This window comes from Mus musculus, chromosome 6, assembly GCF_000001635.26.
Source record: "Mus musculus strain C57BL/6J chromosome 6, GRCm38.p6 C57BL/6J".
NCBI classification, from domain to species: Eukaryota; Metazoa; Chordata; class Mammalia; order Rodentia; family Muridae; genus Mus; species Mus musculus.
The window spans coordinates 8,486,814-8,598,546 of NC_000072.6; the positions used below are offsets into that span (position 1 = coordinate 8,486,814).

Below are 111,733 nucleotides of genomic sequence, written 5' to 3' on the forward strand. Positions count from 1 at the left end.
CCCTCGGACCACACTAAATAACTTCCCTCCATCCACGCTGTTTATGCCCTTCAAGTACTCTTGGCCGTGGCCTACGAGCCAGTCCTGGATGGTTAGCCCCTGGTGGACATGCTGAGAGACTCTCTTCTTTCATCTGCCTCTGGAAGGCAGTCCCTTCGGCCTTATAAATCGTGCTCGTTGCTTTTCAGTGAATGCCCACCAGTTTCTCAATATTTGGTCTCATTTCTTTTTCACTCCAACCGCTCGTGAAAATCCCTTTGCTGTTTCTGTTGACAGAAGTAGTAGAATCCCAGCTTTCTGAAAGCAGGCCAGAGCTTTTGAGCCCCGGAGAGTATCATAGCTCAGGGCCTTTGAGTCCCTTACTTGCTGAGCTAATGGGAGTTTGGTGTGTGCTTAGAGACAGGAGCGCTTGATGCGTGTCTCGTCAGGCCAGCCCTTGTTTTGGTGGCACATTGATAACTCTCGTTAGTTGTTTAAATCATAGTTCGCTGCCCACATAAATGTCTGGTTGAAAAAAAAAAAAAGCCTCCCTGGACGCCCTCAGAAAACTGCCAACATCTTTTCTCTTATTAATCCTGTTTACGGAGGCTCGATTGGCAGGCATCAGCTTTATCTGGTACCTCCTCCGCTAACGGGGAGCAGTTCCTTCCCAGTGAGGCAGAACAAGCCCTTTACCTTGAAAGAGCAGGAGTGGTACAAGCACACGCAGGAGGCAAGCAGAGTTGTTTGGGAACACCAGTGTGTTAATGGTATGCAGCCTGTTTCCTCTGCAGCCCTCTCTTCCACATCTAAAGCGCTGGACTTAATGCGGCCTGCTTTAATATGCTCAGTGTTGATGTTTGAACAATAACGATAACACCAGCGTGGGCTTACAAACTGTTTCCTAACTGCGTCATCCTATTTAACAGTTGATACCAGGATGGAAGCGGGGATTATCTTTACTTACCAGGGAGGCTTAGAGAGGTTTTGTTATCAGTTTCACAAATAGCCAATAAATTCCCCTTGAGTCCTTTTGGTTCCCCTACTGAGATGTTTTCTGAGCAATTTGTGAAGAGCAACAACTAACTGCATATTGGTTGCTAATGTCCCTGAAATGCAGAGGTTGGTGTGTTTTTCTGGGCTCTTCACTGGGAAAAAAAAAAATGGAGCAATCTAGATATAAGCCAAGTTTAATATGGGCTCTGGTATTTATCAATAGAATTATTTTAGCTGTTATTTGATGACAGGAAGAGTATACTAAATTTATAAGGCATAACCCTTTATCTCTTTCTAAACAATAATGTCATATTATTGGCCAGGACTGAAAGTGAGCATATCTCTTTAAATACCAGTTGAGACCCTAAGGCTGTCTGCCTTCTCTGCAAACCTAGTGAGATTATATACACCTAAGATAAGAAAGCACGGAGGTGTATTTCAACAATTCCTGAAAACATGATTTAAGGAAACAAACTATCTACTTTTATGTTTGAATAATATACCAAGCAGAAATGTAATTTAACACCCATATGTGGTAAGAGAAGCACAATATTCTAGAGTCATGCTGCTAGCCAGACAAAGAAGGACATTTCAGTTATATTCACCCAGTGCTTATCAGTATTTTAAACTTGGAACAAACGCACTTACACCAGAGAACAGGGCCTTACCAAATCGGGCTTCTGTTTTAAGGTGGAAGCCTAAGCAACACTCAAGTAACAGACTCTTCGACTCCAGCATTTAGAACAAAAGTGTGGCCTGGCTGGAGCAGGCAGCTTGCATAGGTCCCCATCTCTCGTCAACACAGACACAAGGGAAGGTCGTCCTGCATCAGCTTGTGGACTCCTGTGGTCTCACACTTTGTGGTTGGGCTCTGGTCTCACTGGATGGTACCTGTAACTTCTTAGGAAGAGACAGTGAAGCAACCGCATCCTTAAAGACCGCAGCTGTGGTTTATAATACTCATTATTTAATTGTTTAAAAAGGAAAACCCTATTGCTCTTTTCTTGTAATTATATAATAATATATGATAAAGTACATGTTTATTGTGACTAAATTTAGAAAGATAATAGCAAACTCCAGTAATTTTCTTGCAGAAGTAATAGATATGATAAACTTTCTAAGCTTCACCAATGCATCGAAATATTTTATACATATGTAACATATACAAATATATGCACATATATGTTCACCATTTGAAAAACAATATATTATTGAGTCTGGGGATATAACACGGTGGTAGAGTACTTGCCTAGTGTGTAAGAGGTTCTGAGTGCATTTCCCACTCCTTCAAATAAATAAAGAAAAATTAAAAATATAAACCAGTGTACTTCTGCTATTTCACACTACTAAGAGTCTGCTTTGTTCCCTTAAGATTGTTAACTCATTCAATGAAGAACTTATGTTGTAGGGGTGCTAACTAAACATTTTGCAAAATTCATCTCCCTTATATGAGTCTTAAAGTTTCTAGTTCTTTGAAAGGTGTAAGATACCTCTTTACAACCAAAACTCGGATACATTTGGAATATTCTGAACATTTTTGGGAAAAAAAAAAAGGATCTCATTCCGGTTTCCAGCATAGGGACAATCTCTAGTCCAGTATGAAGGGACCGAGACTCTCTAGAGCTTGGTGAGTGAATCAATGAGGCAGACTGAAAGGCGAAGCAAGATACTTCAGCTCATTGTGTCTCCCAACATCCCCTGACAGAGCTTGCCACCCGTGTCCCCAGCAGGAGATCTTCTTGGAAGAATTCCTTAGTGTCTTTTTAGTTAGCCCTCCAGTGTTAAGACATCTAGAAGGCCCCAGGGACTCTAAACAGAGGTTTGGGGTTTAGACTGCATTGGGAAAGCTCACGGAGCACTTTCTTTATTTGAACGGATGCTTCATCAAATCGAAGGCACTGTTACAGATTGTCCCATCATTTAAAGTGGAGTGAAGAAAACCATGCTGTAAATTGAACATATTGTTCATTTTAGACTTTATCCATTTTTTTCAGAGATACTAAAATATGAACCAGGATCTTATAGTAAATGAACTTTGGCAATTTGCTTAACACCATTGCATAGAAAATATTCAGTCATATTCTGTGAACAGATTTTTCAGTACTCAGTACATTGTCATATCTGTACAGAGAAGTTCAACTGAAAACAGGACTCTTTGACATTTTATTTATTTATTTTTAGACTGAAATAAAGGCAAAAATGCTCACATTTTGACATTTATGTTTCTGTAGAGATTGTTTCATCATGCCTTCCATTGCTTTCTTAGAGTAGAATAAGAAAGGCATCATATGGTTCCTGTTTCTTTATTTTCATGTCTTCAGAGACAACAGATTCTGTCAGACACTCTTTTACCTCAAGAAGCATGACTCATCCTTTTCTTTGATCTTCATGTTTTCAGTTAGCCACTTAATGTAGTTCTAAAAAATTCATCAGGCCTAGGAAATGCAGACTCATTCTAATTATGAATATTATGTCTTTTGCTAAACCAGTTTAATTATCAGATTTTACAGATGAACAAAGACTGTCAGGCCAGGCATCTGACATGTCTCTCATCACTGAGGTGGGCACTTGTGCGGCCTGGGAAAGTCTATCTACAGAAGTATGGTTCTCCTGAAGTGTCCTTTAATCTTGCAGGGTCAAATGTGTTCTTTCTGTTTCCTGAGAAGCCTGTCTCTGGCAGGTCTTCTGAAATGGAAATCCATGCTCTTTTAAGTATTCTCCCTCCTGTTAGCTGCTACTGCCTGCTTTCCAAATGTAGAGTAGCACAGTTGGAGAGATAGAGAAGTAGCTTCCCCTGGGGAAGAGGAGAGGGATGGAGGGAAAAAGGGATGGAGGGAGAAAGGGATGGAGGGAGGAAGGAGAAAGGGAAGGAGGGAGGGAGAAAGGGAAGGAGGGGGGAGGAAGAACCCATTATCCACAAGAGTTCTCCAGTACTAGGAATATAAACACAGATCCACCACACATTCATATAAATTAGCTCTAGTACGTAGGAATAATCCTTTCATAAGTTCTCATCCTTTCCCTTTGAATTTTATCTAGAATTTCCTGCTTTACATGGTATCATGTATCATGCAAAATTTCACGATACCATGCTTAGAATATCATGCTAAATTTCATGATAAGAATAGAAACAAACATAGAGGTGCATATTTAAAATCTGAATTTTTGATTTTTTTTAAATCGTACTGAGAACATACAAGAAATACAGGGATCTGTTGGCAACTGTTTCTCCAACTTCATCCTGAGTGGTGCCAGGATGCTGAGGTATCTCTATCTCCAGTCTTCTCCTTCCTCCCTCAATAGCTTGCCTGCTGGGGCACAAAGTGAACCTGTTAGCTAGCAAGGGAGCTGGGTGAGGGTTTGGTATCCATCACCCAGGACGTCTTCCTGGAGAAAGGAGAGGGCTCAGGAACTGCAGGAAGGTGGATCTCACCTCCAAAAGCATTCATTAACATCAGTCCTGGAGGTGGATGCATCCTTTCTGAGGGTGAGAAGAAGAGATAGGAAAGGGTAGTGATGCTAGGCAAGGTCCAGCCTCTAAAACCTCACTGTTTTAAAAGCCCAGGCTGACCTTAATCTCATGATCCCCCTGCCTCAGTCTTCTGTGTGCTGGGATTGCAATGCCATGCCTGACTCCTAATTGCATATTTGAAACAGTTCCATTGGGCAGGAGAAATTCTTATTTTTCAAATAACCAAAGTACTCCCCATCAAGTCATTGATTGTTTTGATTTTTTTTCCCTCTCCCTGAGTAAATCTTCAGCTCACGATCACAGGAAACCCATAAATAAAAATACACTTAAATGTCTAAAACCATCCCACATTTCTGAGGAACTATAAACTATAATTTATAATAATATAAACTATAATTATCAACTATATATATTTATAACTTGTTTGTTTCTTTAAATTTTTCATTTTTTGAGAATTTCATAGAGGAATATATTAATAGCAATTCTATCTTTTCTTCTCTTATTCCAACCCTCCCTCAAATTCATGACCTCTTCTTTATTGTTGTTACATGTACTTACACACACACACACACTCACACATACACACATCTGTGTTACATTTATACATATATAGAACTTACTAAATCTATTTAGCATTGATTACATTTACATGTGTGTATGGCTGATCACTTGGGATTGGATAACCCATCAGATAACTGGGCCCTGAAGAAAACTGGTTCTCCCTCTCTCAGAAGCCACTGTAATTACCTGTATCTCTTCATCTAGGAGTGGGGCCTTGTGACATTTCCCCTGTCCACATTGGCATGTCAATTGGCAATGTCATTATGCTGGTCTTATTTAGGCAACCATGCTGTTGGGAATTCATGGGTGCAGCTTCACTACCAAATCTAGAAGATAGTATCTCCTGGCAGGCATCTTTGGTCCTCTGGATCTTTCTTCTCTCTCTCCCCAGTCTTCCCTGAGCCTTAGGAATAGAGATTATGTTGTCCATGTACCAATTGGGGTGCATACCCTTTATCATTTATTCTTTGCCTTCTGGTCAGTTGTGGACCACTGTAATGGCTTCTTCCATCAGCTGCCACAAGCTCCTATGATGAGGGGTGGGAGCTATACTTATCTCTGCGTAGAAAGTGTTTAGAGTACAGTTAGAAATTATACTAGTTTAAGGAAGTGGCAGTGAGGCTTTTATTCCTAATCTTGAAATGCGATAATAATCATAGGAACTGTTTTTATTTTTGCTGTGACAAAACACATGACCAAACCCACTACAGGGACAGATACGGTGGCACACAAATTCAACCTCAGCACTCAGGAGCCAGGGGCAGGTGAATCTCTGTAAGTTCTAGCACAACCTGTTCTACATAGTGACTTACAGTCCAGCCAGGGCTATGCAGCGAGATAGTGTCAAAAGAAAAGAAAGGAAAAGGAAGGCAGCTAAAGACAGGAAGCATTCGTTTCTTTTGGCTCACAATTTAAGGATGCAGTCCACTATGGCCCAGAAGGAACGGAGGCAGGAGCATGGTGAGCTGGTCACATGACACCCTCTGTCAGGAAATAAAAAGGGGTAACACTAGCACTTAGTTTATTTTTGCATTTGTAGTCAAGCAATAGAGCAGAGACACCTTTATGACAGATTTTCTTACCTCGATTCACCCAGTCTAGAAATTATGTCACGTGTTTGCCCGGAGGTTTGTCTCTTAAGCAATCCTGTAAAGTGACGTCGGTATTAACCATACTTACCTTAATCCATAATCTTGAGTTAAAATGTGAGACTAAACATTTCTTTTTCTTTTAAAGTAAACCTGTATGATTAAAACATACTTAACAAGTGTGTGTCCTCAGATGAATGATGATATTTTTATGAAAAAAATTTTAGATAATGTTTTAAAAAATAATTGTAAGGGATATATCTAAACCAAAATTGTTTATAAAGCCTTAACCTTAACATTGTTCTTTTATCCCAACTTTGTTGTTGTTGTTGTTGTTACAAACCTAAGTCAGAGGAAGAAAAACTGAATTATACCATGGCTTAATTTCTTGCTTTTGTTATTCATTAAGTATGGAGAATGAAATGAGCTATATAATTATGATGTGTCAAAGATTCCTTTGGACTCCGCCTTTAGTAATTGACGGCTATTTTAAAAGAAGTCTGTATAGTAGGTGGCTGATAGTTCCTTGGATCAGCAACCATTCCCTACTGCTGCATTCTTCAACAGGGACGCATACTGTCCCAAACAACCAACACCTGCTGAACATTTACGACAGTCTAGGCACTGTGCTAAGGGCTGTAGAAGTCTTGCTTTACTTTTGAGTTTTTAAAAAACTTTGACCAGCTAGTTATGATTATTTCAATTCTTGCACAAGGTACTGTGTATTGTGATGTTTTCTGTGTGCATTCTGAATAGAGGGATTTAGGCAAAAGTTAAAGGAAGTCTGGCAGTTACATATGATCATTTTAGCATAATAAGTACATAGGAGCCAATTTCATTTGCAATGTGGGCAAAGTTCAAGTTTGCTGCCAACTGTGGGCTCCATGCCATTTAATAAACTTTCCTTATAATTGTATTCATAATACATTATTATCCTATTTATACATTTCAAGACATTTTCAGGAAACACTATGTGTGTCTGTGCAGTGTGTAAAGCGTTCTAACAATATATGTAAGGACACGTTCATTTTATAAAAATGTAGAACAAAAGTCCCCAGATATTCTAGTACCCACAAGAAACCACTGGTAATGTTCTGGTCTACATCTTGCCCAATGGTTTTCATACATGCATATGCAAATAGATACTTAAATGACACTTAATAGTTGGTTTTGTTTTCTGGGTTTTGATTCATTTGGTAAAATATTATAAACATTTGCATAAGTCATTAAAATTTCTACCGCACAAATCTAGCCACAATGAAGAAGTCCATTGTTTTGTTAATTTCTAATTGATTGGACTGAATTCTTATTTTGGGTATTTAACTGGGTGGAGAAAATGTTGGCTAGAAATGTCTAAATCTTACTCATGCTATAGGCCTCAAATCTCTGTTGATTAAAGTGTGTGCTCAATAAAAACTTTGGACTATGTCTGTGTTGGTTTGAATTTTAATCTGAAATTACAATGCTTAAGGCAGTTAGTCTCATAGGAATTCAGCTCATTTTTCTGTTTTGAGTCTGGCCTAGATCATTACTTAAGGTACTTGTATCTAGAAACTGTTTTTGTATTTAATGATGAGGAAAGAAGATTCCACAGGCTTGCCCAATGCAGTATTATAGGGACCAGGTGTGGTAGCACAGGCTTAGAAGATAAATGGTCCTTATTACCCATACCAGACAAAGGACTTTGACCTTTGACCTTGGCCTTGACTTTACTTCCCTCTTCTCTATTCTCAGTTTCTGTATTGCAGGGGGTGTTTGCTTGTTTTATTTGTTTGAATTTTTATATTGGTGTGTGTGTGTGTGTGTGTGTGTGTGTGTGAGAGAGAGAGAGAGAGAGAGAGAGAGAGAGAGAGAGAATACACACCTGGTACATGCAGGTGCTAAACATTTGCTATTTCTTTCCATTATCCTGTCTCTCTTAAATCTATAACATTTTTGTAAAATCATTCTGTAATGAACTACCTTCAGACACCAATATCTATGGTGCTAAATACATGTGAAGGTTATGAACTAAGTCCATTTTTAACTGCTTCTTCAAGGTGAGACCTAATCCATGTGACTAGAGTCTGCTTTTATAATTTTTCAAACATTTAGACCCTCCAAAATTATGGGATACCAAGTTAGATAAATATATTACAAATGATGTGGCTGGTGGTAGACATGGTAAGAGATTCCACTGGATCTCAGAGGTTGCAGTGTGTGGCCACTGGACCCTAGTAAGAACTTGGTTTTTAACAGGTTTTTAATCATCATTGGTCCTGTTAACTCCAATAGCCCACCATGACAGAGATGACTGCTGTTCTGTGCTGTGCTTCTTTCTTTCTGTGTGCATGTCCTCTTATCCATGTGTTATTAACACATCAGAGTCCAAGGGGGAAAGGCACATGCCCCTGTACCCTGAAAGGATCACTTCCTTGCAGCTTGCTACATAGTTTAAGAGGAAGAAAACCATTGGTTTAGGTCAGGGAGAACTCTTTGCTATGCTGAAGTCATTTTCCCCTGTTCTAACGGTTACCTCAGCCAAAGTTGTAGGTCTGTTTCCCCATCTGAATATGGAGGATAGTATTCATGGTGTAACTTGCGATAAAAACATCATAGATTTGAAAGTGCTTAAAGAGTCCCATGAGGTTCCTAGAAGATCCAGGAGACTGAAGAGGGAAGTTATGGAGAGCTGACACTTCTCTGTACGTTTGAATAGTTTCAGTTTCCATCTGTGGCTAAGTACTGCGCATATATCTGTGTGGTATTTATGGAAACATTAAATGCATGGCCATACTATGAATAGCTATGATTGAGAAGTGTTGAAAGACGTCATATCTTCCTTTGAAAATTAACAAAGGGACTAATCCTTTCAAGGGGTTAGGCAACTTATACCTGGCTCAGTGTCCCTGTGCACTCTGACTTTCTTCCAAGTTCCCCCGTAAAAGTTTTCTAAGAACAAGTGTAGTAAGGTCGGTCTAAGAGGAAGAAAAGTAGGCAGCTCAAACCTCTTTATTCAGTAATGACTTCAAGGGCCTTGTGTATTCTTGTGGTATTAATGAGTCTTCTGTGAATACTTGCTTGAGTAATGGTGCAGTGGCAAAACTAAAGTTTATTTAGGACACTGCTCCACCCAAGGTGAGTAATTAGAGATGGTATGTGTGTAAACTCAGTCACCCTGACTCCCCCACTCAACCCTGGCTCTACGGAAGCAGTACCAGAAAGCAAAATGGGGGGTGGAGCACACGGGACAGCTGAGGCTAGGAAGACATGGGAAAGGCCAGTGCTGAGGATGCTGGGAGGACATCTGTATGTGGAAATGCATTCTGACCACTGAGTCCAGCACAGTTAATAGACATTGGAATGGCATGAGATTTATTAAGAAAAGAATTATTTCCCCCTCCATAGTTTATTAACAACTGTCTTATTTTAAATGCAGCCAGGAAGGCTGAGTTTGCTATGAGATCAGGTTTCCTCACTCCTCACACCTGGGGAATAACAGCTACTATTGACTTAACACTCATTCAGACCTGTTGGTCGAGACAAGCTACAATAGAAGAAAACCGGGAAAGATCAGTGGCTCTATCATCCCAGAAAGTGACAGAGCTACAGTGGTCCTACATCGAGGCAAATCACTCTTTCTGAGGGAAGAAAAAAAATGGTTTTCACAGACTTGATCTATTCTAAGCATCACTATTGCTGGGGTGCTAAAGATTTTGTTTCAGGCTCTCAGGAATGGTTGAGGCCAGTGATAGCCCTGGATTTCATTTATATTACGTTTACTAATCTGGCGTGTAAGCAATGTGGAAGCAGAACACCCTTTAAAAATAGTGGTGTCATTATCATATTACAAATAATAACTGTGAGTGCGTCCATTCCACTTGCTGTTCCTCAGTGAAATTGTACGTAATTAAAATACATCGGTCCTTCTGGGGCTGAAGAGATTGATCATCACTGAAGAGCACTGGCTGCTCATGTAGAGCACCCCTGTTCGATTCCCCTTACCTCTATGGTGCCTTACAACTGTTTGTAACTCCAGTCCCAGGAGAACAGATACCCACTTCTGACTTCAGAGAGCACAAGGCATACATGTGATACAGGCATACATGCAAGCAAAATACCCATACCCATAAAATAAAATAAAATAAAATAAAATATAATGAGGTATTTTTACCACTGATTCCTATTTTGAATACCACTGTACTTTATTTGAAACCAAATGATTAGATGCCAATTATGGGAAATGCCAGACCCCTTAGATTATTTTGTAGTAAGCCAAGTAGAACTTTGGAGGCTTTCTTTTGGCAGTTTTCATGACTCAATGGCATATATCAGTGCTGATCTGCAACTGGCTGAAAAAGAAATGCTATTCAGGTCGGGTCCTTGAAAAACATTTATTTCCAAACTAGTGTTTCCCGGATTTGCCTGATCATACCGATCTCTGAGGGAGCTTGCTAAAACTTGTGGCATTGCCTCTTTAAAATCAGATCAGCTGTGACCACCCACGTGAGACCCTTACCTGATTGAGCCTGTTGACATTCCCTTGTGCAGCAGAAGGAAAGCTCACAAGGCAGGAACCACCAACAGCTCCTCTGTGGTAGTATAGTTTCCTTTGGTGGCTGTCTTTTTATAAGATTCCCGTCCTTCTGGAGATAATCTTTCAGCCATGCTCCTATAAGTAACCTCAATTAGATTTATTGGTTCACTGATTAGAGTTGTGTGGAATCATTTCTTTTGGTTTGTGCTTGGTACCTTATGGGAGAGGGGGAGAACAGAGGCTCACATTTCCCCCAGTAAAAGTCAACACAGAGTCTGTTCCACATCATATGACACTGCCAACCACCTCACCCTTTTACAAATCTTCATTAAACAGTGGCCTTTGATGTAAAAGCAGAAACCTACTGTTATGATTTGAATCTGACCTGTCACCAAGGGCTCACGTGCTAAGAGCTTGGCTAACCAATAGCTTTTAGGGAAATGATGACTCTAAGCTAAGGAATGGAGTAATTCCTTGAGGAATCACAATATGATGGCACTTTAAGAGGCAGTAAAGGAGATCATGTGGTGCTTAACAAAGAAAGTCTCTGGGGTATACGGGCATGTAGAGAAGGTATCTTGTCCCCTGGCCATCCTTGTTTCTCTTTGCTTCCTGGTTGCCGTGAGCCAAGCAGCTCTGCTCTCTCATGCCTCGCTTACTATGATGTGCTGCTGGCATCTGGCCAAAGCAATAGACCCTGTTGCCTTTAGACTGAAATGTCTGCAATATGAGCCTGTAGAAGTAACTTTTATTCGTCTGACATAATTGTACCCTCAGACGCTGACTGCTGAGGAAGCTCTCCGTTTCTTGTTCATTCTGAACTCTGGCTGGCTGCTTCAACTCAAGCTGTTCTGGCTCCAACTCCTCTCCAAGCTCACTGATTATTAAAACTGGCTTCTCTTAGCTTCTCACTGGATTGTTCTGTGTGGCCTCAAATTAACTCTAGCAATCTGTTCTAATCCTCTGGCTCCTTCTCTTTCTTTGGCTCATTCGGTCTTTACCTGTGTCTAGCTTGTTCTCTCTTCAAGCTGTCTCTATAAAACTAACCCTGTATAAACTGCCCCTAAACTCCAAAAACTGAACTGCGATGAACTCCACTGCACTGCACTGCCTCTCAAACTCACGGACTCAACCAAACTACAAACTCAGAGATTTGCTGCCTCTGCCTCCCGAGTGCTGGGATTAAAGGTGGTGTATATTTCTCTTTACTTGAAACTTGCTCTATACCAGGATGCCCTTGAAGTCAGAGATCTGCTTACCTCTGTCTCCTGGGGTTAAAAGTGTGTCTGTATTCCAGCTGGGCCACACAGACCTAGAAGGTCCACAGACATGATCTCTTGACAGAGCAGCTCGCTCACACAGAAAGTGCAGGAAAGTTGTAGAAATAACTATACGGAACTGAGAAACTATCAACAACAAGGAAAACTACCTTCAGTTATTACTGGGCACCTGCTGTATTTTTGTCACCGTGTAAACGTTAAGTGATCGGTTAATGAATAGGAAGAACAAGGTCTCTGCACCTGGGGACATACAAATACAAGTTTATAACTTGTAATGAGAACTGTGCTTGAAACAAAGTGAGTTAGTGATAAACTATTAGTGACAAATAAGGTCTCAGAAAGGACATTTTAGATATCTGCCTTTTGACACTTGAAAAATGTGAGGGAAGCCCTCAGGATTTGAGTGCGCCGAGGATACACCTGTGTAAGGGCTCTGCAGAGTCCTTTCAGAGGAAGTGAAAGGAACCCATGATGGCTGGAACCCACAGGGGAGGGATAAGTGCAGCATGATCAGGCAGAGAGGGAGGTACAATGAGAAACAGGTCAGGCTTTTTTGAGCTACTGTGGAGGAATTTTAATCCAGCAACATGGGTTGCTCGGATCACATCCAAAGACCTTCCAGGCCTGTATGATCTGGTTAGAATGCAAACAAGATCTTAGTACACACCTTTAATCCATCTGGCTGGAATCCTGTAGAACACACTTTTAATCCCAATCTAACTGAGAGGCAGACAAAGTGACATATCAGAGAAACATTTGACAGAATGAGTCAAAGATAGGCTACACCCAACTCTCAGGATAAAAGCTATTTAAGAACAGCGCAGAGAGAGTGAAGGCAGTCCAGTGTGTTCAGCCATCTGGGAGTCAGTGCAGTGAGGGCAGTGCACAGAGGTGACTTTGTTCTTGAGGTCATGCAGGTCAGTGAAGGTCAGCAGAGTAGTTGAAGCCAGAGAATAAGAAGGAGCCAGAAGATTAGAACAAATTACCAGAATTAAATTGAGGCCAAGCAGAACAATTCAGTAAGAAGCTGACAGAAGCCAGATTGAATCAGTCAGTTTGAAAAGGAGTTTGGGGCAGAACAGTTGAGTTGAACCAGCCAGTCAGAGTTCAGAAAGAACTAGAAATAGTGAGCTTAATCAGCAATATGCCTCCAAGATGACAATTACATCTAGTGAATAAAAATTAACTATCAATTATCACTCTAGGTGACCTTGAAAGTATGTTGGACAATGCCTTCCAATAGCTGCAATGAAATCCAAATTCTCTAGCATAGTTCAATTTCCAGGGCTATATAGAAGAGAAGGAATCTCTGAAGGCATCAAGCATGATGGTTAGAGAAGAGGACAGACTAGGCAGCTGCAGTGTCCTGGATTTCAATAATAGAGAATGCTCCCAGCAAGCTGAACTTGACCAATGGTGTGGAAAATGGCTGATGGTTGGAGTAAGATCAGGACTGGTGGGTGTCCACTGTGCCCTGAAATATGGAATCTCATGATACTCTCTAGCGATTGTCAGTGACATGGAGTGGGTAGAAGCCAGACTGGGTAAGAAATCAGAAGCAAAGAATAGACATCTCTCTGGAGATGTGTTTCTGCTAGAGGATCATCAAATTCTGAATAATGATGGAAAGAAATAGCACGGAAACCCTTTTTCTGTTGTAACGTTAGCATATATTATTGGGAACAGTCAAGCTGTTGATGGTAGAGAAAGGGAGGGTACCTGAAGAAATGAACTTTGCAAGAAGGTAAGAAAATATGAGAGAAGGAAGGTACACAGAGAGGCTAAAGTACAAGTAGAAGAGATGGCTTTGGAAAGGAGGGAGAAACGGATGCAAATGCAGATTTGAAGGCAGAAAGATACTGGAGCTGTATCCACAGGAAGGAGGCAGGATGCCGATGGTTTGGCAGAACTGAAGGGAGCGGGGAAGACACAGTCATCACGAGCTCCTTTTCCTAGCATCCGGCCTCATTTCTCCTTTTATACAAGTCACTTCATTCTTTTAGAATTCTGCTTTTGTTTCCCTGGGCCTGTAACAGAAAGGGATCGCGCTATGCACAACTTTCTGTGTTTACCTAACCCATGTCTTCAATAGAATAATAACCTTTTGCTTCTTTTTATTAGCATGTATTAATAGTACAGAAGGATTTCACTGTGATGCCCCCATATAGGCATTTCATGGACTTTATCATATTTCCCTCTTGCTTTCTTTAAACTCTTCTTTAGACTTAATCACTTTTCTTTTATGTGTATTAGTGTTTCATCTACCTGTATGTATGTATGTATGTATGTATGTGCACCATGTGTGTGTGTGGTGTCTGTAGAGGAGAGGGGTTAAGATCCCCTGAAAATGGAGTTATGTACGGTTGAAACTTACCATGTGGGTGCTAGAAACTGAGCCTAGATCTTCTGCAAGAACAGCAGGTTCTTTCTTCTTTTCACCTCCTTCCTTCCTTCTCTCCCTCCCTCCCCCTCCTCTGTGATTAGTACAATCTTGAGACAATATCACTGTATTTTCTTTTACTTGTCTCTAGGGTGTTCCCATGCTTTCAACATTCATATGTAGGACAGCCCCATTCCCTGAAAGCTGGGGCTCACTGTCAGTTCACTACTATATTGTACCAGCCAACCATACTGGTCAGGTCAGTGGTGGGTGGTTCTCTTAACAGCCAAGCCATCTCTCCTGCCCCTTTATCTTCTCTTCCCTGCTATCTGCCCCCCTCTGTCTCCCTCTTCCACAGCCCATCTAGCCTTCCTTTTATTTCATGTGCTCCTCCCCCTTACAGAGATTCCACATGAGAGAAAACCATGCTGTCCCTGTCTCTGCCTGCGAGTCTGGCTTATTTCACTTAACATGATTATCTCCAGTTCCATTGATTTTTTTTCTCCCAGATGACATAATTTCTTTCTTCTGTGTGGCTGAATAAAACCCATTGTATGTATTCATCATATTTTCTTTATCCATTCTTCTACTGATAGGCACTTAGGCTGATTCAATAACCTGGATGTCATGAATAATGCAGCAAAGGAAAAAAAATGCCCATGCAGGTATCTGTGAAGCAAAGTGACTGGTTGTTTGGGCATATGCTTTAAAGTGGTATAGCTTTATCTTTCAATTCATAGTTCTAAATTCCCAGGAGAGAAATTATGATTGCTACAGCTTTAATCACTCATTGAACATCAGTCAAATTAACTGTAGTCAGAGGGGCAAGAATATTGGGTACAAATATAGCAGCCAGGCCAAGACTTTCTGTGCTGGGAGAGAATTCTTGAAGGACATTAACTTGCTAGCTACCTTACAAAACATCTGCTAAGCTTACTTTTTGTAACACAAACTCTCAGCTTTGTGAATAATACTTCTCTCTGCCTTTTCCCTCCCCCTTGTTTCCTCTCCTTTTAGTGTTCTCTTCCCATCCATGTATAATTTTTCAATTTTTCCTTGACTCTCTTTTCCTTGTTATAATCTTTTGCTTTATCAACTATAGTTGTACTGATAGCTTTAAATACAATACCATGTACATGGGTAATCCCCAAATCCATATATCTGCCATTTTCAAATTCAATACTAATGAGAAAGAGGAAACCATAGTGATGGTGGCTGAAGACGGGGAGGAGGAAGAGGAGGAGGAGGAGGAAGAAGAGGAGGAGGAGGAGGAGGAGTTGGATAAGGAGGCAGGGGAGGGGAAGATACAGAGGGAAACCTCTGCTTAAATATTTTCTGGGTTTTAAATTTATAGCTAGACTCATTCTCTCTTCCCAAACTCCTTCCCAGTCTTGGCTGCACAGTCCTGTTAAAGCCATTTCTATCTGCTCAGGCATACAAACTTGGAGCCTCAGAATTGTCTGATCTTCTCTGAAGGCTAACAGGAACAGCAGCTAAGAAGTACCATTTGCATCTTTGCACCTTTCTCCATGCCCTCTGTGATTCTCCTTACTTAGCCCACTGAACTCACAACAGACCTCCCTCAGCACCTTCTACATTGCCTTCTAGCTGATGCTCTCTAATGCATGTAAATTATTCTTACATGCATCGTTCTAAAGTGTAGCTCCACTCATGTTTTTGCACATATTCAAAAATCTCCAACAGTTTCTCGATGCATACTCAATAAAGTGCACATCTTCCTCGGCAGCTAGAACCTGCCCTTATAAAGTGTTATCTTCCATTGTCAATCCAAGGCACACTGAAGTCTTTAGGCAGATCCCACGCATCCCTTTTTATGCATGTCTTAAAAGGTTTCCCGTAAGAGGGCGTTTTCCTCTTCCATGGTTCACGTGATACTTGGTTTCTATCTTCTTTATCATAGAGGGCATATCCTTTTGATCCTAAATAGATCACAATTTACCAAAGTGTGAGAATGAGTATCCTCTTCAATTTGTAGAATAGAGGTCAGACACTTCAAAGATATTTAATAAGTAACCTCATGGAGAGTTACTATGACTTGCTGTAGTGTTATGGCTACTAAGCCTTCCTATATGTTTATTAGATACATCAATGTGGTTCTTTTTAATATAATGCTGAGTAGACATGCCTCAAAGGTCTAAAATAATAAAGAAACTTCATTACTGCTGATGAGTGATTACTTTTGTTTTTACTGTTTATGATATATGATGATTTATCTGCATGTATGTCTGGTACCCTTGGAGTGGACAGCATGGCATGGGATCCCTTGGGCCTGGAGTTGCAGACAGTTTTGAGCCTGTCATGTGGGTTCTGGAATCCAACCTAAATCCTCTGAAAGAACAGTAGGTACTTAACTAAGGAGCCACTTCTCCAGATGTTGAGTGCTTTTTAACAACCCTTCAACACACTTGCTTTGGTGATTAAAAAAATTCATTGATAGATGAAGAAATTAATTTAGAGGCACACAGTAATCTTTATATACTCTCATCTAAAATATAATAAGACGGGTTTCTTTCAAAGGACTGCCATTGCTTTAATATATTACAGACCCGGTGTGCTTGAGAATTAAACGAAAGCAATGTTACAGGGCAGAAGGGAATATTGACTTTCCCCCCTCACCTTGGGTTATCTTAATGTGTAGTTTTCTAACATATAGACTCTAGCTTAATGGTAAAAGTCTAGTTATCTGCATGTCGTTGGGGTGTGGGATTAACTTTCTACTTCATAATCACAGTTGCTATTGAAATTAAAAGCTAAAAAAACCTGTGGTTCCTTGCAGGAATCTTTGGATATTTGTGAATTTTATCATTTTACCGGTTACAAATATATTTGGTTTCTACTAAAATATATTTGGTTTCTATTATTTCTTCTGAGTTTCTTTTAGAAACAAAACAAAGTTTTTCTAATTTACAGGTGATGGCCTGTACTACAGGGTTAAATATTTTTCAGTTCCCTTATACTGACTCTTGGGAATAGCTATTATAAAAACGAGATAGGGCCACCTAGCAGTCAGCAGATGTCACATACTAACGAATCGTCCTCAGCTGCCTCTCTCTGCCAAGTCTGTTCTCTGTTCTTTTTCCTGTAGGCTTCAAATCCCATTCACAAGGTACAATTTTTAGTTCATGAGACAAAGAGTGACCAAATGTTGCCACTTTCCCCTCACCACTGAACAAATATTCATTGTCATCTGTTATGACCTGAGCACTGGGGAGACTTAGCAGCTGTAAATCTGATAAATCTTCAAGATTCTTTTACTGTAAACACAACAAAACTATTGTATAATAGGTTGGATGGTGATAGGTACATTAGGAAATTATGACAGCGTAGAAGAAGCCTAAAGGGTGCTTCCAGTGTTTAAGAGGGGAACCAGGAAGGTGGAGATATTTGAGCAGAAAACTGATAGCCAGGGGGAGTGTGGAGCAAGAACATTTTAAAGGAAGGCAATGCCCAACATAATGATAGGCTATTGCAAGCAATGGAGAATTTTACTTTAAGCATCTGCCAGGGATAAAAACCAGGCAAGGCTTTGTAGCTGTTATTAGGGATCCACGACAAGAGAATGTAATCAGATTAAGGTGAACATCAGTGCAGATCTGTGCAGTGTTCTCTCCCAGCCATGACCTCATTGTTAATCTGGACAGCCTGGATGCTACTCAGATTGGAGCTAGTCTGCAGTGCTGCTTTAGTCTGCTTCCCATTACCGAAACACAGTACCCGAGGCAGAGTATTTGGTACATTGGCTCAGCTGGCTCATTGTTTGGGACCTGTAGAATCAATGTTGGCAGTGGTGGTGGTGGTGGTGGTGGTGGTGTCTCTTGCTGATAGTCTTTTTGTTAGCAGTATCCCTGGCAACTCTGGCAGTGATGTAGAGCATCACAGAGCAAGAGACAGGAAGCCTTTGTGTATGTATGTCTAGTCTCTCTTCCTCTTCTTATAAGGCTTATAAGATCACCAGATTGAATCACGGGGGCTCCACCCTAAAATGTGCTTACCTCTGAAGCAAACAGTCAGTTTCAATTTCTACACTTCTACATTCTTATTTGTGTGCATGTGTGTACACCTACTGTGTGTGTCACGGTGCGCACAAGGAGGCCAGTAGACAGCCTCTGGGAGTTGGCTCTCTTTTCTCCGTGTGGGTTCCTAGGATGGAACTTTAGCTTTCAGGCTTGATGGCCAAGCTCCCTCATTGTGGAGTTATCTCACTAGTTCACGTTTCCATGTGCTTTCAAAACAGAAACCAAAACCAACCAGCCAAACAACAACAACAAAGAAAACACCACTAAACTGTTTATTTTATTAATATAGATGTTTTATCTGCATGTAAATCTCTGCAGCGCGTGTGTGCTGGTGCCCGTAGAGGCCAGAATAGGGTGACTGTTGCAGGATGTTTGATCACACTGTGGACCCTGAGATTGTGTTATGGTGGCTCAGTTATTAACACACCTTTAATCCCTCTGGCCAGAATAATGACATGTCCCTCCTACACACCTTTAATCCCAAACAATGAAGGTAAAGTTGGTTTGTAGAAGAAAGCACCCATGCTTGCAGGGGGACAGAGACAGAGAGATACAGACAGACAGACAGACAGACAGACAAACATGGATGGGGCAGCTTGAATCTGTTAGTGTGGAGAGGAGATTTGAGCCAAAACAGCAGAAGTTCAGAAAGAACTAGAAAGGGGCTAGCTTATTCAGCAGCAGGTCCCAGAAGCTGAAAACATTGTAGGCCTAGATTAGATTATATGGAAACGAGAAGTTTCCAGGGGCAGGCCTAGGTTAGCAGACTAGGGTAATAAGCTTGGAGATGACATGCCAGGACCTAATTACAGGTGATGGTTACAGGTAGTTGTGAAACATCACGTGGATACTGAGATTTGACTCTAGGTCCTCTAGAAAAGGAGCAAGTGCTTTTAACAGCTAGGCCACCTCCGCAGCTCTGAGTTTCCCCATTCTTAATATCTCACATTGGGGATAAACCTCAGCATGACTTTTAGGGGACAAATCATATTCAAACTGGAAGGCATTAAGTCTTAAAAGCATGGGTAGAAGAACCAAGCAGATGGAACTGGTAGTTCTACAAGGCCTCACAATTTTTTCATTCTGTTCTCTCTCTATGAGGGGCAGCTTATTGTTAATTGCATGTAGTTGGAAACGTCTCCTTTCTCCTGTTCTAGGTTAGTCTATGGATGGTTCTGGGATTTGCAAATTGTTGTTCCATAAATATCCAAAATATGAGGCCTGAGAAAAGAGGTGTTCATTATTATAATTTTAATTACATGCATTTAGTTTGGATGGAGTGTTGTGCATGTTTGTGTGTCTGTCTGTCTGTCTGTGTGTGTGTGTGTGTGTGTGTGCTTGCACACTTGAGTAGATCAGAAGAAATTTCTGGTAACTCCTGATGAGTTACCAGAAAGTGAAAATAATATTGTAAGATTAGATAGTATCTGGGGGTAACTTAATGGCACAGCACTTTGAGCAGCCTATGGAAGGCTCTGGGTTCAATTTCTTGGGCAAACTGCCCCTATCTTTCTATACTGAGTTCTGGGGAATCACACTCATGTGGTCAGATTTGACCAAGTGCTTTCTTTTTTACCCACTGAGCCAACAAAGGTGTTTCTAAAGTTATCAACTTGTGCTTTCACTCCCTCAGGACAGAGCAGTGTAGTAATGGGTTTATAACTAACATTAGGCCTTATGTAACAAGTTCAGAGGTCATTACACTCACACTCAATGAACAGGGAAATTGCACAGGGCCTGTCTATGCTACAGTAGTATAACAGTGGACTTCAAACCCAGCAACCCATACTGTGGCTACAGGGTTTATTGTATCTGATGTATAGTGTTTAGCTAGAAATAAGTCTGTAATAATATTTACTTTTTCCAATGCTTCTATATTCTCTTGGCTTTTGTTACCATCTGCAGTAAGAACAAATTATCACACATTTAACTAACAGGCATTTGAAGGCAGATGCTGCATTTATTGTAGCTCATTTAAATTCTTAGGTATGACCATCATGAGAATAAAGTTTTTAGAGGGAACCATATTTTCTTGAATAAAGAGAAAATGATTGGAATTTCAAAAAACTCATGATGAGTTACCAGAAAGTAAAAGTAATATTGTAAGATCAGATAGTATCTGTGGGTAATTCAATGGCACAGCATTTTGAGCAACCTATTCAAGACTTTGGGTTCAATTTCTAGCATGAGATGCATTAAAAAATTGGCACTTAAAAACTCATGCAAATTCTCTCATTTAGATTTTAGATACAACTTAAACTTATTACATCAGATCTGAATGAACAAGAAACCTAAAATTATGGCCAGCTCTATTGTTTTTGATCCAAACGAACTGCTACTGACCATTGCCAACGGTGGCTCACTATGACTTTAGAATCATGATCATCTAATGTGTTGAGGTTGGTCCAGAGGTGACCCAAGATGACATTTCTATAATGAAGCTGTGCTGTGATCAAATTACCAACGTTAGACATTTATCAGTAGTTTAAAACCTTTATACATTTTAGTATAACATTGTTGTAATCTTATTCTTGCTATTCCAAAAAAAAAAAACCCACCAAAAGAAGCCATTTATTGTTTCTATTCACAAAAGGTTATACTTAGTGAAACCATTAATCTTTAGATGAAAAAATTAATACAATAGACAAATTATGTCAAATTTTAAAGTTATTTTGTTCTATAGATAATTAAAGTATAATTTGTTCTAGAAAGTAAGAAAAGGGAGCTGCTAGTCATGTCTAAAAGCTCGTTTGGACATCTGTGAGCTACCATAAAGTCTCTTAATCAGAACACGCATCTTCTGCTTGGAGGTACTAAGGGCACAGGGCTTCTTCAGACGCCTGCCTGGGTCCCTCTGGCCTCAGCTTCCACTTAGCTGAGTGATCTCAGACAAGACAATTAGTGTCTTTGTGCCCCAGATAAAGCAGGGAGGATAATAACAGCACATACCTTGTGGATTATGTGAAGAACGAATGAGTTAACACATAATAATGTCCTTAGAACAGTGGCTAGCACGTGGTGAATGTTTAGTAAACATTAGCTATTATTTTTATATGTGATAAAGCATAGAACTATGACTAATATAGTAGGATATAGTACTAGATGCTATTTTTTGTATTTTGATTAGGCATCATCAATATTTTTTCTAAACAACAATTTACTGTGCTTCTTATTTTTTCTTATTTTTTTAAAAATTTTCATTTAATTTCATTTAATTTCTGTCTGACCACACAGGGAAGCAGAGAAAGGTGGCTCCTCTGAGTGAAACTGATCATTTAGTGCCTGGAATCAGGAAGCTTGCCAGTGTGGGCAGACACCAGGCAGACGCCAATCTGACACGCCACTTCTTTATTTTGTAAAATCTTATGTTTTTGTTTATCTCATGTGAATTAATAGGAGGTATCTGATGTAGAGCTTTAACTATTCCTGATTAGGGTTTTATATACTTTCTTATGCCCATCTAAAATCTTCGTACTTCTCATTTTCCTTGCAGAAGAATAACCCCCAGTGCCATCACACAGAGGAAATGACCACAATGAATTGTTACATTATGCCTGGTCTTTCTCCCAAGAGACCATCAGCTCCGGGGTAGTAAACTAGGTGCTCTCCATTAATAAATCTGATGATGCGATGCTGTAAATTTTCTTGTTGACGTGTACAATTCAGAATGTGATGTTCTCCACCCTACCCTGTAACGACAAACAGGTTGTAATGGCAGGTGCATTTTGTTCAATGTAGCATCCATACACTAATCCTGAAGTTGTTTTGATTCACAAGGCGACTAGGACACTTAAAGACATTTCTAAGATTAAAAGGGTTAAGGATCCTTCACTCAGCTTTAACTAAAACATCTCACCGGATGCAGGTGTATTTGCAAAATTAGTTTGGCTTCAGCGTCCTCAGCCCCAGGTTGTAGAGAGCACTGGAGGGTGGAATCCTTGTAACTTGCTTATCGCAGCGCGCGCGTGTCTTTGGGCGTCGGAGTCCGCGCAGGGCACGTATGGACCCACTTTTCTAACCTGACCCTCACCTCAAAGCCTGTCAACTCTTAAGTCCCTCCCTCCGCGCGAGGCCCGCCTCTCTCATCCACTTCCATGCTCCGCCCCCAGAGCGGAAACGTGGTACTGTAATTGGCCGAGTCTCCTCTCACTCCGACAATACAACCATTCCTTGGCATCCCGGAGTAGGGTGGCGCTGCCAATCACAGCGCTCGCAGCCGCAGGAGCCGGGTCCGGAACGCCCAGAGGCGGGGCCGGAGGCGGGGCGCCGACACAGGATTAGTTGCCATTCCGAGTGAGAAGCGGGTCGAGGTGGCGGCGGCAGCGGCGGCGGCGTTTGCGGTGGCGCGGGTTACGCGCAGCGCGAGGCGCCTCGAGGCCCCTTTCTCTCCTCCGAGGCTAAAGTCCCGGCGCTGCCCGTGGTCGCCGAGTCGTGTCGCGCGGGCGACCCCCCGCGAGGGCTGAGCAGCCGCGGGAAGCGGGCGAGTGCCCTGTCAGCGCGATGCCCGGGGCGGCGGCGGCGGCGGCCATGGGCTCGACGCGGGCTCTGCCGTGAGCGCCCCGCAGAGCGCCGCGGGGCGGTTGAGCCGTTGGACGTTGGCCGTCGCGGCGTCCCCTCCCCCTCGGCGGCGGGGTGCGCGTCGGAAGGGGAGCCCCGCGGCTCCGCCCCTCCCCGCCCCTCCCCCGTACACATCGCACGCACCGCGGCGCCGGCTCCCACACGCTCGCTCGCGCGCCCGCCCGCCCGCCCGCCCGCGGAGCCACCATGTCCACTGCGTCCTCCAGTTCCTCTCAGACCCCTCACTCCGCGCCGCAGAGGATGCGGCGCAGCACCGCGGGCTCCCCGCCCGCCGCTGCCGGGAGCGGGACGGGGCCGGCCGGGAGCTGCGCACCGGCTGCGGGAGCCGGTCGGCTGCTGCAGCCCATCCGCGCCACGGTGCCCTACCAGCTCCTGCGGGGCAGCCAGCACAGCCCCACGCGCCCGGCCGCCGCCGCCGCCACCGCCGCCGCCGCGCTCGGCAGTCTCTCCGGGCCCGGAGGGGCCCGCGGCCCCAGCCCGTCCAGCCCGACTCCACCGCCGGCCGCTGCCCCAGCCGAGCAGGCGCCTCGCGCCAAGGGCCGCCCGAGACGGTCCCCCGAGAGCCGGCGGAGGAGCAGCTCACCTGAGAGACGGAGTCCCGGCTCGCCCGTGTGCAGAGGTAGCGAGCCCAACCCTCCCGTCCTCCCGGGCTGCGTCTCCCCGACGGTGCCCTGCGTGGAAAACTTCAGCCTCTCCGGGCTTCTGTTTGCTAGTGCATTACCGAAGGTGTGAAAGTGGCTTTGGGAATCTCACCCCCCACCCTGAGGTCGCTGCAGGGCTTGGAGGAGCGACCTGGAAATCAACTTTTATCCGACCCTCACACCGCCACTCAGATTTTATCTTGCATCCCTCGCCTGCAAAAGAAAAGTGTTTCGGTTTAATAGCTTATTAGCTTTCTGTGTTTGGAGCCGGGCAAGGAGGAGCCGTGTGAAACCCTTAAACACGCACACAAACTCTCTAGCGGGGCATAAGGTGGTAGTGGTAATCTCTGCAGCCTTTGTGCTTTCCCACAAAGTTCTTGTCTGGAGTATGTTTGTGTTTTGGAGACTTGATGGCGGTAGTTAGGTTGTTAGAATATCCTTTGCATGTGTAGGGGAGGCAGTTTAAAGTGTATGCTGTTTATCCATCCTCTCCTCTACTTTATATAGTCATGTATTAGATCACTACTGCACTACAAATGGCTTATGCCGGAATGGTGGTTTTCGTGGTGAATTTCTTAAAGCCTGTTTGTGGAGTGTGTTCACTTTTTCCTTGCATCTTTAAGTATACTTAGCAGTTCAGCTGAGCTGTGTAGAGAGATCTCCTTTCTTTTTTGTTAGGTATCAAAGGTAATGGTGAGTGGGAGGATGTTGTGGACTCCCCTTAATGTTTTCTGTTTGGGTTTGGTTTTGTTTATGCCTAGGGACATACTGCATGAACTAGTTGACTCCTGGGGGAGAAAAAGAAAATTAGGCAAAACAGGGACGTAACCGGCCATAAGGGAGAGTCGAGTACCTAATATTCTTAGATACCAGCCTAGAGCTACAGTTGCTGCTGCTGCTGCTACTACTGCAGCATTGTGGAAGGAATCATTCGGAGTAGGGAAAGAAAACAACAAAAAAGCCTGCTCAGAAGGGAAATACTACCAAGCTTCATACAATGTTTGTGTGGTATGTGGGGTTTTTTTGTTTAAGGTGGACGTTCTTAAGGTGTTTAGAGTTAGGGAAAGGGATTGCAATATGATAGATCAAAGTTTAGGTATTTTTAGCTTTAATTTAGATGTGTAATTAGCATGTTGCTAAAGCACTTGCTTTCAGATCCCTTGATGGTAAGCCTCTGGGTAGGATGTTAGTGCGGTGGAATAAGTGCAGGAGCACCAAGAAATACATCCTGTAATCTGTATGCACCAGGAGGGAATTGCTCCCCACTCCTCCCCCAGGTCAAGCCAGCTGCTGCAGAAACTGACATCCTCCAGCAAATCCTGAATGAATGAATGAAAACAACGTGATCGCCCTAATAATGACCACAACTGAACACACATCCTTGGGTGTATTTTATGGAAAACTCCACCATTTTCTAACAGATTAATGCCATATGCAACTCCCTTGCACATTTTTTGGAGCTGTGTTAAATGAGAGGTAACAGAAAGAAAAGCAGCAGCAGTCACAGCCGTTTTTGAATGATTTAGCTTTAACAGTTTGTTAATGGGAGTTTGGGGGGGTTTCTTTTAGGAACAATGTGAAAATAAAATAAAAATAGGAATTGTAGATTGTGTGCAGAGGATTTTGTGGGCTGTGTTTGAGAAGTTTTGGCAATTGCTGCAAAAATACAATGGGCACCTAGCACCTCCTTTCCTTTTGTTGATAAACAGTAACATCTTAGCACAGATAATAGTACAACTTGTTTTTCTACATCCTTCAAAAGCCCTAATTGCTTAGGAATTACATGCCCCATCATGAAGCAGTTTTAATGAAATTTGTGATCAGGATTAAATTCTACTCTTTGTTGTAGAATGGCACACCAGAGTTTAATGCAATCACGATGAAAACACTTGGTTTTGAGTCTGTTTGTGCAGTAGACAGATTTGCAGGGTCACAGCTTGTGCTAGGAATTGAGGAGCTTTCTGTGCTGTAGTTGTGCTATGTGTAGCATTAGGTGTTTTGTCAGTTTCTTGCATTGAAGTGATTTTTGAAAGCATGCTCTTGTGCTCCTAGTTTCTTGATTGTATTATCACTATGTTATTGGTCCACATTCTGCCTTGTTCTCCTCTGCCCATATTGAAAGTACAACATGTAAGTAATACGTTCTGTCTGCTTAGCCACTTCAAATCTCTCCTGAGACTTAACAGTTGCAATGAGTTTCCATTGAATTCACTCAGGTTCCGGCGTCAGGGGGTTTTAGTCTCCATTGACCAAAGCGCTGCTGCTGCTGCTGCTGCTGCTGCTGCTGCTGCAGACACTGACACTGACATCACTCTACTGCATGAATGAAAAACAACAACGTGCACCGTTTCTTCCTCTGCTCGCCTCCTTCCTTTTTTGCACCTCTCAAAGTGGGAGGCTAGACATTATATTATGTCTTGAGAAATGACACACAACACTTTTTAGGTAGACATTGACTCGGGATATGTATTTCATGGAGATGTACGTTGTTTACAAAAAGCTTTCAGAGCTCTGGGAATTTGGATTATGGGTGACAAGGAAGCATTCAGAATTTTATTCCCCTTTTGTCTAACTATGGAAGAAAGTATAGAAACTAAGTTTTCTTATTCTTGTATCACAAAGAATTGTAAGCAGGATTTTGAATCCAGTGTCTGTTTTTCTCATAAACACTCCTAGCATGCATATTTATGGGGTTAAGCTAAGTAAGAGTTGGTGCTTGGGTCAGAAAACGGGGAGAAAACAATGCTGTAAAGAGGAGCAACCAGTTTTAAGATTTATCGTATTGTACTTTAACATCCAACAGAAAGATAGTAATTCTCTTTGTTTTTGTACCGTAGCTTAAATGCTACCTTAATGGAATATGCATAAGCCTGCTAACATCATGCTTTACTTAGAAGCTTGGTAATTACAAATTGAAAGTTGTGTTGTGTTGCTGTTCCTGGATCATTCTCTTTTTGTAATTTTTCTTTCTTGTGTATTTCAAAACTTCAAGGTTATTATTTATATTCATTTCTGAACTTCTGTTATTAACAAAATGTCATCCTTCCCCTGTTTGATTCTGAAGGGTCTTGAAGTGGTGAATGACAAGCTAATGAATGCATCTTATGGCTCCCTGTGATGTGCTTGTAATAGATGAAAATCATAAAGTATTATGCAAATAGTAATTTTTTTGTGATGGTAATATACAAACTCTACCTTTGAGATAAGTAGAACAATTCAAATAAGACCAAAGCAAAGTATTAGAGTTAAAATTAATGATCTTGAGATAAAGTCATTAATAATGATCTAAATAAAATATAAAGTAGTTGCTTTCTGAAATCCAAGAATAAACCCATGTATTTAAACACTAAACAAATAAAATAGTAGGTAACAAATAGAAATTCTTATGTCTGTAAATATCCAAATTAAAGAATTATAGGTTATGAAAGAGGCAAAACTAATTGTATTAAAGTACTCTGTTTGGAGAGTCCTGCTTATGTTTATTTTGCCAAATCTAGTAACAAAATTTCTGAAGATCCGGTAACTTAATATTTTCTTCTATGAAAAATAGGTTTTGATTCAAACTACCAGATTTTCTTAGGCCTCCTACTCCTCTAAGAAATTGGCAATTCTAGAGTGAAATTTGATGAGATTTTTTCCCCTCAGGAATCTTGAAAGGCTTTTGCCATATATAAAGAAATGGTGTGTGTTTTAAAAAGTAACATAAAGCCAGCTGGCATAGGGTGTGTAAGTGCATGCACTGTATTAGAGCACACACGTGTGCTGAGCTCGTTCATTTGCTTTACGTTGTAAGCTCTTCATTGATTGCCTCTTTCTGAGTTAATTTAATGTTGTCCTCAGTTGTGAAATATGAACATTTTGCTATTTTTCTCTCTGTTTAGAGATACTCTTCAATTACCCTTTTGAAAGTTTATTATCTGGCTAATATTTCTAGAGGTTGAAGTTCTCTGTACTACTCTACCCCATTTGAAATTTATTTTTTCTAAGAGTCTTTATGGGAACTTACTCCTAAACTTAACTGCATAGAGTGAAAATGCATTAAGATTTAGGCTTCCACAGCAATCTTTGAATGTTGATTTTGGGGAAAGTTCTCAATCCCTGTTTAGCTGAACTAAACAGTGTTAATTTATGGCTCTGATTGTTTTCCGTTCTGTCAGTTACCTTATGGTGCATAAGGTATCAGAATCAGAGAATGAGTAGCAAAGTTACTTAATCAGTAATTTAGTTTAGAAATTTATAAATTTATGTTCAAAGGTTATATTTTCTCAGATATTATTGCCATGAACATAAAGAACATTAAATAAGTAAGATGTATAAAGTAGGTTAGTGAATTTCTAACTATATATAAAGTTTGATGTGTGCTTATTGAATTGAAAATTAACTGATTTATTCTGGTTTACATTTTGAAAAGAATAATTATGATGTATACATTGGATAAATATTGAAAGATAATGGCATTCTTTTTAATTATTTTACTTGTGATGTGGGTTATATGTGAACTAAGGAAACAAAACTTAGCTCCATGAAACAAATTAATTGTAAATAAAAGAAAACATCCAAATTAAGTCTGAAATTTAAAAAGAAGTTTAAAAGTTAGTTTTACCAAACTTTTATTTGTTGCTAATACTGTGTCAAGGTGCATATTACCAATGGCTCTGGGTCTTAATTTTAGTTCAGTCTTTTTCCCAGTGCTTAGAATTCCCAGACACCACCCAAGTTGGTTTCTTTGTAGCACCTGTCCTGGACCTATCTGTTCCTGGTATTGTTGTTATTTGTGTTCGGTATATATTGTTTGTTCTCCTATTAAATGTCTAAGAAACCAAGTCTTTGACAGTCTTTTTTTTTTTTTATCCTACATATTATTTATTTAAAAAGAAGTTGAGCTGATCTAACACATGGTCTCTTAACTGGTCTGCTAAAATTAAGCTGAAGAGAGAGAATACTACCCAAGAGCTGATGGAATGGTGGAGCACCAAAGTCCCTTACCTTTGTCTGGACCTCTAGAAATGACCAGAACATAATTAGTTTTTCTGACAATTTAGGGAAATATTTGTGCTTCTTCTGCAAAGTGAAATTTAGTAGATTAGCAACAAGTCTGAAGTATCAAAGAATATTACCTATGAACAAATTGTTGAAAAATACCTATCCAGAATTGTTGTTTTTATAGAAATACCTATGTTTGATATTTTTACCACTGTGGTTTAGTTCTTGTCGGTATTGTTGAGGCAAATAACAGGAGGAGTCAAGTTCATTATTACTTGGTGACTTCCTTTGTATTGTCCTGTCTCTAGTTGCTGTAGATAGAAAGGAAGAAAACATTCATGGGTGACTATTTGCCAAGCTATGTATACTTTGAAATTCAGCAAGCAAATGGATGTAGATTTCTGTTCTTTTAGTTCTAGATTCTGTGTTGATTCCACAGTTGATGAATTGCTGAGATTTTTAGGTAAAAGAATGACAAATGGTTTTTCTTTTGTGTTTCCATGGCACTATTCTATTCTGCTGGGACATGCTCTGATACTTTCAGGGTGTCTAAAAATGTTAGGACAGTTGGCTGAATGTAACTAAAATGGAATATGAAAGGATGGCCATTTTTTCTCTTTGTGTTTTACAGGGGAGAGGTTATGAACATGTCCATGGTGGAAATAGAGATGGATATTGCACTTGTTCCTGGGCTGAGGGAGCTTGGGGTTATGAACACCATTGTGTCTAGCCTCATTTACCTCTAACTCGATGTTTCTTACATTACACTACACTGTGCAAAGTGCTTTTCTCTTTTCATAAATCTTAAGAATTAGTTATATATGGTGGTAAACTGACTTGACTAATGGCTAAAGAATTACTAAGCAGGTACTAGTCTCAAGTAATTGTCTCAGAAGCTGGCAGTGGCTTTAGTCAGCTTTTCTGAAGCCAACAACCATGCTTGTAGTGAGTTTGAACTGCACATATATAATTTAACGGAGTGCCACTATGTAGTACCTTAATTATTACTTGCCAAAGTTAAGAATGAGTTGAAGGAGCTAGTGAAACCCATAGTAGTGTGGCAAGGTGAGTGTTTAAGATTGTCTGCCAAGTTATTACAGTGCAGTCACTCTCCTGTCACCTAGCAGTATTTCTAAACAAAGCACTAGAAAACACTGCTACTTGCTGCCTAGTACTTCTGGAGGTCAAAAGCACTCATAAACTGCTAATAGTAATAAATATTGTCTTATTTATCTAGTATGGTCAGGGAAAACTTTTTGAAGAGTTCATTAACTTTTTTCTCTCTTCTGGTATTAGAAATTTGTAAGTTAATATAGTTCTTAAGAGAATACTTAATTGACAGGGTCACCTGGTATAGTTTAGGGTAGCACAAGCTGTCTGTTTTTCTGCCTCAAGTTCCTGAGTTCTTGGATTACAGGCATGCTGTGAAATACCCAGTTTTTGATCTTCCTTAACAGGCTTTAGTATCTATCTATAACTGCACATTTAAAACGCTTTCTTTCAAATGTCAGAATAGTGGAGTGGTCCAAGGAGTTATTTTTAAAGTTATCACTGTTATATATTTTCATTTTTTGAAATTTTAAAGTTATCACTCTTATATATTCTCAATTTTGAAACTGAGACTAGTTTCATTCCATGGCTTCTGTATTATGTCTGCATTTATTGCATATATATAATGTTTTCCCGTAGTTTAACTTATTGTCACTGGCCTTTGTGCAGTCTGAACACACACACACACACACTTTGTGGTGGAAGTCTGGATTGTTGTTGCACGTGGTTCCTTGTGGAATATTGTAGAAGGTGTAGCAGTACTTAATGATGCCTTTTGAGACCACTGAAGTGACTTTGTCTTGGCTTTCACTAAAATACTTGCTCCTACTGATGAGAATGGAAAGTGGTAATCGTCCTGTTGTAGCATCTATGTGCTGTTTTTGTGTAGTGCTCAATGACTTGTTTTTCTTATGCTCAGAATTTACCTATTTTTATTTTTATTAACTTAATAGTTTTTATTTTAAAGTAATATTAGTATTATAGCCCTTACAGTTATTCTTATGCTTGTCTTTAGGATGGTTGCTGTGTTTTTTCACTTTGCATAAGCCATTCAGTAAAAAAGTTAATGTATTTATACAAATAACTACTATTTAAGGATTAAATTTTACACCTAACATATGGAAGAACAAACAGATGCTTGATACATCATATTTTTGTGTCAGTCTTTTCTAATGTTGTGAATAGAATACTGAAGAAAGGTGTACAGGCCCTGAATATAAGCATGTGGCAAGTCATCTGAAACTTTAAGTAGGAATTTGGGAAATAGGAAGATATAGAAAGTGATAAAGTAAACTACTGTTGTTTTATATTCATTAAAAATACGTTATTCTTGAAGTTTCTCAACATGGGGAAAAAAAAAAAACCCCGAAAACAGTCAACAGTGGAGTTGATGAATCTTTGTATGTTCGATTCCCATTATTCTACATCATTGCGTGTAGCTTTTTACTACCTGGCCTATGCTCCAGGAATGGGCCACACTACCAACCCCCTCCCAGTTTCCCTTGAATCCACAGACTAAAGACACACACAGTTGTTCATTTTCAACTTGCCTTCTTGGCACAATTGCTAGGTGCTATCTCCTGCCTGGAAAACGTGCCTTTATCATTTCTCTTAGCTCTTAGCTTTGGTCCTCCTACCTGCCCTAACTTTAGTTGGTCAGTTGAAGGTAGTCCTGGCTAAACATCTCTGATCACCCACCTATTGGAGTGGCCACCACCCACTGCTCCTCCTGAAACCTCACACTGGCCACCTGGGTCTCTCTCTGAAGCATGGCGAAGAACTCTGCCTCTCCTTCCTTGTGTCTCCCTGCTTGCCTCCAGGGACCTGGAGATCCCACCTGTACTTTCTACCCAGCAATTGGCCCATGGTTTTCTTTACTGACAGGACAGATCAAGAACTAATTTGGACTGCCATAGCCAGGGATCCACCCCATAATCAGCATCCAAACGCTGACACCATTGCATACACTAGCAAGATTTTATTGAAAGGACGCAGATGTAGCTGTCTCTTGTGAGACTATGCCGGGGCCCAGCAAACACAGAAGTGGATGCTCACAGTCAGCTAATGGATGGATCATAGGGCTCCCAATGGAGGAGCTAGAGAAAGTACCCAAGGAGCTAAAGGGATCTGCAACCCTATAGGTGGAACAACATTATGAGCTAACCAGTACCCCGGAGCTCTTGACTCTAGCTGCATATATATCAAAAGATGGCCTAGTCGGCCATCACTGGAAAGAGAGGCCCATTGGACTTGCAAACTTTATATGCCCCAGTACAGGGGAATACCAGGGCCAAAAAGGGGGAGTGGGTGGGCAGGGGAGTGGGGGTGGGTGGATATGGGGGACTTTTGGTATAGCATTGGAAATGTAAATGAGTTAAATACCTAATAAAAAATGGAAAAAAAAATAAAATAAAATAAAATAAAATAAAATTGAAAAAAAAAAAAAAAAAGAACTAATTTGGGAACAGGACCTTAGCATCATAACTACCCCTAGAGTCCATAATTAATGTAGCTGTTTGCAAGTCCTTGACAGATTAGCTGAAGTTTGGTTCATTTATCTTAAAATTGTCTCACTGTTTCTGTAACTGTATGCAAGGTAATTTTGGTGGATATATCTGCTTTACCTAATACACCTGTTTCTTTTTAGCTTTACAGTATATAATCTGATATTTGGTATTTAAAAGACCCTGCAGTAAATATTTATTAAATACATATATAGGATTTACAGATATTTCTGTTTGAGCTATATAAATATACATGTGTACACACTGAGAGACAAGTATGCATACTCTGGAATGAAATCATTGAAGAATGATCATAAGACATGAAATCTTAAATATACATGATAGGTTAAATTGAATAGGTTATATTTATGCTGCTCCTTTTATAGATATTCACCAATTTGTTCTTGTTTTGGACTTAACATTCAAATATAACGTTAAGCTCGGTAAAGCACTGATTTAGATCTTTGTATAGTTTAGAATGAACCAGTGTTTGGTATAGAAATAGTTTGGACAAAAATGAATTTTACACAAATGTTCATATTTTGAAAGACATAACAGGCTTTTATAGTGTGCATTTTTTTGTATAACGTACAAGGTTTGGACACAACTAAACATGTTTTTAGTCATACAGTATGAAATGTACTAAATGACTTATAAACTTATTGCTAACAAAGTTATTCAGAAGACTAACACAAACCAATATATAAACCAACCTTGACCTTAAGGCAATTTCCTAAGAAGCCAAAAGTCTGAAATGTAAACAAACATTTTTCTCATAATATTTGACCCATGTACAAATTATCCTTTTTCTTTGTTGTTGTTGTCATTTTTTGGTTCCTTCCCTTCAACACTTTCCACATCTCCCCACCTCCACACTTTCTCAAATTCATGGCTTGTTTTCCTTTTTATTAGTGTTACACTCATACCACTTGTTTATATATAAATGCATAACTACATAAATACAGCCTGCCAAGTCCATTTAGTGTTGCTTGTATGTGTATTACTGCTTGTTACTGGATAGCCAGTCAGGGCGCTCGTCGCAGGGGAAGACCCAAGTCTCCCTACTTGAGCAGCCATTTGGAATTCTGTCAAGTAGATTGTGACCTAATGAGATTCCATGGAATAAGGATCTAAATTTATTATAATTCCAGTAATTTAACACCATCATGCCCACAATTCAGTGGTTAAGTTAGAAATGTAATTGTACTATCTCTAAAACCCAGGTAAGGAGAATGAGTTAGATATTAATTTGTGTTTTATTTCTTAAACTGTCAGGTAGCTTTTCCGGTGGTTATTTGCTTTACTGATTCTTTATCTTAATGTATAAGTAAAATGATTTAATTTACCAAAACGCTATTTGAACAAACTGTTTAGGAAGTCAGTTACACAGGTTGAGGCTCATCTGAGGTTGTTAAAACATATTACTGAATAATTTCTCTTTGCTATATAAATATTCTGGCATTTAGCAAAATTAACTAATACCCTAAGAAGCTGATCTAAATGAATATGAATATATCATTTCCATTACTTCCCCAGTCTGAGTTTGAAAGTTCTTAGAAATTTGGAATTCAAATAACTCCTAAAAAGGAAAGAATTCTTCCTGTAATTATTCTTCCTCTCCCCCCTCTCCTGTGAAAAGATGTGTTTATTTTAGATAAATATTCCAAGGTCTCTTCTGTAATTGTGTCCTTACTAGAAAAACAAAAGTAAAGAGGCAGTCCTCCACATAATACTCCGTAATGACAGTGTTGCTCCTAAGCAGCCTTAGGAAGTAGTTCTCCTTCCCTGGGAAGAGCTTTTAGAAACCCCTATATTCTTTTCACGGTCAGAAGACAAAACAATTGAGTAAGCATCATTAGACTAGTCATCTCTCTGTAGGAATGGAATCTTTTGTTTATAATTAGTCCCAGAGGGTGGTTTTTGTTTGGTTGGTTTTTGTTTTTATTTTTGTTTTTATCCCATTTAACATAAAGCTTTCCGGGTTGTGAGGAGGGAAGGGGAGGAAGGGAAGAGAAGAGAATGAGAGCACACATATGCGCCAGGGTGCTTTGAAGAGCACACTCCTTTCTCAGTCGCCAGATGAGAAGTTCCTGATGCTCTCTCCACATAGTATAGAGGTTCATGGTTGTACTTTTTGTAGTACTTCCACTTTAGTATAGTGAATGGTGGTGACTCAAATTTTGCCCACTCACATAAGATAAAATTAGTGGAGGCCCAACCAGGTTCAGTTCTGAAGTCCTGTGATTATGATGTAATGTACTACTTATGTTATTATAATTAATATGTTTCTTTCCTGGAGGAATGGTTTAAGTGTTGAACTTGTGTACTAAACTGCTTCCTATAAGGTTATTGATAAGAATAGATTTGTTGTGTTGGGGTTTGGAGAAGAATTATTTTGTGTCAACATGTTACCTTTTGTGAATCATTAAACATAACTTAAAGTCATGGTTGTATCCAGTATATTATTTTTAAAACTTTGTTACTTGTTTAATGTGGATGGATGTGTTCCCTACATGTGTATCTCTGCACCACACATGCGCCTGGTACCCATGGAGGCCAGAAGAGGGTGTCAGATCCCCTGTGACTGGAGTTAACAGATAGTGATAAGCTGGGAATCGAACTTAGCTCTTCTTAACCGCTGAGCCGTCTTGCCAACCTGCTTATTTTTAATAAATGCATCTTTTATAGACTTCATAATTTGTAAGTACAAAATTATGTTGGTTTTTACATTCAAAATTGAAACAAGCTTTGAAAAGTCTAAGCTGGGCATGGCCATGCATACCTGTAATACTAGAATTCTAGAGACAGAGTCAGGAGAATAGTGATCTTAAAGCCATTCTGAAAAAAAGACCCTGTCTGAATTTAAAAGAAAAAGTATAGGGGTTTGAGAAATAACTCAGAAGTTGAGTGCCTGCTGCTCTTGCAGTAAATTGAAGTTCCATGCCTAGCACCCAGGTTAGGGGCCTCACAACGGTCTGTAACTCCAGTTTCAGGTATCCTGACACCCTCTTCTGGTCTCTGCAGACACCTATAAACAGATGGCACGCCCCCGTGCACACACACACAGACACACACACACACACACACACACACACACACACACACACACAAGTGTGGCATTTCTGTGGAGCAGAGTAATTATTCTCATAGGTAATACTGACCTCCCTATATTCTGTAAACTTAAAAATCTAAATATTTTTAAATAGAACTGTCTTTGGGAAGTTTGTTAGTACCTTTTTTCTTGGACCTATGTTTTCACAAAGTAGAGTACACTACACTCTTTTAGGGTGGAAATTAATTGTTCAGGATACATGCTTTGAAAAAGTGGACTAGAATTGTTTTGTGGTACTAAGAGAATAAAATAATTTTATAAGTATTTAACTGTAGTTTCAAGTTTGAATCATCTTTTAATGATTCATTTGTACAGAGATATAATTTAGAAGAACAGTTATCAAGATCAGAATGTTGAGTGATTCAAGTTTTAAAGTCAAGGACTTGATGTAGAAATGGTTTCTTTGTTGGCACTGTGGAACACAGTCATGGTAAACCTAGAGTACTGGGTGGTAGTGGTGGTGGTGGTGACGATGATCATAATGATGATTTGTTTTGTACCAGCATAAAGCTTGCCTTTCCTTCTAACTCATTTCTCCCTTCTGTCCGTATGTTGTTCTGTCTCAGAATTCTTTTCAATATATCAGCTTCTTTACATTGCCTCTAGGTCCTAACCGCCTCCTGATAGACAGTTGATTGCTTAGTACTCTTAGGAATTGATACCACTTAGGTCTTTCCCTGTCATTAGGCTTTAATTCTGCTATTTTTCTACTCTTAACTATAGTCCATCTTTAGAAGAAGAAACAAAAGTTATTTTTGTAAAAGATTTCTTTTGGTTTCTAAGTTAAGGTTAATAAGAAATAAACTCTACTATGTTTAGTTTGACATAAAAGATTCACTCTTGACACATTCATTTTGTACCTGTGTTCTTGCTTGGTTGAACTTGCAGTTTTTAAGAAAATGTTCTGTTTGTTTTAGTTTATTAAGTAAATGTTCGTTTGTCACTCTTTGCTTTGAATTCATGGTCCCTGTTAGGAATGTCTCTTTCTCTAACATACATGCATTTTTGCCGAAAACTCCTGAAATCTTTTCAAGTAGCCTTCAAATATCCCCACCTTTTTCAGGTGGAGGTAATTGTTATTATCTTTATCTTTTGAAGCACTAACCACATATCTTTTTGTTTTGTTGCAGCTATTTAAGCACTTGTGGTCTTACAAAAAAGTGTCAGTTTCGTGAGAGTAGTCACTTTTGGATGTCCCTACCCACCAACTATCTTCCTCTATTCAAATGTTTTAATGTTTATCAACTTGTTTGAAATTTTATATTATTTCCCGTGTGCTCCACAGATTAGAACAAACACTGCTAAGAGAATCAGTGTTCTTTTAAAAGTCGAAGAGAATGATGAGTATAGTTCGTTTTGGATAGAAGGTGCTGATCTTTGAGTGAGATTGATGATACTCGGCATTTGAAAATACACTAGTCTTCAAAAGGTTCCCAATTCTATAACCTAGAGCAGACACTAGCGCTGGGGTCCTTGCTTACCAAGAGGTTTTAGTTTATCAAAGACCTTCTATGGAGCCTGTGATGTGGCTCAGCAGGCGAAGATGTCTGCTCTGAGCCTGATCTGAGTTCTGTCCTCTGGACGCACATGGTGGAAGGGGTTAATGGACTCTGGAACGTTGTCTTCTAACCTGCATATGTGATGCAAATATGCACATATGCACAATAAATTAAAGTGTAGTTTAAAACCATGTCTTATAAATTGCTATTAAACTTAGAATATTTAGCTTAAAAAATTTGTTTTATGCAGCTCAGCAAAGTATTTTTCCTATTAGTTGTGAAACAAATACATGTGTAGTTAAAACTGGTTGAAATGACATACCTCATATCTCTGGTAAACCTGTACTATTCTCTAAACCTGTGTAAGGAGATCACATTGAGAAATTACACATGTATCCTAACATTTTTTTTAAAGTCTTTTTGTGAGAACATTTTATTTATGGTATTCTCGGTGAAAGTCAGTCTTTTGTAGGGGTGAATAAGACTTTTGAAAATAACCTCCTCAAAAAGCTACTAAGAACATATTGTTGACTAATTTAGATTATCCTGTTTGCAGTGGCAGATTATGATGATAGCCCAGTGAGACTGACTTTGAAACTTGATTCAAACTGTCCCTAGGGATAATTCAGACCTTTCTGTAGTAAACATTTCTGGTTTTTTTTTTTTTTTTTTTTTTTTTGCTAAATCCTCTTTTTTTTCCTCCTATAAGTCCACTTGTAGAGTATAGTTTGTAGCCTTACTCCTTACAGCTAAACAAGCTAAATGGCATATGATGCTTTTATCCTGTTCAATGTTAGTTTGATCTTCCTTATACTTGATCTTCCCTTCTCTGCCAGCTGAAATAGATTCTTGCAGAAGACTGAGAAGGTCTAGAATAGTGACTAAAACATGAAGGTAGTCTGAGCCCCTGAGTGATGATACTGAGTCCACCTGTCAGCCAGGAAGACACACATTAGGCTGTTACTGTGATAACCCACTCAGCTTTCAAATAGTAGCAGTTAGCATTAGCCAACATTACTTTAGAGCTTAAACAAAGGTGGTTAACCAGCAATTGTCTTTGCAGTTACTCTGATAGTTTTCCTTGGGAGACTCACTCTTTCTTGTCTGCTTTGTTAAATAGGCAAACATATTGTCAGTGCTTCAAGACAGCCCATCAAGTTGATCATGTGACTGTGATGGAATATATTTATTTGGAAGTCATTAGGTATCACCAACCAAAGCATATATAGTTACTCTCTGATTAAAAATGAAAACATAATCTTTAAAAACATTTAGAGATATCTTAAGTAATGACTGCCTCGTAGAAATAAGAGCAATCTGCGGAAGTACCTGGGAAGCTCAAGGATCCCCCTGTTTGCAGAGTGGTTTTACATTTTGTTCAGTTGTCCCATCTCATCGCTACACTGAAAAATTAAGAAAAGCAGGCGGAGAGAGAAAAACAGTTGAGTCATCTTTTTTGTGTAATTAGGTTGGTGTGGTTTCATCTTCCTCCCACATTGATATGAGTCTCTAGTACATCTGGAGGTGGTGCTCACGTTTATATTCCAATTGTCCCCACTCTAATGTTTATTTTTAATGACAAGTTGTTTCCCAAACTAAAATCTGGATTATTTCACTCAGGTTGCAGGGCACTGGAATTATATAAGGTTATCCCATTATTTAAGCTAAAAATTTAAAGTTAGATGTCAATAAACACTGGAACCCCCACTCTATCTACTGGGAATTGCCAATCTTGATTCAAGAACTGTTCAATCAGTAATTTTCGTAGACTATTATTAAGATGAAATGGCCAGTTTTATAATTAGAGGAATAAAGGATGATGCTATTCTAAAATATTTCTAGTAGTGGATTTACTTTATTTTCAAGTTGTTTTCAATTCTTGACATTACTTCCTGAAATCTTTTATGTATAATACTGGTAGAATTGTTGGCGTGTAATGAATTCTGTGTATGCAAACACGAACCAGTGTTTTACCTGTCCTTTAAAAACCAAAACAAGCCGGACGTTGTGGCACATGCCTTTAATCCCAGTACTCGGGAGGCAGAGGCAGGCGGATTTCTGAGTTCCAGGCCAGCCTGGTCTACAGAGTGAGTTCCAGGATAGCCAGGGCTACACAGAGAAACCCTGTCTCGAACCCCTCCCCCCCCCAAAAAAATCAAACAAAAAACAAACAAACAAAAAAACAAAACCCAAAACCTCCCTGGCCTTGATGGTGTCATTTTGTTTTCCTTCAGGATGTCTTCTTCTTCACCAGTCCAGCTTTAATGAAGCACTCGATTTTGGATAAACTGCTTCATAGTTGCATATTTGGTTCTTTACTGTCAATATTTATGAAAGTAAATGCTACTGCATATGTATCAAAAGATGGCCTAGTCGGCCATCACTGGAAAGAGAGGCCCATTGGACACGCAGACTTTGTGTGCCCCGGTACAGGGGAACACCAGGGCCAAAGGGGGGGAGTGGGTGGGTAGGGGAGTGGGGGTGGGTGGGTAAGGGGGACTTTTGGTATAGCATTGGAAATGTAAATGAGCTAAATACCTAATAAAAAATGGAAAAAAAAAAAAAAAAAAAAAAAAAGAAAGTAAATGCTAGAATAAATATTTGTACCTCCCTATTTCTGGAGACTTCATTCAGTTTAACCAATTTACTCTGGAGAAGTGTGGTTATCTATTTCCAGTCAATGTTATGTTCCCTTTGCTGTGCCTAAGGATATTATTGTGGGAACTACACCTTGTAGGGTAGATTTAATTTACTAGGCTGTTTTATGTTGAGAAAATGGATAGATTTGCACATATTTTAGTGCAGATTTCTGTTTATAATCTTGGCATCAGTAGGTTAACCTGAAGGGCAATCATACATCCATAAGGTTTTAAGCAGTCATTCTTTTCCTAACCCTATTCTGCTTCATCTCATCTATAGTTTACTGTGGATTTAACTGCTCATGCAGTTATTAGGCTGTTTTTGGCATACCAACCTGTAGTTGCTATTATAGGAGCAAAGTATTTTAAGTAATTGAACCTTTTCATTTATTTTTTATTTAAACAAGAAATTTTTTACTTGTTTAGACAGACTGATGTTTTCAGCAATATATTAAATCATTTTGTTGCTGCTCAAATAGCAAAGCTTATGGTTTTTTTTTCCAGAGTGGTGTTTTTATATTGTTTTACAAGTCAAATAAATTATAGGAATGCAGATACGTACATATCTCATTTTTACATGTCTCATGTTATATCTGTTCATACTATACTTTAAAGTTGATACAATTCAATTGTTCTTTTGTCGAGTTTCTATAATATTAATAGAGGTAGTTAATTTTTTCCTTGCCTTAAGAATGTTCAAGCATGGGCTGGAGAGATGGCTTATTGGTTAAGAGCACTGACTGCTCTTCCAGGGGTCCTGAGTTCAATTCCCAGCAACAATATCGTGGCTCACAACCATCTGTAATAGGATCTGACGCTAAATGGTCCATACATTCCCACTATCCTTAATTGCTTTGCATACTTTAGGTTCAATTCCATCTGTGATAGATTCTTTCAAAATAGGCTCAAGAAGAGTATTATTTTAATAATATGCTGATTTGCATAGTAAAAACTCAGATGTAGTTTTCATTTTAATTTTTTCTTTATTCTTGAGAGTATCATACATTTTTATAATGAGATATTTTAACTGCTACTCCTATTTCTCCTACCTCTCTCTAATCCTTTCAGTTTGTCTCCCTCCCAACTCTTCCATTTTTTTTTTTTTGTTTTTTGTTTTTTTGTTTTTTGTTTTTTGTTTACGCTTTTGGTATAACCTGTTAAGTCCTATTAGGTCTGCACATGTGTCCATATGGAGCTGGAGACACTTACTAGTGACCACACTTCCAGAGGAAAATAATGACTTTCCTTCTCCTGGCAACCATCAGTTGCCAATAGCTCCTCAGTAAGTGATGGGGCCCGGAGAGTATCTCTGTTGCCTCTACTGGAATTTTGGCTGGCTTGATCTTGAGCAGGTCTTATGAAAATAACCACACCAGCTATGATTTAATGGGTGCAATAGCTTAGTCATGTCCCGAGGAAAGCATTTCACAGGACTCCACTCCATTATTCTGCTCTTATCTTCATTCTGCATCTTCTTTTGTGATGCTTTCTCAATTGTAATTTTTAATTATGGCTTTATACTTTAAAGGTCATTTTGATTTTATTGAAATATATTTCAGAAAAATAAATTTCATTTGAGTTGTTGGATCATTTAGCTATTTTCTTCTTTCAGTATATAGTTTCAAGTTTCATTTTAGGAGCACTTGTTCAATTATTTTTCCCCTATTTTGTTCTTTTGAACAGAAGAGTTCTTTAGGAATGTGTTCCTTTGAATTTGTGGTTTTATTTTGTATAACTGTTGTGGTTGTGTGTAGACTTTAAATAATGGCTGAGTAGATACATCTACTTGACTGTGGGGAGATGGAGCCTAGTAAGAAGTGCTTAGAGCATTAGAGCTCTGATGACTAGATTATTGCTGTATCACAGAATGAAGGAGCCAGTTCTTCTCTTGGATCTACTTAGCGAGCTAGTGTGATAACCAGTTACTTAAAGTAAGGTTAGCCCTTATGTTCCGCATTTCGCACACACTCAACTGCCCTTTTGAGCATTCAGGCTAGTCCTGGCTATAAGATTCTCACCAGAAGCCAAGTAGCTGCTAATACCACACCTTTGAATTTCCTAGCTTTATGAACTACAAACCTCTTTTCTTTACAAATTATTCCATTTCTAATCTTCTGTTATTTCAGCAGACTATGACAGTACTTGTGTATTAATATACTTTTTCATTATTTTTGTGCCAATGTAGACCAATAAAGGGTGTTGGTGAAATTCCTGGGACACGTGGACTTTGCAAAATCCAAACTAGTTGTAGTTGTATTAAATAATATTACTATGCATTAGATAGGGTAGAGATGAATATCCCATTCCTTCATTTTTCTTCTTCTATATTTTGAGTTAGGGTCTCATGGAACTCATGCAGCCTAGGATGGCTTCAAACTCGTAGAAATTCTTCTACCTCTGCTTCTTAAGTGCTAGGTTTAAAGGTGTGCACCACTATGCCCTGCATTTTTTTTCTTATTCTCAGTTGTCCAGTTTTATTTCATTCTTTGTACTTATGAGGCAAGGGAAAATATAATTTGGTAGTGATAATATTTAAATATTTGTATTTATATAATATATAGTAAATTATATTTAAAACTTTCTAAGTTAATTGTTCTCATTACAAATATACTACAGCTAAATGTATAAATGGAACTTTGTCAATTTTTTTCTTTATAATAAATCAATAGAGGAATTCCCTACTGTATATATTTATGGCTATTTTTCAAATCTCAGATTAAAACATATCATTTTTTAATATTTTGAAATTGATGAAAAGCCACTTAAATAATATCTTGCAGTCTTATTGTACTTGCTATTTTGATTTCTATGAAGATTAAAATAAGTTAAAGACATTATTAAATATTGTCTTTAAAAGGTAAAGGTTGTTTTATAAGATCAATACATAGTATTATAATTTCCAGGATTAAATCCTTCAATAAAATAAATTTGTTACGGTTGAAGTTTCACCCTACTTAAATATCAGTTTCACTCTGCTTATGAATTAAAGCCCTGACATTTTGGTTGTCTAGGAAAGTCTATTTAATACAGGTTTTGAGGCTGCTTATAGTAAATATAGTCAAACTTCATTTACATTCCAAGTGCTTAAATGCTTAAATCTTTTTCTTTTTTTTTTTGTTGTTGTTGTTTTGTTTTTTTGAGACAGAGTTTCTCTGTATAGCCCTGGCTGTCCTGGAACTCACTTTGTAGACCAGGCTGGCCTTGAACTCAGAAATCTGCCTGCCTCTGCCTCCCAAGGGCTGGGATTAAAGGCATGCGCCACCACCACCCGGTTTAAATGCTTAAATCTTTATTTATTTATTTATTTTATTACATATTTTCCTCAATTACATTTCCAATGCTATCCCAAAAGTCCCCCATACCCTCCCCCCCACTTCCCTACCCACTCTTTCCCATTTTTTTTGGCCCTGGCGTTCCCCTGTACTGGGGCATATACAGTTTGTCTGTCCAATGGGCCTCTCTTTCCAGTGATGGCCGACTAGGCCATCTTTTGATACATATGCAGCTAGAGTCAAGAGCTCCGGGGTACTGGTTAGTTCATAATGTTGTTCCACCTATAGGGTTGCAGATCCCTTTAGCTCCTTGGGTACTTTCTCTAGCTCCTCCATTGGGAGCCCTGTGATCCATCCAATAGCTGACTGTGGGCATCCACTTCTGTGTTTGCTAGGCCCCGGCATAGTCTCACAAGAGACAGCTACATCTGGGTCCTTTCGATAAAATCCTGCTAGTGTATGCAATGGTGTCAGCGTTTGGAAGCTGACTATGGGGTGGAGACTGGATATGGCAGTCTCTACATGGTCCATCCTTTCATCTCAGCTCCAAACTTTGTCTCTGTAACTCCTTCCATGGGTGTTTTGTTCCCAATTCTAAGGAGGGGCATAGTGTCCACACCAGTCTTCATTCTTCTTAAGTTTCATGTATTTAGCAAGTTGTATCTTATATCTTGGGTATCCTAGGTTTTGGGCTAATATCCACTTATCAGTGAGTACATATTGTGTGAGTTCCTTTGTGAATGTGTTACCTCACTCAGGATGATGCCCTCCAGGTCCATCCATTTGCCTAGGAATTTCATAAATTCATTGTTTTTAATAGCTGAGTAGTACTCCATTGTGTAAATGTACCACATTTTCTGTATCCATTCCTCTGTTGAGGGGCATCTGGGTTCTTTCCAGCTTCTGGCTATTATAAATAAGGCTGCTATGAACATAGTGGAGCATGTGTCCTTCTTACTGGTTGGAACATCTTCTGGATTTATGCCCAGGAGAGGTATTGCTGGATCCTCTGGTAGTACTATGTCCAATTTTCTGAGGAACTGCCAGACTGATTTCTAGAGTGGTTGTATAAGCCTGCAATCCCACCAACAATGGAGGAGTGTTCCTCTTTCTCCACATCCTCGCCAGCATCTGCTGTCACCTGAGTTTTTGATCTTAGCCATTCTGACTGGTGTGAGGTGGAATCTCAGGGTTGTTTTGATTTGCATTTCCCTGATGATTAAGGATGTTGAACATTTTTTCAGGTGCTTCTCTGCCATTCGGTATTCCTCAGGTGAGAATTCTTTGTTCAGTTCTGAGCCCCATTTTTTAATGGGGTTATTTGATTTTCTGGAGTCCACCTTCTTGAGTTCTTTATATATGTTGGATATTAGTCCCCTATCTGATTTAGGATAGGTAAAGATCCTTTCCCAATCTGTTGGTGGTCTTTTTGTCTTATTGACGGTGTCTTTTGCCTTAAATGCTTAAATCTTTACCCACCTTTTTCTCTTCCTCCCACTCCATTCCCATAACTCCTCCCAGATCCACCCTCACTTCCCTTTTTTTTTTGTTTTAAATAACCTACTGAGTCCAATTTGTGCTGTTACTATTCTCAATGGCTATAGGATCAGCCACTAGAGTATGGTTGACCCAGTAGGGATCATTTCTTTAAAGAAGCTGTATTTTTCCTTGCCAAAGAAGCCATCACCTGTCAGTAGGTCCTCAGGAATAGGGGGAACCTCCGTCTTCTACACTGACTTGTTTACTCTTGTGCAGGCAGCCACAGTTAATGTGAGTTCCCGAGTGCAATTATCTTGTTCTGTCTAGTAGACACTGTTTCACTCTGCTTCTCCCTAACCTCTGGCTCTTAAAATCTGCCTTGGCCATGAAGCCTGGGGGGGTGGGGTGGGTGATAAAGATGTTCTATTTATGATAGAGCACATGCACACTTGTTCTACGCACATTTATCAGTTCCTGCATTAGCCACCACCCACTGTGCAAAGAAACTTAAAATGAGGATTGATAGCTGCATTAATCTGTACATAGATAGTTATGAACTTACAGGACAGTGTGAGATTGTATTCTTTTAACAAAAATAGTAATAATAGACTCACTCCCTGGGGCCCAAGAGCATATTCACCATGGGTTTTCAGCTGGGTTAGCAGTGCAAGAAATGCTTTTCCTTTGTGGAGTGGGTGTTAAATCCAATGAGAAAGCAGTTGTTTACCATTGTAACATTTCATGCTACTGTTGCACCCATGGGGATATCTTGTCACACTGGTCATTGTGGTTCACAAAGTTGTCAGTTGGGTAAAGCTGTTGCTAACTTCCTCTCAGCAACCTCTATTAGCTCCCTCTGGTGCTGTGAAAGCTGGCAGCAAAGAAGCCTCTTGGTCAGTACCTACTTGATTTCTCCGTGTGCTGTGAACAAAATATGTGGGGTCTTCAACAGTAGTTCTTAGCATCAAATTCTGCTGCTCAGCCAAGAGAAGGAGCAACAGCCTGTGTCTGTGTGTCTGTCTATCATCTGTCTGTAACATACATACATCACACATACATACATACACACACACATACATACATACATACATACATACATACATGTTATTTATTTTGTTGGGCTGTCTCTAGTTTAACTGTGACCAACAACATGATGTTCCGCTGCCTGGCACTAGGGTTTGAATTTGGTACAATAAAGCTTCTGGGAGGACCATTATCCCTTGTGTAGTATAAACTAATTAAACTTGATATGAATAAATAATGTGTTTCTATATGCTTTTAAAACGTTCTAATGTTAACCAAATCTTCATTCAGCTTTTATTTTTTTAGTCTTCATAAGCATTCGTGTGAGCCTTTATTTAAAATTGAAATTTTGCTGTATAGCCAGTGCTTAATTTGGAAAGTGACTTTTTGAAGATCTGACTGGTTATTGCAATTAGTTAGCTCTAGAAGCTTAGCTTGTCTTTGCAAATTTCAGAGAACTGATTGCTCTTTCTGTAGAAGGATACTTTTTTTTTTTTAGGTATTTATTTCATTTACATTTCCAATGCTACCCCAAAAGTTCCCCACACGCTCCCCCACCCACTCCCACTTCTTGGCCCTGGTGTTCCCCTGTACTGAGGCAGATAAAGTTTGCACAACCAGTGGGCCTCTCTTTCCACTGATGGCCGACTAGGCCATCTTCTGATTCATATGCAGCTAGAGACACCAGCTCTGGGGAGTACTGGGTAGTTCATATTGTTGTTCCACCTGTAGGGTTGCAAATCCCTTTAGCTCCTTGGTTACTTTCTCTAGCTCCTCCATTGGGGGCCCTGTGATCCATCCAATAGCTGACTGAGCATCCACTTCTGTGTTTGCTAGGCCCCGGCATAGTCTCACAAGAGACAGCTATATCTGGGTCCTTTCAGCCAAATCTTGCTAGTGTATGCAATGGAGTCAGCGTTTGGAAGCTGATTATGGGATGGATCCCTGGATATGGCAGTCTCTAGATGGTCCATCCTTTCGTCACAGCTCCAAACTTTGTCTCTCTAACTCCTTCCATGGGTGTTTTTTTCCCAATTCTAAGAAGGGGCAAAGTGTCCACACTTTGGTCTTCGTCCTTCTTGAGTTTCATGCGTTTAGCAGATTGTATCTTATATCTTGGGTATTCTAAGTTTCTGGGCTAATATCCACTTATCAGTGAGTACATATTGTGTGAGTTCTTTTGTGATTGGGTTACCTCACTCAGGATGATGCCCTCCAGGTCCATCCATTTGCCTAGGAATTTCATAAATTCATTCTTTTTAATAGCTGACTAGTACTCCATTGTGTAAATGTACCACAGTCAAACTTTTGGTGCCCTTAAGTGGAGTAAGTGTGTGTGTATGTGTGTTTGAGCACCTAGATCATAAAGATTCAGTCCCAGTTTTCTAGCCATTGGCTTTTGAACTTATGCAGAATTTGAGTGATCTGGTACCACAAAAAATTTATTTGAAAAATTTAGATTTCTTCTACCAAACTTTTCTAGACTGGGTTTTGCTATGCATCCCAGGATAGTGTTGACTTTAGGATCCTGCTGCCTCAACATCTGAATGTTAAGATTAACAGGCAAATTGTGCTTGTTGATAAATAAAGACATATTTTGTGTTTGGGTATGTCTGTATACCAAGGCATGCTGTGAAGGTCTGAGGACAACTCAGTCATGACTTTGCTTTTCCATTTTGTTTGAGAAAGGTCACTCCTTTGTTGCATATGATTTGCTAGCTGACCTGAGAGTTTCTGAAGATATTCCTTCCTCTGCTTCCATTTCCCTGTAAGATTATGTTGCTGGGATGACAGATGGTGACTATTGGCTGGCATTATTAGTTCATTATCTGTAATAAAATGCTGATATGATTTCTGCACACAAAATAATTAGAAGAAATAATGTTAGTGCTAAATTGCATTAAACATGTTACTGAATACTTTTCCAGTTAGGATACTTTACAGTTGCAATAATGAGCTTCTTGAAATAAGGATAAATTAGTTGATTCCTGTTAGTGCTGTTGTGACATCTGTTATATGGAGATGTTTATACTATACTTCAGGGAATGGTAGCTCTATTTAAAGATTTAAATATAAATGATTTAAGTGTATGCTTGCTTGTGTCATTGTAAATGAGATGCTTTGCCTCATCTTGACTTGATGCAGTCTAAACATAGAGAATTGACAATTGTTATTTGCACATACAGAGTGAGCTGAATATAGGGTAACCAGACTGAAGTGTGTTAAAGTCCAATAAAGAATGGGGGTGCTTTTATTGTATGCTTTACATTGTGCATAATGGTCAGAAATATCTTGGTATAGTTTGCAGGGTCTGGTGACTTGCATTACCCTATAGCTAAACTTCTCGAAGTTTCTAACATTTTTAATTTTTTGTTTGTTTGTTTGGTTAGTCGGTTGGTTGGTTGGTTTTGGTAGCAATTTCACTTTGTTAACTTTCCACTGGAGATTAGTATCTTAAGATATCAGATTTTCAAAATGACTAGTCTTCAGTAATTGCCCCTGGAAAAAGACCACATACACAAATGCTGGGAACTAGTTAGACACCCTGTGAATTACGTTAGCAGTTGGGTTTATTGTGCTAAAATGCAAAACTGGAATTGGTGATAAAGATATACAAATCAATAAAATTTAAGGGCAAAGATTTTAGGCTTAGTTTTTGGGTGAGTCAAAACCCAAACTCATTGACAATTTTAGATAATATGCACAGCTTTGTTTGTTGAAATAGTTTTACTGTTTATGATAAATCCTCTGATAAATCTAAGGTTAACTGTGTTTGGTAAATGGAGTTATTTTGGCTAATCATTTCATGGAAGAATACTGTCATTGTCAGTTGAGAGAGACACTTTAAATGAACCTGTGACCTTTACATGCATAACACACACATGTATATACATATCTGAACACATTCATACATAAACATATATACAATATTTCTTAAGTCTGTATTTATTTACCTTAAGATTAAGAGGTTTTTGTTTGTTTTGTGTGTGTGTGTGATGAGAGGTACTGAAACCAGGGTCATGTACTGATCAAATGATCTCCACCCTCAGCTTAAAGAGAGTTTTAAAAGCATACAGACTACATATAACTTTCAAATAGTTTAGAATAGATTAAGTAGAGGTATGTAGTTTTTACTAATTATAGCTTTTGATTTTCTGTGTCCTTTTTTTATTAGCAGGCAACTGCTATAAGTATTAGCTTTGTCATAAAAGGAATAATTGTTTTCATTCTTTTTGATGGAAGAAGTATAAAGTAACTTTTTAAAACCTTGAGAAACTCATAACAAATCAAAGGGAAAAAATTAATTTTGTTTTTCACAGTTCATAAAATTAGTAAATATTGCTTTTATAAAGTGGGAAAACTATTGGAAAGAGGCAGTAAAAAGGGAAACAGGAAAAAATAGTAAAACAAAAGCAAGTAGGAAGAATTATAAGGTAGGAAGACATATGCTGCATGCTGTTGTAACTAGTGAAATTAGTGGGATAAGCTCACTTTTTACAATAAAGTCAATTAGATAATACGTACAAAGTATGCATATTAAATTTGGTTGGTAAATCCTGAAAAATTAAAGAATAAACATACAAGATAAATTATATAGAAAGCCGAGGGGATCATAATGTTCAGCTTGACATTATTTAAAAGTAAAAAGCAGTAAATGAAACAGTGCATATAAGGCATAATGATAATGCTAGGAATTGTACATGTATTAAATTGTAAAGAACTAAAATATAAAAATATAAATGAATTTTTTCACAAAGAAAGTTTTTAGAACTTAATAGTTTAGACATATTAGAGTACATTTCTAGGTAAAAGATAAAGTGGCTGTACTGGCTGGTTTTGTGTGTCAACTTGACACAGCTGGAGTTATCACAGAGAAAGGAGCCTCAGTTGGGGAAATGCCTCCATGAGATCCAGCTGTAAGGCATTTTCTCAATTAGTGATCAAGGGGGAAAGGCCCCTTGTAGGTGGGACCATCTCGGGGCTGGTAGTCTTGGGTTCTATAAGAGAGCAGGCTGAGCAAGCCAGGGGAAGCAAGCCAGTAAAGAACATCCCTCCATGGCCTCTGCATCAGTTCCTGCTTCCTGACTTGTTTGAGTTCCAGTCCTGACTTCCTTGGTGATGAACAGCAGTATGGAAATGTAAGCCGAATAAACCCTTTCCTCCCCAACCTGCTTCTTGGTCATGATGTTTGTGCAGGAATAGAAACCCTAAGACAAGCCGGGTGTGGTGGCCCACGCCTTTAATCTCAGCACTCCGGAGGCAGAGGCAGGTGGATTTCTGAGTTCGAGGCCAGCCTGGTCTACAAAGTGAGTTCCAGGACAGCCAGGGCTATAGAGAAACCCTGTCTCGAAAAACAAAAACAAACAAACAAACAAAAAGAAACCCTAAGACAGTGGCTAACTCTGCATTATGGATTTTTATTTAAATTGACAAGTTGCCTTGTCTTCTAAAACCAAAATGTAACTTCTTCACCACTCTGGACAATTAATCATGGTTTTCTTTTCTTTTTTTTTTCACAAAGAAAATTGCAAATGATTCTAGATGGAAATAGACAACATTAGATTTTCTGCCTTTAGTGCATGATAAACTTTCATTTAAGTTATAAAAATAAAGAAGGAATTGGTAATTTTCAGATTTTTCTCCAATAATTCTTAGGTAAAACAAAAGTTACATTTTTAAGATAGTGGCTAGATAATATAACATCAAAGTATATAATATTATTTCTCTCTGTTTTAATAAACCAGTAGTGCTTTCTGGTTCAAGAAGATAGCTAAGTGACAGTGGCAAATCAAAATATTTTTCATCGTATTTAGTATTATGGGCAGTATACATTGCCTGACTAAATGGGACTGAAAAAGCTCTGAGTCTTGGGAGCTGTATTGGTTCCCAATCCTCTAGACTTTATTATAGTTATATACACTGGTAGTTAGACATGTGATGATGTGGATTTTCAACAGCTACTTATGGAACCTGACTGGGGAATACATTTTGTTCTACTTCATTACACAATGAATTCTCTCTACTGCTTTGAGGTCTTCATCTGCAAATACAGACGTTGAATTAAAATGTTAAGTTCTTTGTGAATGTTATTTGTATGGTCATGAGTAAATTCATTAACTACTAACTTCAGCTTCCTTTCAGTCTGTAGTATCTGAAATTGTGTTTTTTGTGGGAGAGAAAGACAAGCTTAGTATACCATGAAAGCAGAAGTGATTGAGAATTTCTTAACAAGAAAAAGAGAAAAGGATGTTGAGCAAGGTTTCACAGCATTGGTATGATGGTCTCAACTGGCCTTGGAGATCAGCAATAGTTTTTCAGATAAACTTGGAAGGACAGAATTTTAGGCTGATGATACAGAAGGCTCAGAGACGAGACAGCACCTTCTACTATTGAAAAAATACAAATTATTCATGGACTCTAGAATAGGCATGTGGAAGAGTAGCAGGATAACAAATACTGAGATAAATGAGAGTCCAAGTTGTGGAAATTATTTACTTTATAAAATAGATGATAACCATGGAATTAATTTTAGCAGTGGTAATGAGGAGGCACTGTAAGATTTAATTGAAATAAATGCAGAGATGGCATTTACAAACAAAACTGGCAGTTTGTGAGGCATGATGAAATGAATCTTAATTAAAGCTGTAATAGAGATGATATGTGGATTGCATTACAGATGCCTAAAATAGTTGGGCTTTCAAGGGTATGTGAAAATCCTCAAGATGTGTTTGTTATATGTATGAATGCATTTCCTTGGAAAAGGGTTCATAACTTTCATCAGCTTATATAAGAAGTACTTGGGGTGTCTATGTTACAGGAAAAAGTGGTAAAGTGACATTTACAAGCTCTGAAGTTTCTGAATTTAAAAATATGCTCTAACATTTAATTTAATTTTTTTTCACTTTTTTTTTAGTGGACAGGCCAAAATCTCAACATATTCGAACCTCTAGTACAATAAGGCGAACCTCTTCTCTGGATACGATAACAGGACCTTACCTCACAGGACAGTGGCCACGGGACCCTCATGTTCACTACCCTTCATGCATGAGAGATAAAGCCACTCAGGTAAGATGAGAAAATCAAATCCAGTTCTTTGATTTTGAAATTAGAATGTAATTAAATTATCCTGAATATGAAATAAACCCAACCAAAGCAGCATCCCTTGTTTTACATGCGGAGCATAATAATAATTTGTTACTTGGCTATTGAGGTTTTTAGTTATTTAATATTTAATAAGTGTAAGTTCAGGCTGCATTATGATTTTGGAGACATGCTGTCATTTTAAGAATTGTTTTTTAATAAAACGGAGCTGATAATTAGGAAGCATTTTTGAAAATTCTTTTTTTTTTAATTTTTTTATTAGGTATTTAGCTCATTTACATTTCCAATGCTATACCAAAAGTCCCCCATACCCACCCACCCCAACCCCCTTCCCACCCACTCCCCCTTTTTGGCCCTGGCGTTCCCCTGTACTGGGGCATATAAATTTTGCGTGTCCAATGGGCCTCTCTTTCCAGTGATGGCCGACTAGGCCATCTTTTGTTACATATGCAGGTAGAGTCAAGAGCTCCGGGGTACTGGTTAGTTCATAATGTTGTTTCACCTATAGGGTTGCAGATCCCTTTAGCTCCTTGGCTACTTTCTCTAGCTCCTCCATTGGGAGCCCTGTGATCCATCCATTAGCTGACTGTGAGCATCCACTTCTGTGTTTGCTAGGCCCCGGCATAGTCTCACAAGAGACAGCTACATCTGGGTCCTTTCGATAAAATCTTGCTAGTGTATGCAATGGTGTCATCGTTTGGAAGCTGATTATGGGGTGGATCCCTGGATATGGCAGTCTCTACATGGTCCATCCTTTCATCTCAGCTCCAAACTTTGTCTCTGTAACTCCTTCCAAGGGTGTTTTGTTCCCACTTCTAAGGAGGGGCATAGTGTCCACACTTCAGTCTTCCTTTTTCTTGAGTTTCATGTGTTTAGGAAATTGTATCTTATATCTTGGATATCCTAGGTTTTATATCTTGGATATCCTAGGTTTGGGGCTAATATCCACTTATCAGTGAGTACATATTGTGTGAGTTCCTTTGTGAATGTGTTACCTCACTCAGGTCCATCCATTTGGCTAGGAATTTCATAAATTCATTCTTTTTAATAGCTGAGTAGTACTCCACTGTGTAGATGTACCACCTTTTCTGTATCCATTCCTCTGTTGAGGGGCATCTGGGTTCTTTCCAGCTTCTGGCTATTATAAATAAGGCTGCTATGAACATAGTGGAGCATGTGTCCTTCTTACCGGTTGGAACATCTTCTGGATATATGCCCAGGAGAGGTATTACTGGATCCTCCGGTAGTACTATGTCCAATTTTCTGAGGAACCGCCAGACTGATTTCCAGAGTGGTTGTACAAGCCTGCAATCCCACCAACAATGGAGGAGTGTTCCTCTTTCTCCACATCCACGCCAGCATCTGCTGTCACCTGAATTTTTGATCTTAGCCATTCTGACTGGTGTGAGGTGGAATCTCAGGGTTGTTTTGATTTGCATTTCTCTGATGATTAAGGATGTTGAACATTTTTTTCAGGTGCTTCTCTGCCATTCGGTATTCCTCAGGTGAGAATTCTTTGTTCAGTTCTGAGCCCCATTTTTTAATGGGGTTATTTGATTTTCTGAAGTCCACCTTCTTGAGTTCTTTATATATGTTGGATATTAGTACCCTATCTGATTTAGGATAGGTAAAGATCCTTTCCCAATCTGTTGGTGGTCTTTTTGTCTTATTGACGCTGTCTTTTGCCTTGCAGAAACTTTGGAGTTTCATTAGGTCCCATTTGTCAATTCTCGATCTTACAGCACAAGCCATTGCTGTTCTGTTCAGGAATTTTTCCCCTGTGCCCATATCTTCAAGGCTTTTCCCCACTTTCTCCTCTATAAGTTTCAGTGTCTCTGGTTTTAAGTGAAGTTCCTTGATCCACTTAGATTTGACCTTAGTACAAGGAGATAAGTATGGATCGATTTGCATTCTTCTACATGATAACAACCAGTTGTGCCAGCACCAATTGTTGAAAATGCTGTCTTTCTTCCACTGGATGCTTTTAGCTCCCTTGTCGAAGATCAAGTGACCATAGGTGTGTGGGTTCATTTCTGGGTCTTCAATTCTATTCCATTGGTCTACTTGTCTGTCTCTATACCAGTACCATGCAGTTTTGATCACAATTGCTCTGTATTAAAGCTTTAGGTCAGGCATGGTGATTCTACCAGAGGTTCTTTTATCCTTGAGAAGAGTTTTTGCTATCCTAGGTTTTTTGTTATTCCAGATGAATTTGCAAATTGCTCCTTCTAATTCGTTGAAGAATTGAGTTGGAATTTTGATGGGGATTGCATTGAATCTGTAGATTGCTTTTGGCAAGATAGCCATTTTTACAATGTTGATCCTGCCAATCCATGAGCATGGGAGATCCTTCCATCTTCTGAGATCTTCTTTAATTTCTTTCTTCAGAGACTTGAAGTTTTTATCATACAGATCTTTCACTTCCTTAGTTAGAGTCACGCCGAGATATTTTATATTATTTGTGACTATTGAGAAGGGTGTTGTTTCCCTAATTTCTTTCTCAGCCTGTTTATTCTTTGTATAGAGAAAGGCCATTGACGTGTTTGAGTTTATTTTATATCCAGCTACTTCACCGAAGCTGTTTATCAGGTTTAGGAGTTCTCTGGTGGAATTTTTGGGGTCACTTATATATACTATCATATCATCTGCAAAAAGTGATATTTTGACTTCCTCTTTTCCAATTTGTATCCCCTTGATCTCCTTTTGTTGTCGAATTGCTCTGGCTAATACTTCAAGTACTATGTTGAAAAGGTAGGGAGAAAGTGGGCAGCCTTGTCTAGTCCCTGATTTTAGTGGGATTGCTTCCAGCTTCTCTCCATTTACTTTGATGTTGGCTACTGGTTTGCTGTAGATTGTTTTTATCATGTTTAGGTATGGGCCTTGAATTCCCGATCTTTCCAGAACTTTTATCATGAATGGGTGTTGGATCTTGTCAAATGCTTTTTCTGCATCTAACGAGATGATCATGTGGTTTTTGTCTTTGAGTTTGTTTATATAATGGATTACATTGATGGATTTTCGTATATTAAACCATCCCTGCATCCCTGGAATAAAACCTACTTGGTCAGGATGGATGATTGCTTTAATGTGTTCTTGGATTCAGTTAGCGAGAATTTTATTGAGGAATTTTGCATCGATATTCATAAGAGAAATTGGTCTGAAGTTCTCTATCTTTGTTGGATCTTTCTGTGGTTTAGGTATCAGAGTAATAGTGGCTTCATAAAATGAGTTGGGTAGAGTACCTTCTACTTCTATCTTGTGAAAAAGTTTGTGCAGAACTGGAATTAGATCTTCTTTGAAGGTCTGATAGAACTCTGCACTAAACCCGTCTGGTCCTGGGCTTTTTTTGGCTGGGAGACTATTTATAACTGCTTCTATTTCTTTAGGGGATATGGGACTGTTTAGAAGGTCAACTTGATCCTGATTCAACTTTGGTACCTGGTATCTGTCCAGAAATTTGTCCATTTCGTCCAGGTTTTCCAGTTTTGTTGAGTATAGCCTTTTGTAGAAGGATCTGATGGTGTTTTGGATTTCTTCAGGATCTGTCGTTATGTCTCCCTTTTCTGTTCTGATTTTGTTAATTAGGATTTTGTCCCTGTGCCCTCTAGTGAGTCTAGCTAATGGTTTATCTATCTTGTTGATTTTCTCAAAGAACCAACTCCTCGTTTGGTTAGTTCTTTGAATAGTTCTTCTTGTTTCCACTTGGTTGATTTCACCCCTGAGTTTCCTCTTGGGTGAATTTGCTTCCTTTTTTTCTAGAGCTTTTAGATGTGTTGTCAAGCTGCTAGTATGTGCTCTCTCCCGTTTCTTCTTGGAGGCACTCAGAGCTATGAGTTTCCCTCTTAGAAATGCTTTCATTGTGTCCCAAAGGTTTGGGTACGTTGTGGCTTCATTTTCATTAAACTCTAAAAAGTCTTTAATTTCTTTTTTTATTCCTTCCTTGACCAAGGTATTATTGAGAAGAGTGTTGTTCAGTTTCCACGTGAGTGTTGGCTTTCTATTATTTTTTTTGTTATTGAAGATCAGCCTTAGTGCATGGTGCTCTGATAGGATACATGGGACAATTTCAATATTTTTGAATCTGTTGAGGCCTGTTTTGTGACCTATTATGTGGTCAATTTTGGAGAAGGTACCATGAGGTGCCGAGAAGAAGGTATATCCTTTTGTTTTAGGATAAAATGTTCTGTAGATATCTGTCAGATCCATTTGTTTCATCACTTCTGTTAGTTTCAGTGTGTCCCTGTTTAGTTTCTGTTTCCATGATCTGTCCATTGGTGAAAGTGGTGCGTTGAAGTCTCCCACTATTATTGTGTGAGGTGCAATGTGTGCTTTGAGCTTTACTAAAGTTTCTTTAATGAATGTGGCTGCCCTTGTATTTGGAGCATAGATATTCAGAATTGAGAGTTCCTCTTGGAGGATTTTATCTTTGATGAGAACGAAGTGCCCCTCCTTGTCTTTTTTGATGACTTTGGGTTCGAAGTCAATCTTATCAGATATTAGGATGGCTACTCCAGCTTGTTTCTTCATACCATTTGCTTGGAAAATTGTTTTCCAGCCTTTCATTCTGAGGTAGTGTCTATCTTTTTCTCTGAGATGTGTTTCCTGTAAGCAGCAAAATGTTGGGTCTTGTTTGTGTAGCCAGTTTGTTAGTCTATGTCTTTTTATTGGGGAGTTGAGACCATTGATGTTAAGAGATATTAAGGAAAAGTAATTGTTGCTTCCTGTTATTTTTGTTGTTAAAGTTGGCATTCTGTTCTTGTGGCTGTCTTCTTTTAGGTTTGTTGAGGGATTACCTTCCTGTTTTTTCTAGGGCGTTGTTCCCGTTCTTGTATTGTTTTTTTTCTGTTATTATCCTTTGAAGGGCTGGATTCGTAGAGAGATAATGTGTGAATTTGGTTTTGTCATGGAATACTTTGGTTTCTCCATCTATGGTAATTGAGAGTTTGGCTGGGTATAGTAGCCTGGGCTGGAATTTGTGTTCTCTTAGTGTCTGTATAACATCTGTCCAGGTTCTTCTGGCTTTCATAGTCTCTGGTGAAAAATCTGGTGTAATTCTGATAGGCTTGCCTTTATATGTTACTTGACCTTTTTCCCTTACTGCTTTTAGTATTCTATCTTTATTTAGTGCATTTGTTGTTCTGATTATTATGTGTCGGGAGGAATTTCTTTTCTGGTCCAGTCTATTTGGAGTTCTGTAGGCTTCTTGTATGTTCATAGGCATCTCTTTCTTTAGATTTGGGAAGTTTTCTTCAATAATTTTGTTGAAGATGTTTGCTGGTCCTTTGAGTTGAAAATCTTCATTCTCATCCACTCCTATTATCCGTAGGTTTGGTCTTCTCATTGTGTCCTGGATTTCCTGGATATTTTGAGTTAGGATCTTTTTGCATTTTCCATTTTCTTTGATTGTTGTGCCGATGTTCTCTATGGAATCTTCTGCACCTGAGATTCTCTCTTCCATCTCTTGTATTCTGTTGCTGATGCTCAAATCTATGGTTCCAGATTTCTTTCCTAGGGTTTCTATCTCCAGTGTTGCCTCACTTTGAGTTTTCTTTATTGTGTCTACTTCCCTTTTTAGGTCTAGTATGGTTTTGTTCATTTACATCACCTGTTTGTATGTTTTTTCCTCTTTTTCTGTAAGGACTTCTACCTGTTTGATTGTGTTTTCCTGTTTTTCTCTAAGGACTTGTAACTCTTTAGCAGTGTTCTCCTGTATTTCTTTAAGTGATTTATTAAAGTCCTTCTTGATGTCCTCTACCATCATCATGAGATATGCTTTTAAATCTAGGTTTAGGTTTTCAGGTGTGTTGGGGTGTCCTGGACTGGACGAAGTGGGAGTGCTGGGTTCTGATGATGGTGAGTGGTCTTGGTTCCTGTTAATAAGATTCCTACGTTTACCTTTCGTCATCTGGTAATCTCTGGAGTTAGTAGTTATAGTTGACTCTGTTTAGAGATTGTTCTTCTGGTGATTCTGTTACCGTCTATCAGCAGACCTGGGAGACAGATTCTCTCCTCTGAGTTTCAGTGTTCAGAGCACTCTCTGCTGGCAAGCTTTCTTACAGGGAAGGTGTGCAGATATCTTGTTTTTGGACCTCCTCCTGGCCGAAGAAGAAGGCCCAAAACAGGGCCTTTCTCAGAAGCTGTGTTGCTTTGGCAGTTCCCAGAAGCTGTCAGCTTCTGTGGTGCAGACTCTCACCTGTGCAGACTAAATTCCTAAGTTCCAGGGAGTCCCGGAATCAAGATGGCGACCGCTGCTGCTGAGGCTGAGGCCGCCTCCCAAGCCAGGCGGTCACCTGTCCTCTGGTCCGGACGGTGGCCGGCTGTCTGCGGCCCGCCAAGGGTGCTGCCTCAGCGGCTCTGTGCTTCTGCCTGTCCCAGAAGCTGTCCGGTTCTCTGGCGCACCCTCTCACCAGTTCAGACTAATTTCCTAAGTTCTGCTGAGTCCTGGAACCAAGATGGCGACCGCTGCTGCTGAGGCTGAGCTGAAAATTCTTTAAAGAAAAGTTTGCATAGGTCTTGAAAAAGAGCTAATAGAGTATTAGCAACAAGAATTCTGTTGAAGGTTTTTTTTTCCTGTTACAAAGGCAAAGCTAACACCAGTGAAATAGGAAATTTACTATTTTCCTACTTATTTATTTGTTTGTTTATTTATTTATATTTTATTGGATGTTTTATTTGTTTACATTTCAAATGTTATCCTCTCTCCTGATTTACCCCCCAGAAACTCCCTATCCCATCCCCCCTCCTCCTGCTTCTGTGAGGGTGTGCCCCCACTGAACCCCACACTCCAGTTTCCTCACCTTCACATTCCTCTACACTGGGGCATCGAGCCTTCACAGAGCCTCTTCTCCCATTGCTGCCCGAAAAAGCCATCCTCTGCTACATATGTGGTTGGAGCCATGGGTCTCTCCATGTTTACTCCTTGGTTGGTGGTTTAGTCCCTGGGAGCTCTGGGGGTCTGGTTGGCTGATGTTGTTCTTCCTATGGGGTTGTAAACTCTTTCAGCTCCTTCAGTCCTTTCTCCAACTCCTCCATTGGGGGCCCTGTGCTCAGTCCAATGGTTGGCTGCGATCATCGCCTCTGTACTTGTCAGGCTGTGGCAGAGCCTCTCAGGAGACAGCTCTATAAGGCTCCTGTTGGCACGCACTTCTTGGCATCCACAATAGTGTCTGCATTTGGTGACTGTAGATTGTTTTTTAAAAATGGAGATAATGGTTAGGAAGCATTTTTGAAAATTTTTTAAGAAAAGTTTGCACAGGTCTTGTAAAGTAGCCTACAGAGTATTAGCAACATGAATTATGTTGAAGTTTTTTTTTTTTTTTTTCTGTTCCAAAGCAAGGCTAACACTAGTAAAATAGGAAATTTACCATTTTCTTTTCCTATTTTAGAAGATTCCTTAGCCTTTTGATTTTAAGAATATTTCTTCTCATATCAGAAAAAGTAAACATCTTCATTTATTATGATCTGAGGTTTGATTTTATTTTCACCAAATATTTCTTGAGAAGTCGTGAACTTTATTAAAAATATGTGATTTTTTATTGGACATAAAGAACATGTTAGACAGGTAGGGGTAGAAGATACTAAGTAGAAATTTGATTTGGGAATATGTAAAGGTAAGGACATTCAGAATAAGAACATTTTGGGCTTTATAGTTTAAAAAAAGAATTAGAGTTTCTTGTTTGAAAAGTGAGGGAAGTGAAGGATAGAGAATTTTGGATGTGGTCTATGAAAACCCTCCTTATCAGTTTGTTGTCATGATGTTAGGCAAGCTTGGAAACTGAAGCGGGTTGCTTTTACCATCGTCCATGCTATCAGCTCTATAATTTCTTCATGATGCACCTTTGCTTTTCCTCAAGGAAAAGCATACATTCGATATGGCAAGCAGTGGGATTCTCAGCAGAAGTGATTTGCACACAGCGCAGATGGGGGCTCAGGCACTTAGAGGAAGGCGCAGCTGGAGATGACTGAGAGCCGTTTTCTGGCAGGGTTGGATTCTGGTTGTGAGAGAGTATAGGTATAAAGGATAAAAGAGGACAGACCAGATGAATCAGAGCATAGTGTGAGGACGAAAGAACCAGATTCAGTCACTTGGAAGCAACTAGAGGAGCAAACATTTATTAACTATATACCATAAATTGTTTTATTACCTGTATTTTGTTTAATTTTCACAAGAACATTGCACTGTAACTCACATGGGAAGTGGAAACTCAGAATCAAAATGACTTGCCCATGGTTTGGCAAACGAGATTTCTTACTCAGAGTCTGTTGGGCTTCCCTGGTATAGTAGCTGCCATGGTGCTGAGCGTAGTTGCTGCTCTTACATCTCCACCAAGACAAGAAAACCTGATGTTCATTAAACATGTTTTGTGCTGACAATATAAAAAAACAGTACCTTATTTTTCAAAACAACTGTGAGAAATAGGAGCCTAGGAACAAAAAGCAGAAGAACTGGATTAGTATAGTCAGAGAAGCCAAAAGAGGAAACATTTCTAAGAAAGATTTTTGACAGATGCTAAAGAGAAGTCACAGAGAGTAAGTATCTAGGGACTAAGGGCACCCTGTCTTAGCGAGGATGGAGTCAGTGCTGTGGTGGGCTAGGATGCCTGCATACTTGGGACCGGAGAGTAGTATAGAGGTAAAGCAGACACTTCTGGCTAAGTTACCTACGTGCCTTTATCTGCGCAGTGGCTATATTGAAACCTAATGCTTTGTTACACGATTAAGTATGATGCATGAGTGTGGCAAATGCTATACATACACTGAGTTTTAGTACTAGATGTAGAAAAAGCCACTTTTACTATTTTGCAGGGTCCATGAAGCACATGTGTATAAATGACATAGTTACATAAAATATGGCTTATCTTCCCACTTTGACAAATTTTCTTAGGGACCAGAGAGTTGAGTTTTAATTGCAGATTCTTGGATTCCTAGACTAGTATGGCAGAAAATTCCTAAATGGGCCATCCCAAGTCTAAACTATTCTCTTTTCATCCCATACTATATTCTGTAATTTGAAGTACTTTTATACATTTATAGATATTTAGTATATATTTTTCCACCCCTATTCTTACAATTAGATTCTATCCATACTCTCTCAGGAAGTGAGAACCAGGAATTAGGTCCTTTCAGACTATGGAGGTCGGGATTCCTATTGTTTAGTTCTAAATAGACACCTATACATAGACTTATACATATACTCACAGGTAGGCATATGGATTAAGCTTGTAGTAGTCATGTGCTTTGTCTCTGAGGGTCCTTTTACTCTGCATATGTCTAGAATAGGGTCATAGTAATTTCCTCTGAATTATGAAGTATAGAAGGAGAGCTTAACCATGCCTGGGTCTGGATAGAGGTCATTTATTGACATTTTAATATTTAAAATATAAGACTTAGCCGGGCATGGTGGCACACACCTTTAATCCTAGCACTTGGGAGGCAGAGGCAGACAGATTTCTGAGTTTGAGGCCAGCCTGGTCTACAGAGTGAGTTCCAGGACAGTCAGGGCTACACAGAGAAACCCTGTCTCTAAAAAGAAAAAAGAAAAAAAAAAAAAAGACTTAATTCTGAGTTGAAGAATTAAAGGCTTAAAAGAATTAACTGATGTATACAGGTTACATAGCTTGTTAGGTATGAAGAGACTAGAGCCCAGATTGTGCTGATTCTTAGGCTTCTGGTTTTTCTCCAATTCTTCACTTCTCAAATAGCCACTAAGCATTTAATCTAGTGTCTGCCTCACATGCCCACTAAATGGTCTGGCCTCCAAAGCATCTGTAAGTTTAATTGAAGATACAGGAGATGAACATACAAAATTACTTTTATGACTATATCCATGTTTATGGATTGACTCTTGAACTCTTATGGAGAGCAGTTTTTCTTAATTTGGTGAACGTCAGTTGGATAGATAGTATATTCTTATCTTGCTACAGATATTAAATATTTGTCTTTCCTTTATAAAGAGCATTAGTATTACCTTCTTTCCTTGGTATTTCTGTTTCATTTACCTGACAGCTTATGGCTAGAGAGAAATTCTTAATTTAAAAGAATACATGCATGTTGGCCTTTAAAAGGAAGTAGCAGGCATATTTCTGAGTTTGAGGCCAACCTGGTCTATAAAGTGAGTTCCAGGATACCCAGGGCTACACAAAGAAACCCTGTCTTGAAAAACAAACAAACAAACAAAAAAACCTTCAAAAAAGGAAGTAGCCTAAGGCTGTCAAAAGATAATGAACCTTGGAAATAGACCTTATTTTCCTATCAATGCCTGCTTTGTAGAAACCCAGGGAGATGGTGGACATATGTGTCTTTGACATTATATTCAGATTAAGGACCAGTAGACAAGAACATCTAAATTAAATGAAATGTTAGGGTTTTTTTTTTAAAGTGTGTTTTATAACTAAAATTGTAGACATTTATTGTGTACAACATGTGTTGGTATATGTATATACTATGAAGTAACTGTCCATTCTCAAAACTTTTTTGGATAACAACACTTACAATTTTGTATCTGCGTTTTTCAAATGTATCCATATATCATTTAACAAACAACAGAGACACATTTTAAGACATATCTTTATGCAGTTTCATCATTGTGTACGTGTTTAGAGTGACTGCAAACCTAGATGTTATCAGCCACTTGCTGGCCCATAATATCTTGGTGAAGAGATAGTTGAGGCTCAGGCTGACAGAACAACATGCTGTTTTACAGTAGACGTTTTTCTCTTTCTTTTTTAATGTGGAAGTGTAAGCTCTGATGATAGAGCATAGTATCTTAAGTATATAAGAAAGTAATTGTCTATTATCAGTTATTACATATGTAACATAATTTTATATACTGTATCTTTTTTACAGCTGTGGACAAGGTCGTATTTGTTTCAACAACCTCACCATAAATATAAAATGTATTATAAATACATAAATATAAATTTATTAACATGTGACCATGTTAAAATTACTGTGATAAGGCAAGAAGTGTGTTTTCAATCCCATTAATAATTTTATGGGATCCCTGTTGTATGGATCCTTATAAATTTTTTGAAATGTCATTATGTAACACATGACTATATGCATTATGTTATTAACCATGGTCATTTTGAAACTGTTTATTTCGTGAAGTTCTTTTTATTGAGATTGATGCCCTTTGGACCAGCATTGTCCTAGTATTCTATTCATATGAATTGAATATTAGGCATCTGAATTTAGGTAGTAGAAGTAATACATTTTTCAAAGTTTGCTCTAATGTGTATTTTGCCATCTGATTATTAACCTTAAAAATAGAGGCTATAGAAACATACTGAACTCTGAGTTATTTCTAAAATATAATACTATCTACCTTGAAATTAATTACAAAAAAGATTTGTTGGATACATATTTGATAAAGGAAATACAGAAAAATATTGCATATGAATCTGTGAACTTTATGAGTAGCCATTGAGCTCCTCTGACACTCCTTCCTCTCCCTCTCTTTCCTTCCCCCTCCACTCCCCTGTGTGTGCGTGCGAGCGTGTGTGTGTGTGTGTGTGTGTGTGTGTGTGTGTGTGTGTGTGTGTGTGTGTTTTGCTATGGTTGAGAGTGAACCCATGAGAAACAAATACCACCCCTGAACCTACAACCACACCACCAATTTTTAACTTTTCTATTTGAAACATTTCTTAAATTTTCAGAAGAAAGTTGTCATCCCCTGTGCATAGTGTGGGTAGGACATATATATAACCTTAGTACTCGGAAAGCTGGGACAAGAAAACCTGCAGATTTGAGACCAAACCTAGGTTACATAGTGGTAACTTTTCTAAAACAAAAGAGCAAAACAAAAACCAGCTCATTGAATTAACTACTACAGGATTCATACGTTTATATCCTTTTCTGTAAACTTAATATGTAATTGACCTAGTCACATATTTACTGTGTGTATCAAAATATAAGTCCACTGGAGAAAAGGGTTGTTGCTAGTTTATTAGCTTAATCTGTTTCTCTTAGAAAGAACTAAAAAACATCTGTAAAATTTTGTTATTTTTATATTAGTCTTGGATGGATAGTATTTTTTAATGAAAAACTATAATCTTTTAAATATAACTTGAGGCTGGGAAGATGGCTCAACAGTTAAGTACACTTGTTCTTGCAGAGGGTACAGGTTGAGTTCCTAGCTTTTATGGTGTGACTCACAACCGTCTGTAACTCCAGTTCCAGGGGATCTAACATCACAACATTTTCTGACATCTGTCTGCACCAGGCACAAACAAAGAGAACAGACATATATGTAGACAAATACTCATACACATAAAATAAAAACAAATACATCTATCTTAACTTGGGCATTAAGGTTACTATATTCAAGCTTTAGGAACAGTTTTACACTTGATCTTAGCCAAAAGGCCGAGAAGCGATTAGGAACAGTTTTACAGCTTTTCCCCAAAACTGTAAAGTATATTCATTCTCAGATCATATTTCAGATCTCTCTCTGTGTGTGTGTGTGTGTGTGTGTGTGTATGAGTAAAGTGGACAAACAATGAAAACAGTCTATAGCAATCGTCAAAGGTGTTTTCTGTACTTTCCCAGGCATACTAATGACTATAGCTGTTGGCAGATGCTGACTTTGGAGAGCAGCTTTAAAAAGCTGGTACATACTTGTTATGACAAGGGAAAGAGCCAGGGTCTGTTGCTACTCCATCCCTCTAGGTACTGAGTGATGTTGAGAAGTAGATGCTTCTCACTGACCTTACCCTTTCGTCTGAGCAGGGAAGTACTTCAGAGCTCTAAGCTATTCGTGTATACTGTTGAATAGTTCCGATCTCATAGTCCGGTATTCCAATAGGCAGTGTACAACCATTTCAAACAATTTTTATGAGCCTCTCAGAGCATCGTGTTGTTTATTTTAATTAAAATCTTGCAAAATTTTCAATGTGGACATAAAATCAATATCAAAAAGGAATAGATGAAAGATATGTAGAAGTCCCCCTGCACAGTTTTGTTAGTAACTTATATTAACTTTTTTCTTAATCTTATTCAAAGTTTTAAGTCTTAATAGTTTACTACCCTGTCCATCTCTGAGCTTGCCTTTGACCTTCTCCTCATTCAGTGGAGACGAATTTCCTTCTGTGAGTAGGCCATCCAAGTATGGGCTAGGGCCTTGATATGTTACTGTTTGGTAGCTCATTCCAGGGGATAGGCTATGATCAAGTCTTAAGAGACTCTACCAATACCTTTCTTTTAAACAAAAATGTAAAGTGTCTCAGATACATATTCTAACAAAATAATGGATTCAACATTTTTTACATATATCTTGGAAAAGAAGAGTCACCTAGCCTAAAAGAGACTTTTTACGTTGGACACCATCCTTACCACTTTGTCATAGGAAAAGAATACCGTGCTGTTAAAAATATCTCATGAAACCCACAGACTTTCATTTCTCACAGGAATACATTAACAGAGCTTTCATGCTTGTCCCAGAGTGTTTAATTCTTCTGTATTAAAAAAAGTAGTACTATTTTAGAATAAATGTTTCTGGGCTTTATTGATTTTGTTTATTAAGACCTCTTAGGGTCAGAATGGTCCTTGTAATTTAGATGAGCATGAGTAATGGCTGCCAACTCCTGAGTCCTCTTTAAATAATCATTATTAACAGAGGTTTTGTGCATGGTAGGGGGAGTATACACATGCTTTGAGAATGTCTATGTCTGTAGAAAGATATACTAAACAGGTACATGCTGGTATAGTTGTATGTTATACTATAACTAATTTCATTTTTTTGCTTAATGGATCCTAGGCATCAGTCTTGACTTTATGGTTTATTAAATACTACTCTCTGCTGTAATGTTGCTATGAAACTATCAACTTTACAGTATTGAATCTTACATAAAAGGTTATTTGTTTACTTAGTTATTTCTGTGTTTTAGAAAAAATGTAAAACCTTTTTATAAGATCATCTAAATATTGCTTAATTTGTTTTATGATCTGCTATTGTAATTAAGGTCTTTGACTACCTTCTAATTTATTTGTACTATATCTCAATTGAATGCTTTTGTTTCTAATACATTTTCAGATAATTTTCTTTGGCTTTTCAGACTTGATCATGCAAACAATAATTCTGTCTTATTTTTACCTATTTTTTTTTGTTGTAAGTCTTCTCTTATAATTGCACGTGTTAATACTCTGAACCACTCAGACAACTGATTATGTTAGCAAATACTGTTCTTCTCTCTAAGGTTCTAAATGTATTCAGTAGGCATTATTGTGCTATGATTTAAGTATGCTTGCTGTGTATGCTTCCAGTACTTCTATTCTTATTTAACTAATTTTGTTTCTTATTTTAGTCAAGAAGAATTGCTTATGTGATAGATTACTTGTACAAAAAATGACTTTTATTGTTGTTTAAGATAGCATTCTATACTATGCCTCTCCCTGAGAGACAAATTTCCACCTATGTCACTTCTTAGCTGTAGTGAATCTCAGTAGTAGATTATTGTTTGGTTGTACTAATGAACATTTTCAGAAAAATACTTTGTTTACAGAAACCTAAAATAAATATACAATAGCATATGAATTATTTATTAGTATTTATGATATTAAATATTCAGAAGTTTATTTTGAAGACCTGATTTTTTTTTAGATGATGTAATACATAGGTTAGTGTTAGTTATACTCGCTGTGTGAAAAGGTCTCGCAAGCTTTCCTTCCTTTGTGTTCTAGCATGGTGTAAATACCATTTGAATTGTCATTTGAGTATGAAAGGATTTTAGTCTATGAAATTTATTAGCATAGTATGTTTTCAGATTGTAGTTCTGTAGGGGAAAAACTCATTTGTCATGGCTCATGTTGTTTGTTTATATGTGAAAGAAATTTCAATACATGTGTTCTATGAGCCAGATACTTGCAGGAAGGTCCCTTCAGCTTAGGAGTTTGAGAGTAGCCTTGGTGATATGGTAAAAATTCTATCTCGAACAAACAACACCATTAAAATTTGTATCCTTTAAGGATGAAAAGTGGGTTGTTAAATCTTGAAAGATGCCCGAGGTGGTGTGGTGCATGCCTTCAATCCCAGCTCTTAGAAGGCAGAGGCAGGCGGATATCTATGAGTTTGTCAGCCTGGTCTCCAGAGTGGTTCCAGAACAGCCAGGGATAGACAGAGAAACCCTGTCTCAAATAAAACAAGAACAGAAACAAAACCCAAACAAAAACAAAACAAAAACCTCAAAAAGAAAACAAAATCATGAATGGAATTTTTGTATATGTGTGTTCTTTCTCTAGGTGATGTTTTTATTTCCTAATTTAAACTATTCTAATTGTTATTTTAAATGATTTACAGTTAAAGTTATGGAAATCAGCATATTAAGAGATACATTATGTAAGGTTTTTTAATCTCATTAAGCTTTTGTATTGGAAGGTTTATGATCTACCAATAGCCTTCATTAGAAGTCTGTCTTTGAGAATACGTATCTATGAGTTGGCTGTAGACATCCCAGCTCTGAATTAAAATACATCCATTCTTTGAAATAGTACTAAAATGTCCAATCTCTTCTCCTCTTATCTGAAAATAGCTTGTTTAGGTAATGAAAGGAATAGGTGATTATATAAACCTTAATAAAAATTTAAAATAGAGAACTTTCATTTTACCACTTATATCAAAATTTATTTTTTACCCTAAATCACAATTGATAGAACAGTTTGCATTTCCTGCACCCTTGCTTCAAGGGTGTTCTGTTGAAATTTTCTTAAGAAAATGCAGCAATTGCTTGGTTCTTTTTTTTTTTGATATTTAACTTTTTGAATGCTTTATATGTTGTACATATTAATCAGATTAATAGTTAGCAGACATAGTGCTCCCATTTTGTGGGCCATTTTTTTCACACTGATATTCCCTTTGCTATCTGGAAGCTTCTTCAGTTTATGTAATCCCATTTGTTAAATCTGTTTGTGCATGTATGTGTATGGGTATGCATGTGGGTGTGGGAATATGGAAGTGTGTGTGCAGGTGTATGTGTAGAGGTTAGAGGTCACCATCAAGTGTTGCCTTGCCCCTCAGGCACTGTCTGCCTTGGTTGTGGAGACAGCATTTCTCATTGGACTGGAATTTACCAGTTAGACTAGGCTGCTTTACTGAGGAACTCCATGGAGTGGTCTCTTCCTCTCCAGCACGGGTTACAAAAGTGTCACCATTCCCAGTTTTCCCAAGGGTTCTAGAGGTTGAACTCAGGTCATCATGCTTGTGTGACAAGCTCTTGACTAAACCATCTCTTTACTACCTCCCCCTAAATTTATCAATCCTTGGGTTATTTCCTGTGCTATTAAAAGTTTTCTTTGCCTATTCCTATGTTTAAACTATTTCCCATATGTTTTCTAGTGGATGCAGAGTTTCAGGTCTTAGATTAAGGTCTTCAATCCATTTTTAATTGGTTTTTGACAGGGTGAGAGTTAGGGTGTTAACTTTCTTCTGTGTGTGGCTGTCCAGATTTCTGAGTACCATTTGTTGAAGTGGATTACAAAACAATCCATCAGTCAGTGGGAAAATGGACAGTTTTCAAAAGATGGAGTACAAATAACTGATAAACATTTAAAAAGTGTTCATTCTTAGCCGTCATGAAAATCAAATCAAATCAAAACATTGGATTTTTTAAAAACCCCAGTTAGAATCATGACCACTAGGAAAACGACATGCCAATGAAGATGGGGATGGTTGCAGTTTGAACGAGCATGGCCACTATGGAAATCAAAATGTAGATTCCTTAAAATACGAAAAGTAAAACTACCATATAATAATTATGCCACTACTAGGAATGTACTCAAGAATCATCTAAGAGAACATTGAGAGAGACACCTGCATGTCCTCGTTTATTGCAGCATTGTTTGCGATAGCCAGGTTAGAATCAGCCTAGATGTCCTTCAACAGATGAATAGATAAAATGTGATATGCTTATGTGGACTCACAGACATGGAATAGTATTTAGCCATAAAGAAGAACAAAATTTGTGTGAAGGAAAGTGGATGGAACTTAAATTTATTAAATGAAATGTCAAACTCAGAATGAGGATTGTTGTATGTTTTCTCACATAGAAGGATATGAGTCTTGACAGATGTATATATAATCATTTATATGTATGTGGCATAAAAGTGAAAGTAGATCTTGGAAATTTTGAGAAGTGAATATGATCAAAATGCATAATATATTTGAATGTAAATATACATAGGAAACTCATGTGTTTTTTTTTTCTTAGTACGGTTAAGTATATCTCTTAAACAATCAACAAGAATTTCTACCCACACCAGCACCATAACTACTTTGGTGTGGACTTGACTGTTCAACTCCAGATGTGCTTTATATTATAGTTTAGAGTTGGATGGAGATGAAGGAATAATATGAGAAAAGACCATGCATCTCTAGATGCTAATGCTTATTCTGCGTCAAGGATTGTTTTTTACATGATAGGGACAATGAAAACCATTTGAAAAGATTTTTGTGCTTCTGGAATTTACAGGATAACTTTTTTACCTGCTACATTGAAGATTATACAGAATAATCTATGTTTAGCTTTAATGTGGTTATCTAGAAGATAAGATGCTAATAAGTACTAGTTACTTTTAAAAAAAGATTTTATGTGTACAGGTGTTTTTGCTTATATACAGACACACACACACACACACACACACACACACACACACACACACACACACAGAGGCACTGTAAGTGTGCAGTACCTGCAGAGGCCAGAAGTGAGGGTAGGATACTCTGGAACCAAAGTTAAAAAAAGTTGTTAGCCTCCATGGTTGTCAGCCACGATCTTGGTGCTGAGAACTGAACCAAGGTCCTCTATAAAAGCAACACTCAGCTATCTATTCCACAGCCCTATTACAACTGCCTTTGTAATACAAAATAGTATTTCACTGTCATTGAGGTTAAATACAATAACATTAATGCCATTATTAGTAGTACCAATAGTTTATTACACACATTTACATTTACGAACAGTAAGTCTTGTCTGGCAGGAAAGACTTACAGATGATAGATTATCTCGGAGCTTGAAAGGGCTCTGAAGTTCTGTAACTACTGTAAGGTCAGAACTGTAATGTAGTCTAGTATTGTTTGTGTTCTTTGTAATTTTACAAATAAATGGTACTTTAGATTTGCAGACTAAAGTGTGGACATCTGAGTTTCTGTTTTGAAAACTTCTCCCTTGGCTGTTACTTAAGTTTGCCATTATCTGAGCATGGTTAGTTTTTATGACTTAAGTGGAGTTCATTGGAATGGTGTGAAAAATATTTGGCAGTATCTAATAGTTACTCATTGTCAGGGATAAGAGATTTTTAAAGTATTACATACTAAAATGTAGTGAGATACATGAGTGATCAATGTGGCCAACATGGCAGATTTTAGTTGAGTCATTTCTTTTTATTAGTAGTCATAGTTTTAGACTTGCATTGTTTAGATGCAACAAGGTTCCTTTTCTCTTTCTTGATAGTGAAGGCAGTTTGGATAGAAAGAGGAAATTCCTAAAGTATAGTGGCCAAAGGCCATTCTATTATATACAGTAATAAAATCGTTGAGGACTGTGTTTCCAAACTCTGTGGAATAACGTTCTTCATGCTGTTAGGGAGTAAGTATGTTTGCTGTCAGTCCCAGTAGTGGTGAAAGCAGGGAAAGGAAAGCAGATTTCAAAGGTGTGCATGGATTTGAGCTTTTAGACTCTACAGTATATCGTATGTGGAATAGAAAAATGGAAGAAATGATTTCCCCCAAATTTATTTGCCATGGGACTCTTTTATTAAACATTCTTACTAATATCTAGAAGCAAAGCTATAAGTAGCATCTTTTCTAAAATTCAGTCCAGATTGTAGACAAAGTAATGGCAGTTTGACTTTGGGTCTCACTAAAAAGGAGAGAACCTCTACTATTTGTATTTTCTTCACTTAGTTTTCTGCTTACAATTTTTAAACATTTATGACATATTCAACATTGAAGAAATTGGTTTAACATTTATTTAGCTTCTCTAGCATACTCATTTCTATGACTGAATTTTCTCTGCGACTGTACTTTCGGTTTATAAATGTTGTGATCTTTTGTTTTGGGGTTTTGTGGCAAAAGAGTGCTACTTAGAAGAAATCTAAGTCACGTTATGCAAAACCTCAACATTCTGACACATTCACAAAGGAAAATTCTGTGATAGATTATTAAAGATGATATCATTTCAGGGCTGAATTATTTTCAGGTTGTCCTATCTAGCACTGAACTTAGGAAATTTTGATAATTTCTGACAAACATTATTAAATGTATAATTTCTTATTCTTCTTGTCAGTTGAATAAGATACCGTTCAGTTGATGAAATGCCTCTCTTTCATAGCAAACCCTCAAGCAGCCTTGCTCTTCTCTACCTAATTGCTATTCAATTGTCACTAGTTGGTTTTAGACAATTGACACTTTTAAGAGGGAGTAATTTTAAAGATGCTCATAAGCATTTGAACTGTATAAATAAACTGGAATGATGGCTTCTTTATCTCATTATGCAGATTCTCAAGTGCATGCAATACAAAAAACATTTTAATGCCACATGTATTTATTGTGGTAATCATTACTCATTGTCTCCGGGCTTTCATTTTTTCTAATTTACATTATACTAGATTTTTCTCAAATGTTAAAGTGTGGTATTTTAGCTTTTTTTTTTTTTAACAGAACTCCTAAATTTCTTACTTTATGGCAATACTTAAGGTTAAATTAGTGTTATACTTTAGTTAATATGTATTAGTGCTTAAATAATTGAGAGTTATATTTTAGTTTAAATGACTTTCATAGTAGCTTCATTTTTTTAAAAAAAAGCTGCATTACTTTCATTTTAAATCAATACATTTGATTTATATTTGTTTTTAATTTTTTTCTGTTAGGTTTTATATTAACTGTATTTTTAAAATGAAGTTGACTAATCCTTTTCACCAAAGAGAATCCTCTCAATATTTTCTTCTCTTAGTGAAATGACCGTCTACACAGATGTTTGTTACATAAGCCATCCGCACTACACATGGCTCTGAAAGTTCTTTTTATCTTCTGTCTGTTGTAGTTTGTCTCTATAAAATTTCAGTATGTAATCTGGGAAGTGCTTATGCACGCCTTTAATTCCAGTACTTGGGAGGCAGAGAGGCAGGCACATTTCTTGCGTTCTAGACCAGTCTGGCCTACAAAGTCAGTTCCAGATAGCCAGTGCTACACAGAGAAAGCCTGACTCAAAAACTAAAACAGTATCAAAACAAACAAACAAACATCAGTATGTAAGTCTTCATGATTTTATTAGGATTTGCTGTTATTAATGCTGATGTGAAAGTATCAAATGATTTTTAATGTAGATGACTCAGATGTCTCAGATTTATCAGGTCTGATTAATTAACATTTAAAAGGCTTTATAAATGCTAAGAAAGTATTATAGTTACTTGAAATTAAGTAGTAACGTTATAGTTACTTGAAAGTAAGTAGTGACATTTCCATTTCTTAACATTTTGATTTGTCTGGTTGGTTTGTTTTAAAGACACCTAGTTGCTGGGCAGAAGAGGGAGCAGAAAAACGATCACATCAGCGCTCTGCATCATGGGGAAGTGCTGATCAACTGAAAGAGGTAAGTTATTTTTTTATTTCATTCTAAGGCTTGTTTAGATCTCCATGGGTTGTTGTTTTTGTTTTGTTTTGTTTTTTTAAACTATTTTCCAATAGTTGTTAGACTTCCCTTTATTGTAACCTACTTTCTCATACAGAATTGAATCTTACATTTTGTTCAAAAGTGAATTTTTCTTGCTTGTAATTTTTATATTCTCAATAAATGTCTGGGTACCCCCATCAACTGTAGCTTTTCTAGAATGAACTCTGGTCTTGTATAATGATCTTTATATCACTGTTTTTAGTTATCTTTATTTCTCCCTTAGCTTGCTTTTTTTAAAGTCACAGCAAGTAGAACCATATATAATAGCTTTATACAATGATAAGATAGTACTTTTTGTTTTCTGGTAGCTTTTTTATGATATGTAACTTATTATGACCTTTTGGGACCCAGTAGTACAGTAGAAGCCAAATCTTGTAGAAATGATCTACTCTGTGATTTATTATGAATAACATCTATATTTATACTATATTATTTTTTCCTGTTAGTTTTATCTTTATAAATCATTTTAATTCTTACCTATTTGTCCTTTCAAAGCTATAGAAACCTAAAGTTAAAATATCTGGTTCAGAGATCTCTTAGGTAAGCCCTTCTTCTGAAGATGACTATCTCATCCTTGTCACATCTTCTCAGTGGTGAGAACTCATCTTTTAAGGTCACTACTGTAGTCATGATTACTTAGCAGAGCTCACTAAGTATGTTTTTATTTCCTTTCTAGTGCTATGATAAAACACCATGACCAGAAGCAACCTAGGGAAGAAAGGGTTTATTTCAGTTTACAGGTTGTAGGTTACAGGATATAGATTCAGGAAAACCAAAGTAGGAACTAAAGCAGAGACCATGAAGAAGTGCTGCTAACAACTTTTTGTTACACATGGCTTGCCTACATACCTTTCTTATACAACCCAGGACCACCTCTCCAGGTGTGTCACTGCTCATAGTGAGTGAACCTTCCCGTATCAATCATTAAGCTAGAAAATGCCCTATAAAGTTGCCTACAGGCCAATCTGATGGAGACATCTTTCTCAGTTGAGGTTCCTCTTCCCAGGTAATTGTAGCTGTGTTAAGTTGACAAAATGCACAGTTTTTATATTTTGAACTCAGAATGAAATCACTTAGTTTTACTGCTAACTTGTATCAGTGTTGTCTGCTTGAAATTTCTGCAAGTTTGGCAGTAAGCCAGTTTTGCTGTGTTAAGCATAGACATTCTCTCAGATTTTATTTATATGTGTATGTGCCCACTTGTCTGTATGTGAACCACATGCTTCTAGTGCTAATGATGGCCAGCCAGGGCCATGATTCTCCTGGTTCTCATAGTAACTGGAGTTACTATGAATCAAACCTGGGTCTTCCACAACAGCAAGTCCTGATGACTGCTGAGCCAGCTCTTCAATCTCAGCATTTCTCTTGAATGCTTTTCCTATGCAGAGTTTCAGACCTACCAGTATTAATTTTTTATACACTTTAAGTTGTCAGGTTTCTCACATACTATGATGTCTAAACCAACTGGTCTAATAGCATGATACTGTCTATGATTTCATTTTTAGCCACTTTTTAATGTTGTGAATGTAGAAAATCTATAATTCTGGCCTATCTCTTACCCAAATACATAGTGAAAGTAGATTTCTTTATCAGGATCAGAGTAAAAAGAAGCTTGGTTTAATACATCTAGGCTGAAATAGACATCACTTGTAGAATATATATAAATAATGGAAAAGCCAAATTTGTCATTTTGTCTCAGTTCAGTATAGTTTCAGACATACTGCAAGTATCTCACATGGCTGTGGTATAAATGAATGTCTATAGTAACACATGATATTTGCTACTAAGAGGGAACACTGAAATTAGAAGAATTGATTGTTCTCCCTGTAAAACAACCATAAAGCCAAACAAAATTGTCAAAATAAATATTTCAGTGAAAATAATTGAGCAATTTTATTTATGAAGGAGATTCAAGATGCCTTTGGAAAACCCAGTTTAGATTGTAAAAGACTATAACTTAAAGGGCAGTTCTGTGTACACACACACACAAACATGCACACACGCACACACACACACACGCACAGGAGGGGGGAGAGAGAGAGAGAGAGAGAGAGAGAGAGAGAGAGACAATGAATTAATGTTTTCTTCAAAACCTTGCTTTGTCAAGGTTTTGTTGTTCTTTCAGTTTTATAGCTTATTATATCTTTGCCATTAAGGAAGTTGCTTAGTGAAGTGGTTGAGATTCTGACTGGCACATATTTGTAGTTAAACATTAATAACGGATCACTTGCACAGCATTGTGAAGTACTAAAAAGGGGTTAGAAATGGAAGGTCAAAGACAAGATTTACCATGGATTTATTAGGTTTCTCACATGGCAAAGGTACTTTATTTTTAAGTGTTTTACCACCTGAAAAATGGATATAATTTTGGGAATGTTTTTGAAAAGTTAGTCTGTGATCTTGTTACTTTTCTTTATTGTAGTAAGCCAAAGAAGAAACATTTTTAATCTTTCGGAGTACAGTTCATTGTGAGAGGGGAGTCAGGGCAGGGATGTTGGATGAGCCATAACAGAGCACTACCTCTGCTTCTTGCTTTGTCTTCTTGCTTGCTCCCTGACTCACGATAAAGTGGCTTTTTATACAACCTTAGTTCACTTGCCTAGGAATGTTGCTGCCCACAGTAGGCTGGGCCTTCCCATGTCAGTCCCATGTCAGTCCTGAGAGTTCCTCATAGCCATGGCCACAGAACAGTCTGATTTGGGTTATTCTTGAACTGAGCTTCCTTCATTCCAAGAGACTCTTCAGTTTTGCCAAGCTGGCAGTAAGATCTAATCAGCACAGCCTGCTACCTTTGTTAATACTGGATTGATAGTTATAAATACACTTCTGTGTTAAAACGTTGTTTATGAAAGTTCTCCTAAAGCAAGCTGCGTTTGCGATTTTTGTATGTGAGCTGTCTCTGTCTATCCCTGGGTCGTTTATGTAAGATTGTATTTGAACAGATAGATGAATGTATAGGAATCAGTTTGCTTTTAGCTAGACTGTAGACTGTTTCTAGGGATACGTAATATTTAAAAGCATTAAAGCTTGGTATTTTTTGCATTAAAGCTTGTTATATACTCCCTGTTTAATATCAAAAGTAATAACAGCCCAAGATTTAAAGCCAATTTCATTTTTAGAAAAATTAGATAGTCGTTTATGATTATTTATAAAAAGCAAGTGATATAATGCATCTGCTAAATGCCTTATTCTGGTTCATTTATTTTCATAAAATTTAGCTTCTTCTAACTTTTTTTAAAATTTTTTTCCCCAAAGCATTTATTTGAAATTTTATTTCTTTTTTTTTTAATATTTTTTATTTTTTATTTTCCTCATTTACATTTCCAATGCTATCTCAAAAGTCTCCCATACGCTCACCCCCACTCTCCTACCCACCCATTCCCACTTTTTGGCTCTGGCATTCCCCTTTACTTGGGCATATAAAGTTTGCAAGTCCAATGGGCCTTTCTTTCCAGTGATGGCCAACTAGGCCATCTTTTGATACATATGCAGCTAGAGTCAAGACCTCTGGGGTACTGGTTAGTTCATAATGTTGTTCCACCTATAGGGTTGCAGATCCCTTTAGCTCCTTGGGTACTTTCTCTAGCTTCTCCATTGAGGGCGCTGTGATATATCCAATAGCTGACTGTGAGCATCCACTTCTGTGTTTGCTAGGCCCCGGCATAGTCTCACAAGAGACAGCTACATCTGGGTCCTTTCAGCAAAATCTTGCTAGAGTATGAAATGGTGTCAGCGTTTGGAGGCTGATTATAGTATTGATCCTCGGATATGGCAGTCTCTAGATGGTCCATCCTTTCGTCACAGCTCCAAACATTGTCTCTGTAACTCCTTCCATGGGTGTTTTGTTCCCATTTCTAAGAAGGGGCAAAGTGTCTACACTTTGGTCTTCGTTCTTCTTGAGTTTCATGCTTTTAGCAAATTGTATCTTATATCTTGGGTATCCTAAGTTTCTAGGCTAATATCCACTTATCAGTGAGTACATATTGTGTGAGTTCCTTTGTGATTGGGTTACCTCACTCAGGAGGATGCCCTCTAGGTCCATCCATTTGCCTAGGAATTTCATAAATTCATTCTTTTTAATAGCTGAGTAGTACTCCATTGTGTAAATGTACCACATTTTCTGTATCCATTCCTCTGTTGAGGGGCATCTGGGTTCTTTCCAGCTTCTGGCTATTATAAATAGGGCTGCTATGAACATAGTGGAGCATGTGTCCTTCTTACTGGTTGGGGCATCTTCTGGATATATGCCCAGGAGAGGTATTGTGGGATCCTCCAGTAGTACTATGTCCAATTTTCTGAGGAACCGCCAGACTGATTTCCAGAGTGGTTGTACAAGCTTGCAATCCCACCAACAATGGAAGAGTTTTCCTCTTTCTCCACATCCTCGCCAGCATCTGCTGTCACCTGAATTTTTGATCTTAGTCATTCTGACTGGTGTGAGGTGGATTCTAAGGGTTGTTTTGATTTACATTTCCCTGATGATTAAGGATGTTAAACATTTTTTCAGGTGCTTCTCTGCCATTCAGTATTCCTCAGGTGAGAATTCTTTGTTCGGCTTTGAACCCCATTTTTTAATGGGGTTATTTGATTTTCTGGAGTCCACCTTCTTGAGTTCTTTATATGTATTGGATATTATCCCCTATATAATTTAGGATAGGTAAAGATCCTTTCACAATCTATTGGTGGTCTTTTTGTCTTATTGATGGTGTCTTTTGCCTTGCAAAAGCTTTGCAATTTTATGAGGTCCCATTTGTCGATTCTTGATCTTACAGCACAAGCCATTGTTGTTTTATTCAGGAATTTTTCCCCTGTACCCATATCTTCGAGCTTTTCCCTACTTTCTCCTCTATAAGTTTCAGCCGAATCCAAGAACACATCAAAACAATCATCCATCCTGACCAAGTAGGTTTCATCCCAGGGATGCAGGGATGGTTCAATATACGGAAATCCATCAACTTAACCCAGTATATAAACAAACTCAAAGACAAAAACCACATAACCATCTCCTTAGACTCTGCAAGGTACTGGTATAGTGACAGACAAGTAGATCAATGGAATAGAATTGAAGACTGAGAAATGAACCCACACACCTATGGTCACCTGATTTTTGACAAGGGAGCTAAAACCATCCAGTGGAAAAAAGGCAGCATTTTCAACAAATGGTGCTGGCACAACTGGTGGTAATCATGTAGAAGAATGCGAATTGATCCATTCCTATCTCCTTGTACTAAGGTCAAATCTAAGTGGATCAAGGAACTCCACATAAAACCAGAGACACTGAAACTTATAGAGGAGAAAGTGGGGAAAAACTTCTTTTAACTTTTTATCTTGTTTCTTCAGACAATATAGTTTGGTGGTTGACTTTGCTTTCTAATACTATACCAAAATATGTAAGATAAGCAGTTGAAAAGGAACAAAGGGTTATTTTGGCTCATGGTCTCAGACGTTTCAGTCCGTAGTCCCCGGGTTCTGTTTCTTTGGCCTGTGGTGATGCAGCTCATCATACTGAAGTGTATGATAGAGGAGGCCCTGTTAATTCATGGTGTCTGGGAAGTCAAGAAAGACAGGAAGGATGTGGGTACCTGCATAATCCCAGCGCACACCCAGTGACCTGACCTTTCCATGAGACTTACGTCTTAACGTTTGTTTCCACAACCTTCAAGTAGCACCACAGGCTGAGAACCAGCCCTAGTAACACATAGGCCCTTGGGAGGACATTCTAGAATGTAACTATAGTATATGAAGAGAGCAGACTCCAGAATTCCATTTAATTCACATTTGACTTTGAACATTTAATGCAAATGTATTAATCTTTAAAAATCTTTCTATTCTAGTTGGGTGTGGTGGTGCACGCCTTTAATCCCAGCACTTGGGAGGCAGAGGCAGGTGGATTTCTGAGTTCGAGGCCAGCCTGGTCTACAAAGTGAGTTCCAGGACAGCTAGGGCTATACAGAGAAACACTGTCTCAAAAAAAACCAAAAATCAAAAAAAAAAAAAATCTTTCTATTCTATGTTCATTCCTCTTAATTGGGGGTGGTAATAATAGTACTTAGCTCATATTCTTTTGTTGGAAACCAAACACAACAGTTAATGACTTAAGTGGTACAATAACTTCTATGGTGCTTTACTACTCAATAAACAGTTATTTATTAAACTTAAATCATATTTTTTTATTAGTGATTGACATAGTCATAAACAAACTAGCCTTCAAGTCACTCTGAACAGTGGTTAGAACGCATATGCTACCAGTCAGAGTATGCATCGTTAGAACATCTTAGCGTAGCAAATTATAATATGTTTAAAATTTTGTCACCTGCATTTGACAAGTGATAAATTCACAATACAAGGATGTCAATTTGTACAAAGAAAGTTCTAGTGCACCACTTGTAAAAAATATCAACCGAAATAGGAGATTGTAGTTACATACTTCTGAGGTCTTTTTTCTGCTAGCTCATTTCCGGAAATTATAGCTCCCAACACTCCTAATGCAGTATCAAGATTGCTCTTCATCAGCTTTTCGTTTAGGTTTGTTAGAACATAACTTTAACTTAAACTGCCACTTTCCCTTCTAAAAACAGTACTAACACTGCTTACTAGATTGGACATTGCTTCCTACTATTGAGCTTTCCCCTTAGGTTAAAGATGTAAGTAGTTCTTGCAGAAGAAAATTTACAATGAAGTCTATCATATTAAAATAAAAGATACTCCCACCTCCAATCTCAGTACATGGAGAGTTACAGTTGTTTTATAACTTTGCCAGAATTTGGTGCTTACTGTCTGTCTGTTACATTTTTCTGATAAGGATAATGTTGAACATCTTTTCTTTGTACATTGGCCATTTAGATATTGTCTTTACCCATGTATGTCATTGAATCTTTGACTGATTGTTTTCAGTTTCTTTATACTTGCTGAATATCTTATATGCCTTCCTAGGGTAGTATTCCTGCCTTTACATTTTAATATATTATTCATTTAATTTGTGTTTGTATGGATGCATATCTGCACATATATATGTGCATATCTCCACAGGCTAGTGAAGGTCAGAGTACAACTTGCAAGAATTAGATTTTTTCCTTCACTTTGTAGGTCCCATGGGTAGAATTCAAGTCATCAGGCTTTGTGCCATTTTGTTCAAATCCCAGTTTTACTATGGAGTGTCAACTTTGAACCATGCTAAAAGGATGGATTAGACTCTAGCCACTGTGGGCAATAGTCATTTGTCGCAAATACTATTGAGAACTTTTAGAATAGCAGTGACAAACGTGCTTACCAAGTTGTTTTAACTTCAGAACTAAGAACCCTGAAGTTCTCAGAACCTTTAGTGTTGTAGTGCTTTCATCTTGGTGCAGTGATAACTGTGGGCAAGGACTCACTAGCAACAATAATTTTTTGCTGATGACATTTTGCTATGATTTTCCTGGTTTGGATTAGCTTTCTTTTTGATGCCTTCTCTTACAAAAGTCCCAAGACTGAACCCTATCGCACTGCTACCACTTAATCGGTTTTGAATTATGACTTTTTTCGTTTCCCAGAGCTCCTATGGATTCGAATTAATTCTGAGAACTGAGACCATTCCTAGTCCCTGATACAAATGTGCTCAACTAGTCTTTTGAGAATGATTTAGTTCTTTCTCCCACTATCTAATTAGTGACCCAAGAGTACTTATCCCTAGTGTTTCTGAACACTGGCACTGGTATACATAGGAATCCTTTAAGATTGGAAAGAAAGATTAAAATCTTAAAGAACCCAAAATGTATCTATGGTTTTCTTAAGCCAACAAAGTAGAAAATAAACTTTTAGACAAAAAAAAATAACCATCTATAGTTCTTTTAAAACAAACAAACCATACCTTATGTAACTACATGTTCTGTTTTGAATGGAAGGTTGTGTTGGGCATTTCATCACGGAACCCGCAGTAGATGACTTACTGAAGAGAAGACTGTTACTTTGATATAATGCAGTGGGATATAGGGTTACAAAGGTTATTTTAGGCAGAATTTGGCACTAAGAATAAGCAGAAATATAACTTCCTTTGCCTTTCCTCCAGGGGACACTTTTGTGTGCTCTCCATGGGTAGTGTGGTTGGTGAGAAGAGATGGCTTCATATACCAGGGAGGCTCTTTTCCCATCAAATGGGAAAGAAAGGACTTTTAAATAAAAGACTGTACAAAGCTATAGTGTTTTCAGTTGCCATGTTGTGTAAGTATGCCCCTCTTGTCTTAGTGGGCTTAATAAATGCAAGAGCCTCCTGCATTTTGAAGCAAAGAGGACTTTATGGAATGGCAGTCTCACTTATCATTTTATCTATGTCTAAAATGGAATTTGCAGTGATATATATATATATATATATATATATATATATATATATATATGAATGAATGAAGATAGGCTTTTTATTTTGATGCCTGCTGATTGTAAACAAGAGCATAACTATTATAATATAATAGATAACAGTTTTAGAAACTACAGGTCTATACTGTTGATTTGGCATTCCAATAACTATGGGATAGGAAATTTTTTTAAGCTTTTCTTTCTATGGTTTTTAAAATCCACATAGAAGAAAAGGTTTCTGGTTCATTTTAATGTGTAAGAGGCCATAAGAGATTAATTAAGATTAATCAATTTTAAAGATTTACCTTTAAAATGAGTAATTAAAAATTGCTTTAATTTGTAGGCATGCCAAACTGTTTTATATAAGCACTTCCAGTTTTCAGATGCCACTGAAACATCATAATATTCAAAAAACACCTAATTTTATACTTACATCCTAATAAAATAACTTGTACAATTTGAGATCCTATTTACCTTCTGTCATAGAGAATAATTTGTCATGATTTAATAGTGATTACCTACTAATTTTAATTTCTTTTCACATGAAAACTAATGCTCTCCAAAAGAAAATCAAGTCATTAAAAACTAGAGCAAGGAAAAGAATATTATCGTAATCTTACTTGTTTATATCTTTTGCAAAGATACTGTATGAGAGATCCATAAGTCACAAATGTAAAAAAAAGTGTAATATCTTGATAATAAAGACTAGTTATCCCCATTGATAATAAAGACTAGTTTTGGGTGGTTGTACTATTTCCCCATTATTTACCACCAGTAAAAATTAATTTCCTCATGGGAAAAAAAAAAGCATCTCCAGACTGAGAAAAAAAATTAATTTCCTCAACATGTCGTGTCTTTTTACATTGAGCATTCATAGGTTTTAATATTAATTGCCTTATTGTGTTTTCTGATGTCTCAGTTACCTATGTAACATATTTATGTAGTTTCATAGTACATTGTGTTTGAGAAAATTCATATATTTTTAATACTTTGTGCTTATATTTTATCTGATAGACAACATAAGACAGCTTATTCTAGATGTTCAAAGAATAATTACTGATTAATTAATGCTACCATCTTCTTTATGACAAAAGTAATATGATTAAAGCCTTCCCCTAAATTGTTAACACTTCTTTTGTTAATCTAGTCTTCATTAGAGACTAAATAATGTATAAAATAAAAAAGGATTCCTTCTGAAAGTGAGGAGGTTAAGAGCCTTAAGAGTAGACAGCCCTGTCCTGTTTTGCCTTTGGCGAGTCATATGATGAAAGATCGAACAACAGGTGGGAGGTGTGGAGGAATGAGAAATCACATACAGAAACAGGAGTCTTCATGAGAATTAGGGTCCCATAAGAAGCACATTAGTTTCTTTTTTCTTTTTTTAAAAACTTATTTATTTATTTTATTAGATATTTTCTTTATATACATATCAAATGCTATCCCGAAAGTTCCCTATACCCTCCCTCTGCCATGCTCCCCTACCCACCCACTCCCGCTTCTTGGCCCTGGCATTTCCCTGTACTGGGGCATATAAAGTTTGCAATACCAAGAGGCCTCTCTTCCCTGTGATGTACGACTAGGCCATCTTCTGCTACATATGCAGCTAGAGACACGAACTCTGGGGGGAACTGGTTAGTTCATATTGTTGTACCACCTATAGGATTGCAGACCCCTTCAGCTGCTTGGGTGCTTTCTCTAGCTTCTCCATAGGGGGTCCTGTGTTCCATCCAATAGCTGACTGTGAGCATCCACTTCTGTATTTGCCAGGCACTGGCATAGCCTCATATGAGACAGCTATACCAGGGTCCCTTCATCAAAAACTTGCTGGCATATGCAATAGTGTCTGGATTTGGTGGCAGATTATGGGATGGATCCCCGGGTGGGATAATCTCTGGATAGTCATCCTTTCATCTTAGCTCCAAACTTTGTCTCTATAACTCCTTTCTTGGGTACTTTGTTCCCTATTCTAAGGAGGAATGAAGTATCCACCTATTGGTCTTCCCTCTTCTTGATTTTCTTGTGTTTTGCAAATTGTATCTGGATGTTCTATGTTTCTGGGCTAATATCCACTTATCAGTGAGTGCATATCTAATGACTTCTTTTGTGATTGGGTTACCTCACTAAGGATGATATCCTCCACATACATCCATTTGTCCAAGAATTTCATAAATCCATTGTTTTTAATAGCTGAGTAGTACTCCATTGTGTAAATGTACCACATTTTCTGTATCTATTCTTCTGTTGAGAGACATCTGGGTTCTTTCCAGCTTCTGGCTATTATAAATAGGGCTGCTATAAACATAGTGGTGAATGTGTTCTTATTACCAGTTGGAACTTCTTCTGGGTATATGTCCAGGAGAGGTATTGCTGGATCTTCCAGTAGTATTATGTCCAATTTTCAGAGGAACCTCCAGACTGATTTCCAGAGTAACCGGTTGTACAAGCTTGCAATCCCACCAACAATGGAGGAGTGTTCCTTTTTCTCCACATCCTCGCCAGCATCTGCTGTCACCTGAATTTTTGATCTTAGCCATTCTGACTGGTGTGAGATGGAATCTCAAGGTTGTTTTGATTTGCATTTCCCTGATGATTAAGGATGTTGAACATTTTTTCAGGTGCTTCTCAGCCATTCAGTATTCCTCAGTTGAGAATTCTTTGTTTAGCTCTCAACCCCATTTTTTAATGGCGTTATTTGAATTTCTGGAGTCCAGCTTCTTGAGCTCTTTGTATATATTGGAAATTAGTCCCCTATCAGATTTAGGATTGGTAAAAATCCTTTCCCATTCTGTTGGTGGCCTTTTTGTCTTATTGACAGTGTCTTTTGCCTTACAGAAGCTTTGCAATTTTATGAGGTCCCTTTTGTCAATTCTTGATCTTACAGCACAAGCCATTGCTGTTCTGTTTAGGAATTTTTCCCCTGTGCCCATATCTTTGAGGTTTTTCCCTACTTTCTCCTCTACTAATTTCAGTGTCTCTGGTCTTATGTGGAGGTCTTTGATCCACTTAGACTTCAGCTTTGTACAAGGAGATAAGAATGGATCAACTCGAATTCTTCTACATGATAACTGCCAGTTGTGACAGCAACATTTGTTGAAAAACCTGTCTTTTATCCACTGGATGGTTTTAGCTCCCTTGTCAAAGATCAAGTGACCATAGGTGTATGAATTCATTTCTGTGTCTTCAATTCTATTCCATTGATCTACCTGCCTGTCATTGTACCAGTACCATGCAGTTTTTATCACAATTGCCCTGTAGTCCAGCTTAATGTCAGGCATGGTGATTCTACCAGAGGTTCTTTTATCATTGAGAATAGTTTTTGCTATCCTAGGTTTTTTGTTATTCAAGATGAATTTGCAAATTGCCCTTTCTAATTCGTTGAAGAATTAAGTTGGAATTTTGATGGGGATTGCATTGAATCTGTCGATTGCTTTTGGCATGATAGCCATTTTTACTGTATTAATCCTGCCAATCCATGAGCATGGGAGATCTTTCCATCTTCTGCATGAGCAATTATATGGTCAGTTTTGGAGGTGGTACCATGTGGCACTGAGAAGAAGGTTTTGTTTTAGGATAAAATGTTCTGTAGATATCAATTAAATCCATTTGTTTTATAACTTCTGTTAGTGTCCATGTGTCTCTTTTTAGTTTCTGTTTCCAGGATCTGTCCATTGGTGAGAGTGGGTTGTTGAAGTCTCCCACTATTATTGAGTGAGGTGCAATGTGTGCTTTGAGGTTTACCCTAGTTTCTTTAATGAATGTGGCTGCCCTTGCATTTGGAGCATAGATATTCAGAATTGAGAGTTCATCTTAGAAGATTTTACATTTGAGTATGAAATGCCCCTTCATGTTTTTTTTTTTGATAACTTTGGGTTGGAAGCCAATATTATTCTATGTTAAAATGGCTACTCCAGCTTGTTTCTTTGGACCATTTGCTTGGAAAATTGTTTTCTAGCCTTTCACTCTGAGGTAGTGTCTGTCCTTTTCTCTGACGTGGGTTTCCTGTAAGCAACAAAATGTTGGGTCCTATTTGTGTAGCCAGTCTATTAGTCTATGTCTTTTTATTGGGGAATTGAGTCCATTGATGTTAAGAGAAATTAAACAAAAGCAATTGTTGCTTTCTGGTATTTTTTGTTGTTAAAGTTGGGGTTCTGTTCTTGTGTCTGTCTTTTTTTAGTTTTGTTGAAGGATTACTTTCTTGCTTTTTCTAGGGTGTAGTTTCCATCTTTGTGTTGTTTTCTCTTTATTATCCTTTGAAGGGCTGGATTCGTGGAGAGATAATGTGTGAATTTGGTTTTGTCGTGGAATACTTTGGTTTCTCCATCTATGGTAATTGAGGGTTTTGCTGGGTATAATAGCCTGGGCTGGCATTTGTGTTCTCTTAGGGTCTGCATAACATTTGTCCAGGATCTTCTGGCTTTCATAGTCTCTGGTAAGTCTGGTGTAATTCTAATAGGCCTGACTTTATATGTTACTTGACCTTTTTTCCTTACTTCTTTTAATATTCCATCTTTATTTAGTGCATTTGTTGTTCTGATCATTATGTGTCGGGAGGAATTTCTTTTCTGGTCCAGTCTATTTGGAGTTCTGTAGGCTTCTTGTATGTTCATGCCATCTCTTTCTTTAGGTTTGAAAAGTTTTCTTCTATAATTTTGTTGAAGATATTTGCTGACCCTTTAAGTTGAAGATCTTCATTCTCATCTACTCCTATTTTCTGTAGGTTTGGTCTTCTCGTGTCCTGGATTTCCTGGATGTTTTGAGTTAGGATATTTTTGCATTTTGCATTTTCTTTGATTGTTGTGCGCATGTTCTCTATGGAATCTTCTGCACCTGAGATTCTCTCTTCCATCTCTTGTATTTTGTTGCTGATACTTGCTTCTATGGTTCCAGATTTCTTTCCTAGGGTTTCTATCTCCAGAGGTACATTATTTTCTAAGGGAGGGCTAGCACCCCTAATGACGCAGTCGTATTCCAAGCCCCCACCTTTTAAAAAATGTTTCGTATCAACTTCTCCTAAGCTCTGCTTCATGGAGGCTTTCTACTATTACTTAAAAAAAAAAAAGACATTTAAATTTTATGTGCACACATATTTTGTGTGCATGCTATGAATGTGTACCATGTGTGTGCCCATTGCTCATGGAGCCAGAATACGCTGTCAGATTTCCTGAGACTAATACTACAGATTGTTTTAAGCCACTATTTGGTAGTGGGAACAGAACTCTGGTACCCTGCAAGAACAGCAAATGTTTTAACTGCTGAGCAATCTCTCCAGCCCCTATATCTACAGATATTTAGCAGTTCCATGCTAGGACCAAATTTACAGCACATCAGTTATTTAGGGATACATGTGACTAGTATTTTTGCCCATACTTTGAACAATAGTCATATCTTTTTCAGAAGCTTGGCATTGTATATCATATAAAGTACGTAAGCAGTTAAGTAAGTTCTAGATGATAATATAGTAAAGACTTTGCAGTTAAGTCTGGAATGTGATCTCCTGAGGAGAGTATATGCAATTGTACATTTATGTTTAAATGAGTAAAAGATAATACATTAAAAATTTAATATATAAAAATGTCCTCATGAAACACAATATTATGCCAGTGACTAATAAGGTAGTAAATATTTGATTGCCTTTGCTACCATTGCATTGTATAGTTTAGAACGTTTTGCTAATAGATAAGCTAGATCTCTTGTTTATGAAAGTGAAATACATGAAAATTAATGCAGCCTTTATTTAAGATCTAGTGATGTGGGTCTTTAATTTTAGTACTTGGAAGAAAGAGACAGGCAGATCTCTGTGAGTTTGAGACCATGTGTAGTAAGATTCTGTCTAAAAGGAAAACCAGGGGGAAAAGATATCAGTTTTGACAAATTAATCAGTATCTGAAATATTTCATACATAAAACACAGTTTCTCTTTAAAGGAAGAGACTTGTAGCATTATAAAGATAAAATCTGAAACAGTCTAAGAAAATGTGCTACCACACCATATAAAGTTGCAGAAATGAAGCATTTGTTCCATTTTTTTATCATTATTTTCAGTTGTCTCAGTCATAACTTGAAGAATAAATCATTGTGGTAAAACATTATATTTTATTAAAATTTTTGAGAAAAAAACAACTGAAAAAAAAATAAAGCACTGGTATTCACCTTTGTTTTCCTTTTCTTTATTCTCTCCCCAAAGCAGATTGCCAAACTTAGGCAACAGCTACAACGCAGCAAGCAAAGTAGTCGGCATAGTAAAGAGAAGGACAGACAGTCACCTCTCCATGGCAACCACATAACAATCAGTCATACTCAGGTAAGCCTAAAGTCCTCAAGTAATTATTCAGGTACTTACTAAATTCTTTCAGATTTTAGTAATTCCTCTTAATGTATTACTAAGGGGAAAGCTTTACCTTCACAAATCACTTAATTTGGATAAATTCTTTCATTCATTCATATATATGTATATATATATATTCATTCATTCATTCATTTACTTTAAAACCCAGTATCAGCCCTCCTCTCCTCCTAATAACCCCTGCAAGCCTCCCATTCTCCCTTTCCCTTCTCATTTGAAAAGGGGGAGCCTCCCTCTGAGTGTCACCCTCCAACCCTAATAAATTCTTGTGAAATGCTTTAAAATTGTATTTTTAACAATGTTTTAGTAATAGACAAAACATAGTAATAGTGACCTACGAATGATTTTCACCTGTGCTGAATTCACAGGTAATGTGCTTGCTAAACAGCTGAGGAGTGTCTTATTTAATTGTTCTATGAGTAGAAGGTACCTTAAAATATCTGCTTTGTGCTTTGGGTATTTTGGGTCTTTTTCCGCATGAAGAAATTTTAAAATGGGCTTTTTATTTTCCCCCAAGAAATTTGTACTAACACATCTTATGGAACAGATCTGAAAATTGCTGCACTAGAGTGATGAATCTTAGAGTTAGATCTGATACCATGACCTAATAGCATATTGCTAGTTCATAGAGATAAAGATAATTCAACACTAGGAAATATTAATATAACTCACTATATCCGAAAGTCAAAGGCAAGAAAAAAACAAATTGTATTTTCTTGAGGTTTAATAACATTTGATAAAACATAGTATCGATTTGTGGTTATAAAAGTTCTTAATTAAATAGAAAACAGCAAAATTTTCTATTGTAACTGTGGGTGTACTAAGTTCTCATCTTTACAGTACTGGCTGCATTAATGTCAAGATAGAAATCACCACCGAGGTCAACATTTATTGTCATGTTACATTAGGCAATAAGAAAAACATCACTATTGTATATAGGAAATCAAAATGAATAGCTAAACTATGAAAACTAATTATGAGATCATTAATATAGGTAATACTAACAAGTGACATAGAACATGTAAAACAAAAGAGTGTGTTGCTATTAGAACACAATAATATAACTACTTTGTCAAGCATATACTGATTATTCTCCCCAGTATTGTTCTCTTTCAAGTAGCCACTACAAATCAAGCCATATCTCATAAACAAAGTGAAAACAAATATTCGTTGGCTAGTGATTAGACAGATATTTTATGTAACTATATAGTGTAGTACTATTCCACAGTACAGAGTATGTGACCTGATAGATTTGAAAGAACTGAATTTCAAAACCCTTTTGCTAAGTGAAGGACGTTATGAGGAAAAAAACTGAATAACATATGATTTGTTACTTTAGATTCTCAAGAAGGTATAATTATATAAACTAAGTGTCAGGAGTAGGAACTGATGCAGAGAGGCCCCAAATAATATTTTCTGAGTAATGAGGGCTCTAAATGTGACTATACGATAACATGATGACACTTTGTTAGCAAAGCTCAACTAACATCATATTTAAAATGGGGTGATTTGTTGTATCTTACTGATCATATCTGGTCATATCTGATAAGTGAGATACAATAGACTGGTGTCCCTAGACAATCAAAGTGGGAGTTATGTTTGCTTTTCTTTTTCTTATTAATCTGGTAAAATTAATATTTGCAAGTTTGTTGCAAGCACCAACTATAACATTATCCCATTACCTCACTAACTACTTAAATAAAAGACTAAGATGATTAAACATGCATTTAACTCTTTGGTATCTGGTTGTTCATAGAAACTATTTATGTTTGCTATAGAAATATTTGTCATGGAATATGGGATCCTTTAAAGAACAAAAACAGCTATTTAAAGAAGTTATAAAGTAGGAATTTTTCTTTATTTTTAAACTTGCTTATGTACATATATACTCAAAAACATTGTTGATATTCTAATTATGCTTACCAGAATTTTATATGATAAAAAGGAAAACTGAAATTTAATGAAATGATTAAAAGTATAGCCATAAAAAATTTGACAGTATTATTTCGGGTTACTTTAAAAAATACACAATCCCACCAATTCACATGAAAAGAAATGTGCAAGTTATACATGTTTATTGCGGTTATAAAATGAAAAACAGAAAATCATAGGCCAAAGAGCCTCTCCTCCCATTGATGACTGACAAAGCCATCCTCTGCTACATATGCAGCTGGAGCCATGAGTCCCTCCATGTGTGCTCTTTGGTTGTTGGTGTAGTCCCTGGGAGCTACTGGCTAGTTCATATTGTTGTTACTCCTATGGGACTACAAACCCCTTCAGCTCCTTGGGTACTTTCTCTAGCTCCTTCATTGGGGACCCTGTGCTCTGTCCAATGGTTGGCTGTGAGCTTCCACCTCGGTATTTGTCAGGCACTGTCAGGGCCTCTTAGGAGACAGCTATATCAGGCTCCTGTCAGCAAGCACTTTTTGGCATCCACAACAGTGTCTGGGTTTGGTGGTTGTAAAGGTGAGTCAGTCTCTAATCACACAATACACATATACATGCTGTGTGAGTGTGTATATGTATGTGTGTGTGTGTGTGTGTGTGTGTGTGTGTGTGTGTGTATAAAGTAGTTGTTTCCAAAGGTCATACAAATACACCCATAACTAAGGGGAAAATTTTTTAAAGGACTTTTTTCTATAAAATGCCAAAATTGCTATAACATTACATTAAAATGAGCTTTGTATGGAGATTATTAGATAGTAGCATAATGAAATCAAATATAGAATTCATGAAGAAATGTGACATCAGTGTGTGGATGTGATACTAAAGTTGTCTTATACTACACACCAGAAGCAAAGTATGATATGTATAATATTTTATTAGGAAAACCATAAAACTAAACACATGATAACAAGAAAATGGAAAATCTGATAGAATTAGAGAATTAGTATGTTCATTCATTTGTTAATAGAACTTAAAGCACATTAGCATGCAGCAGTTCAAGCATGGGAAATATTAACATGCTGACTACCATATGACAAATTATATGTTTAATTTCTACTTGCTCATTACATGACATTGTTTTTCCTTATGTCCTTCTTATTGTATATTAACCTTGAGTTGTAAAATGTCCATTAGCATTTTTTGTAACATTTTTTATTGGATATTTTCTTTATTTACATTTCAAATGTTATCTCCTTTCCCGGTTTCCCCCCTCCTGGAAATCCTCTATCCCATCCTCCCTCCCTCTGCTTCTATAAGGGTGTTCCTCCACTCACGCCACTCACTCCCACCTCCCTGCCCCATTCCAATTCCCTTACACTGTGGCATCTATTGAGCCTTCATAGGACCAAAGACCTCTTCTCCCATGATATCTGACAAGGCCATCATCTGCTACATATGCAGCTGGAGCTATGTGTACTCCTTGGGTGATGAATTAGCCCCGGGGAGCTCTGGTGGATCTGGTTGGTTGATATAACAACAATAGGTTGTTCCTCCTATGGGGTTGCAAACTCCTTCAACTCCTTCAGTCCTTTCTCTAACTCCTCTATTGGGGACCCCACGCTCATTCCAATGATTGGCTGTTAACATCCACCTCTGTATTTGTGAGGCACTGGCAGAGCCTCTCAGGAGACAGCTATATCAGTCAGGCTCCTGTCAGCATGTACTTCTTGGCATACACAATAATGTCTGGGTTTGGTAACTGTATATGGGATGAATGCCCAGATGAGATTATCTCTGGATGGCCTTTCCTTCAGTCTCTGCTCTATACTTCATCTGCATATTTGCTCCTCTGAGTATTTTACTTTCCTTCCAAGAAGAACCAAAGTATCCACACTTTGTCTTTCTTCTTCTTAAGCTGCATGTGGTCTGTGAATTGTATCTTGGGTATTCTAAGTTTCTGGGCTAATATCCATTTATCAGTGAGTGCATACCATATGTGTTCTTTTTTGATTGGATTACCTCACTCAGGATGATATTTTCTAGTTCCATCCATTTCCCTAAGAATTTCATGAATTTGTCATTTGTAATAGCTGAGTAGTACTCCATTGTGTAAATGTACCACATTTTCTGTATCCATTCCTCTGTTGAGGGGCATGTGGGTTCTTTCCAGCTTCTGACTATTATAATTAAGGCTGCTATGAACATAGTGGAGTATGTGTCCTTATTACATGTTGGAGCATCATCTGGGTATATGCCCAGGAGTGGTATTAGTGGTTCCTCAGGTAGAATTGTGTCCAATATTGCTGGGTACAGTAGCCTGGGCTAGCATTTGTGTTCTCTTAGGGTGTCTATGATGTCTGCCCAGGATCTTCTAGCTTTCATAGTCTCTGGTGAGAAGTCTGGTGTAATTCTGATAGATCTGCCTTTACATGTTACTTGACCTTTTCCCTTAACTTTTTAATATTCTTTCTTTGTTCATTTGTTGTTTTGATTATTATGTGATGGGAGGAATTTCTTTTCTGATCTAATCTACTTGGTGTTCTGTGGGCTTCTTATATGTTCATGGGCATCTCTTTCTTTAGGTTAGGGAAGTTTTCTTCTATAATTTTGTTGAAAATATTTACTGGCCCTTTAAGTTGGGAATCTTCACTCTTTTCTATACCTATTATCCTTAGGTTTGGTCTTTTCATTGTGTCCTGGATTTCCTGGATGTTTTGAGTTAGGATCTTTTTGCATTCTTCATTTTCTTTGGTTGTTGTATCAAGGTTTTCTATAGTATCTTCTGTGCCATTTCTTGTATTCTGTTGGTGATGCTTGCATCTATGGCTCCTGGTCTCTTTCATAGGTTTTCTATCTCCAGAGTTCTCTCCCTTTATGAATTCTTTGTTTCTACTTCCATTTTTAGATCCTGGATGGGTTTGTTCAGATGGGTTTGTTCAGTTTCTTCACCTGTTTGGATGTGTTTGACTGTAATTCTTTAAGAGATTTTTGTGTTTCCTTTGTAAGAGCTTCTACCTCTTTCCCTGTGTTCTATAATTCTTTAAGGGAGTTAATTTATGTCCTTTTTAAAGTCCTCCATCTTCATGAGAAGTGACTTTAGATCCATATCTTGCTTTTCTGGTGTGATGGTATATCCGGGACTTAGTATGGTGGGATTGGGTTCTGATGATGCCAAGTAACCTTGGTTTCTGTTGCTTATGTTCTTGCCTCCTGCCAGCTCATTATCTCTAGTGCTATTTGCCCTTGCTATACCTGACTGTGGCCTGTCCTTCCTGTTATCATGGTTGTGTCAGAACTCCTCAGAGTCCAGCTGTCTCTGTGATCTTGTGATTCTGGGATCCTGGGTGTGTCAGAGTTCTTAGGAATCCATCTGGCTCTGGGACCCTGAGATCCTGGTGTGACCAAGTTCCTGGGATCCTCAGACCCTGTTCTTCTGTGATCCTGGGTTTGCTATAGCGCTCAGTAGTGGAGTTTCCTCTGGGTGGGCTTGTGGGCCTTGCCTTGTGGCTGACGAGTTTTCACGGAAGGTAAACTGGCGCAGACTGGAAGGAACCTGGGCCACTCTCAGGTTTTGGAATAGATGTTGTGTCCTCCTCACCTTGATCCTACAATCCTGAGCCTGTTAGAGCTCCTGGGAGTGAAGCTTCCTCTAGATGTTGTGGGACTGGCTGTGGAGTTTGCACTCAAGGGTTTTTTAATAGTAGTTGTGAGAATTAGCTAATTTTTGAAAAATCCTGCAGAATATATTTGAAAACAACCTAAAGTTACTTAGTTACTTAAGTTACTAAGTTGAATTTAACATAGTATTGTTTTTATATTGCTTAATAATTCCATTATTGTCTTAACAGTTGACAAAATGGAAAAAAAAGTACTAACATGTAAATATCATGATATATCCCCAGGACTGCAGTTGAGTCACATGATAAATTCCACAATTTTAATTATACTTTCCCTATAAACAAAAAGAAAGACATTAAAAAGTGCTGAAAATGTTATCTGCTGTTTTACTGATCAAATGCATACATTATATAGTTATACCTTTATACTTAGAGATTTTGAAAGATTGTTTTGATTTCATGTTTTAACTTCCTTTGTAATTTAAATTTCTGTATATGTATTTAAAAATTTATAGTATTTGAAGTATCAGGAATAACTGAGTTAAATGAGTTTATATTTTAAGGAATTTTTGATTGCATCTTGTTTTTATGGCAAGAGCATGCAGAGGAGCCTTACATATGCTAAACAATGTCTGTCACTGGGCTACATCCCTAGCTATTCAATTTTTAAGATGTATCATGCTCTAATTCATTGTTCTTTGACAGTAAATAATTTGACTCCGTTCTGTCTTCTGCCTCAAAGGCTATTGGATCAAGATCAGTCCCTATGCCTCTGTCAAACATATCAGTGCCAAAATCATCTGTTTCCCGTGTACCCTGCAATGTAGAAGGAATAAGTCCTGAATTGGAAAAGGTATTCATCAAAGAAAACAATGGAAAGGAAGAAGTGTCCAAGGTACAATTACATTTTCTTTAATGTTACAGTGTTTCTCAGAAGCACTTTGGGGTGTGAAAACAGCTTTATAGAAATACCATATCGGTCATTATACTTGTCAGTCATCTCTTATCTTTGCTAATATATTTTGCTATAGGCCACCATTGATCTATTCTGTGAGTTTATGAATATTTCTGTTCTAGATATTTCAAGTAAATAGTATATAGCGAATGGCCTTTGGTAACTGCTGTTTTCACTTAGCATAGCATGTCTAAGATTCATCTAGGTTGCAGGACATATCAGTATTTTCTACTTTGGTCTATGCTTCCATAAACATTTGTATAAATTTTCTTTTTTTTCTTTTTTCGGTTTTTCGAGACAGGGTTTCTCTGTATAGCCCTGGCTGTCCTGGAACTCACTTTGTAGACCAGGCTGGCCTCGAACTCAGAAATCCGCCTGCCTCTGCCTCCTGAGTGCTGGGATTAAAGGTGTGCGCCACCACGCCTGGCTACAAATTTTTTTATGTATATATATTTCTCATTTTGTGTATGGACTTAGGACTAGAATGGGCAGTAGTAGGAATATAACTCTTGTGTTTAGATGTGAAGGAACTGTCAGGCTGTTTCCAAAGCATTTGTGCTATTTTACATTCCTACCCGTAATGTAAGATGGATAGATTTCTCTACATTTTCTCTAAATGTTTCAGTAATCTTTCTTGGTGAACCTCTAGTGGGAGCAGAGTGGCATTTCATCATAATGTCGCTTTGCATTCCCAGCCGCCAGTGGTACTAAACATCTTTTCATATGTTATTGATAATTTGTGTGTCTTCATTAGGGGGATTTTTATTTCTATCTCTTCTATTTTAAATTAGACTGTTTTTTATTACTGAGATATAAATGTTTTTTTTTTTTTTTGCCAAGTTCTTTATTTTGTAGATATAAATTCTCAAATACCTCATGTGGAAACATGAGAGTCTTTCCATTTTCTTGATGATTTATTTGAAAAACAGCATTTTTGATGAAGTCTAGCTTATAGCTTATTATTTTCTGTGTACATTCCTTAATCCATGGTCTCATGTTTGTCTGTGAGTTTTACAGTTTTGGCTCTCTCTTATTGTTTCTATTGCTGCAACAAAATACCATGACCAAAAGGGAGGTTGAGGAGGAAAGGTTTTGTCTTGCACTTCCATATTTGTTTATCATCAAATGAAGTCAGGACAAGAACCCAAGACAGGAGCTATGGAGAGGACATGGAGGCTACTGCTTTCTAACTTGATCTCCATGATGGCTTGCTCAACCTGCTTTCTTACAGAAACTGGGACCACCATCTTAGGAATAGCGTTACCCATAGTTAGCTGGGCCCTCCTCCATCAATCACTAATTGAGATAATGGCTTATAGTCAGATCTTATGAAATCAATTTCTCAATTGAGATTTCCTCCTTTCAGATAACTCTAGAGTGTATAACAAGTTGACATAAGAGTAGCCAGCACACGTACATATATGTCTTTGATCCTTTTTGGATCTTCTAGATTTTAGTATTTATAGATCAGCAGATATAAGCAATATTCATAGGTTCTTCTGTACCTATACTAGCCTATGTAGTGATTCTCTATAAGAATTACTATACCTTAAAATGTTCCTATCAGAGAGTTAGATTGTTTTCCACCTTTGTCATAGTCCGTGCTTTATAAAACATTGCATACTTCTGCAAACAAGCTGCCGGTAGTGAAATTACTTTATCAAGGCATTTTCGTACTTTACGTTTTGATATGTACATCTTCCTAGAACATTGTGCTATTTTAATCTTTATCATGTGTTACATTATTTTATAGATATAATGCTATAAAGGAATTTATTGGAATGGAGATTGTTAACACATCTTAGTTGTTTGCTGTTAAAATGTTTGCTTTAGAATAGTAATAAAAGGAAATAAAATATCTTATATTTGAAAGATTATCACTCACAAATTTATCTATTTACTAAAAACATCAAGGCAAAACTTTTTACTACAATATAAAACATTTCTTGAAAATGAATTGTATCTTAATTTGTAAGGATACACATTTCAGAATTATTCTAGAATTATCTACAAACTTAAAACTTAAAACATTGGAAATTTTTTACTTTGGGTATTTTCTGCATTTTAAAATATTTTTAATTGACACTGTCACCATCAGCTCTAAACTATGGGTTCTTTATTTATAGAAGCAAAATAACATACTAATGAATTTTAGTGAGTCCCCTAGTTCAAAGCCTGTCATTGTGATTGTAATATCCTGTTTTCTGCTTTTCAACATTAGTACTAAGCAAAATCATCGATAGTCATACTTAGTCATATGCCATGTTAGCAGTATTGAGATTCATTATTCTCTACTGAGTACTAATGAAATCTTATTAGATATTTTAGGTGATTTCAAAGGAAACAAAGTTCTTGGGATCTAATTAGTGAGGAATTCATAAAGTGAATATTTACACTCCCCAATGTGAGGTTTTTATTTTACCTTACTTGCATGTGAAAGCGATTTCTCTGAATGTTCAGTTTATGCCGAGTGTTTATGTGGTGCTCATGACACTATGTGGAGATGCGTTGTTAAACTTCAGCTGCTCTTAAAGCATATCATTGAAGCTGCCTGGGAGCCCTGTCATTTTTAAGGGAAACAATTGGAAGCAAAATTTAACCTCAATAAAGGCAGCATGCCCAGAAGTTACTCTAAGATACAAATGTTGTGTTTCTTCACTGAGGGATAACTTGTGGTGGTACCACTTGTAGAATATAAAATCTGCTGACGTGCCTCGTGCTTTGTGATAAATAGGACGTACTGTGTATCACCCACGTGTTTACCAGTGTTCCTCTTGCAGCCATTGGATATACCAGATGGTCGAAGAGCTCCGCTCCCTGCTCACTACAGGAGCAGTAGTACTCGAAGCATAGATACCCAGACACCTTCTGTCCAAGAGCGCAGCAGTAGCTGCAGCAGCCACTCCCCTTGTGTGTCCCCATTTTGTCCTCCGGAATCCCAGGATGGAAGTCCTTGTTCAACAGAAGATTTGCTCTATGATCGTGATAAAGGTGAGAGTGAAGTCATCCATTTATACGGAAGGCTTGCTATTGCTCATTATAGTCTGTGTCTTGGGCCATTATCCCACCTTTCCCTGTGTTGAATGGTGAGAGTGTAAACAATGAGTTATTACAGGTTTATTTGTTCATTGGTTTCACTCTCCTCCTCTGTAACTCTCCAACATCTTCCATAAATGTGTCAGATAAGCACAATGGCTGTTTCTAACAGCTAACAAAAGCTATAAAGTGGATTGGCTACAACTACATGTCAGTATTTTCTTTCCTTTTTTTTCAGAGTTGATGGTTATGATACAGTTTATATTTCTTATGTCTAAAGGTAGAGTTTATATTCAGTGATTTTTGGAGGAATATTTTCTAAGAGTATCTTGAGAATGAGTGTTGTGAAGGTGCACATGTGCATGTATGCATATGTGAAGACTAAAGTCAGCCATGAGATGCCTTCCTCTATTTTTCATTACCTTATGACAAGGTCTCTTACTGAACCAAAAAGATGCTTTTTGCATGAGAATGACTGGCCAGTGAGCTCTCAGGATTTCCCTGCCTCTGTACCTACCAATCTGAGGCTTATAGGGACATGCAGTCCTGCCCAGTTGAGATGTGGATAGTGGAATGTGCTAGGACCAGAGCCTAGCATAGTTGTCATCAGAGAGACTTTATCCAGCAACTGATAGGAAAAGATGCAGGGCCCCACAATTAAATGCTAGGTGGAGCTCAAGGAGTCCTGTGGAAGAGGAGGAGATGAAGAAGCTCCTATGGTTTGACCTTTGCATATGTGCTATGGTTGTGTAGCTTCATGTTCTTGGTGTGGGATTTGTAACAGTGGGAACAGGGGGCTATCTCTGGTGCTTTTGCCTGTCTTTGGGATCCTTTTCCTGTTATTGAGTTGCCTCGTCCAGCCTTGATGTTATGGTATGTGCCTGGTTTTATTGTAGTTTGTTATGTGTATGGCTGATATCCCTGGAAGGCATGCTCTTTGAGGGAAGGGCGGGGGGGGGGGGGTCGGGTCCATCTAGGGGGAGGGAAAGGTCAGAGAGGAGAGACGGGTGGGAGTGGTGGAAGGAAGGGAAACAAACAGTCAGAATGTACTATTACCCATTGACTCATCTCTCCAGGCTTTCCATCTTTTTATTTGAAACAGTTTCTCATGGAACCTAGAGTTCATCATTTTGGTTAGATTAGATAACCAGGGAGTCTCTAGAATCCACCTGTCCTTACTTACAGCCCCAGGTTTCAGATGCACACCACGATGCCCATCACTGCATAGGTCCTCATGCAACAAGCACTCATACTGAGTCATCTTCCTAGCTCTCCACTGCGGTTTTTCAAGATAAGATTACTCACTAAACCTGGAGCTCACCAGCTCAGCTAAGCCAAGTGAAAAATATAATTAAACCATCATATAAAGGAATACAAAAATATTACCATAAAATCGGTCTGAAACTATGGAGCTTGAGCTGCTGAAGCAAGCCTGGGGCTCAGGCCTATAACCCTATACTGTGGAGGCTGGAGCAGAGGACTGTTGAGTGTAAGAGTGGCAAGAACGGAAAGTGAAATAGGCCATATCAGCTTCGGGTACAGGCGGGATTCGGGGTGAGAGAAGGTGAGAGGCAGTGCAGATCTGAGAAACATTTACATGGTTTTCCCACATTCTATAAGGAAATCTCATTAGTTTCTTAAAATTCCTACTATGTTTAGCTCTGAGACATTGTTTTGTGATTATAATTAATTAGACAATATTTTTCCTTGGAAAACTGTTTGGCCTACTTGTAAAATTACAGTTCTCACGAAAACCACGTATCATCATAAAAAGAACATTAAAATGGTGTTTTTAAATTTATATGTGCATATATGCATACACATGTATGTTTAAGGCTGGCTATAGAGGCCTGTCCTTTTGAACTGAGTATTTTTCTTCTGGCTTACTTAACTGTTTGGTGCATTTACTGCACATCAGGCTCTGTACTAGACAGAGATAAGACAGAGATAAGTAAAATGTTCCTTTTCTTAAGGAAGTTATAACCTTAGTAATAAGAATGTAATGATAGTGTGCTCTCATATTTAGTATTTTAAACAATGTTTGAATACTAAATGGAAAAAAGAAAGTGGTTTATCAGGTTAGGGAGCTTGTTTATTATATATCAACTATAGAATAGTCTTTGGCCTGTGGCTTCTCTTTCAAAATCTTAATTTTGGAGTGGTTTGTATTTTTTAATATTAATTTTGCCTTATAATTTATATTTCTGTACTAAACTATGGCTCTTTTTATATTCAGTTAAGAAAAAAATGTCAAAGCTGTCTAATTCTTGCTGGTTTTTTATCACCTGTGGAGATAGAACTATATTTTAGTCAGCTAAGATCTCCTTGGAGTAACTTCACTCTCTGTAGTTGCTCTAAGACATTTCTTTGGTAAAATACTTAGGCCATTCTTACAAGGAAGAGAGAGAATCAGCTGCAGGGAATATATGTCCTACTGAAAGGTGTGCTGGTGAGCTAGTTATTTACAGTATTCCTCTATTACGTAGTTATCCTTTTTCTGTCTTTGCTAATATTGTCTCTGCCTATTTATAATATCTGTTCCTCATGAATCATGTATAAATTTCAACTAAAGAATTTTAGTTAACAGTGGGGGTCGGAGGTTGGGTTTTTTGTTTTGGTTTGGTTTTTGGTTTGTTTGTTTGTTTTGACTATATCAGTTGCAATGCCAGAACAAAATCACTTTGTTCAGAAAAGGCCAGTTGTTAGAGAACCTGTTTGATGGAGATTTTCATTTTTAGTTTGTTTGTTTGCTTCGGTTGAGTTGGGTTGGGTTCTGTTATTTTCTTAGGGTTTTTCTGGTAACCTAAAGACTTAAAGCAGCCTGGTCCCATGTGTTGAGCCACTAGGATAGCTTTAACCTAATAGAGAAATAACACCTAAATGTCATTTAAAGAACTCCAGTTCAGGATAAGCACTCTCATCTTCACAGTTCTTATATTCACACTGTCAAAAATATGCCCCAAGAGTTGGCCTAAGTCCTTCTACATCATCATGTCTAAATGCAAGGGAAAATATATATAGTACAGATGGCAGCATCAAAATATTCGCTCTTTTAGCTGCTCTGCCAGTGTTCCTTGATGGTGGCCAAGCTAGTGCCGGGCAAACCAAAAGACCTGGACGTCAGCTGCCGCTTGCCGTGGGTCCTGGGCAAGCTTTACACATTACAGCGGCAGTTGTTAGGAAGCTCTGCAATGCTGCAAGGTACTGTAGAAACATTGAGTGTTATAATTATGAAGTAAATGGAACCATTTTGTTCAGGCCAACTACTAAAAGTTATATTCTAAGAATCCATAAATTGATTACTTGTGGTTTAAGCTATATTTTCTTGACGGAAATATGCTATGTGGATGGAACTTCCTATGCTAAGGTTTATATACCAATTTAACTTATACTGTGACTCATAAATATTAGTATTACTAAACTTTGGGTTTTAAGCATGATCAATCCTTGGTTCCCAGAGAGCAAATAAAGAGTATTTAGCTTGTCTTTTTTTTTTATGGCTGGCCTCAAACTCAGAAGTTCACCTGCCTCTGCCTCCTGAGTGCTGGGGTTAAAGGTGTGCACCACCACACCTGGCTTTTAGCTTGTCTTTTTAGGGTTTAAAGCCTGTTTGGACATTTTTTTAGTTCCTGTTTCTTATTTCTTATTTTAACCATATTATACTTTAAGCATAAGCTGACATTTGTGACTTTTTTATTTTTGTGATTTATATTATGAAAACATATGTTTTAGCTACCTTATCTTGAAAATCACTGTTTTTCAACATGAACCCGTTTATAAAAAACTTTTTTATGGTTTTAGAGTAACTTTTTTTTCCTTTTTGTTAAAAAATTTAAAAAAATGTTTCTTTGTGTAAGTTGCACATCACACACCCCAGTCTCACACATCTCCCTGTCCCTTCTTTTTCTCCCCTTTCCGTTGCAACTCCCCCCCAAATAAACACAAACAAACATGAAACAACAACAAACAGCTTATAGAAACTGTCTCATCCTGGAAGCTGTAGTGTGCCCCACTGTGCCCCGCAGTCTGTCCCTCTGTCCATACATCTTCACTTACAAATGTTCACTGCAGTGTCTTTTGTCTGGTTCAAGATATCTGGCTTCTGTGACATCATCAGCACTAGATCTCACTGGGACTCCTTGGAGGAATTTTTTAATGGTAAAACTACAGATGAAAACACTGTTCATACAAAGGACATTATATCACATGTTAAAACTGCCCTGTTGTGTTAGAACTTCTTAATAGTAGAACTACAGATTGAAAATATTCCAGCAAAGGATTTTATATAACGTGTTAAAACTGCCCCAATTGTAGATTTATCTCACTAAGACCATTACCCATTTATCTTTTTCAAGACAACATGAGACACTGCACACATTTCCAGTGTCTGGAGTATATAATGAGAATCTAGAAAATGCCATATTCTTATCATTGTATAATTTTTACAGTTGTACATACCAATAGCAGACAATGGGACAGGTCTACGTAATGTTATATTATTCATAATTCAAAGTACTTAGTATAAGTCATATCTGTTATAGCTCATTCTAGAATGTAAGCAAGAGGAAGATTTGAACAGTCGTACATAAGCATATGATCTGCTGTTACCTGCTTGCTAACTTGTAAGTTTCAGTAATGATGGGCAGCCTAGGTTAGTTCATTGGTTTCTCTTCAGCAAATTCAGTCATCCCTGGCAGGTGTGGTGCTAAGTAGAGATGTTTAAAAGTATTCTTACAAGAACTTTCTTTATAGTACGTTCCTATTTAGAGATTATGTCTTTATTACTGTTTTGAAAATACTGTTGTCATTTTTAAGTTATTCTATTATGTGCTGTACGTTTTTAATGTTCATGAAGAGTGTGAATCTCTTAATGAATTTAAAGGTAGCCAAATGTAGGCATAGGTACTTTTGATGAAGGAGTTGGGGAGCTACAGAGTTTTTATTTCATGGTGAAAGTAAAGAAAAGGAAATAGCTTTACTAAGACACGTGTCATCTTTCCTTACAATTACTCCTATTGACACTTGCTAAATTTTAATCATGTACCAATTTTGATCAAAGTAGCATTTCTGTTTAGACCCATGTATTTAGTCAGTCATAATTCTAACCTAATTCATAGGCTAACTTAGGCTTTTTATTATATTAATATTTTATTTCAATGTTTTTGTTCAAATCCATTTTCTTAGTGAACTACTACCTACTTAGGAATGAATAAATATATTCTTATTTCTTGGTTAGTTACTGCTGTCCTCAAAATAATTTTTTTCCAAGTAGTCTGAAGATTCTTAATGGTTTAGACATTGGTTATAATTTCAAGACATTAGACCTCTCAATCTAGCCTTCACAGTCAATAGCTAGCATCGCAGATTTGATGCTAGACAGCTTCATTCCTGGAGAATCTGGTATTCCAACGAGCATTGGTGCTATGGAAATGATTCAGTCTATAAAGTGCTTGCCATACAAACTTGAAGACCTAACTTTGATCCCCAGAAGCCAGGTACAAAACAACCTAGCACAGTTTTTGTGCTTGTAATCTCAGCCCTGGGTAGGTAGAGACATGTAGGTCCTTGAGCATCACTGCCCAGCAAGCCAGGCTTGTTCCACACACAACCTCAGATTTTCCTGCGGCTTCCTTTGACACATGCACACAGATGCACCTGTATATGAACACATGTGTGTGGGGACACACACACACACACACACACAAATAACCTTGCTTTCTTTGGAAGAAATAGGATATTATCTATGTAACAATAGCATCAGTGTGTGTCAGTCTATTTAAAACACCTCTTATTTTTACTAGTGCCTGCTGGAGAGAGTGGACTAGTCAATTTTTGAATGGCGTACTTGTTTAAAATTTGCAGATTAGAGGTTTGTCATTGTTGATATTCTTGAGAATTTTCTGTGGTTTAGGCACTTCTTAGTCCTTTTACATTATGGATTTGAAAACATAATTATTTTAAAACAGCTGTGCTCATTAGTCATTCCTGTTTTATGGCTCAAAAGCATGGGTCATGTAAGTAGGCACAAGTAAAACTCAGGTAGTCTGATTGCAAACCAGAATTCTTAATTCTCCTAACTTTCATTCCTCAAAGTTGCCTTTATTTCAGATGTACTTAGATTTTTCAAAAGGAGAAAATAACAGCCAGGCTCTTTTGAGAGATGAGATGCGAACTTTGGAATTTAAAATGCTTCTAATGAATCTTGTAAACTAGGGTTATGAATCACTGCTTGGGCTAGGCATGGAGCTCAGGGGTAGAACAGTTATCTAACATGTGTGGCCCTACGTTCAAGTCCCAGCACCTCACAAAACAACAACAACAACAAAAGACATGATAAGTTATTGTTTCCTGGAAAGTAAGTTTATTTGATAATCTAATAGGAATAAAATATATGTAATGACTTAGGGCTATAATAGAACCATAATAAAGATTTTATGTACCTGATTCTATGACTCAACAGTCATACATGTGAGTTACTTTTATACTGGGACTGTGAATCATAGAATGTAGTATATGAGATACTAAGTCATGTCTGAAAGAAAAAATACACATGGATACTTTTTCTGTATAAAATTCCAAGTTTTAGTAATTTAAAATTTTCCAAGCTTTAATTTGTTTGAAAATACTTGGGAAATTATTTAATAGAAATAGGTCAGATTTACCAAATATTTGTTTACAGTTATTTTATACTGTCTTTTTAGGTCATCATATATTAAATGTAAATACTCATATATAACCAAATGATTTTTTAAAACAGATTTAAGGTATTGAACATATTTATGTTTGTTTATGAATGTTTAAATGGATAAATTAAAACAAAACACACTATCTCTGAAATTATAAGAATAAAACTTTAAGATAAAAAATAATTTATTTTAAAATATTACCAGAAAAAATATATCCATTTTCAGGTTATTTAGCTTACAACTAATTTTAATTTGGGGAGAGTCCTTTGAAATTATAATAAAAGTGTAAAGAGGAACTGTAATTAGCTCGCTGCTATAAGTGAGGCCAATGTGACATTTCTTGCATAATAATAGTATGGGTGCTTGATTACTGTGTAGTCACATCCCAATCGCTGGCATGGAAGTCTTGTAAAGGTATCGAAACCATGACTTTAAATGGATTCCATTCACTGGTGGGCTATGATGAGCTCATTGGTGACCTCCATAAGGTATCCCAGGCCTTATCACCCATTTGTTTGAAAAGTAAGGTTGAGGTTGACAGGGGAACTCAAGGTCTCGTTCACAACCGCTTAGAAGCTGAGCAGTCCTAATAGTTTAACTTTACTCAGAGTCAGCACTAGACTTGGGCTCTTGACTGCACTGCATCAACCCAGGCAAGAGGTCTTCTTCCCCTCCTTTCTTCTGTGTGTAAGAAATGGGTAAATGTTGAGTCCAAGAGAATCATTAAATCTGAATAAATCTATAAATAACATACAATGAATCATTAAATCTATTTTAAAAACTTAACCTCATTTTGTTATTTAATTTATTCCAAGAGGTTATTCTATACATATTCTGTAATGATATGTCTAATAGTGATAAACTATATGCTTTTGTAGCTTGTCTAGTAGTGTGTGATTTCCCAGCCAGGGAGGCAGCCCTTTCAAATGTAAGCATAAATCTGCATTTCTAAGCCTAACATTCTAGATATGCACAAAATAAAGTGTTAGAGTGCATACTTTCTAAGCATGTATTATGCACCTCATGATGATAAAAATGTTCATATTACTCAGTTTCTGAGTACTGGACTGTTTTCTGTATCCTAAAATAAAGCAACTCACCAAAATTGTAATGTAATTTATTGTTAATAACATTTTTCAAAATTCATGGAAATGATACATCACAATAGATCATGTATGTGGTATTTTAGTAGTGAGCATTGGTTTGAATTAGGTCAGAACTTAGATAAATGGACTATTATACAGATCTGTTTACAGTTTGGCATCTTTCAAAGATAATGATGCATCTTAGTAGACTTCGATTTCCAAACACTTTTGCCATGTAGGAAGAGGAGAAGTTGCATATAGGTTTTATAGCTGTTTATGAACAGACCATTTTGTTTTGGGTCAAAAATATGAGGAAAACATGTTTGGGAGCAATGTTTCTGGATTTTTCATGTCATTAGTGCCTAAAATGCAAGCTATGCTGAAATCTCTATTTTATAGAGTCTATAGGCAAAAATCTGGGCAAATTATGCTTTTTAAGATTATTATGGATAAATGGAAGACATGATGCGAACTTGTTTTGCCCTGTATGGTTATTATTCCTGGTGTTTTAAAAGTATTATTTATTAGGAACTTTTGTAATAAAAATTATTCATATACAAAACTACACAATTAAATTGGTTAGACAGGTGAGAGATCATGTAGAGAGTCCCTCCCTTATTATAATCTTGTAATTCTTCTGTATGATTAATACATATTACTGCGTTCATTTACATTTTCAGATTACAACTGTGATTTTTCTCCAAATGAAGTTTTCTGGGCTAAAATGTCATCCTTTTATATTCTGTGGTATAGCAGATTACTGTTGAATTTAAGTTTTTGTTAAAAAAAAAAAAAAAGGGACTACACAAGGCTGTTAGAAATACCCTTGCAATGATAAGAGGCTGGCTTTGTGGTGAACAAAAAGGTCTGTTTGGAAATCAAGTTTAATTTAACAGCACTTTCAACTCATAGTTAATATAACTGCTTTAAATTTACAGACAGTGGGAGTAGCTCACCGTTACCCAAGTATGCTTCATCTCCCAAACCCAACAACAGCTACATGTTCAAACGGGAGCCCCCAGAGGGATGTGAGCGGGTGAAGGTCTTTGAGGAAATGGCGTAAGTAATTCTTCTCTGTCAGCTGGGATCGGAAACTTTCTACTGAGATGTTGATTACAGAAGAATCAACTCCTCTGTCCAGCTGATACTTGTTCCAAAAACAAGTTTGGAAAAGGGAATTGAATAGACAGAAGGTCCTACAGTGAGGACCGGAGGGCTGCTAGAAACACATAAGCCAGGACCGCAAACTGAGACATCACCCTGTGGCAGGCAGGCCGTCCGGCCGTCCACACTGTTGCGCTTGCTCTCTCTTCCCTCTGCCCCTCCTTCTCCCTTCCTTCTCTCTGCATTCTCCCTATTTTTCTCTCTCCTTTTACTTTCTGTTTTGAAAAGCTCCACTTTTAATCTTTAAGATTGTTCTTTCAAAAACTGTTAGTTGAGCTGACCGACAAATACATTTAGGAACAAGACTAGTGACCACATGCAAGTAGCTTACAGATGGTCTGTGATTCTGCACATCAAAGGGAAAGTAGTTTGCTTCTCTGTAGGCATATCTAACATGTGTATTCATGAATTCATGTTTGCTGTCCTTTTTATTGTACATTTTCAATGTGGGCAGGTTAGAAATTAAATTAGAAAAAGAAGTTCATGCTATAAATCTTCGATATCTAGAATCACTCAGAAGATGACTATGTGGCTCTTGGTGTAACTCATTCATTCCTTTGTCCCTGTGGGTACTAAATGTCAAACTGCTTCTCTTGCATCCCAGAAAGGAACAGAGAGTGTACCAGTTAGTTGTTGGTTTAGTTTGGAAAGTGGGTGTTGTGGGAATACGGACTCTATTCTTTTGGCTGATTGAGAGACCACAGAAAAAAACAGTTTTTCCCCATCTGTACTGATAGATATATATCTAAAGATGCAGAAAAAGTTGAAAGGGCTTAAAATCAAATAAATGATAAATAACATTTCTATTTATACTTCTTATTAGTGATGTTCATCCTAAATGTGTATAATACCTCAAGTACAGTGTAGAATTTCTTTTATATTCCTCAATGATTGGAAGCAAACCAAAGATCTCTAAAAATTTGCCTGGCCCTTCTGAAAATCGTTTTTTCCTTAAGTGTCATTTCAGTGCGCTATATGTGATAATCTCCCAGCTGACCTGTGCTATGGAAGATGTCTTTCCTCTGTGTGCACATACCTCACCCTGTCATTCACACTGTAGCTGTTTTATAAAACTCCAAGTTATTCACAGAGTACATTATAGTGATCAGAAAACTAATTCTGTTTTATGCTTTTAGGTCTCGTCAGCCTATCTCGGCCCCTCTCTTTTCATGTCCTGACAAAAACAAGGTTAATTTCATCCCAACCGGATCAGCTTTCTGTCCTGTAAAACTTCTAGGCCCTCTCTTACCTGCCTCTGACCTGATGCTCAAGAACTCCCCTAATTCTGGCCAGAGCTCGGCTCTGGCAACACTGACCGTAGAGCAGCTTTCCTCCCGGGTTTCCTTCACATCTCTCTCTGATGACACCAGCACAGCCGACTCCCTGGAGCCCTCTGCCCAGCAGCCATCTCAGCAGCAGCAGCTCCTACAGGACTTGCAGGTGGAGGAACACGTCTCCACTCAGAACTATGTGATGATCTAAAGCAGAGGGGGAGCTGGTCTCCACCCATGGTCCATGGATTGGGAATGAGATCTCAGACATCTATCTGCATGGAGTGACAAACTTTCCCAACATCACCAACAGCAAAGTACTTAGCATCACAAAATAGCTATTAACACTGATCTTGGCAGGGACCGACTTATATTCAGCAGTTTTTGTGGAAAGCAGTAATGCTTGCAAAAATGTGTGTGTCATTCAGCATTTAATGGAGACTATGCATTTCATAGTATGTCTGACAGATTAGTACTGTGTCCTGTGTTTTGTTCCAACATTTTCAGTATGAATAAGCTCTATTTCAAAAAGTTGCCTGTCTAAGTAGAAAATGTCTTGCTGTGTTTTGTCCTATGGAAAATACTGTACTTCAGGATTATGTTTACAATTGATCCAGGTGTTTGTTTCTAACTTCTATAATACATACAATGCAAAAAAAAAAAAAAAATGGCCACAACAGTTGCACAGTGCCCACCCTATGGCCTAGCTTCAGGTACTTCAGTTGAAGTCTAAACTCAGGTAACTTGGAATGTATGTCATATTGGGATATTAAATATTTCACAGCTACAAAGCTAAAGAGGGAACATCACTCTTTTGCCTTTCCTTGTTTTATGCATTTCCTTTTCTTCATTCCATTCCACACTAGAATAAGAAGTGCATTGATCCCTAGGAGATGCTAATCCTGGGTATAGGGAACATGAGGAGAACCAGCAAATTTGTGGTGTGTGACATCACTTTTGTCATGTGGTTACCAGTAGAACAACTGTTGCATTCACTGTTTCAACATGTGTAAATGTGGCTTTTTTTTTTAAAAAAAAAGAAAAAGAAAAAAGAAAAAACAAGTTGTGTTGCTCAGTGACTGACTGTTACAGTGTTGCAAATAAAGCCTCAGTAGTAGCCTACATAAACATTCCCCATTGCGTGTGACGAAATTTAAATGCAGGGATGGCTGGAGTTCATTTCAAAGCAAGTGGCGTTTTGCAGAAATAAATAAGGATTTTTCTTTATATTGGCCATTGGGGTCATAATTGCTACTATTTTTATCTAAAGACATATTTATGTTTAGCTTCATTTTAGGAAATTGTAATTTTCTGGTTACAAAGTGAAACATTTTGGTTACTGTTTTCCTCAAGTATTTGGTAAATGAGTTGTATTCATGTAGAGAGAATGTGTATGTCTCAGAACCAGTGCAGCATAAGCAAGCAGATTTCTTGTTGACTTTCGAGAGCAATAGCTTAAAGCTGTCTCATTTAAGCCTCAGATAACACTATCATGAATAATTTTGTTAAGACGTAGAACGCATGGAGTGGAGCAGAACCCCGAGTAAATAGCCTTGAACTTGCAGACTTGACAGAAGTTCTCCACAAAGTGCATAGAAGAGAGCCATAGAGATTCCTGTTGCCACCTGGAGAGCCCGACTTCAGACTTTATTTTTTTGCAGCACAGCCTGTGCAAAAGTAAAGGGACGCTTTTGTATTGGTGTTCCGTTGCTCTCAGTTCAGTTAGAGCCTAGAGTTCTCCCATCTCCACCTAACGTGTGTGGCACAATGTTTGGTTTGGTTGGTTTTTAGAGTCGGGAACCGCTGCCTACAGTTACTCTTCAGTTTTCCATAGGTCATACCTGCGGTTTCCTTTGACTCCTCTAAGGAGTCAACGAGTAGAAGGATGAGCTGATAAAGTGATGATACCGTGTTAATTTTTACAAAATGCTGTGCGTGAGTGTGCATACACGTGCACATGGATGTGTGGATGTGTGTATTCTGTGTGCTATTTTGTCACCTTGATGTCTCCTTTCCACCAAAGTTTGCAGTAATACTCTCTTCTGAAGGTACGCAGTCAGTGTTATAGAGACTGTCATGGAGAAGAGGACTCAGTTGACTTTTGCCATTTTCATAGGGGAACCTTTTAAAACAATCTTTTCAGCAGCAGACACCTTTAACCCTAATAATCTCAGGCCTTGATGAAAATACTATATTTTGTAGATTATGGTTAAAGGAAGAAAATTGCTAGTTCCGTAAGATAAATATGAGCTCCATTTAACTTCTTTTTTTTAAGCCTCTAACAATTTTATTGTAAGTAAACAAAATTATGTGTACTTGTTTTATTCGGCACGTGAAAACAGATATTTACAGATATAAAAAACTCGTATTGACAGACGTTTAAATGGACAGAGTCAAGTTGATAGAAGCATGACACAAATTTGGTAAAGCAAATCTCAGATACTGACACTGAAGCAAGTGCTCTCAGATCCATCAAACAGACCACAGCCCTCCCTTGCCAAAACTCCAATCAATTCTATCTTAGTATCTAAGATAGACATCCTGTTTGTTTTTCATAAGTCAATCTTGGCACTTTTATGAACAATTAGTTCCTCTATTCACAAAAGGCATCATAATTATTTTTACTTTCTTAAAGTTTGAGGGTTTTTTGGTTTTTGTTTTAAGTAGCCAAGATCTACAGTTGATCTTCTAAAAGGTCACGATCTTAGTAAGTTCTTTTTAGTTACAGGCAAAGGACCCACTTTACAGTTGGCTTTTAGGATCTTGCCATTCAAACAGTCTTTGTTGTTATGGTAAGCACACAGACACTTTGTACAATATTCAAATTGACAGCTTTCCCGTTTGCAGACTGCTCGCTCTAAATAGTGGTCATATTTTGCAGGGAAATTATAGCAAGCACAGGCTTTGAGGCTTCCCTTGTTCTTCAATGTCTGCCACCTCCACGAACTTGTTGTGCCAGCTGTAGGTAGAACCTTTCTGACCACGCTGACTGGAGGACTTGACCTGAACATCTTTTTTTGGGAGGTGCCCAGGTCGACGATGACTTTGAACAGAAGTTAGTGCAGGTCTGCCCACAACATGTCCTCTCGTTGCAGCATGTAGTGACAACTTACTGCTTTCAATGACTCTGCATGGTTTTGCTGTAGAGCTGGACCGCTCCCTTATTGTTTTCCAGTATCTTCTTCCAAATTCTGCTCACTTTAGACAGGTTTATTAAGTCCGTGCCCCGAGCTTCATCACAATGTTAGCCAACAGGTGCACGAATCCCCTCCGGGAGAGCTCAGCCAGGAGATCTAGGTGTTCCAGGCCCATTTTCTTGCCAATTATACTTTGCAGTCTAAAGTTGCCGCTGGTGATAACTTCCTTCAGCATTTCTCGATCCACTTTAGGGTTTCGCTTGCCATTCTTTTTTAGTGTTGAGCAAACCACTCTTTGACAATGCAGGACAGGCAGCAGGTTTTGTTGGGATGCTGGTCCAGGCTCTGTGATGGCAGCAGGCGGGCCTGGGGACTGTTTCTGAAATTCTCCAGGATAAGGATGCCGTCGTCACGGTCACTTTGTGTAAAAGATGAGTAGCCACTGTCCTCATACAGTCTACTGGCCTCTAGCTCTTCTGTTTCGTTTGAACTATCTAGTGTGTTTTGTACACGTTGATTCTCCTTGCTATCATGACCCACAATTGGTGACTCGATGAAAGACAACCTCTCATGGTTTCTAACACAGTCCTTACAGGAAGGTTTCAAACACACGGGACTGTAGGAACCTTCTCTCCCACTGTCCTCAGGCTTCAACCACTTCAAGCTCAGAAAGATCAGGGTTGCAATTAAAACACTTCATTGTAACAGAAAGAACAGGGCTTTCTTCTTTATGTCCACGGTCGTCCACGCGCCAAGACGGCAGGGACAGAACGACGGCCGGCGCAGATCACTGCAGGTGTGCCTGCTCATGCGGGAAAACTCGGGCTCCAGTGCAGGGGAGGTGGCGGCGACCATAGGAAAGAGGTGGCCGGCCCTCCATTTAACTTCTAATATCTGGGTTAGCATTACATGATGTGTTGATCTTATGCTCAGCATTTGTCTAAGATGCAATAGTATCATTATCAATTTCAGAAATATGGACTGAATATGCTTTTTTGGTGATGAAATCTATGTACGATATTTATAGTGATGTGCTTTTATTTTCTCATGAGAAACTAAATATTGTGTTGTACATTTGTTTTTAGCATATATTAAAGTTTTAAACCAAATGTGTTAAAGCTTATGCTTTGCCATGCAAATCCCCCAGAAGTTGGTGAGCTCAAATGTATCCTACATCCAGCTGTAGAAACTTGTCAGAAATTGTTTAAATTTTGTATATAGGTGACTGTTTAATTTTAGCCACTGCGCTGAACAGTATTCAAGTTATATAATATGGCTTTACACAAGAAATGTGTGGCTTCTGTTTTGTATTTTTTTCAGTATAGAAGTTCCTGTGTCTTATTTAAATAAAGTTATTAGTAAAACTGGAATAGTTTACATGTGTTTTTAAAAGACTGGTTGTTGGCATGTTACCCATCGAAGGTGAATTCTGCCTTAGGTAAGGGCAGTATTGGTGCTCACTGAGTTCCTACCCTGAAGAACTAGAGCTGTGGGGAGTCTTAATTGGATCAGATTTCTCCACTTTGGTTTCCTCTTGACACTTAATTTGCACACTTTGCATCCTAGGTAACAAGTTGGATGTTTGGAGTCCAAAGTTTTGTGCTGCTTCCACTCGTGAGCATTTGTAACAGAGAAAACATTGTTCTGTTTTATTCCTATGCCTAAGAATTTATAGGGAATGAGTTTAAATTCAGTGAGCTCACCTCTGAAGACGTTGTGTGTTTCCTACAAAACTCTAAGAGTAGTTTGTTTTAATCTTACTAGTTTCAGTATAAAAAGGACCAGTTTTAACAAAACAAAGAAGGTTAATATGTATTTTATGCCAGTAAACAATTATACAAATAGCAAAACGCTTAGGAAAGCCGCTGTGAAGAACGATTTGCCCGAGTATTTACTTCTGATACATAAAAGAATTAGACAAAATTGACATATTAAACTTAAAAATGATTGCTTTATTGCCATTGTTTTAGTTGAGGGAAAACAAAATATGAAAGGTTTTGAGGTTGAGATTTATCTATTAGTCATATGCTAAGGATAGATAGTCCATACAGAAAATACTCTTAAGAGTTTTTAAAGTTTAATTGCAACTAAATGTGAAGGAAAGTTACATTTTCATCTTCATGTTTGACTTAATCATAAAATAAGCTTAATACAAGTAGCCATGAGAAATAAATCAAATTTTAGGGGAGAGAAATGGAGGCAAGGAGTGTAGGTATTCCAGCCATCGTTACCTAAAGCAGCTGTATCTATGAGTATTAAGTGGCTGCCTGACATCCCACAGTGAAAAGTGCCACTTAGTTTGAAGTGTATTCTTTATGTATTTCCTGCAGCTCTATAGGTGGCTTCTACCTTCTATACCCATCTCTAG

General features: G+C 37.9%; 1 protein-coding gene, 1 long non-coding RNA gene, 1 other non-coding gene and 2 pseudogenes across 5 annotated transcripts; 1 reads left to right on the top strand and 4 right to left on the bottom strand.

Annotated features, from left to right (window-relative positions):
- Positions 1-14,422: 14,422 nt before the first annotated feature.
- On the bottom strand, positions 14,423-14,543 carry Gm26075. The gene has a single exon (XR_003956578.1). It is a non-coding gene; the product is annotated as a small nucleolar RNA SNORA65 (small nucleolar RNA).
- A 5,702-nt stretch (positions 14,544-20,245) lies between these two features.
- On the bottom strand, positions 20,246-22,348 carry A430035B10Rik (RIKEN cDNA A430035B10 gene). Its single transcript, NR_040452.1, has 2 exons — positions 22,166-22,348; positions 20,246-21,998 (listed from the first exon to the last, which is right to left on the bottom strand). It is a non-coding gene; the product is annotated as an RIKEN cDNA A430035B10 gene (long non-coding RNA).
- A 438-nt stretch (positions 22,349-22,786) lies between these two features.
- Positions 22,787-110,736, top strand: Glcci1 (glucocorticoid induced transcript 1). Of its 3 annotated transcripts, none has more exons than NM_133236.3 (8): positions 22,787-23,506; positions 51,004-51,155; positions 71,687-71,773; positions 86,372-86,485; positions 92,774-92,926; positions 95,767-95,977; positions 104,732-104,852; positions 106,094-110,736. In NM_133236.3, exons 1-8 carry the CDS (start codon positions 23,074-23,076, stop codon positions 106,437-106,439), a joined length of 1,617 nt encoding a protein of 538 aa, NP_573499.2. In that variant the 5' UTR covers positions 22,787-23,073; the 3' UTR covers positions 106,440-110,736. The 3 variants fall into 3 exon arrangements, with proteins under 3 accessions (NP_573499.2, NP_001273657.1, NP_001273658.1); NM_001286728.1 differs by lacking the exon at positions 22,787-23,506 and adding an exon at positions 33,245-33,288 and having other exon boundaries at positions 86,369-86,485; NM_001286729.1 differs by lacking the exon at positions 22,787-23,506 and adding an exon at positions 33,245-33,288.
- On the bottom strand, positions 63,396-63,569 carry Gm52941 (annotated as a pseudogene).
- Gm16042 (predicted gene 16042) lies at positions 108,504-110,239 on the bottom strand (annotated as a pseudogene).
- Positions 110,737-111,733: the final 997 nt, after the last annotated feature.

Excerpts from the sequence above, each read along its gene's own strand:
- Glcci1 (NM_133236.3), top strand. The coding sequence starts at position 23,074 with ATGTCCACTGCGTCCTCCAGTTCCTCTCAGACCCCTCACTCCGCGCCG. Across the intron at positions 71,774-86,371 it reads GTGCTGATCAACTGAAAGAG|ATTGCCAAACTTAGGCAACA; the intron begins GTAAGTTATTTT and ends TCCCCAAAGCAG. Across the intron at positions 95,978-104,731 it reads GCTCTATGATCGTGATAAAG|ACAGTGGGAGTAGCTCACCG; the intron begins GTGAGAGTGAAG and ends TTAAATTTACAG.